Source organism: Pseudonaja textilis, chromosome 3, assembly GCF_049901715.1.
Source record: "Pseudonaja textilis isolate UNSWEBS1 chromosome 3, rPseTex1.2, whole genome shotgun sequence".
NCBI classification, from domain to species: Eukaryota; Metazoa; Chordata; class Lepidosauria; order Squamata; family Elapidae; genus Pseudonaja; species Pseudonaja textilis.
This window is the reverse complement of record NC_141992.1, coordinates 133,023,178-133,167,356: the sequence shown is the minus strand read 5'-3', so window position 1 is coordinate 133,167,356 and position 144,179 is coordinate 133,023,178. Positions and strand designations below refer to the sequence as shown.

General features: G+C 39.3%; 1 protein-coding gene across 1 annotated transcript; it reads left to right on the top strand.

Annotated features, from left to right (window-relative positions):
• Positions 1 to 42,742: 42,742 nt before the first annotated feature.
• F13A1 (coagulation factor XIII A chain) lies at positions 42,743 to 143,833 on the top strand. The gene is made up of 15 exons (XM_026715054.2): positions 42,743 to 42,837; positions 43,377 to 43,552; positions 55,218 to 55,406; positions 85,108 to 85,359; positions 87,187 to 87,305; positions 95,805 to 95,912; positions 102,807 to 102,981; positions 109,125 to 109,263; positions 114,273 to 114,376; positions 115,839 to 115,927; positions 117,070 to 117,223; positions 119,197 to 119,478; positions 126,692 to 126,852; positions 137,292 to 137,428; positions 140,693 to 143,833. Exons 2-15 carry the CDS (start codon positions 43,402 to 43,404, stop codon positions 140,838 to 140,840), a joined length of 2,208 nt encoding a protein of 735 aa, XP_026570839.1. The 5' UTR covers positions 42,743 to 42,837; positions 43,377 to 43,401; the 3' UTR covers positions 140,841 to 143,833.
• The last annotated feature ends 346 nt before the right edge of the window (positions 143,834 to 144,179 follow it).

Sequence of the window (144,179 nt, the reverse complement as noted above, 5' to 3'; positions counted from 1 at the left end):
TTTCAATTTAACGTCTTTTTTCTGTGGCATTTTCTGCAGTTCTTTTTCGAGTCTTTTATATTCATCCTCCAAGGCTTTGAAAGCTTGCCTTTTCCTAATATTCTTTTTTCTTGTATAGTCAATTATCAAGCCTCTGGCATAAACCTTCATTGTATCCCAAACATTCTGTATTGAAGTGTCTTCTTTTCTATTTTCTTTAAAGAAAAAGGCCAGTTCTTTCTCCATCCATTGTGTAAATTCTTTCTCCTTTAAAATAGTATTGTTTAACGTCCATCTCGATCTTTTTTTTTGTCCCTTCCATTTAATTGTCAATGGGTTATGATCCACCCAAGTACTTGTTTCAATATTTACTTCTTGAACGCTAGATATTAAGTCTGTTGATATCCAAATCATATCAAGTCTGGACCATGATAAATGTCTATTTGAATAGAAAGTATATTGCTTAAGTTTAACATTTCTTTCTCTCCATATGTCTTTTAGAGTTAATTCCTCTGTCATTTTAAAAAAAGATTTAGGAAGAGTTTTTCTATTATACTTTGCTGCTGTTGCAATATAATCAAGTTTATTATCCACAATTCCATTAAAGTCTCCCATCATAATTATATTAGCATAGTTCAGTCCAGCCATCTTAGTATGTAATTTTTTATAAAATTCTTCCTGTTTATCATTCGGGGCGTAAATTGCAGTCAAAAGTATCTTTCTATTATTGTCCATTATTTCCACCATTAATATTCTCCCATCATCATCTGTATAAATCATTTTTGCTGGAATAACCTCTTTAATATATAAGACCACCCCTCTTTTCTTACATTGAGTCAAAGAGGTAAACAATTTCCCTAATTTTGGTTGTAATAACAATTGTTCATGTTGCTTTTTAATATGTACTTCTTGTAGACAAATTATATCAAACTTTAGTTTCCTTAATTTATGGAAAATCTTCCTTCTCTTAGCAGCTGAATTCAGTCCATTTATATTCATTGTAATCAGTTTTTTCTCTTCCATGATTATATTTTATATTTAGATTTAACCACTCTCGTGGGTCTTGATTCATGCTGATCTTTAATATCCACTTGTCCACCTACTGCACCTTCTTCTTTTCCAATCTACATTTGTTCCTCTTGGGATTCAGTTAATGGAACCTCCTTTTCTGTCTCTCCTTCTCTCTCTCCAAAGACTTCTGCATAGAACAGTTCTGCTTTCTCAATTGAATCAATTCTATGTCTCTGTTCCTGCCACGTAAACATCAATCCTTCTGGGATCAGCCATCTGTAAGTCACCTCCTTTTTCAATAACATTTTGGTCAGGAATCGATATTCTCTTCTCATCTCTCTCACTCTTCTGGGTATTTGTTTTAAAACCAAGATTTCTTTACCTTTGTATTTCAATATCTTCTCTCTTGCCACTTGTAATATTTGTGTCTTCATGGATTTTTAGTAAATCTAATATGGACTTCTCTGGGCAGATTATTTCTCATCGCATATCTTGTAAAAACTCGATATATCTCATCTATTCCATCCATCATCTTCTCTTCTGTTATCTCCAACGCATCCGCCAAGATTCCTACCATTATCGCAGCCAAATCTTGTCCTTTTTCTTCTTCTATATTTTGAAATCTAAGATAGAATTCTGATCTATCCAACTCCCACTTCAACATCCCACTTTTTTCTTGTTCCATCACTGTTAGTCTATTATCAATATTTCCAATCTTCTCCTCTCTTCGTTTGCCCCCTTCTTCGACTTTTTGAAGTCTCTCCTCATATTTTGTCATCATCTGTTGAATACTTTCCACTTTTTCCTCCGTCCTCCCTGTTCTTTGTTCAATGGTATCTATTTTTACCTTAAGATCTTGAATTCCTTGCATAATCATCTGAAAAGATGCTCTTTCTTGTTCTTTTTCTTTATCTTGCTTTAACATTGTCTGAATTGAACGCTGTCCAGATGGTGGGGAGGCAGAGGTGGACATAGAGGCACCCGAAGATATAAGTTTCTTACTCATTTTAAATGGTTCCAGCTCTTCAAATTCTTTCAAATTTTAATCCAAAAAGAGTAGCCAATTATAATCCAAAATGAGAAGGCCAATAATAAAAAAGAATCAATAATGAGAGAAAAAGAAGAAAAACATGAAAAAGAAAAAGGAAAAGAGCAAAAAGAAAAAATTCTTCAAATTCTTCCTGACCTTAATCCAATTAAAAAAAATAGTCCACAAAAGAGAATAAAAATAAAAATAAAAACCCAGTAAAATAATAATAAACAAAGTCAAAGCCAAAAAGAAGGAAAAGAGAAAAAGAGAGAAAAAACAAAAAACAAGAAGAATAAATTTCTTCAAATTCCACACCTTAATCCAGCCAAAAAAAAAAAAAAAATCTCAATTGAAAAAAGAAAAAAGAAATAGTCCATTGATATACATTAAAAAAAAAAGCAGAATCCAAATAGAAAGGAGAAAAAATAAAGTAAAATAAGTAAAAATAAAGTAAAAATAAGAAAAATTCAGAGGCTTCCCTTTGAAAATAAATCAACCTTAAAAATAAAAATAAAGACCTTAATGCTGGTGGAGGGGGTGGCGGAACTAAAAAAAAGAATTAGAAAAGAAAGTAAACAGCAATACACTGCACTCTATTTAATTGTCCAAGGCTCTAATTATGACTCCCTTCTCTTTCCCACGAGCTTCAAAGCTAAGCCATAAATATCCAGAAAGACACCTGTAATAATATTCTACAAAGCGCTTTCCTCTATCTTATCAGAAGATGTCCTTGGGAAGAAGTATTTCGTCTTTTCACAGTTCAAGTAAAATGTTTCCAAGCCTCTAGTTGGCAGTGTTACAAAGTTTCTTAGTTCTCACTTTCCCCCCTCCTCTCTGAAGAGCATAAAAAAAAAGAAAAGCCGGCAAGGAATACACAAACATATAAAAGCAAAAAGAATAAAAAAATAAAAATAAACAAAGGGAGCCTCTAGCCTAAAAATGAAAAATCCAAAGGAAGAATACAACATATAAATATAAAAAGGAACAGTCCAGTTATCCCGTAAATCACAATAAAGTCCAGAAGCAAAGAAAAAAAAAAAAGCAAATAAATTCTCTCTTTGACGTCTCCCTTAAAAAAAACGCCGCTTAGTCAATTTTGTCAACAAAAAAAAAAAAATCACACAGATTCCTTCTAATAATCAGAGTGAACTTTCAAGACTCAAAAAATTAAATAAAAAAAAAGTTTCTCACCCAACCGACAGACTCTCTCTCAGACCCGTTCTTTCTGGAGCCGCCCCGACTTCAGCAGCATGGGGGCTGCCTCTCCGCCGCCAGCAAAGAGAGCTTCACCCGGGTCTTCCAGGGATTTTGCGATATCCCCGGAGTCCTCAGGGTACGCTCTTCACGATAGCTGTCCCTACGGGACAGCATAGGTCCGTTTGGACCGGCCGGTAACGGAGATATCGGCTGCAATCGAGGAGCTCGATTGCAGACCGTATCGTCACGGCGCAAGCTCCTCCCTTCTCCCCAACCTCTTTCCTTTATCTTGTGCTACACGGTGATCAAAAAGGCTCATTGGCGTAAACAGATTGCACATAAAAAGGTGCCATCTGCAACACCATACTTATTTCTGAAATGTGTCTGGAAAGCCAGAGGCTTTCAGCATGAGGCAATGCTGAAAGAACTGTTGGGTATCTTGATCCAGTCAGTGAACTTAACATTTCTTGTATCTCTTTGTTGCCATCTAGTGATTATTTGGATTTGTGCAGCTCATAGTCCTCAAATAATTGGATGGATTAAAAGACCGGCTAGACATCTATCACTTCTGGCAAACACAAGTTGTATTCTCTCTAGTTTATATCGGAGTATGATAAGCAATCACATTGTGGGTTTCCAAAAACTGGCTGGGTGACTTTGGGCCACTCACTGTTTCTCAGCCCAACTCACCTCACACAGTGTTGTTGTGGGGAAAATAGGAGACAGAAGAATTATTAGGCATAATTTCCATTTGGAGTTATTCAGAAAATAATGAAGGCAGTTATTTTACACACACGCACGCACACGCACACACACACGAGTGTGAACTCACAGAACTAACTTTGTGGTAAAATTAGGGTTTAATGTACTAGGTTGACAAAATCATGGGTTAGTTTGGATGTGCATTTTGTGTAAGCATTGCTGTAAAATCCTTTAGTCCAGTGGTTCTCAACCTGTGCTCCAAGTACCCTGGGGAGGCATTATGTCATCACGGGGTGGGGATGGGGGTGGAGGTGTCCACAAAGGCTTGAAGAAATGTTATGATTTAAATCTTGAGTGATGTCTTGGTGGCCATGGCCATGATCTGTGACGACAAAAGGGGTCCCTGGTAAAGAAAAGGTTGAGAACCACTGGCTCTAACCTGTTAATGGAAGAGGGAGTCTACTAATCCCCACTCAGATTCTGAGTTTATATCAAAACTAACATTAAATTCAGTTCTAATTCTGACTGAAATGATGACGGATGTAGCAGAAGAGAGATAAACAGTTTTCATTTTTCTTGAAGAATTGGGCCGTGTTTACTGAAATAAGAAGGAAGGTCTTACTGATCAGCTACAGATGGAAGAACAATCTCCAGAGAAATATTTTCTAAATCTAGTTTGTCTGCAAACTTTGTTCTACGCTTTAGAATGTACCCTATTCTTCTTCTTCTTCTTCTTCTTCTTCTTCTTCTTCTTCTTCTTCTTCTTCTTCTTCTTCTTCTTCTTCTTCTTCTTCTTCTTCTTCTTCTTCTTCTTCTTCTTCTTCTTCTTCTTCTTCTTCTTCTTCTTCTTCTTCTTCTTCTCCTTCTCCTCCTTCTCCTTCTCCTTCTTCCTCCTTCCTCCTTCCTCCTTCCTCCTTCCTCCTTCTTATGCCACAGTAATGTACACAATGTCTCTCTCCCCCGGCCATCAGGGAAGCCAGATTTGCTTAATAGGCCTCATGATTCATGTAATAACTACAGTTATTTGCTTAATAACTGGGCAAAAAAAGTCATAACATTGGGTGTGACTCATTTAACTGCTGACTTGCTTAGCAACAGAAATTCTGGTTCCAATAGTGGCTGTAAGTTGAGGAGTACCTGTTAAAAAGGCCTGACTACCCTTTCCTGCCAATATATTGCACAATTGTGGGTTTGGCTCCAAACTCCTCTGTTTTCGGAACCTGTATTTTTTTTGGTATTTCTTCTCTGTCAATTGGAAAGGAATTCTTGACCCATTCTATTTTCTGTTTTCCTAAGCTTGAGGCAGTCATTCTCTTACCACTACCCTTACCCCCAAATTTCAATATCTTATTCCTATAGATTGTCTCTTCTTATGTGCATTGTTTAAACTTTATCTCCCCTACTTCCCAAATGATCCAGAAGCTGTACTGCAATATACAACCCCATCAGAGTTACTGGAAGAAGCACTGTTTTCTTTCAGACCTGCTGATGTGCTAGCATTTTGCTTTTACAACTCAACAGTGGCTTTTAAATCAATGGTGGCAAGGCAGCTGAAACTTTGGAGGATTTTAGTGGTTTGTTTACAGTTAATCTTCCCTTGCATAGGCTTTTCCATCATAGGAATTGCTCAATTTCCCCCCACCCCCAAACTTCTAGGCAAATATATCCCCAAAATTCAAATATGGGGGTGGTGGAATCTCCTAGCAATATATTGTATTTCCCATTTATTTGAGATGAGGTGCGAGAAGACATTTTTATTCCATTATCAGAAACTCAAGTGGCCTATTGATTCAGAGCGGAACTGCAGAGAAAGGCTAGCCATAAATTAAAACAGCATTGGGTCAGTTTCAAACTGATTTGGAAGACATTGGGATAGAAGCCTGCTTCTGGTGTGGAAGTGTCCTAGGCCGCATACAAGAAGTTTTCAATTAGAAAAGGAAGGGATGTTTGCTTAATGGTCCTTGAAATACAAATTTTGGACCGTGCTTGTATGGTAAATTATAGTTGGTTTTGAACTATTGTTTAATTTCATTCCTCATTCGTTGCAGGAAAGCAATAGTGTAGCTCAATCGTGCAGAAAGACAGGAAGTTGCTTTGGGACTCTTGAATAAATTACAAAGCTCCTTCTTTGCTTTTGTTTCCTCTAAAACAAGCCATCTGGCTTTATGTGTCTTTTTATGAAACTAGATGCTCAGTAATACATTTGGGATCCCATCACAGAGGGAAGCCACAGGATAGTGATGGTGGAATATGTTACTTTGGGACAGAGAAGTACCAACCTGTTCCGGACTAGCAGGCTCGAAAGCCTGCAACTCTGATTGGCCCGCGAATAGCAGATTGTGATTGGTCACCGCAGACTGATGCGATTGGCTAGTAAACAGGCTGCCGCGATTGGCCCTGCCAAGAGCGGCAAACTCGAATCGCTTTCATTGGCTGCCTAGCCGCAGCCAGCCCTATATAAGGGGCTGCTAAGGCCGGGATAGCTCGCTCAGATCTGAAGTCACTAATAAATAGCTGTTGTTGTTATCTGAGTCTTGCCTCCGTTTCTGAACCATCCTCCCAGATCTAACACAACCAAAGAATTTGGCCCCTTTTTTTTCTATAGGTCAACTTCTCCTACCTTCTTTGGAAACCATTATGTGAATTGTATATTTGCCCTCGAGGGAATCCCCATGCTTATAGTATGATTTGCTTTTATTTAATAATATTCAGCTCTCTCCCAAATGAATTAATAGATGAAAGACATGAGTCACAGCTATTGTGTCCTGCTTTGAAGTCTGTTTGTGATGAGATGATTTATATGGTTGTTTAGATAACAAGGGACAATTTCTAGACTTGCACCTCTAGATATGTAAGCCTATCTTTTTACAAGTTTTTTTTAAAAATATGCATTGCACCTAAGAGAGGAAAGGGATAGATAAATTTTCTTTTTGGCAATTATGGCCTTTGAAATTATGATGGAAAATCACTTGCATCAATTTGTTTTAATGGGTTTGAAATTAATTCATTTTTGAAAAGATCTAGGCACCAAAAGATTATTACACTCCCATTTGCCTCCACAACAATCACAAAAGAAACTTTCTTTAATCGTGGATGAAGCTTTTGCTTTTTAGCCAGGTGTATGCACCAATTTTATAGAATTTGAGATTTCGCTAACATCGTTTGTAAATCTCTTCGTACTTTGGAAGATACTGAGAGGTCAAATTAGTTGTCAGAATGTGCCAACATGTAAAAAAACATGAGCGGTAAATCTCCGTATGAGATAAATGGACTTCCTGCATGCTGAAAATGTGTGCTATATAAAATAACACACCATGTGTCTTTTCTCTCTGTCTTCTATCCACAACCACAGAAGATATTCATATATGTCTATATTTGTTCTTTTTATTCATTACAAGGACCTATGAATAACAGCACACATTTTTATTTGCCTGTACAAATGTATATTTTATCTAAAATTGCACAGAAATACCACAGATGCTGCTCAAATCCTTTCTTTGATGATGACCTCATGGGAAATAGCATTCCACAACAGGGAGCTCTTATGTAACTGTTTAACATAGCAGTCTTCAGGTAGGAAATTCTAGAAATAATAGTAAAGATATTTTAGGGTTTACTCCATCCATACAAATGTCTCAATTGGCATCATATTTAATTACTCAAGTATAGGTAATCCTCAACTTACAACAGTTTATTTAGTGACTGTACAAAGTCACTGAAAAAAGTTATTTATGACTGTTGTTCACACTTACAACTGTTCAGCATCCCCATGGTCATGTGATCAAAATTCAGACACTTGGCAATTAACTCATATTTATCACATTGCAGCATCCCGGGGTCATGTGATTACCATTTGTCACCTTCTGACAAGCAAAGTTAATGAAGAAAACTAGATTCACTTAACAACAGTGTTATTAACTTAATGTTGTGGTTAACTGGCAGCAGATGCGGATGGCTGAGGAGAGCGAGGACTCAAATGAGGGGACAGGACCATTAGGGAGTAGAGATTGTGGGGGCTGGCAGCAGCAATGAGGAGATTCCCGAGGAGCCTGTGCCCAATGCATGTGCATGCAGGATTGCTCGCAGGAAAGAGCAGCTGCAACAGCACAGGAGACTTGGGAGTAAGGCTGCAAGGTAATGGCCCCTCCTTCAAAAAGAGAAAAGGCAGCTGTGCAGCGAACGTTCTTTGTAGGAAGCAAAGACATTTTGAAACTCAGCCTCGTGGACTTTACAGTTGGTATTTGAAGACTCTTGTATTGTAAGCTATTTCTTATCTGTTGTTTTTTGGCAGCCTTGCAAAAACTTGGCAAGGCTCATTCTTGTTGGACCTAATTAGTTGGAAACAGCCTTTTATCTGTGAAGAAACAGGATTCATAGATGAAATATTAAAGGGTTGTGCTGCTACCTTGTCTTGTGTTTGCTCTCTTGGAACCAGGTTTGGGTCAGAACACTTAGCAACCATAGCGATTAACTTAACAATTGTGGCAAGTAAAGTTGTACAATGGGGCAAAATTCACTTAACAAATGTCTCACTAAGCAAGCAAAGATTTGAGTTCAATTGTGGTCGTAAGTCGAGGACTACCTGTATTCCAGAACGTTTCTCTTTATATCCTCATGATGCCAAGCCTCAGATTCTCACATCTAAGATTATTAAATAGGGATCAGTGTTCTTCTTCATATTGATATCATCCTTTGCACACTCCTTACTGAATTCAGCAAGGTTACACCAGCTACTTTCATCCATAAAATTCAGAAATCTTAATAGGTTTGCTAAGAAGGCTTGCTGAAGAAGGTAGGTTTGTTTGTTCTGAAAATTAATTTTGCTAAGTTAATTACTGAAAGGCAGAGGTCATTCCATAGATAGGCAATTTTTGGAATCAATGGGAATTTTGGATATTTGAGACTGCTGCATACACAGTACAGAATTATAGTATCTTAATAGTGTTTTATCTGAGGTTCTAGGCTTACATAACATGTTAGGTTTTAGTACTCAAATTTTATCATGTAGTACCAGAAGGTTGGCAATTCAAACCCAAGTACCCAAATAAGAGCCGGAGTGGTGCAGTGGTTAAAACACAGTATTGTAGGCTAATTCTGCTAACTGCCGGCTGCCAACAGTTCAGCAGTTCAAATCTCACTAGGCTCAAGGTTGACTCAGCCTTCCATCCTTCTGAGGTCAGTACAATGAGGAACCAGATTGTTGGGGGCAATAGGCTGACTCTGTAAACTGCTTAGAGGGGGTTTGTAAAGCACTGTGAAGTGGTATATAAGTCTAAGTGCTATTGCTACTGCATGACGGGTGAGGTCCCATTCTTGTCCCAGCTGTTACCAACCTAGCAGTTTAAAAGCATGCAAACGCAGGTAGATACTGTAACTTTGGTGCACATCAATGTATAGTCATGCCAGCCACATGACCATGGAAATGTCTTCAGACAACCCTGGCTCTCTTGGCTAGGAAACAGAGACGAGCCTTAGAGTTGTACACAACAGGGGAAGCCTTTTACCTTTTTTTTTTTTTTTACCAATTATATAACTTTTTCTTAATTACCTGAATGGCTTTTATTTTCCAGTGGCTGTTGCAATTTTGAGGTGTACAACGATGTTTTGGTGGAGTCCGAAAAGAACTAATTCTAGTACAGAAACTAGAAAATGAACTGAACTTAGTTTAATTCTGCATACTTTCTGATTCACAGCATTTTACAAGAGCAGATGTCGCGACTTTATAACTGTCCTGCAGTTTCCCCCCCTTCCTCTTTTTTCATTAAAAAAAAAAGAAAATAATGGAATAAACTTTATTTTTGATATATAGTGATAGAAATATCTTGGGTATGTTTGTTTGCTTTTTTTCTCGGCGGGGGGGAATCTGTTTGGGGAATATTGTGATTGCCTATACTTTCTAAAATATGCAGGATCATTTACCCATTTTTCTATTAAAAATGCAATTGCAACGATAAAAACTAACACAAACTTAAAAGAAAAAGAAAAAAAAAGAAGGTGCAGAGAAGCAAAAATAGAAAGGAAAGAAAAAATAAGAATATAGCATTATAAAGAAAAATTAAAGAAATATATATAAAGAAATTAGTTTCCCCTTCATCAGAATAAATATAAACAACATTACTACCTTATTACCATCTCTTAAAATACAGCAAATGATATTTTCTTCCCATACCCCATCTCTTATCTATAACAAATCCATGAAGTCTAGTTATCTCAGTCCTGACCTAAGCAAAAGTCCATTAAGGGTTACCAGAGATAACATATTTTATCTATTTTAAACTTATTAGTGATTAGTTATCTAATATATATTCATTTAAAAAACTTTAATAAGAAATATATTAAAACATATGGTAGACATCTTGCAAATTACAGGGTTCTTCCTTAACTCTTGCTGGTATACATGACCTCCCAAAAATAATAAATAAAAAAATAGTGGGATAATTAGACCACCAGACTCATCTGATGAGTCATCTGACCATCTGATAATTAGTTCATCTGACTCACTGTTTCTAATTGATTCAGTTTCTCTACAGTTTAGGCTAAGGGTCTTCAAACTTGGCAAGTTTAAGACTTGTGGACTTCAACTCCCAGAATTCATGAGCTAACATGACTGGAGGAGGAATTCTGAGACTTGAAGTCCACAGATCTTAAAGCTGTCAAGTTTGAAGATTCCTGATTTAGGCTATAGTTGAATTTGGGAATTTTTGTAAAGAAAACAGGCTCTCCTTTACAGAGAATTTTTAATTCCTATGTTTATAGGAAGTGACACCATAGTCCAATCACACCTTTAATATTCAGAGGAAAATAAACCGGTTTCTTCTTCATTGTCTGCTTGAGTTTCCTCCTTGCGTCCTGGCTGGCACAAGTGAACTCTCTGAAGTAGACTGAATAAATCCTAAATGCAAATATTTGATATGAAAGCAGCAGCATTTAGTCAGCTCTTCAGTACTGCTAAAATTCAATTAGGAGGAAAACTACTTACATAAAGTCCAGCAGATGAGGTAGGATAGTTTAAAACCAAGCAATGCCATATTTCAAGGAAAAGATTTCAAGTCTTTTGAGAGTTATAATTGACTCCCAGAATTTTGCTATATTTACTTGTTTGCAGAAGATCATCTTCTGGCTGTCTTACATTCTCAGCTGGATGCAAAGCATCCAGACTCCAGAGGTGCATTTACAGATGAATAACAAGGGTTTTCAAGGAGGATAGGTGGGTTCTTGGAACAAGCACCCTGTCCTGTAAAAAGAAGCAAACTGTGAAATTGCCATTTTCCACACTGCATCTATCAACATCAAGTTAGATGCGATTTGAAGACATCTGGCCCATGGCTAGGCAACCTGCTACCTCCACATGGTTTAGATTGCAATTTCCAAAAGATGATTATGAGAATTATCATTCAAAATGTATATGGAGGGCATCTGCTTGCTTATCCCTGTTCAGGCCCATTAAGCTGAAGTAATTAAAATACATGTTTCTTCCTTCTTTCATAATTCCACTCAGAAAGAGAGTTTAGAGGTAAAACAAATGGCATTTGGATTTTGCAGTCAACAAGAATGAAAAAGCATAGAAAATGGAGACCTAAGACCCTCAGCCCATTTCAGACTAGGTTGGGTAGCTGCAACCTAGCTAAGGTTGTGATAAGGGTGAATATCTGTAGCTTGGGGGTAGGATGAGGGTTTGTTCTCTTGGTTTTCAAACATTACCAGGCTAGGTAACATCTTCAGTGGAATTTGGGGAATGCCAGTGTTGGTGTTCTTCTGCTTATAAGAGCTTTGTGGAGTCAGTAGGTCTTATGATGAGAGGGTCATGTCAGGTGAGGGTCTTGTGTTAGGTCAGGTGTGGATTACATCAGGTGAGGGTCTTGTAATGAATCTTATGATGGGTCAGGTATGGGCCTTGTGAAGGTCTTGTGAGGATCTTGTGATGGGGAGGTCACTTCAAGTGAGGGTCACTGGGAGGGGAAGTGTGGTTGGAGGGGTTGTGTGGATTGGTTTACGGTTGGTGCCATTGCTAATTTGTTGTGTGGTTGAATTTGAATTCTCGGGGGTTTGTAGGTTGTAGGTCAATGTGTCTGTGGATGGAATTGCTTGTGGAGTGCCAGGCTTTGATAAAGCTGACATTGTTTGAAGGTTTCCAAGGCGGCTAAGCAATGACATCAGTGTGTGGCATTCAAAGATTATGTCAGCATACAAAAACTTTCTTGTGAATCTTTTCCTTTTAATTTAGTAATCTATGCAAGATAAGCAGCATTTCTTTCAACAATGCTAAAGATAAGGAATTTAAGTAGCCATTTCTGCTGGTTTCTCTCCCCTGCCTTCCTGTAGCTTTTGTGATAAATGAACAACAATTTACGTGTGTTTGTTCAAGCATTTGAAGAGTTAACTATTTCTCTACTTATAATATGGTTCCAATTATAAAGCTGGAGCTACATGCCTATATAACAGAAAACTAAATTTCAATCCCCGTCTTTTTTTATTTGAAGTTAAGCAAAGATTTTAATTGTGTTTGGATGGTGATCTCTCAGGCTTGCAAGATGTTGTCTTCTTCAATTTTCCTCTAAAAGATGATCTCTTGACATAGATCTCTGTCTCCCTCTCCATCTCTTCATGGTCTTTGGTCCACCCTGGGACACTTCTTCCAGGCTATCCAGAAGCAAATAAGCCTTCAACAGCTTCAAAGCTGCCTAAGCTAACATGGCTTGTCAGCCATCTATTCCCTTCTCTCTCCCTTTCTCCAAGTTTCAACTAAATCTTCTCTTCCTGCCAGCTCTTCAGCTTCCTTTCCTTTGAGAAAGTTTCTGTCTCTGTGAGAGGTTTGCTGTTATTTTCCCAGCCTCTGCTTGTCAGAACAGGAATAAAAACTGTATGTCTGTATTGTCAGGTGACAGGATGGCAGACAGTGCTTAAGAGTTGTGTTCTGTCACAGAGGGCCTGTCACAGAGGGCCTGTAGCAAAACGTTACTTAGGGAAGACTCCTGTTCAGAATGTCATCCGGCAGCCATCTTAAAAAATGTTCCATTTCACCCCACTGCATTCTCTCCATGCAGCACCTTTTCCCCTTTGTCCATCTCCAGAATGTTCTTTCTCAATGTTCAATATTTGAATATGCCCAGTCTTTGCCGATGTTCCGGACTAGCAGGCTCGTAGCCTGCAAATCTGATTGGCCAGCTGAAAGCCGATCGTGATTGGTCGCCATAGACTGATGCGATTGGCCAGTAAACGGGCTGCCGCAATTGGCCCTGCCAAGAGCGGCAAACTCAAATCGCCTTCATTGGCTGCCTAGCCGCAGCCAGCCCTATATAAGGGGCTGCTGCAGCTGGGGTTAGTTGCTCAGATCTGAAGTCACAAATAAAGAGCTTTAGTTACTGTCTGAGTCTTGCCTCTGTTCTTGAACCGTCCTCCCAGATATAACACTGGCGACGAGGATGGGATATGGAGGCAACAGAAGCTATTGAATTGAGCTAGCCGAAGGAGCACGTGGCTGACAGAGCGCAACGACAGCGACATGGCCAGCAACGCTATACCACCCGCACCATTCGATCCAGCTAGCGAAGATTGGGACTCATACATGGACAGATTTCAAATGTTCCTGGAGTCCAACAACCTCAAAGATGCCACGCCCAGCAAGAAACGAGCCGTTTTTCTAACCCATTGTGGACCAGCCGTTTTTAAGATGGCTAAAGCCTTAGCCAAGCCAGCTGAAGTTAAAACCATGGATTGGGACACCCTTGCTCCCATCCTGCCCAACCATTACGCCCCAGCCGTGCCAACTCTCATTCGCAGGCATGAATTCTACCAGAGGGACCAACGTGAGGGTGAGAGCATTGGGGATTTTGTGGCAGACCTGAGGAACCTGGGTGGTTTGTGTGGCTTCGCCAACCTCGAAGAAGCCATGAGAGATCGCATCGTCCTTGGCCTCAGAGACCCAACTGTCCAGAGCAAGATCATGGCCAAGGGAGACATCTCGCTTGCAGATGCCATAGCAGACGCCACAGCAGCCGAAGCCACTCGTAAATTGGCAGCACGAATGCGTCGAACCAGCGGGACCAACCGCCAACCCACCAACGATGCTGGGAAACTTTCAGATGAGTAGACATCAACCGCCCATCACGAGGATGTCGAGTCATCCTCAGACAGCGAGGAAGAAGAAGTCCACAAGCTCTGGTCAGAACGTGAGCAACGGGACCAGCGGGGCCGCAAAGCCAACTACCAATGCGCCGGATGTGGGGGAAACCATCACCGATCCGAATGCAGATTCTTAGGTGCCATATGCTGTTTTTGCGAGAAACGGGGACACATCGCGAAGGTATGCAGAAACAAGAGAAATTCCAGCCCCAGACGGAGAGGGAGCAGCCCAAAGAGAAATGATGGCAACGCCACCACGCAGAGGGAACGTCCCAGCAACCAGTGGAACCGGTACAGCAGACCCCGAAGGTTTAACGACGCCCCCAGATGAGAGGAGGCTCATCAAACCATCACCATCGGCCATGCTTCATCACTTGACGCTAAAAAGATCCGAGTAGAGGTCACGATTGAAAACAAACCATGCAACATGGCAGTCGACTCTGGGTCATCACTATCCATGGTATCCTGGAGAACACTCAAGCAGCTAGTCCCCAACATCTGACGCCAAGACCTCAGCAGTCAGAGACTCATACTAAAAGACTATCAAGGCAACCGGATTCCAGTCGCAGGTACCCACCATGTGCAGGTCTCATTCAAGGGACATAAGGCAATTCTACCACTCACCGCCGTAGACCAAGATCGGCCAAGTCTATTGGGTCTTCAGTGGTTCGCGCCACTAGGAATCGGAGTGGCTGGCATCCATCACACTGAAGACAATGACTGGGAGGCGGCTCTCGTCCACGATTTCCAAGAAGTGTTCAATGAAAGCCTAGGCAAGTACAAGGGGTCCCCCATTTCATTTAATCTTCGCCCCGACATAGCACCCATTCGTCTAAAGCCACGCCGAGTTCCCTTTGCTCTTAAATCCAAAATTGACGAGCAACTGGACAAATTAATTGTGCAAGGAGTGGTAGAACCTATTGACCACGCCTGATGGGAGACACCAATCGTCACCCCCATAAAACCGGATGGGTCCATAAGAATCTGCAGTGACTACAAGGCCACCCTCAATCACGCGCTACAGCAGAGCGCCTACCCAGTGCCAGTTGTTCAACATCTCCTGCATTCACTTGGGGGTGGCAAAATATTCGCAAAATTAGATCTGGCCCAAGCGTATCAACAGCTACCAGTTGATCCCGAGACTGCAGAAGCCCAAACTATAGTCACACATCGTGGTGCATTCAAATGCAACAGGCTCCAGTTTGGTGTAAGCGTAGCCCCAGGCATCTTTCAAAGCCTGATGGAGAGACTATTACAAGGGATAAAAGGGGTCGTGCCCTATTTTGATGACGTATTAATAGCAGCACCCACAAAAAACCAATTAGAAAAACGTCTCAGAACAGTCCTACAGAGGTTCAAAAACGCTGGCCTCAAGGTTAAGAAGGAAAAGTGCCAGCTTTGCACAGAAAGGGTGGAGTTTCTTGGCTACCTCCTTGACAAGCAAGGAATCCACCCCACAGAAAAAAAATTGGTAGCTATCAAAAACGCCCAAGACCTAAAAACAAAACCGACCTCCAAGCCTTCCTGGGACTTATTAACTTTTATAACATTTTCCTGCCCCAGAAGGCGACTGTTGCTGAGCCCCTTCATAGACTACTCGATAAAAGGGCATCCTGGAATTGGGGACGTCGGGAGGAACACACCTTCCAGCAAATAAAAGACCTCCTTACCTCAAAGGCAGTACTAATTCAGTATAACGAGACACTACCTTTGACTGTCACGTGTGATGCCTCACCATTTGGGGTAGGGGCCATCCTGAGCCACGTCCTACCAAACGGCTCGGAAGCACCAATTGCATTTTTTTTCATGAACTCTATCAAAAACAGAAAGAAACTATAGTCAATTAGATAAGGAAGCCCTTGCAATTGTCTCTGCAATAAAACGATTTCATGAATATGTTTATGGGAGACCATTTTCTATTATAACGGATCATAAGCCACTACTTGGGATCCTGGTGGGTGACAAACCTACTCCACACATTCTCTCCCCCAGAATGACGCGATGGTCGGAATTTCTTGCTGCCTACAACTATCAATTAAAGTACCGCCCGGGGAAATCTATTCCCCGTGCAGATGCCTTGAGCCGCTCACCGCTACCCGAGCCACAGGAAGACCCAGCTCCCACACTCCCCATACTGCAAATAGAGACAATGACATCACCTCCACTAACGGCTCAAGACATCGCTTTTGAAACCAAAAGAGACTCTTGTTTGGCACGAGTTCTTGGCTGGGTGGAGAGGGGATGGCCAGATTACGACACTAAGGAAATGTTTACGCCGTTTAAAAACAGACAAACAGAACTTTTTTCACAAAAAGGGTGCATTTTGTGGGGAGACCGAGTTGTACCAACTAAGTTACAAAAAAGGGTCTTGCAAATGCTACATGATGGACACCTGGGCATCGTACGTATGAAAGCACTGGCTAGAAGTTATGCCTGGTGGCCAGGTATAAACAAATCGAAACCTGGGTCGCCTCTTGTAACAAATGCCAGGAAAACCACTCAGCTCCACCTAAAGACCCACCAACAGAATGGGAAACACCCAGGGGTCCTTGGTCTCACATTCATATTGACTTTGCGGGACCTACAAGAGGCCACACCTTCTTAATAACTGTTGATGCCTACTCAAACTGGCTTGAGGTCAATAAAATGAAAACAACCACTACTGAGGTGGTCATTAAAAAACTGAACAGACTCTTCGCTACACACGGGTTACCAGATGTCCTGGTCTCTGACAATGGGCCCCAATTTACTGCCTTAGCCTTTGAACAGTATTTAGCGGAACGGGGCATCCGACACGCACTCACATCGCCGGCTCATCCTGCGCGAATGGCCGGGCTGAATGAATGGTTCAGTTTACAAAAAAAACCCTACAGAAAATGGATCAAGGCAACATCCACGACAAAGTCACTAGAATGCTGCTCCTACAGCACATCACACCAAACAGCACGACCAACAAGTGCCCAGCTGAACTCCTGATGGCCAGGAAACTCAGATCGCCTCTAGATCGTTTGCACCCTGCCTACACCCCGGAAAAGCCCCTGGGTTCCAGCAGCAAGCACCGTGTTTTCAAGGTAGGAGACCTTGTTTTCGCAAAAAACTTTTCTGGGGATCCCCTTTGGATTCCTGCCCAGGTAACTCAAGTTATGGGCCCCCGCTCCTACCGTCTATTCACCACTGATGGCAGACCATGGAAACGCCATATTGACCAACTGCGCTCCAGACTAACCACATCTTCCAACCCTGACCCTAACTTTGACACTGGGGGGGAGGGGAAGCAGTGAACTCAGAATTAGAACCAACACCTGTCTATTCCGAGCTATCACCGAGATCACTGCACCATGGTTGGCAACACTCACCAGCTGCAACTGAGACTGGACAGTCGAACGCTTCGCCAGGAAGCAGCAACCAGGCAGGTTCAGCGAGCCCCGGGAGCCAGAACAGTAACAGCAAGGCTGAGGACTTCACCACCCTGGAGGCACCAGAGGAGAGACCTGACCATGACACCAGTTCACCGTTCCAGTTTGATCCAGAAAACAGTCCATCTGAACCCGGGTTTGAACAGGGTCAAGCGGAACTGCGTAAGTCAGGCAGACAGGTGCGAAGACCTGCTTACCTGCAAGACTATATTACTCCACCCCTTAAATGGAACCGAGAGGGGAAGGGTGTTCCAGACTAGCAGGCTCGTAGCCTGCAAATCTGATTGGCCCGCTGAAAGCCAATCGTGATTGGTCGCCATAGACTGATGCGATTGGCCAGTAAACGGGCTGCCGCGATTGGCCCTGCCAAGAGCGGCAAACTCAAATCGCCTTCATTGGCTGCCTAGCCGCAGCCAGCCCTATATAAGGGGCTGCTGCAGCTGGGGTTAGTTGCTCAGATCTGAAGTCACAAATAAAGAGCTTTAGTTACTGTCTGAGTCTTGCCTCCATTCTTGAACCGTCCTCCCAGATATAACAGCCGAGGTGTTTTTGTATTCTTTCGTCTTCTCCTGTATCTTCCATCGGAGGGGGGGAAAAGCTTCTACCTCAGTTACAAACATGCAAGTTGTTAAATGAGTGATAAATCAGTACAGTATGTGAAGTTCAGATTAATGAAGCATTCTGGCATGTCTGTATATCCCACCTGTGCTTAAAGAGGTAAAATGGCTGGGATCACTGAATTATTTTAAATATTTCTTAGCTGCCTTTCGAGGCTATGAGCTTCCCAACATGACATATACTTATGGCTAAACTTACAAAGCATCTATGCCAGATCTTATGTAACCATTTTTCATTCAGTAAACTACAAGCAGCTGTGTTCGATACATATTGTACTGTATTGCAAACTCTGATTAACTGCAGGTAATCCTTGACTTACAATTTTTTCTGTGGAAATGGTTTGAAGTTACTCTGGCACTGATAAGTCTGATTCACCACCAGTTCTCACTTACAACCATGACAGCATCCCCAGGATAATCAATGATATTCAGAATTTGGGCACCTGGCAACTGGCATGTATTTATGATGGTTGCAGTGTCCCTGGTTCACATGATTGCCATTTGTGGCCTTTCGAGTCAGCTTCCAGAAAGCAAAGTTAATGGGGGAAATTGGATTCACTTAATGAATACATAGTTCACTTAACGACAGCAGAGATTTTCTTAACAGCCATGACTAAAAAGATTGTAAAATTCATCATGACTCACTTAACTGCTTTACTCAGCAATGGAAATTCCATCCCAATTATAATTGTAAGTCAAACCCGAGCATATCACAACGCAAAGCACACAATGTATGACCCCAGCCTATTTCTTCACTTCCTCAAGTTCATTCTGTGACATATAGATTGCCCTGCCAGAGAAGTTTCCTGTTAACTCTTGCTTTGGATTTCTAATGTGGTCATATTACCCTGAATTGTGTTGATGTTACGGTAATATATTCTTGCAAATAGGTCAAATTATGCAACTTTTCCCAATGCTGCATGAAAATTTTCAGAGTTCCAGTTCTAGTTTTTTGGAAGACAATGGATTGGGATAAAGGATCACCTCCTTTTATTTGAGAACAATTATTGCAACTGCAGGAAAATAACAATAGAGAGGAGAGCAATCCTGAATCTTTCATTATATATTTTATTTATGCCCTTTCTGCATCTCAGTGAATAATATTTCCTTGAATATAATAGCATAAATCAAATTTATTTCTAGCATAACCATTGTTGGAAATAACCATAGCATTTGGTTCCTTTTTTTTCTTGGAGCTTCAAATAAATCAGAAACAGAAGACTCAAAGCAGCTTCTTAACTCTTAAAATTATTTGACCATTTTATTGCACTATTTTGTTTTATAGAAGATGAAGGCATAAGGGGGCATATGAGAAAAAAAAAAACACAGACTAAATCATACAATACCTTAGTTGTGACAGTTTAGATAAAATATTTGATTCTCCTGGAGTTTGCAAGTTTTGTATTTTTTTCCCAGCAGAAATCTGAATCAATCACAACTGTACTATTGTGAGAGTTGTTGTCTTATTGGAGACCCCCAGTAACTATGGACCAAAGAAGGCTGAACTGACAACCTGAAGATTCTTTGCTCTGGGCTTGTATAGATAGTCCTTGACTTACAACTGGTCATTTAATGTTCGACGTTACGATGGACTAAAAAAAAAAAGTTACAACTCAACCTTAAAGTTATGACTGCTTCAACATATCCACAGTCATATAACTACAATTTGGCACTCTTGCGAACTAGCGTATAACTTGCATGTCATTGTCTGTGTATGCATGTGTGTGTGTATATAAGCAAATGCCATGGTACCATAATAGCCACTTGTATGTAAGCTCGATGTAGACTTAAAGAATCTCTTTTTTTCCTGTTTGCGACATTTTGCCCCAATTCACATGTACACATAGTCTTCGACTTACAAGTTTCCTTTAGTGACCATTCAAAGTTACAATAACACTGAAAAAGTGATTTATGACCATCCTCATGGTAAAATGATCCAAAATTCAGATGCTTGGCAACTAACTCATATTTACGATGGTTGCAGTGTCCCTGGATCAGTTTTTGCAACTTTCCGACAAGCAAAATCAAACCTGGGAAGCCAGAATCACTTTATAACCCTGTTCCTAATGCAAACAGCTCCAGTGATTCAATTAACAACTGTGGCAAGAAAGATGAACCTAACAACTGTCTCGCTTAGCCACAGAAATTTTGGGCTCCGTTGTGGTCGTAAGTTGAGGACTACTTGTATTGTAAAATGCATAGAAAGTAATTTCCTTGTTGTTTAATTACAATTCTCCTCAGCTCCAAATAGCTGAAATAGTGGTCAGTAACATGAGGAAGGCTGCAATAAAATGAGAAAGGCTGTGTTCTGACCCAAGCCTTGTTCAAATTAAACAAACACAAACTGTGTATAAAAGCAAACCTTTTTTTTAATGTGGTGCTGGGAATTCTTTGCATTCCCAGCCAAGAGTCATTTAAACTAGGGGTGGGATTCAAATTTTTTAACAACTGGTTCTGTGGGCCTGGCTTAGTTGGTGGGCATGGCTTGGTGTGACTGGTTGGGCGTGTGACTGGCTGGGCGTGGCCAACTCAACATCACTCACATCGAGGCACGTGTCTCCTAGCCTGGCCTCTCGTGACTGTGGGGATGCTGCAACAGTCGTAAGCATGAAAAATGGTCATAAATCACTTTTTTCAGTGCCATTGTAACTTTAAATGGTCATTCCACACAAGCAAAGTACCAGCAAAGGAGGGGAAAAAAACTCCAGTGAAGTTCCTGAGACAGGAAGTCTATTCCTGCCAAGAATGTAATAAGGGTTAACGGAGAGGCAGTTTCTGTAAGCAACACCAGAATGTTTCCTTCCTCCTTCCTTACAGGATTAGGCCAGTAATTTCATCTAACAACCAGTTCTCCGAACTGCTTAGAATGTTAACAACCGGTTCTACCAAATAGGTACAAACCTGTAGAATCCCACTCCAGATTTAAACCTAATTGTCCAAAATAAAAGCAAGCCCATTCAAGGTTGTGAAAGGCTGCCAAGAACAGAAGTCTAATTACTAATAAATATCAACCAACTGAAGTTTCAAAAACAAACTGGAGTTCGCAGGGCTTCAATGAGGATTCAGAGTCTAAAGAACTTCTTTGCTTCCTGCAAAGAACACATCCTTGAGGACTGGCTTTTATTCCTTATAGGAGGGGCAATCACCTTCCAGCCTTACTCCTGAATCGCCCTTGCTGCTTCAGCTGCTCTCTCCTTTGAGCAGCCCTGCGCACACTGGGCACAGGCTCCCCAGGGTCCTCTGCTTCACTTCTGCCAGACTCCAAAAGCTCTGAAGGCAGCACTCCACTCTCCGATAGTCTTGGCCCCATTCCCGCATCAGATGCAGGACCCTCGTCCAAGTCCTCGCTAGACTCCCTGACTGGTTCCCTTTTGTCCTCGCTGTCAGTGACCTCTGCCATCTGCACCTGCTGCCGGCAAACCACAACAGGCTGCACATTCCCATCCTTAGGGTATAATGTTTACAGGTAGGCCTCAATTTGAAACCACAATGGAGTCCAGCCATAATGTCATCCACAAGTTGTTGTGGTTGTAAGTTGAGGCACCATGTGATCAGAATCGATTTTATGATCATTTTGATGACTGTCATAAAGTGAGTCACCGCAGTGATTCAGCAAATCAAGTAGTCATTAAGTCAGGGGTGTCAAACTCGATTTCATTGAGAGCCACATCCGGATTTGTGTTTGACCTTGGGGTGGGGGGCTGGGGAGGCGTAGCCAGGGTGGGCATGGCCAGATCAACATCAATTGTGCCAGGGGTGCCTGTGGTGGCCCGAGTGCTCTGCCAGTGAAAACAGGCTTCTGAGCTCTGGTTTTTGGCTGCAATGCCTCCTGCAACCCACCCAGCGAAAACAGAGCTAGTGAGGGCCACACGCGGCCTTCCCAAGCTCTGTTTTCACTAGCAGAGGCACCACGGGCTGATCCTTTGCTGTTCCCGGGGTGGCCCTGAGGGCCAGATCTAAACACCCCACAGGCCGCGTCTGGCCCACAGGCCATGAATTTGACACCCCTGCATTTAGTGAACTATGTGGTTGTTAAACAAATTCATCACATTCAATGGACATCTTTTGCCCATTTTTTGCTTGATAATGGCAAAAAAAAATGCTGCAAATCATGATCCTGTGACTATGGAGCAGTGCTCCTCAATGTGACCCAGCCAAGTGCCTGAAATGCAGTCACATGGACAGCAGTAATAAGTTTGAGGATTGGCCATAAGTACCCTTTTTTAAAAAGTCCACCATAACTTTGAACAGTCGTTAAACAACCAGCCAGTTGTAAGTCAAAGACTACATATCATTCAAAAACAAGGCCCCTAAAAATTGTCAGTACATTGGCTCATGCTATTTCTTTCTACACTGCCTTATATCTGACACATACGTTTACATAGACATAGAATAACAGAGTTGGAAGGACCATGGAGGTCATCTAGTTTAGGGGTCACCAACTTTTTGGACCTCAGGGACCACTAAATTCATAATTTTAAATCCTGCGGACCACTAATATGATCTGCCTAATGACTGGCTGAGTGAACATGGCTAGATGGTCATGTGTCTGGGTGGGTGTGGCCAACTCGATGTCACTCAAGTCAAGGGGTGCCTCTCTAGGCTCTACTCGACCTTCCCCTCCCCGTCATTCTTCACCTACCCACCTTGGCTCCTTAGGGCCCCAACAGGAAGCAGTTGTTAGAGCAGTCACCACGAGAAAGAGTTTGCAAGACAGCTGGCTCCGTTCAAATTGGATCTGACCAAGAAGGAGGCTCAGCAGAAGTACGTCCCTGCGGACAATGAGCATAGGCTTTCCAAGGAGAGGGAAGACTTGCGGGAGTGCAAGGCTAGGTACTGGTGCCTGGAGGCTCAGCGAGCTGAGATGATCAGTCAGCTCCAGGCCATGGTGCAGTCCCACTGGAATGAGGCCCCCTGGCTCTTCTCCACCAGTGGCACTTCCCTCCAGACTTCGGCCAAAGCCCCGCACCAGGAGGCTGAAGTAGAACCCAAGTCAGAATTTCTGCCCTCCTCCAATCCAGATAAAAAGACCCTGAAGGGGAGACTCTCTGCAGCAAAACCAATGTTCATTGTATGTATCCAGCCCAGGGGGCGTAGTTTGAGGGCCCCTGATTTAGTGCAATATAAAAAAGGAAAATATTTTTTCCATGGACCACCAAAATTTAGTCACAGACCACCAATTGGTGACCACTGATCCAGTCCAATCTCCTGCTCAAGCAGGAGAGTTTATACCATTTGAGTTTCCTAATGGTTATATGTTAGTTCGAGTGTTCCGAGTCTGACCCAAACTTAGCAGAACCAAGAAACAGACTCCTTGTCCCGAAAAAGCCCTCTTTATTTAATTACTATGAATTCATGGCATTCACACACAGAAAAGTCCCGGCAATAATCCTTCCAAGGGTTAATTGCAAGAAAAAGACCTTATCAGTCCTTGGATAATTGCCAGGCCAGAGAGCTTCCAGTAACGAATCTGTAAATTAATTCCTGGCAAGGGGTCTCTGTGAGGCATGAACCACGATAAGCAAATCTTCCTAAAGAAATATGAACTATTGTCTCCTGCAATGACCACTCCCCTTTCGCTTCTATTTTTTCCCCAAGGAAGAGCCATTCAATGTCTACATGTATCTTTCTTCCCAACCTCCTCATCGTCCAAGTCTGCCGCCAGTCACTCTGGCAGCTGGTGGGTAACAACAGAGTGAGTCTTTTGATACCAGTTTCTGGCTCCCTTGTAATTTTGTTCTGCTTTTAATTTTTTGTGGACTTGGTTGGCTAGAAGGGAATATATAGCTGGATTACATCTTAGGTCTATATGTCTCTTTCTTTACAATATTTCTCCTGGCACTAAGGGAAGCCAACCAGAAAATGGGAAGATACTATAAATCTGTAGCAAAACCTTGGTCTTTCCTGCATAAAGTCTTGACTTGTTAATGAGTGCAGAGTCTTATTAGAAAGCCCTGTTCACCCAGGTGTAGTTTACAACTCCTACTGTATTATATGAATTCATAAGAAAAACAGTATGATATACATCCATATATGTACCTGAGATATTTGAAAAGAGAAAAATGCTCGGATAAGGATAAATCTTGAAATGAAGATAATTGAAGACTCACATATTGCTGGGGGTTGCAATCCCATATATCTGGTTTGGGGAAAGATATTCAAGGCCATGATTGTTTCTTCCAGTAAATATTCTGTTTCAATATCACTTCAGAAAATCAGGAGGAAGTGAATCTGTTGCTCTGCAAAAGAAACCATATCACATAAATTTCAGTGAAGCAATGAATTAAAAACGGAAAGAAATTGCTGAATACAAATAAATAAAACCTCTTTATATTTAATACATAATTATTGTGGTAAAGCACATTGTTTTTTTTTTTCTTTTGAGAGGGTTCAAGATTAGTTGAGGTCAAAATTCATACCATGTTTCTCCAACTATACACTGCTTCCTATACATGTGGTGAAATTAAGCCCTGCCCCCAATATTTGGGCCTATTTAAGCGCATGCGTTCCCCACCATTTTGCACATCGCTTGAACAACACAAGGTGAAGAGACATGGGAGGAAAGGACGAAGGCGGGGAAAACTTGCCGAACTCATCCCATGCACAGCAACGCCTCACCAGCAGGCCACTTCTATCAGCTGTTAGAAGCAGCTTGGTGGCAAGGTGTGGCTGCATGCGGGGCACTCTAGGCGAGGGTGCCCATGGGGGGGGGGGAATTAAGTCACCCCTCGAAAAGACAACCTAGCCATTTTTTCAGGGGTCAAAAAAAAAATAAGGCCCAGCCTTATTTTCTGAGAAACATGGTAGTTAGTAGAACAGCTACTAAAATACAAGACCTGTACAAGCAAGGTAATGGATCTTGTGCAAATTAAGCCTATGTTGTAATTACATCATTTTGTGCAAGCACTGTGGATTCTTCCTAGTACATTTCTTAATTTTAAGTTCAACTGCTACATTGCATTCTTCAGCAAGTTTCTAGAACAAGTGTCACTGTTCTATTTTTAAAAAAGTTTAATAAACAGAGAACATGTTGATTTTCCTGAGCGGGGAAGATATTTGTCTGCCAAGGAAAATCTGTGAGTCCATTTAGGAGCTGATGCTTTTTGGAAAAGGTTCTGAATTACTGTATTTTTCAGACTACAAGACGCACGGACCATAGGACCCACCTAGGTTCAGAGGAGGAAAACAAGAAAAAAATAGTTTTTTGCCTCCGCACGTCGGAGGGACAAAAACGGGATCCTTGGAGGCCTCCAGAGGCTAAAAACGGGTCTGGTTTTTTTGCCTGTAGAGTGCTTCTGGACACTGGGGAGGCCCAAAACAGGCCCATATTCGCTTTATAAGGTGCACAGAGTTTTCCACCCACTTTTTTGCAGAGAAAAGTGTGTCTTATTGTTACATTTGGCTGAGCTGAGTGGGAACTGAAGTCCATTCTCATTGGCTGAGCAGTCTGACAGCGAGCCATATAAAAGCGAGCTGTTAGACCATGTCAGTTATTGCTCGTGCCTGTCAGGCGACTCGCAACAGTAACAGCTATTACGGTTACCACGATTACAGTTACTCTTACGGTTAACTGTTACAGTTAATAGTTACTAGTTAATAAAGGTTGACTTAGCATTATCGTGGATGTCGTTTGTGCCTCACAAAACTTATAGTCTGAAAAATGCAGTATGTTGATCGATGGAGCACAATCAATATACTGTAAGTATAGCAGAGTTGTCAAGGCCTTTGCGATTTCAAGGTTGTCCCATCTGATGCAGATTGTGCCACCTCTAAAGAGAAATTAAGACCTTTATTGTTATGTCCTTGGGGCTGACACCAGTTCCCCATCAGGTCCGTAATTCTTGCGGGGGCGTTCGTAGTCCCCATTGGCTGGCTCCCTTCGACAGTCGGCTATAAAAGCCGGCTGCTAGGTTGAGCCAGCTGCTGTTCGCTGGTAGGTCTGCTGTTAGCTGCAGACGTGACAGCCCCTTTATTCCCATGAATAAAGTGTGTGTTATGACTGAAGCTCTGGTGTGGCCTCCCTTCTTTCCGAACTTAACATTGGCGACGAGGATGGGATCTGGCCAGCCAGCAGCTATACAAGAGCTGAAAATCACGAATCTGAAGCGCTGAACCGTAGCCGCGACGTTGAGAGCTCGGTCAGCCATTTGAGAGGAAACCGAAGCGGAGCGTGTAGCCGCTCAAGATCACAAACTAGCTGCAAGAGAGTGGGCACTGAGAGCCTCAGCCGCCCAACAGCAAACTTGCCAGAATTGCGTGTAGCGAAGCTCTAGCGCGATGCTCACGACCGCTAAAATCAGGCGCTGTCAGCGCGCAGCTGCAGCATCGCCGCCTCGCCCTTGTAAGGGCGCGAAATTCAAACAGACGTCAGTTATAGCATCTGTTCCAGCCGCCAAGGGCTGCAGAGAGCGAGAAAACCCAGAGAGATTCCACGAGCTGAATCACCAGACCGAATTGCACTGTGAGCGCAGCTGCTACCTGTACAACCCAGAGAGAACTCAGAAGCTGAACACTCGTTAACAGCACTACAAGCTGTAGCTGCTACCCCTTCCAGGGCCTGTATTCCCAGTGAGACTTATTTTACCTGCCAAAAGCTGAACCAGTCATGAATGCGAATCCGGAGTTCCAGCCATTCAAACCAGACGAAGATAAATGGGACTCTTATAAAAACCGTTTTAACCATTATATTGATGCTGTGGGTCTGGCTGACGCTACAGACAACAAAAAGAAGTCTTTCTTCCTGAGCTACTGCGGGGCCACCGTATTCGACACGGCAACAGCACTGTTCGCCCCAAGAGAACTCAAGAATGTCCCATGGTCTGAGCTACTGGAGACCCTCTCCAATCATTATTCGCCAAAACCATCACAGATTGCGAGACGCTTCGCCTTTCGCATGAGGAAGCAAGCGGAGGGAGAAACCATAAACCAATATATGGCAGCCCTCAGGACCGCAGCCCTGCACTGTGAATTTAAAGGCTACCTTGATGACATGCTCCTGGACCAACTTGTCTGCGGGGTCAAGGATGCAAGACTACAGAGGCGGTTGTTGGCAAGGAAGGACCTCAACCTAGCACAAGCCATCGAGGAAGCCCTGGCTGCAGAATTGGCAATACAGTCAGCGGCTGAAATACAGGGAAGCACCCCCAAAGGTAATCCAGTCACTGTACATTCTGAGGAGGCAGTGAACGAGGAAGAGCCCATCGAGCAAGCTGAAGTGCACCGTCTCAAACCATTCAAGCAGCCACAGGTAGGAACTAGACCGAGAGAAGGCAACGTACCCAGGCACACCCCGCTGTGCCTCTCCTGTGGGGGTCCCCATGCCAGAGCAACATGCAGGTTCAAAAGTGCCACCTGCAACAACTGCAGCAGAAGAGGACACATCACTAGGGTGTGCCAGGCAACGCACGTGGCTCCACAAAAGCCACCATCTTACGCCCCCTCGGGGCCATCCAGGCAAGTAGAAAACTGTTTTACATGCTATCAAGCTAACCATACCTTCTTAACACCCAATAAAATTAAACTCTCCATTCATTTAGAAGGTAAACCCTGCCTAATGGAGGTCGATACCGGGTCAGCGCTCTCGATTATTTCATGGAGCACGCTCAAGAAGATACGTCCCAGCCTGTCCAGGAAACAGCTGCAGAAGAGTCGCCTATCCTTACGAGACTACCAGGGGAAGAACATTCCAGTAATCGGAACAGGCAAGTTCCTAGTCAAATTCAGAACCTTTAAAGGACACCTGCCATTAGTGGTAGTTGATGGTGCCCTTCCTAGTCTTTTGGGGTTGGATTGGTTCCCCTCTCTTGGCCTTAACTTAACGGGGGTTCATGCTGTCTCGTCCTCTGACACCGACTCACTATTCTCTGATTACGCTGACGTTTTCAGCGATGAATTGGGGTGCTACAAGGGCACACCTATTTCTTTCTCAGTGGACCCCCAGGCAGTTCCCATCCGTTTGAAACCGCGGAGAGTGCCATTCGCTCTGCGTTCTAAGCTGGATGCGGAACTAGACAAATTGTTAAAACAAGGGGTCATCGAACCCACGGATTTTGCTAAGTGGGAGACACCTATTGTCACACCCCTCAAAAAAAGATGGTAGTATAAGGATGTGTTCAGATTACAAGACCACAATAAATCGCTATTTACAGACTAGCGCATACCCAGTGCCAGTAATCCAGCATTTACTGCACACATTCGAACCCGGAAAGATATTCGCCAAATTGGATATGTCTCAGGCTTACCAACAGTTTCCTGTAGACAACCAAACGGCCGAATTGCAAACCATTGTTACCCACAGAGGGGTTTTCCGATGCAAGTGCCTCCAATTTGGTGTGAGTGTCGCCCCGGGCATATTCCAGTCGTTAATGGAACGGATCCTACAGGGCCTCCCTGGCGTGGTTCCGTACTTTGATGACATCTTGGTTTCCGCCCGGGACAGAACACAGCTTTTCCTCAGAGTTAGAGGGGTGTTGGACAGATTCAGACAGCATGGCCTCAAACTAAAAAAAGAAAAATGCACCATAGCCACTAAGCAGGTGGACTTTCTCGGGTACCGAATAGATGCCTCTGGCATCCACCCAGTAGAATCAAAGGTTAAAGCCATTCACGAAGCGCCCACACCGTCGTCCAAACCAGAACTACAAGCCTTCCTAGGCCTGCTGAACTTCTATGCATCATTTCTGCCGCACAAGGCATCAGTGGCAGAACCTCTGCATAGACTCTTAGATAAAAATGTTCCATGGCACTGGGGACCCAAAGAGGAATACGCTTTCAGGGCAGTCAAGTCACTCCTCACTTCAGACGCTGTACTGATCCAATTCAACCAGAACCTACCGCTAGTTTTGGCAGCAGATGCCTCGCCTTTCGGAATTGGGGCCGTATTAAGTCATCGACTACCCAACGGGTCCGAAGCCCCCATTGCGTTCTTCTCTAGAACATTTTCAACGACAGAACGCAACTATAGCCAAATCGACAGAGGCCCTAGCTGCCGTAGCAGCTGTTAAAAAATTTCATGAATTTCTATTTGGGCACAACTTCGAACTGGTTACAGACCACAAACCGTTGTTGGGGCTTCTCTCCGGAGAAAAGCAAACACCACAAGTCTTGTTGCCCCGAATGACAAGATGGACTTTATTCCTGGCAGCATATTCATACAAGTTAGTGCACCGTCCAGGAAAAAATCTCAGCCATGCAGATGCCCTCAGCCGGTGCCCGCTACCAACGCCTGTGGAGGATCCGGCCCCAGTCCACACCATCTTTGACACCAGTGAGTTCAGAATTCCAATCACTGCGAGAGACATTGCCTTCCAATCCAGGAAGGACAAACTGATCGCCCAGGTCCTGGACTGGATACGGAGGGGGTGGCCGGGCAGTAACCCTTCTAATGAATTTTCACCCTTTAAAGTCCGCCAACAGGAACTTTCCAGTTTACAGGGTTGTCTGCTGTGGGGGACCAGAGTTGTCATTCCAGAATCACTACGCAGACCCGTCCTGAAGGCATTACATGAAGGGCACCCCGGCATTGTACGAATGAAGGCGTTGGCACGGAGCTATGTATGGTGGCCGGGCATGGACGACGAAATTGCAAAATGGGTAAGCTCCTGCCGTCCCTGTCAAGAATCCCGGCCAGCGCTCCCAGTAACCCCTCCCACCAAATGGGAAAGCGCCAACGCACCATGGTCCCATCTACATGTTGACCTGGCCGGCCCATTCCATGGCAAAACATTCCTAATAGTAGTAGACTCATTTTCTAAATGGATCGATGTGGCACTCCTACTCTCAACCACCACACGAGCGATCGCCCAAGCACTGACTCGTTTGTTCGTGACACACGGTCTCCCAGACACCATTGTGTCGGATAACGGTCCTCAATTTACATCCACAGACTTCAGCCGGTATGTCACCAACCTAGGCATCCAGCACATCCTAACGGCTCCCTTTCACCCCTCGAGCAATGGGTTGGCCGAACGAGCAGTCAGAACAATCAAAGAGGCCCTCGCCAGGTTCTCCCAAGATGACTGGCATTCCAGACTCTCTAGATTCCTTATAAGCCAACACTCGACCCCGTGCACGGTCACAAACAAGTCACCGGCAGAGCTACTGATGGGCAGACGCTTAAGGACAATACTAGACAGGCTGCACCCTCACTATTGCCCAGATACACCCATTGGGTCTAACAGTAGGGTCAGGAGTTTTGTCTTACAGGATCAAGTCTTCACCAGAAATTATGCGGGAGACCCATTGTGGGTACCTGGCAGGATCGTGGCCATCATGGGGCCCAGGTCGTACCACGTCCAGTTAGAAGACGGGCGCATTTGGCGGAGGCACCTGGATCAGTTGAGGAGCCAGCAGAACGAGCACGCCACCACCGACCCAGAGACCACAGCAACATTCCAGGCACCGCATCCGGTACCTAGCTGGGACACTCAGAGTAACCTACCTCCACCAACCGAACCGAGGGAGCAGACGGCTGACCGCGACCATCCTACAGAATCAACATCCATCCCCAGCAGCTCCCCTACCGCACCGGGAGACCGCAGCGACTCGACAACCCGGCCGGCAACCGGCGAGCAAGGTCGGGTGGCTGGACAGCTACCAAGGGACCAAATCCCCGCTGTCCCGAACTCTGTGCCACCCGCTCCTACACCCGAACTAAGACGATCAGAGCGGCAACACAAACCGCCTTCATACCTTAAAGACTACTCATGTTCGTATCTGGGGGGAAGGGGTGTTATGTCCTTGGGGCTGACACCAGTTCCCCATCAGGTCCGTAATTCTTGCGGGGGCGTTCGTAGTCCCCATTGGCTGGCTCCCTTCGACAGTCGGCTATAAAAGCCGGCTGCTAGGTTGAGCCAGCTGCTGTTCGCTGGTAGGTCTGCTGTTAACTGCAGACGCGACAGCCCCCTTTATTCCCATGAATAAAGTGTGTGTTATGACTGAAGCTCTGGTGTGGCCTCCCTTCTTTCCGAACTTAACATTTATATTTAGTATACAGAGAATCTAACTAACAACACACCTTTTAAGATATTATGAATTGAAGAAAAATTATAAAATGCCAGTACATCAGAAGAAACAGAAAGCAGAGAGAAAGAGAGAGATTCCCAGTCACCATTAAATGCTTTTTGTACAAAGACTCTAAAACCTTGTGAAATTTAATTTCGAGGTCTTTCAGTGCTCCCTTGGTCCCAGATGGTTTATACCCTCTAAAACCTGGGAAAAATATTTCAAATATATTTTTATGGAACGGGGCAGTTTACTGTAAATATAGCAAACATCAGATCAAAGTTACTTATTCTTCCACAGTGGGAACCAGTGTCAGAGGAAGAGATTGCTGGCCTTATTTCAGAAGTAAAATCTGGTAGGGCTTACAGTCAGGGTGATATAACTATTGAACTCCTCAAATAAAATCTAGATTGATGGAGTCCTTTATTAGCAGCCTTATTTACTGCAATAGATCATTCTGATTTAATCTCTTCAGGCTGGAATAGGCTATAATAGTTCCCCTATATAAAAAGGGAGAAACAGAAAACCTTGACAATTATAAGCCAATTAATTTGTTACTATTCCTGGGAAAACATTATGCTAGACATTTAAATGAACCTTGAGGAACACTATTTTAGCAAATAGTCTTATCTGCCTTTTAGAAAAGGCACATAAACAATTGATCAGTGTTTTACATTAACTTACCTAGCTGGAAAATCTTCCTGAAAGGCAGATTATTTGCCACTTTAATCAATTTCAAGGCTGCATTTGATTTCATTAATAAAACCAAACTGGGCTAAATTAGAGAATTCAGTATTTGACAGGCATATCACATATTTAATGCAGGCACTATATCAAAATAGTTAGATGCAACAGCAAAGATTTACTTATAGGCAATATTACAATGAACAAAAGTGTGAAACAAGTTTATATTCTGTAAGTAATGTAAATTCTACACTTTTTGATATTTGTGCTAATGATCTGGAGACTACATTACTTTAGGCTGATGGCCATTGTCCGTAACTAGCAAAAAGAGAAATTTGTGTTTTGTTGTATCTGAATAATGCAGTTCTATTGTCAAATACTAGACTGGCTTGAAATGCCGACTTGGGGCACTAGTTAAATATTGCCAGAAAAACAATTACAAATCAAGTATAATAAACTTGAAAGCTTGAGTTTCGGGGGAAAAAAAATACCTGTCAAAAACTACTGCTGGAAAATGTAAGCTTATTTGATAACACAACTAGAAAATTTTAGTTATTTGAGCATTTTAATCAATCGTGCTCTATCCTAGCAGCAAAATTTCAAGGCAGTATTTCTGAAAGTAAAATCTGCTGTAGTACATTTGCTTCAGTGTTTTTATTCAAAAGGAGGGTGATTTGGTGCTGCTACAATATAGGGTTTTGCTGCAAAAATTAAAGGCAAGATGAGCACCAAACAAGTCTAATAAATAAGTAAAAATTGCACCTCAAATTTTATACAGGATAAGGATCACGTTTGCCAATAATCCTATAACCAAATTGCTATGATCTTATTTTTAAGACCTCTTTCCAATGGTCCACGTTGTGATCCAGTTATTCAGCCTGGAAACTGGTTAATGCCCTTTGAAAATAATAGGCTTCACTAAGAATAAAGTTTTTAAAAGCTAAGAAGGGTTGTTTCATTAAAATCCTAAATTAATCTTTTGAAGATATGTGATTTAAACAAGTAACACAAAATATTAGTTAATTATTGGCATTGATCCTGATTATTTATTTTCTAGTGGTATGATATCAGCATTTCATTGTATTAAACAAAGATTATGGAATAACTCAGTACAGGAATTAACGGCTAAAGTCAAAGTTATGTGTTCCCCTGTAACTTTTGGAATTGATTACAGATATACTTTTCAGCTCTCTAAACCTCTTAATAGTCTAGATTTAAGTAAGTACAGAACAGCCTTTTCAAAAACCAGATTAAAGGTGTTGCCATCAAACACGCTATATGGTAGAGTTCAAAAAATCCCCATGTCTCAAAGAGTATTGCTCTTGAAATGGTGGATCATATTTTATTGTATTGTGAATTTTATGAGTCTTCAGTAGGCCTATTATCTGGCCTATTTTAAAATCAAAACCAGGAAGATATACTTTAAAAGTAATGACCTTAAGAAAGTAGCCTGAGAACAGAAGACTGAGTAGAAACTACTTAGAAATTCTTCTTTTCTGGCAATGAGTAAGCTGCCACCCTTAGCGATGTTGGTCCAATATGAGACCTTGACTATGTGTCAGAATGGTTGCACAATTGGCAACTCCAAATTTCAACTAACAAATGCTCTGTCTACACATTGGCAAAAAAAAAAAAAATCAGAACACCAAATACAAGTTAGGCAGAATCAATCTTGTAGTGTAGGCAACCCTCACTCTGTCAAGGACCTAGGAGTACTTATCTCAAATGATCTAAGCCCCAGAGCTCACTGTAACAGCATTGCCAAAAAGGCTTTAAGAATTGTTAATCTTATTTTGTGAAGCTTCTTCTCTGGCAACATTGAATTGTTAACTAGGGCATACAAAACGTTTGCCAGACCAATTCTCAAACACAGCTCATCTGCCTGGAACCCACACTGTATATCGGACATTAACACAATTGAGTGGGTTCAGAGGTATTTTTCGAGAAAAGTACTCTACTCCTCCACTCACAATAGAATTCCCTGTGCCTCCAGGCTAGAAATTTTGGGCCTGGACAATCTGGAACTGCGCTGCCTGCAGTCTGATCTAAGCATAGTACACAAAATTGTCCGCTATAACATCTTCAGCTTCAATCACAATAATACACAGGCAAACAACCAATACAAACTTAAGGTAAACCGCTCCAAACTCAATTGCAGAAAATACAACTAGAGCAACAGAGTGGTCAACGACTCTGTTGTTACAGCCTCAGCCCCGCATAGCTTCAACCTCAAACTGTCTACCGTGGACCTCATCCTATTCTTAAGAGGTGCTTAAAGGGGGCGTGCATAAGTGCACCAGCATGCCTACCATCCCTGTCTTACTGTCCCCATTTATCTGTATTTACTTCCTTTGTTCTTGTTTATGTTCATACTTATGCTTGTTATCTTGTACATATTTGACAAACTAATATATAAATAAAATAAATGTTATAAGTTCTCCATGTCTTCTCCTAGATCAACCTTGACAGCTGCAGACTATAGCCATCTGTCTGTTGTTTCACAAGAAAGGAAAACCAAATTCTGTAGCCCATCTGTCCAGGAAGTCCAACACCTAGCACAGACTTTGTTGATCCAGGTGATGATTGATTCAGTGTGGGTTTCTTTTAATTCTCACTGTATTGTTTATGGTTGAGACATTCCTTTGATGAGACCTGCTCAGGTCTCTATAATAGCAAACAAGCTGCACAACTATGTTAAGGTAGACCCTCAGTGAGGCTTTCTTCTAAACCAGGGGTCTCAAACTCAAGGCCCAGGGGGTGGATCTGGGCTACAGGGTACTTAGATCTGGCCCGTGGGGCTACTCTGAGAACAGTGAAGGTTCATGGCTCATGGTGCTTCTGCCAGCAAAAATGTAGTTCAGGCACGCCGACATGAGTGATGTTGAGCTGGCCATGCCTACCTTGGGCACTCCCACCCCAGCCCCCTGAGATCAACACAACCCTGAAGTGGCTCTCAATCAAATTGAGTTTGACACCCCTGTTCTAAACTAAAGGTCATTGAGGTTTAGTCTTTGAATGGAAAATCAGTGCTCAGACTGTTAACTAGATCAAAGAAAGCAACAGAAAATTGTTTCTGCGTTGCTGCCAAAACAACCTATATGGTTTTGTCCATATAATAACCCATGTATGAATTTGATCTGAATGATTGGCTAACCTGATGGTGGTGTGATGGCAGCGCTGTGGTCAGGATGCAGTAGTACAGGCTAACTCACTGCTCATTCCAGGACTAAGATTCTGACCAGCTCAAGGTTGACTCAGCCTTCTATCCTTCTGAGGTCGATAAAATAAGGCCCCAGTTTATTGGAGGCAATATGCTGACTCTGTAAACCACTTAGAGAAGGCTGTAAAACACTATGAAGCAGTTATATAAGTCCAAGTGCTATTGCTATTATTTTATTGGGGTTACATAAGCAATCTGTTCCATTTTCACTAATGGAAATCAAGATTATTATATAAACAATCTTTATTTGTGGTAATGACTAATATAACAGAACAATTTTTCCCCCAGTGAAGTATATGCTCAGGCTAATGTAAGAGACAAACTGCAAAAAGGAATTTGGATTTGTCGAGTCTCAAACAGTCCTCCCCCCATATATGAACAAAGCTTTCAATATAGTGGGCTTTCAGCATTTCAAAATATTGAGCCAATGAGTTTCACTACTTTGACAAATCCTGCCTCTGGAAAACTTCACTGCTTTGTTTAGTTTCTGCTAGAATTTGTTTTGTAGATTTACTTTATGGGGAAAGAGATAGAAAAGAGTGATTTATTATGCAGCTCCCTTGTGATCTTGCTTGCTTTTTCTTGTATGAACCTGTAGTTTTCTCCAAATCCACAATCCACACCCTTTTATACTTATGTTTCCTTGGTTCTCTGCCTGTTTGTCTGACCTATAGCATAATCCTTGCTCGGTTTCAATATTCGGTATGTCAACAGTTATTTAAACTCCACTTTTGTTCTCTTTAAGTCTTCCCATCCCTTATTAAAATTATTTCGATTACCACTTATTTGCATCTTGTGTAGAGCGTATTTGATTGCCTTTTATTTCCATCTTGTGTAGAGTGTACATCTTGACTTCTTTGAGTGAGCGTTACAGAAACAGTAATAGTGATAGTACATACATTTCTTAAAGTTTCCCCCCCCCTTTACGTGCTGCAAAAGTATATACTCTGTAGTATCTAATTCCTAGAAAATGCTAACATTGCCAGTGAATTATGCCATTAAATCTCAAATTCCAGAAACGAAAGTTAAAGGATGAAGGACTGATAGGTCTTTAATACAAAACTTAATTTTTAATCAGTTCTAGAAAGTTTTTATTGTTTTGTAGGAGTGCAATAATTTCTGTATTACTTCACTACAACATCTCTTAAAGCTGCCTTTGGATGGTTTGGTTGCTAAGATGCTCTTTTTTCCACATTTTTTCTTTATCCTATCCTTCTTAATAGAAGTGTAAGGAAGCTCTTATAAAATATCCTGTAGTAAAACTCTTGAAGCTCTTTTGTTCAAATATTGCAGGGTGTTTCAATTCTGGTCATCCAAAGCATGAAACAGGCACTAAAGGTGCTAGATTATATCTTGTATTTGAAGCTTGGACCATATCAAATCATATCTCCAGTTAGTTTGCATCAAACCACGTGGCATTTGAACCTAACATTCAAATCAGATGTTGGGTTAATTTCTTACCCTTATTGCTTATTGCCTGAAAAATGCAAGGAATATTAACAGCCTATATTAGAGGTGGGAACTGTGCTTATCCAGCAATTTCTCAAATATAGTCTTCCTAAATATAGATGATAAAAGATACTAGGACTTATAGTTAAGTACATTGTTAGTTATGTACCCTCCATGCTCCATATAAACCTGTTTGTTTTAGGAACTAAATGTCTCTCTATAGTATTGTATCTTTATACAATAAAATATAATTTTATTTTTTGTTTTAAATATGGTTTTACATTGTGTAAACTGCCTCGAGTTGCCATGGGCGAATAGGTGGCAATATAAATTAAATAAATAAACAAACAAACAAATAAATAAATAATATGTCCATGGAGATTCTCAGTCATCCAGGTCATGGTTGTCCCAAATATGCTTTTCAAAAGGCAACAGGGCTTTCTTTATTTTTTTCCTTGAAGATGTTTTGCTTCTCATCCAAGATAAGAAGAAAATATGAAAATCCAAATTTTCAACCAACACAACATACAATACTTTAAACCCAAGAATACACAAAGGCAGGAATGTGTCTTCCTCAAGGGTAAAACACCCAGCCACAAAGTAATCCATGTGATATATGCAGTATAATGCAATGAAACATGTGCAGGACGGTACTTGGGAGAAACAAAACATCCACTTCACTAATGCATAGCACAATATAGGAGAACAAACCCATCAGGATAAGATTCAACATTTAAAAGACAAAGGCTACACTTTTGAAGACAGCAAAGTCCACATTCTGGACAGAGAGGACAATTGGTTTGAAATAGGGATAAAAGAGGCTTCCTCTGTTAAAACTGAGCAGCCCTCTCTCAACAGAGGGGGAGGGATATGGCACTACCTATCTCCTATCTACAACACAATCCTTTCAGCCGTTCTGGGAGAGTTTTGCACTCTGATTCAGGTGACCCTGAGGATACAGATCAGTGGTGGTATTCAGCAGGTTCTGACCAGTTCTGGAGAACTGGTAGCAGAAATTTTGAATAGTTCGGAGAACCAGCAAATCTTACTTCTGACTGGAGATTTTACAGTATCCTTCCCCCACCAAGCCACACCCACAGAACTGGTAGTAAAAAAATTTGAATCCCACCGCTGATACAGATAAATGCCCAAGTGGCCTCAATGACTCTCAGACTGCTAACAACCAACCTTCAGAGTGCTAACGACCAGATGCCTGCAAGGAATATAAATCCTTCCATTCTCCACCATTCAGTCAGAACTGCAGAAGTTTCTTGGATGAGAAGCAAAATGTCTACAAGGAAAAAAACCAAGAAAATCCAGCTGCCTTTTGAAAAGCACCTTTAGGACAATAAATACAATACTTTATCCGCAAACATGTGAAAAGAATGGCTATCACCGATTTCACATTGACCCATATCTTGTTTTCTCTCTCACATATGCATACTAATAACCCCATTTTACTTCCTTATAGAGATATGTTTTCATCAATAAGCTGGAAAATAGATTCTGATACATCTTAAATGTGGGTTTCCCACAATTATTTTCAGACAATCCTACTAAAGGAGATTGATAACAGCAAAGTCATAGTCAATTGGATTGAGATGGGCAGCTCTATAAATTGAATAAATAAAAAAATAAAAATCTGTGGTTGGAGCAGCTCTGCTACTTTTGCCAATTTAATTTAGTTTTCCCAATCTCTTGTTCTCTGAATGGATTGGTTTATGGTTTCCATCATCTGCAGAGAGGTGCAGAAATCTCACTAAATTGCCTTTTGAATTAATGAATGCAAATCTGTAAGACAGTTGTAGAGTGATACTTCTGTACTTAATGCAAAGCATGTGCACCATTGCTGAACCATTTCAGGAACCAACCAGAATTCTGTGTATCCTGTTAATTTGATAAGTTCAAAAAAAATTGAACAATAATGGCTACCAAACATTCTAAATGGCCAAATATCCCATTCTCACCTGGAGATTTATTAGCAGCAAGTTGCAGAATTAAATTCATCACATTTCTGAGGCTAACAATAAGGGGTATATGAGACCAATGAAGAAGTTCATATTTAATAATCTGAGATTGTCAATTAATAACTATTTTTAAAATACTGTGGAAATGCTATTCCCAAAGCAAATGTTGGTTCTATTTGTTATGATAGGTTTGCTAGCAAACACAGCAGATCTTAGTGATTGATTTCTAAAATACACTTTAAATGTAATTCTTAGATTTGATGACATAATTGTTTGGAAACCTCTCCTTTCCCCACAACATTTTTTTCTTCAAATATTTCCATAAGTTGAAATGGGGATTCATTTACAAACATGTGGGAAGGAGGATAAATATCTTACCATTACAGTCAAACCACATAATAGGATTTAGTATTCCTCTTGATAACACTCTTTCTTCTGTAAGGACAGAATTAATCTCATTAAGTGTTATTGCAAGTGTAGGAAAACAGTTTGTGGTGAGGTCAGTCAGCCAAAAAATGAGATATGTAATTGTAACATATCATCAGAGGAAGGCAGTTTGCTAATGACTTTTGTTGTGGTGCCACCCCATTTAATTATCTAATGTTGACTAATTCAGATTCCCCTATAGATGCAATGGTCCTGTGATTTTCAGATCCCTTTTATTAATGTCATAGAATCCATTTGAAGTGGTTGATGTTCACTGTGAGAATTCTGTGTTTTGATTCCTGTGTGTTTGCGTGAAGCCACCTACCAGTACATTGGACCTATAACTGAGAAGAATGTACATTTCTCTTTGTTCCTTCCTATTGAAAAGCATAGGAATTGATTTATTATGTTTTTTACCAAATATACGCTAGCATCCTCTCAAATTACAAATCATACATAATCAGCAATCTGCTGTCAGTTAACTGATCAAATGATTAAAATTCCAAGTTTAGATATTGGAATGAAAATACCTAACTAATGATGGAATCAATATCACTGCTTTCCAACTGTTTTCGTAAAGATTGCAAATACAATTCTGAAATATTACATTAGACAAAATCAGGAGGTCATATGTATTATTTCCCAGATCAGCCTTCCTCAAATCCTCGTACATCCAGAATATCCCAAATGGCAATGCTACAAGGAAAATGGAATCATAGTTCAAATTGATCATTCTAGAACAGGGCTGTCAAACTCCCGGTCTGCAGGCTGGATGTGTCACGTGCTGGCCACACCCACGCCTGGTTTAGCGAAGGGGAAAAAGACCTCGATATGTTATGTGATGCCGCCATGATGACGCAAGTTTGACACCCCTGTTCTAGAACATGTTAGGTTTGGAAAAGCTGCTGTAAGGGAGTCTGAGCACTTTTTAGGGCTTATACTGAACATTATGGAGACTTACCATCATCCACTGTAAAGGAAAATGTCAGCTATCATGCCTATTTATTTGCACATTTATTTTGTGGGTAGTAAACACTAAATTTGGAATTATACTAGTGTACAACAAAGAGTTAATATGTGGAAAAAGCTCAGATTTGAGCTTTTTTTTTCTATGACAGTGTAAGTGGCAAGGCAATAATACTTTCATGGACTGCTTTTCACTTATGGTGATCTGAACCCTTGCATCCTAAAAAATGTGGTAGCAGATTGGTTACAGACAACTTGGAGCATTCGCAGAATCTGGAAGATAAAATTCCCTCATACACATTTGGAGCTAGATGTTAGCTGGATTAGTCTAGTAAAAACAACTGAGGCTAAATCTAGGAGAAGTCCAAGCCTGTGAATACTGAGGAAAGGGACAAACATTCTCTGCAGCATCAACTTTCCACATGTGGTTTGGATTCCAGCCCTGCTTGGCTGATAACAGAAGGCTAAAGGAAGTGGCTAAAGGAAGAATAAAGGTAGTGATTAGGGCAACTTTTAGAGAGGGTGGCCTTCCTGCCTTGACAAGGATAATATCTGCCCATTGAGGCAGCTATCACACCAGTTTTCAGGTTTTTGAGAAGGTGATAGGCCTAAACAGAAGCAAATGATCTGGACACTTTTCGTTTGTCTTTTGTACAGACTAAGGAAGAAGTCAGGACCTAAAGATATTTAAAGAGGCATGGTGGCACAGTGGTTTGAGAATGCAGCATTGCAGGCTAACTCTGCATTTCATGGCCAGGAGATCGGCTCAAGGACTGAGTCAACAGTCTTCCATCCTTCTGAAGTTGTAAAAGAGGACCCAGATTGTTGGGGGCAATATTCTGACTTTGTAAACTGCTTAGAGAGTGCTGTAAAGCAAAGTGGTATCTAAATCTAAATCTATATAAATAAGTGCTATTGCTAAAGTTCAGAACATCCAAATAATGTTCAGAAATCACTCATAGAGACATCTTTCTAATTCACTGAACTATGAGAAGAGAAGGAGGTGGAACATAGGTAGACTTGCAAGAATATGATATTACAGCCAATCTCAATCAAGATACTAAACATACTATGGAGCTGATTTCATGAACTGGTTTATCTAGTGAAGCTTCTGAAACTGGCCTTTTCTGACTTGTTGTAGTCTCTGCCCCTAAAGAATGTCAACATCAAAACCTGGGGGAGACATCTTCATATTGGCTTCCCTCCTTTGGAATAGTGTACCCCTAGAGCAGGGGTGCCCAAACTTGTCAACTTTCAGACTTGTGGACTTCAACTCCCAGAATTCTCCAACCAGCTTTGCTGGCTGGAGAATTCTGGGAGTTGAAGTTCACAAGTCTGAAAGTTGACAAGTTTGGAGACCTCTGCCCTAGAGTGAAAATGGCTCCTTCCTTGCTATTGTTCCAGTGAGCCATTGTGATCTTGCTTATCAGAAAATCTTTGCAGGATAGTATAAACAGCTGAATGCCTCCATATGGTGTTTTGGAGTTTGGAGAATTAGTTGACTTGTTGTAGCCAATATGAGGGGAGAGAAAACAAAATAATAAAAAAAGGAAATAGAGTCAGTTGACCTTTGTTTTCTAATCTTGCTGTCTTTGAACTGGGAAGATTTAGAGACGGCTTTATTATAGCATTTTCTCTCAACTTCCTACCACGGTAGAAGAAATTGGTCATCAGATATTTAAAAGCCTAGATTTTAAAAATCTGTATGTGACACCAAAAGAATCAAAGGAAGCACTAGGCAAAACTTAGAGATTGCCCTATGCAATGATCCAGCCACCATCTTTATCATCTGCCAAAACAGTGGGAGGTCAAAAGAGTTTGCATGTAAAATGTATCTTTAAATGCAAATACTGCAATATATGACTTTTGCATCCAAATGATTAAAAGAGAGGCTTAATTGAATTTCAAAAAGCTGTTTGGAATATCTATTTCAGATTCCATCACTTGTATCATATCTGTAATTGCTAATGACTTTGAACTCTCTGAATCCAGTTCTGAGTCTGACTTGAGTTAAGAACACTTTCGAATTTTCATAATCTTGCTTTGAGATCATCTTATGATATATATGTTGCACATCCAGTACAGATATACAGGCTGTTCTAAAGGCTGAGAAAGCCTATTGTTCATTATAGTTTACAGCTATATTCCAGGATAGTTATATTTTCCATCCTTCAGTTTCTATGTAACCCTTCAAATGATCAGTATTAATTTGCTTCTCAAATGAGAATCAGATGGAGAAAAGCTAAGAAGAGAAGTGGAACAGATTAATATTCAATTGAATCCAGAACTTTTTCATTTAGGATTGATGAATAAACATATAGAAAAAAAGCCATGAACATTATTTCAATATATTGTTACTGTACTGTGGCAAGATTATTAAGTGCACAAAGATGGAAAGATTCAGCACCAGCTTCCATGGAGGAATGGTTGATAAAATTGACAGGACTTGCTGAGAAGACAAACTAATTTCTTTGATTAGAGAAATGACAATATTTATATTTATTGGTGGCTGGAAATTTTTGATTTTTTTGTGTATTTTTTTTTAAGTGAACTTGTGATTTATGGTTTTATGCTTAGACAGGATAGATTGCAGAAAGAAGAGACACATGATGTAATTTTAGAGAGAAAGGTTAAAATATAATTGTACTTACAACTGCTGTGAAAAATATCACAAGTCACTTTGTTATATATTTTTTCCTTTTTCCTACTTTCTTCTACACTTTTTCTTATTGCACATTTACCTTTTTCTTTCATTTCTCTTATTCCTCTGTTCTATTTTAGTTTGTATTAGTTCTTATTATTGCTGTTAAAACTTCTGTTAAAAAACTATTTTTTAAAAATAGAGAAGAGGATCAGTGCAAGCCTTCACAACTCTCCTCTTGTTTTATGATGACTGTCATGTTGCTGGCATGAAGGGTGGGGGGATGGAGGAAGGGAGTGGTAGGGGTGGAAGAGGCCATATATAGCATTTGCTCAAGCCTAAATTTGGACAGAGTTTGCTCTATTTGTGAAACGGAGGAGAAACAAGGCACACAACTTCTAAGACAAGGTATGTTCATTAGAATTCATTCTAATGATCGAATTTCATTGTGCTATTAATTACTGTAAAATATTTTGCATGATTGCTTGAACTGGTGCTTGAGAACAGTTGAGCTTAGAGAACATATTTATGAGCAAGCTGTAATAAATCATTGAAAGCATTTTCAGGAAGCCTCAATATACATACCATAATTGACCAAGGAATTGTGAAATCCAATGAGTTTCATGTACATTTTTTTTCTTTCTGGTAGTATGTATAGGACTAAAGAGATAGCATGTTTAGGGTTTTTTCTTTTTTTTGAAGTTGCATGCTTTTTTTAAAAAATGGAATCCTTGAGTGTTCTGATATTACTAGAAAACAGACCATGTTCTTTTCTCAGCTTTTTTGTCATATATCCATATATCCAAGAGAAATGTATTGGAATATTTTTGTGACATTAGCTTGCATCTATTTTTCTACTCTTTGTTCCCCCTACGATGGCATGACCACCCTAGTGTAGAGATGGTTTGTTCACATTAACTTTTTTCCTCTTCGCTTCCTTGATGTAGGGGAGGCATCAGTGAGATAGCTACAATGTCAGAACCAGCGGCCATTGAGAAGAAGAAAATTCCAGCTGGTATGAGTGGGCGAAGGGCTGTCCCACCCAATGTTTCCAATGAAGAAGAAGATGAAGTACCTGAAGTAGAGACAATTGGTGTGATACCAAGGGGATTTAAGAGAACAGGTATGACTAACCACTCAATTTGGAACTAATCAATACACCTGAGAATTTTTTCTTCACTTTCCTGTCAGCCATAAGGTTGTAAAATATAAAAATTCAGACAGAATTCAAGGGTGCGACACCTGCTTTTTCTCTTAGTGATTAGCAAATTGCAGAATATATTGTCATGGGCTAGGGAATACATGGGATATATTCCCTTGCAGTACTATAATACATCCTGCATGCTTGCTACCCAGATATACCCCTCTATTAGGCACTTCCATAAGGGGGGGCTTTATTGGCAGTTCAACCCATCTCCATGCCTGATCATGTATGCATTCTGGAACGGAGTTTATTTATGGTTGGCTTTGTTGCATTAGTTGAAAAAACATTGCAAAATTAATCTTTCTTGAAATACTGCAGTGCTTCAGCGAATTCCTTTTTTTCCTACTTTTGATTTGGTACCTAACAGCTTTCTTGCCCGTGTAGAGTTGTTCCCTGCATTTTGAGGTTAGTGGGAATAGGCGTGATCAGAGTTTGGATTTAAAGAGTTTCTATGGAAAGTGGAAACTCAGATGGTGTGGAAGGGCCCATTGTTCCCTTTAACATGCTCTTCATTTTTCTTCTCAGTAGTGAAGAGAAATGAAAGAGAAAACAGAGAAAAACTGTTTCCATTTGAAAGTCTCTGACCATTTTTTCCTTGAATTCTATAGTACACAAGAGACGTATAAGACTATTTCTTGTTCTTATTATTCAGACATACCCATTAAGATCATGACTTTATTATTAGGGCCAAAATGTGTCATGCAGTTTTTCTTTTCAGAAGGAAGAATAATTATCATGTCATATCATATCATATCATATCATATCATATCATATCATATCATATCATATCATAATTCCTCCTCCAGTCATTTTAGCTCAGGAATTCTGGGAGTTGAAGTCCACAAGTCATAACTTGCCAAATTTTCTGAAGACCTTTAATCTAGAGAAAGGGGAAAGAAGCACTAAATAACATACCGCACATCTCTGTATATTCTTATTTATATACTTAATTTCTATAGCTGCCATTTCAATAAATGGCTCTGGACATCACATCATAAATAACATAAAAAATAAAGCATCAAAAGGCAATACAGAACCAATATATATGGTCACTGAGTTAAACTATCACCACAGAAGTTAATATAGTGAAGAAACAAAGCCCATCACACTTTCAGACCTAGACCGGTAATGAGCTCTTCATGACCGTATGAAAGGCCAACAGGGTTGGAGTCATCCTCATCTCCGAAGAGAGAATATTTCAAAGGGCGGGGCTATGGCAAAGATGGCATGTCCCCTAGTCCCTGCCAGCTGACATGCCTTGGCTTGGCAGTAATACGCCCAACTTGCCGAATTGAATTGGACAGGTAGAAACAGCTAGGAGACAAAGATCCCTCCACTAACCCATGAAGGGCTTTAAGGTAATAACCAGCACCTTGAATTACACTGGAAACACACTGGCAGCCAATGTAGCTCACACAGTAGTAGTGTTGAACATACATGTGTTGCATATCTGACACCATTTACAGCTTGTGCCGCCATATTTTGTACTGGCTGAAGCTTTCAAATATTTTTTTAAGGGCAACCCTGTGTAGTGTGTTGTAGTAATCCAGATGAAGAAATCACAAGAACACGAGTGGCTCAGTGGTGGGATTCAATATTTTTTTACTACCGGTTCTGTGGGCGTGGCTTGGTGGGCGTGGCAGGGGAAGGATACTGTAAAATCTCCAGTAAGAGGTGGTATTTGCCAGTTCTCCAAACTACTCAATATTTCCACTAGCGGTTCTCCAGAACTGGTCAGAACCTGCTGAATACCACCTCTGGAGTGGCTGTGATCAAAGACTCTCGGTCCAGGGATGGGTGCAAAATGATGCATAACCAGAAGGTCCTCTAGTCATGGCTGCCACCTGGCCTTCCAACAGGACCTGTGAGTCCAGTGGATTCTCAAATTGTATACCGGCTCTCTCTGGGACAGTTTCCAGACTGTCCCATTCCACGAGAGATGGAAAAACCTTGTCACCAGAAGGCCCTCATGTCCAAAGTTATTCATTTTTGTTTGGGTTGAGTTGACACACATTGTACCTCATCCAGGCCCCTACAGGCTCTAGGCACTGGAACAGGACAACCATAGCATTGCTCAGGTGACCTTGGGTGGAGATGTAAGGCTGGGTACCATCAGCATATTGATGATATTTCACTCAGCAGTCTCATGTAGACATTAAATAGGGGAGAACTGGGCCCTGGGGCACTCCACAGAGCAGGGGCTGTGGGATGGATGTCTCACCTCTCCTGCCAGTCAACACCAACTGGAACCGATTCTGGAGGAAGAAGAAGAACCAGTGCAATACATTGCCATCCAACCCTCTAATCCAGAACTGATTCAGAAGAATCAAGAAGGTCAAGGGTAGATGCACTACCCCTATCATCATCACCCTCTAAAACATAGACAGCAGAAAAACACAGCACACTACAAACATTTAAAATACAAAATATAGCCATGGAAATGCCTAGCAAGAATTTGTTAGTAAGGATGTAAGGTAGATTAGTTTTGAAAAATAGTTCCTGAGCTGTCATTTTAAAAAGCAAAACAAAAAGACCTTTTTTTTAAAAAAAAAGTTCTGAATGGCTCTTGGGATTGTTGGGACAGGACAATATTGGTAGATGCACAGGTTCAGATAGAAGAAGACAGCCTTTTCAATAGTCTGTCCATAAACTATTCAAGCTCACCACCAGCACTTTTAAGATCAGAAACAAAATAGAAGCTAGTGCATCTGCTGTGTTATGGAATCATTTGCCTCTATCCGTAACTTCTACTAGCAAATGCGTGGTGGCATTCCAGGAGAAGTGTGGGTTTTTAATGCTTTTCGAAAGTAACCATATATGGAATCTATCGCACTAATTCTGATATGATAAGGTAAAGGAACGTAGTGAATTTAACTGTCATCAAATGAGAAAGCTGGAAATTTGAAAGTGAGTGAGTTAGATTGTGCTTTATGCGCAGGGGAATTCCCCAGCCAGCTGGGAGTGGAAGTCCACCTGGCTTAAAGTTGCCAAGGTTGGAGACCCCTGCTTTATGGCATCTTCCTGCTATTTACATATTTAAAAGTTCCTGTAACTGCACATACATAGGCTTGCTAAAATGCAGTTTGCAAAATGTATGGTATGGGGCCCACTGGCATGCACACGGGCACACACAACGGCACACACACAAACATTCATGGAAAAAACTTGCGAATGGAGCTAATCCTCGGCTTACAACCATTCACTTAATGGCCATTCGAAGTTACAACGGCACTGAAAAAAAAAAGACTTATGACCATTTGTCACTGTGATGACCATTGCGGCATCCCCGTGATCATGTGATTTACATTCAGATGCTTGACAACTAACTCACATTTATGATGGTTGCAGTGTCCCAGGGGTCACATGAGGATCCCCTTTTGTGACCTACTGACAAGCAAAATCCATGGAGAAACCAGATTCACTTAGCACCCAGGTCACTAATTGAACAACTGCAGTGATTCACTTAACAACAGTGGCAAGAAAAGCCGTAAAACGGGGCAAAACTCACTTAACAAATTTCTTACGTAGCGACATAAATTTTGGGCTCATTTCAGACGTGGTATTCAGCAGGTTGTGACTGGTTCTGGAGAACCGGTAGCGGAAATTTTGAGTAGTTCAGAGAACGGGCAAACGCCACCTCTGACTGGAGATTTTACAGTATCCTTCCCTGCCACGCCCACCAAGCCACGCCTACAGAACCGGTACTAAAAAAAATTGAATCCCACCACTGGCTCAATTGTGGTTGTAAATTGAGGACTTTGTAATCAGGATCTATAGGAGAGGAGAGGTAACGACAGAAAATGGAAGGATGAGGTTACCAGATTAACTGGTTATACTACATAAGGTAATACAGGTCTGAGATCAGTTGTCTCCCAATTGCCCCGAGAAGCAGATGAAATGGAAGATTAACACGGCAGCAGACCCAGCCGCAACAGGCTATTTGGTGACATGGAGCAATATGACCTTTGTCCACTGGCAACAGCAATAAAATTGAGTGATAGTTACCAGTTGGAAGGAATTGGACTTAGGAATTGGAATTAAGCGATCCAGGTCAGAAACAAAGCAAAGGAGCACTTGAAAATGCAGCAAAGCCAAGAGGTTGGAAAGATAAAAAGTTGCAGCCCAGTCCTGAAGACCCTTATAGTCCTTTTATCTAGGGGAGGTTAAAGAACCAGCCTCAATGACTGGAGCCAATCCAAAGGGTGATACCAGGAAAGCACTTCAGGCAATAATAGATACAGTTCGCACAAGCATGCGACAGATTTGAGTCAGGCTTTTTGGAGATACTTAAGAATCACATTAACAAAACGTTTTCATTTGGAGCACCTCAGAAACACTGCCCCTTTTTATTTATTTTTTGTAACTGGTTGTTGACTATTTCATTAGAACATCTCTCATATCATCTCGTGACTTATTTTGCATCCCCAGAAGGTTCCACCATAATTTTATAGGTCTCTATATCTTTACCTTAAAGGTCCTGATGTATTTGTAACTATGATAGCTAGTGAATACCATTCATGTTTATGCTCCTTTTAAAGTAAAGAACTTGAGATTGAAGATAGTCTACCTAAAATTGAGCAACGGTATATAATAATAGCCAAGGCTCAGAGGTGGTATTCAGCAGGTTCTGACCAGTTCTGGAGAACCGCTAGTGGAAATGTTGAGTACTTCAGAGAACCAGCAAACGGCTGACAAGGTTATATATCTGAACTTTGGCTGTTCCATACGATTTTCAAAGCTAAGGTTATAGATAAACTTGCTATTCAAAAATATTGTATTTCATTAACATTAATTTTTTTTAAAAATAGCATCAAAGGTGATTGCAATGTTTTTAGAGGAGTGGAGGAGGGGGTTTTTTTGGTGTGTGTGTGCTCTATTTGAGAGAAAAACTCATCCTTTGATAGCTCTATGTATTTGGATTGGGAGCATTTTTTTTTTCACTGATGCCAACCTACTACAAATAGCCTATTATTTTTTTAAACCTGTAAATTAATGCTAAAATTCCCTAAAATGATTTTTTCAGTTTTAATGTCTTGGAAGAAGAAGCCTTCAAAATGAGCTGTCCATTTGCTATTTCAATAGAGGGTTAAGAAAACAGCCCTTGACTCCAAACAGAATTGTCAACCCTTCAGATTGCCCAGTTCAATCTGTTTTCATTTTGCTTAATATGACTCTGATCAGTATTTTTCGTCATTCATTTGTTCTGTGTTTAATACCCTCAAACTTTTCTAAGTGTGCTTTGTGATTTTTCACTGTTGTGCATGTGCATATGCGTGGCAGACACACATATAACATTCAGACATCATTTCAAGCATGGCTATCATCATTCTGGTAGAAATCCTAGGAGGAGTTCCTCACATAAATTAACAACAATCTTGTCAGGGTTGTTGTAAATTGGCTGCTGGCACATGTACAAGAGAGTGAAGTGAACAGATGGTCCGGGTATGAAGAATCAGTGGGGGGGTGTACTATTAAAGAGAACCTGTTGCCATGGAGATGTGGCCTCTCACAGGGAGTTGGTCCATTGGGAAAGCTGTGCTGAATGCATTCTTGATATGCTCGATGAGCTCCAGGTTCTTTTGTCCAAGGAACTGGTTAACATGTCAAGGTCAGGTGGCTCATGGACAGCCAGGGACACAGCACATGAGTTTTTTCTTAGAGCTATTGACACAATGTTATGTACCAGTGAAAATAGATGACATGCTTTTCTAGAATTTTTGCTGGTGTTCCAGGCAAATTTAGATGTTTGGGAATTGCTGTGGATAAATGAGGCAGGAGGGGAAGGAAGTCTTTATGTGTAGGTCAATTCTTTAGATACAGTTCAGTCCTCCTGCTTCTGTTAGAACAGGGTTGTCAAACTTGCAGCCCGCAGGCCAGATGTGTCACACGCTGGCCACGCCCACACCAGGTTTGGCGAAGGGGACGACATGAGTTTGATACCCTTGTGCTAGAATGTATGAAGGGGATTTCCATCAATAATCTTGGTTTAAAAAATTCTCACCTCTTGACTATCATAACATGACATTTGCAAATTTAATAGAAAGGAGAAATATTTCATATTCTAAAATATAATCACTTTTTTTCTGTAATGGGATAATGCTCATAGATTAAAGTGAACGTTCTCTTTGGAAAGAATATAGGAGAAGGCAAAAAATATTGTTCCTGCAGAACTCTATGTGGGCAGGGTTTCTTGTGGCAACTAATGGATCCACACTCAGAGCAACCGGGGTCATTCGGCTAATTAGTTCCTAAAATATTGTTTGTTAAAAAAAAAAAGACCTTAGCACTCTGCCTGCATTATTGTGAAATTCATGTACAGTTGAAGGCAGATTAATCATTACATTTTGAGGTTATGTGATGAAAGTTCTCGGATGCCAGGGTATTCAGTGTGACATGAAAATCAGCAGAAATATTTGTGGCTTGTTTGTAACGTCAGCAGAAGTATTAAGAAATTTGTAACCCGTGAAGCCCTAATTCTGCTTCAAAAAAAAAAAAGACAAATGAATATGAAAATATAAGAACATAAAAATAATCAGGCCAATACCCATCTTTATCCAGCATTAATAAATATGATGCTAGCAGTAATATTACAAAACCAAGTAGATCGTATATCTAAATAAAGTAATTTTGCTTGTACAACAGCTCAGGACTTCAGATACTCCTGGAGCGCTCGTAATGGTACAAACATTTTCCTGTTCAATTGTTCTTGTGAAACTGAATTTGGGACCTGTGTTGCTCATAACCTTCAGATAATATTGAATCTCCAAGATTAGTAGTCCTGCATAAGAACTGTCCATAAATCTATCCAACTCCCCCATTTAAAAACATCCAAATTAGCAGCCAGCACTACGTCTTTTGATAATGCATCACAGACATTGTTACTGTGTTTCCTTATGTCTGCTCCAGGGGTGGGCTGTTGTGGGTTTGCCGGGGTTCAGGCGATCCTCTAGCTAAGATTCTGTGCAATTCAGTGAACTCACAAATCCCACACCTGGCTGGCCCTGCCCCCCCCTGCCCCTCCCCTCCCACGAGTCCCCACGTGGCCTGTTTTGGATGCCAGGTAAGTACAGGGGCCGCATGGAGGCTTGGAGAGGATGAAAAACGGGCGTCCTGGAAGTTCCAGAAGGCTGGAAACGGAGGGCCTCCGGAGCCTGGGGAGGGTGAAAATGGTCCTCTCGCTGTGGTACAGGAGGTCGACTAGGCCAGGCCCACCCATCAACCAGGCAGAGAACTGGTGGCTGATATTTTTGAAGTCCACTCCTGGTCTGCTCTAAATCTCTTTCTAATCAACTTTATTAGATGATTGCTGATCCTTTGAGGGCAAAGTGGTTCACTTTGTCCATGTCACACATAAATTTATACACCTCCTCAATTGTGGCTCTGCCATCATTTTTCCCACCTAAGACTCTCAAACTTTCTAGCATTTTCTCATGGTAAAGGAACTTGAGCCTTCTGACAACTTTGGTTGACCTCCTCTACACTATTTCCAGCTGCTTTATTTCCTTTTTCAAATAATAATGAGATGCAGTTGCTCAATAGCTTTATACAAGGGCATTACAGATGCAGAGATACAATGGAGAGGTTTAAATTCATTACAATGTTGGCGGCTTTATTTCCATTTTCCTTCTTACATGATTCCTAGGATGGAATTGGCTGCGCACTGTGTTGTCACTAAAATCTCCATTATGATTCCCTAAATCTTTGGGATATTAGTTATAAATAGCATATAAACTATTAGATCTTGGGGAGAAGGGTTCACAGTTTCACATTTACTTGTATTAAATTTCATTTGCAATTTGGTTGACCAATCACCCAGTTACAATATATTCTTCTGGAGTCCTTCTAGCCACATTGGGTTTTTATTGCATCAGCAGTGTACTATCATCCACAAATTTGGTTCACTGCTTATGACTAAGTCAAGAATATTTACAAGTAACTTTAAGCAAGATCCCAAAATAAATCCCTGAAGCACATCATTTCTTCCTTACATCTTTTGAGAAAATTGCCCATGTATTCCTCATCTTTGCTTTCTTTTTTTTCCAGCCAGATCTATGTCTTTAGAATGTCACTGTGTATTCATATCTAACAGAATTTTGCATTTTTACACATATAGAATAGAACAGAATAGAATAGAATAGAATAGAATAGAATAACAGAGTTGGAAGGGACCTTGGAGGTCTTCTAGTCCAACCCCCTGCTTAGGCAAGAAACTCTATACCATTTCAGACAAACGGCTGTCCAATCTCTTCTTAAAAACTTTCAGTTTGGAGTATTCACAATTTGTTCTGGCCCAAGCCTCGTTCAAATCAAAAAAATGCAAAACAGACATAAAAGCAAAACCCTTTTTAATGTGTCTCTGTGAATTCCGTTCATTCATAGTAAAATGCTATTAAAACTAACTGTCCCAGATAAAAGCAAGCCCTGTCAAGGTTGTGCAAGGCTGCCAAGAACACAAGATAAATTGCCAGGAAATATTCAAAGCCAAAAGTTTCCGAAAACAAACCAGGATAGACTGAACTTCCATGATAACTTGAAGTGCAAGAACTTCTTTGCTTCCTGCAAAGAATCCCACCTCTGAGGGCTGGCTTTTATCCCTTAAGGGAAGGGGCCATCACCTTGCAGCCTTACTCCCAAGTCGCCTGTGCTGCTGCAGCTGCTCTTTCCTTTGAGCAGCCCTGAGCAAGCACACACTGGGCACAGGCTCCTCGGGGTCCTCTGCATCACTGCTGCCAGACTCCACAAGCTCCGAAGGCAGCACCCCACTCTGTGATAGTCCTGGCCCCATCCCTGAAACACACGCAGGCCCCTCATCTGAGTCCTTGCTCTCAGAGACCTCAACTGTCCGCACCTGCTGCTAACGAACCACAACACAACTTCTCAAGGCAACTTTTGTTCCATTGATCAATTGTTCTAACTGTCAGGAAATCTCTCCTTAGTTCTAGGTTGCTTCTCTCCTTGATTAGTTTCCATTCATTGCTTCTTGTCCTGCCATCAGGTGCTTTGGAGAACAGCTTGACTCCCTCTTCTTTGTGGCAACCCCTGAGATGTTGGAAGAGTACTATCATGTCACCCTTAGTCCTTCTTTTCATTCACAGAGTCTCCCTTCACCCTCTCCTCACTATATTCCATACATGGACCGCAAAAATAGAGAGGACCAGATTTTCAGAAAACTTTGTCTCCTGCCAACTAGTGGCAGATTTATGTAGCTTGAGGAGCATCATGTGAGAGAGACTTGGGATGCTGTGCCAGGGTGAGGAGGGGTGGAGAAGTTGCTTTGTAGACATAAAATCCTAGGGCTATACCTGGTATTCCTTCTCCTACCGCACTCCTATGTATTTTCAAGTATAAATCAGAGTGTAGCCTTGGTATTAGCAACTGAGGTTTTAAATTGGAGATATTTTGACGTAATTGAGGATGACCATGCTCCAGGAAAATAAAGGGTTTCTCTTCTCTTGAGATTTGATTCATATACTACTTGGGGCAGCAGAACACAGTTTAAATTACATTTTGGCAGGGTGGAAATATCTACTGGGAATATGTGTTATAAAACCCAAATCAGCTTGCAACATGGATTTATTAGAATGATACTAGGTGATTAATCCTTTGGGAGCTACTGTCCTGAGGTTCTTTAGTCTGTCTAAAGACGAGCCTTATTAAAGTGTTTTTGCAATGGCCAATGACATAAAGAGCGGTATATTTTCCTAGACTAACCACAGGACTCTGCTTCAACATTACAATAAGGGTGCTCAGCTGTTGAATTAAAATTTAATTTGGAAGTGGTAGGATTGCCTCCAGGCTGCATTATCTGTCTTCAAAGGGTCTGCATCATTGATGAGGCTTCCTTTAAGGTCAGAAGTCTGGTGTCCTGTAGTTGGGAATGGGAAAAGCTGAGAAGAGCTGTTAATAAGGACTGCAGCAGTTATACCAGATAAATCAGCAGTTCCTGTAGCTTTTAAGAACCCCCACCCCACTTCCCCATTCCCAGATATATTTTGTTTGTGCTTGTTCTTGTGGAAAACAGGTCTGGCAAAATTTGTTTCCAATAGAAGAGAGGTTTGAACTGTGGAATCCCTGGTGCTGTCTGAGCTTGCTTGGTTGTTGACTCGCAGACTTGGTTGTTGACTTACCTGACTAGAAAACATAAAGTAATGTCATCTACAAGCCAACAATCAAGCTCAGGGAACACCAAGGACCTCATAAAAAGCATGTGTGTACAATTTCACATGTATTCACTGGCCAAAGTTGCAGAAACTGGTTGTGTAGTTTTGCTGGCTCCCACCCTGTGTCATGAGGTTTAGAAATTTGCTACATCATTCATTCTTCAAAATAAAACTTCAGATCTTATGATTTCTTCCAACATCACAGGGCAGTCACTTGGAAGAACATTTGTCAACTGTGTGTCTAAGTAAAAAGACAATGAAACTGAGAGGTTTTTGTTCAAAACAGAATTTTGGAAACCTGCTAATATTAAATGAAAGGCATGATATGAACACTCATTAAGCCAGAGAACATTTTAAAGAATGTGGGGTCTAGAGCCACGTCAATAAATAAAATATCCTTTTCAAGCCAGGGTCATATTTTCAGCCAAACAAAAAGAAATATCCAAATAGCCGCTAATGTATATCATGTGTGAATGCTGAACGTCTCTTTAAAAGGACACCAAGAAGAAAAGTAATGCTCACTGTTCCAAGCTACAGGGCCTGACACAACATCCAAATAACTTAAACAGTCGTGATAAATATGTTTATTGAATGCTGTTTTTAAATATTAAACAATGTGGAAAAGTAACTTCTTTTTCAAATATGTAAAAACATATATTATAGATCGTAAGAAACTGAGCACTGCTGGAATTCTTAATTTATACTGGTATTTCAATCATATATATTATCTGAGATGCTCCCTTTGTTGTATAGTAAATGAGAATAAATGCATGGCTCATTGCTAAACTCAGCTCAATTTAGTTTTGATTGTTTATGACATAGATCTTCACAATGTTGCAAGCATAATATATTAGTTGAATATGAAAAAATAAATAAGTTAAAATAGACGTAGCAAGTCCAAAACTGACAAATTCAAAGCTAAATATAATATCCCATAACACCAGTTTCCTGGCATTTAATTTGTATTACTTCAATCAATGATAGAGGTGGAAAATAATCATAATAGTTCACTGTCATGTCCCTTGGCTCAGACTTTTAATAATGTAGGAAGTTATCACAAAATTGGTAGCTTGATTGGCTTGTTTTATTCTTTAACAAGTCACGGGTGGGGAATTTCTGCCTTAAAACAAAGGATAATTTAGGAAATAAAGGGGAGGATCCTGTTTGTCTCCTCTAAAATGATAAAAGCATAGATTTTAAAGTATCTCCACTTTTTCTCACAAGGTAGTTACTCACATTTATCCTCAGATATTTGAGAAAAATCCTTTACCTCTCAATCCAATAGCCTGTTCAAATGCAAAGAAATTGCCAACTAACATAAGTATGAATTTTCTGTGAAATACATTAAGCAAATTGAATGAATTGTGGGGAAATGGCTGTGCTAGCTTTAAAATATGATGTTTTCTATTTCTGTTTACTTAAAGATATTCTGGAAGTCCAAGCAGTCCAGGTATTCAGCCGTGAATATGAAATTAATAAGAAGGAGCACCACACAGACAAATACTACAATTTCAAACTGATTGTGCGCCGAGGACAGACTTTCCACATTCAGATTACGTTCACTCGTGCATACAATCCAGAGAAGGACCAATTCTGGATTGAATACCTTATAGGTAAGTGACAACTAGTGCCTCTTCTTGTTCTTGTCTCTCTTTTTATCTTGGAAAAGCAGTGGCAAAACAGTGTAAGGGTCGTTTATCATGCAAATCCTGCAGATGTATATTTTGTCACAATATCTCAGACAGGTACTTAAACACCTCTCCCTTGCCTCTGGGAATATCCATAATACACAAGTGCACTGAGGGAAAAAATGGGCAAAGGGAATGTAGGAACATATAGTTATGCTTTAAAGCAGGCACAGGTATTTGGTAGTTGGAGACATATATAGAGATATATGTCTGGCATTCAGCTTTGTTCGGGTATTTTCCCACGTCATTATAGTTGTGCTTATAGATGAACCCTATATAGAAGCCTGATGATGGCAGATGAGATTCTGCCGAAACATTGCTACCACTTTAAAAGCACAACTACAATGACGTGGGAAAATACCCGAACAAAGCTGAATGCCATACGTGTAAGTACCCGCGAAAACTTAAGAAAACAGATGTATGTCTATATCTCTATATATTTACTACAACTTTTGTGTCTTTATATGTCTGCAATGGTTCCAGCATAGCAGAAGAATCACATTTGTAAATTATGGAGTTTTGATAAATTTTGGTAATGAAATTTTGGGGAAGAAGCCTCTAACGGTAATTTAAAAATGGTGGTACATGCACTTTACAGGCTGCAAGCTTGATTTGGGGGTATCTCCTAAATCAATGCTTTTTAAACACTCAATACCCACCCAGGGATTCAGGAAACCAAAATTATTTTCCAGAGATTGAAGTTGTATGCAAACATTCTCATTATAATTCATTTGTTAAAAATAGTCTTTTTAAATAAAAATATTTATGTTCATATCTAATAATAGCTGAGGAACCCAGAGCAGGATGGAACCCATTAAATGGCTGACATAACTGTGTGTTTTCGCCAGGGTAGAGGTGGGGGTGATTATTTCATGATTTTACTATTTTTATTTTTTATTATTTTCATTTCTTTTATATTGTGTTTTTATTTCCTGTAAGCCACCTTGAGTCGCCATGAGCGAGTAGGTGGCAATATAAAATTTCCAATTGAATGAATGAATAAATAAAATATGTTTAATATTGTTATTTTTACATTATTCAATAAATAGATATCATATGCGTAGATTATTTTAATTTTTAATATGGTGAATATTGATAACATATAAGCTCTACAAATGAAAGCTCTTTGCGGTCCGCCATAATTTTTAAAAGTGGTGAATGGAAAAGCAAAATTTTAAGAAATACTGCCTCAGATGTTCAATGCATGAGCAAAAGCAAAAAGCAAACCCCTCCCCCAAACATTTTTTCCAAGCTTGTGGGGAATGGGGGGAGGAGGACAGAGAGAAATGGACCTCAGACTGTGGATGTGTATTTGTAATGAATATCTGCAGGAGGGCCAGGTATGGTGCCAAGATGGATCAGAAAGCATTAAGTAAAGTCAGAGATGGCAACCTTTCCAGGCATTGCAGGCTATGGTTTGATTGCACCGGGTGCTCGCCTGCCTATTTATTTATGTATATGGTATGTGTAAGGTTGAAGATCTTTTGAAATTTTCAGCACACGGTTACTGAATTGGTGATATGCTGAGTCTTCTGGACTTTATTATTTATTTATTATTGGAATCTTACAGTGCTACAGAGCTCAGAAATAAAGAAAAGGCCAGACAGCAAATAAGATCTAAAACAAACAAGCAAAAATGTGTCCTTAAAAATCAAGATGTGAACATCTGTAGCATCACAATATATTTCTAATATTCAACTGAAGTCTGCCTTCCTGTAATTTAAATTCATTCTTCTGTCTCCTGCACTGTAGAATGATGTCTTGGCTCTCTTGTGGATGATATTGTTTGAAGTATCTTTCATGTTTCACAACGGTATTATCAAATCCCCATAAATAAATTACTCTAAGACAGAGCTGTTAAACTCACGGCCTGTGGACCAGATGCGTCACGTGCCGGCCACGCCCATGCCCGGTTTAACAAAGGGGAAAAAAGTTGTGATACATCATGTGACACTGCCATGATGATGCGAGTTTAACACCCCTGCTCTAAGATAAGGCTTCATCTGGGCTGCAAAATTCCAGGTGGGAGAAAAGAATTAGAAATTTCTTTATACAGCAATATCTCAAAAATATTGCAGTTTGGTTCCAGACCATCCCAATAAAGCAAATGTTGCAATAGCGTGAGTCACAGCAATTTTTTTTTTGTTCCCAGTGCACATAAAAGTTATATTTACACATAGTCTATTAAATGTGCAATAGCACTATGCTTTAAAAAAATCATTGTACATGCCTTAATTAAAAAGTACTTCGTTGCTAAAAATGCTAATCACCCTCTGAGCCTCACTGAATTACAATCTTTCTGTTGATAGAGGGTCTTGTAAAAAACCACAGTATCTGTGAAGCGGAATAAACTGAAGCGTTAGAAAATGAGGTACGCCTGTATTCCTTTGCTGCCATCTGGTGATTGTAAAATATTTGGGGGCCTAGCTATGGCACACCTAATTTCTCTCCCTTCCATGTTCAGAAAAGAGGAGGAAAGAACAGCCAACAGCAATTGCTGGGCAAGCTGTTTGAGTCTTCGAAGTCATTCAGAACATGCTAAGGAGGACTTGGTTGTCACAGAAACAGTAAATGATGGCTTCTCTCCTCACTGCATTGTTCTCAAGATGTTTTGAGAACATTCTCTTGATGATCTACCCTACAGGCCTTGCAGAGATCAATGAAAGACTGCAACTATCTAAGGCAGCCTTTGTCAACCTTTTTGCCCTGGAGGGACCCCAGCATAAAGATAACAAAAATACAAAAACTTCACAATCCTGTTCACTTCTAACTGCACAATCCATATTTTACAAAATGGCATGCTGGCAACTGAATCATGGCACTGTAAGAAAAAACATATCCATCTGGTTCAGTCCCAAGAAAGATATTGGGAGAAAGATACTGGAAACATGGAGGCTGATTGGAAAAAAGCTTTAATGATGAACAGAACCACCAAACACATGGTTCTGGTGAAGCAGACAAAATGGAGTTGAGAGTGAGCTTTGCACTTGAGCTTCTTGTTCCTGTACAAGAACATGTATTCTATTGGCTGTTGTCAGACTCCCATGGGGCCATGTAAGGAGTCATAGCTGGTTCTATAGTTAAAGTACAAATCTTAGGTGCTTGTGTAAGCTATGTTTGGTTGAAGTTTTGACTGCTCTGAGGGTGATGCAAAAATTCCTATTGTAGCTTAATGGCTTTGTCCTGTGTTGGATCGTGAGTGATGACTGTTTTTAATCCTACTATTCTGCCTTTGTTTCAAAATATCCTGTCTTGAATGGATTAACATATCTGCATTTCTAAAAGCTGGCCTCAGTGTCTGCTGGAGCTATTAAGAAAAGTGGGGGGGAGTGCTTTCTGCCTCTAAAAAAACACGTTTCTTCATTTCTCATTTAGGGAAAGATAATAATCTGCCTTTTTTAATACTTCTCAAAATATTTCATTCTTCAGGGAGGGGGTGGAGTTACCATCTCATAAAGTAAATATTATTTATGGACTAAAGGTCCTGTTAACAGTCAGTTTGATGATTGTTGGTTCAAAACTGTGGGGGCTATGACTTCTATTCCCGCCTAGGACACAAAGCCAGTTGGGTGACTGGGGCAGTCACTCATTCTCAGCTCTAGCAAGAAGGTCAAATGGCAAATCACTACCAAAATCTTGTCCTAAAACTGAATGGACTTGTCCAAGCACTTGCTAGGAATCAAGATTGAATTGAGGATTAATAAAGCCATTCTTCTGTTAGGATTAACCACTTTTATAATATTATATGTTAATTTTTGAGCAACCTAAATTGAGCAGTGCATATGCAAATTTCCTGCCCTTTAACCCAATTTCCTTGCTCACTTTCCTAACATTTGGGTGGCCTGGTTCCTAACAGGCCACGGACTGGTACCCATCCACAAACAGGGGGGCTGGATACCTCTGCTTTAGAGATGTGCTCAAGCAGGTCACAAAGAAATGACATTTCTTTAATTTGTCTGTAACCATCATTATGCTGACACTGATGAAGGAAATTCCATTTAACAGTCATGAATAAAAGCTATTTATATTTCTGCTTTCCATGAATTAGTCTGATATATTCATGACTACATTTTATGGGAGTCATTACCATGTATTCATAGCAATTTATGATGCTTTCTGTAAAGTTTTTCCTCAGACTGAATTGATCATTTGTTGATTATTTAACATGTGATTCGTATTGGATGAATGAGGTGGCTCTTTTTTAGAAGCAACTGTGTTATATTTAATTGGGTGCTATGAAGGCTCTGTGTGTATCTCCAATACTTCTTTCACTTCTGCAAATAATCAGGTTAATGTTATGCTGATGAAAATTCACAGGTAAACCTGCATTATGGTTCAAATAGATTGGTCATTTTGTTTCCAACCTAAGTTGTTTTCATATGTGTTTATTCATAATTCAATTTCATCTTGTTTGCACATTAATGTGCATGAAAAAAACAAATTCTCTCTCTATTTATATATGTGTGTGTGTAAGATTTTTGAAGCTCGAAGAGAAATCAGTATATAAAATGCATTTGTAAATATTTAATAATATTTTCAAATGCATTTTTCATGAAATACGTTTTTCTAAATATGTGTCACCTTTGCAGCTGTAAAGTTATTTTAACATAAATTATACATCTGTAAATACATTTTTTTATTCTTTTAAAGGTGTGAATTATATTATGACATTTAGAAAGCTGCAAAATCTTAAAGATTTTTCCAATGTACAGTTTAGGCCAATTTGTATCAGAGTTTACTCATTCTGGATCAGCAGGGAAAACCTAGTTATCTATTATGACTTCCCCCTGGATTGTCCCCTGGTTTGCCCTCCAGATGCATGGCCATCAGCATGTTGGCTAAAGACATGATTGGATTTGTAACTCAACATACCTGGAGGGCACATAGTAGGGAAGGATCATCTATATCAAACTATATCAACCTTAAGGCAAGCTCTCTGCGCACTCTAAATGAGTTACTGATGCTAATTTTTCTTTGCAGTTCTTTTCCTGACCATTATAAACTCATCAAGAATTGGTTTTGAATTGACATTTAATTTATCTTTCTGGGCACTAGGTCCATTCGTGCATTTGAATTATTGATCTTCCCCCTTTCTCTTGCTGCATATAATCATATGGCCATTTATTACGTCTGCTATTTATAAATAGGACATATTTCGGTTTTAGTAAAGACAGCTGTTTCCACAGTTTCTTCCCTCATGACTTTAGGTTCCAGGGAGTATTAAAGAGAAGGGTGGTACCCAGTCATGTCTTAAGGAAAACTGAAAGGATACTCTTAGTTCCAGGGACTATGAGCCTTTCCTCACTTATACTTAATCACAACCTAATCTTACTATGACAAGACCTCATTTCTGCCATGTCCCCTAAGCATGGAGTTACTTTCATCTTGTCCTCAGCCCATGAGTGACAGAGGCATATGTCACCTGTAGTACCTTAGTACTTTCCCCCTTATTCCACTACCATCCCAGGAGAGTCACCAGCTACATAAAAGGCTTTGTTATCTATTACCTTGAAGGAAAGTCAGGTGATGGGTAGTTTCTCAAGACAGAAACAGTAGCATCAGGATAGAGATTGGCAATGGGACAGCTTTTTTTTTTTCCTGATTTAGTTTTCTGATGACTCAAAGATGAGGGAGAATAAATCTAATAAAACTGAGAGATTGTCTTCAGTAGTTCTCTCTCTCTCTCTCCCTCCCTCCCTCCCTCCTTCCCTCCCTCCCTAGATTTTCATAAAAAATTTCTGGGGAGACTCCTTTATCTTTTATTATCTCTTCCAGTTCAGGGTTGCACTAGAACAGTGGTGGCTAACCTGTTTGGGCTCCGTGCAAAAATTGCACGCACGTCAGCAAGCACACACTCATGTGCCAGCACCCAGAATGCAATGTGCACCCCCCCTGGTCCCTGCACACACACACGTGCAATCCCCACCCCATCCCACCACCCCCTTATCTGCACTGCACCTCATAGCTGATTTTTCGGCTCGTTTGAGGCCTTTTTCGCTCTCTCAGAAGCTTGGAAAAAGTCTTTGCAAGGCTTTTCAGCATAATAATATGCCCATTTTATCACTTCCGGTATTACAGGAAGTGACAAAATGGGCGTATTTGTCCTGAAAAGCCTTGCAGAGGCTTTTTCCAAGCCTCTGGGAAGCCGAAAAAGGCCTCAAACCAGCTGAAAAATCAGCTGTGAGGTGCGCGCATGCACAGTAAGGTAAGTTTGCCTGTGGCTCGTGTGCTGGCACAAATGGCTCTGCGTGCCACTTGTGTCACGTGCGCCATAGGCTTGCCATCATGGCACTAGAATTTTGATTACCAAACCAAACAAAAGGCTTTGTCCTTTCTTGGCCTCAGCAGCTTCAAGATGTGTGGACTTCAACTCCAACATGCTGGCTGGGGTAATTCTGGGAAGTGATGTTCACACAACTTAAAAGTAGTTGAAGTTGAGAAACATTGCACTAGAGGTTGGGGGAAATAGAAAATACCATATGGTGCAGAAGACCAGAAACTTGAAGGTGTCAATTGCATTCACCACCCTGCAGCTTCCTTCCGAGGTCGGTAAAATGAAGACCCAGATTGTTGGGGGCAATAGAAAACTGCTGAGAGGGGGATGTAAAGCACTATGAAGTTGTATATAAGTCTAAATACCATTGCTATTTCCATAGAAGGTGTCTTGCTCAGCTTGTGCATCTAGTGTAACACCTCTGCTACTTCTTGCAGGAGAGGATAATGTTTTGCAATGGGAGGCTAGCATAGTAGTTTGCCTTGTATGCAACCCAAAGCTTTTTGCTTTCCTTCCTATTTTCCAGGATATGAAAAACAAAAGATATAGAATTATTTTCAATAGTCCCAATACAAAAAATAATGAGATATTAGTCCGATCTCTACTACTGCTGTTAGTAATGGAACTGATGGGAAAAAACATGGTTTCCTTCGTTATACCCAGTTTTGGTTAAGGGTATACTATTGTACTACAATACTACAGTACTGAAATGTTATAGCTTTATTTGTGATCATTAGTCATTTAGAAATCTTACTGTTTACTGACATGAACACTAGGGGCAGAATGCATTTGTTATCACCTTCTTTATCAGCTCTCTTAGATATTAAACTTGTAAAGAATTGGAAGAGTCTCATATTTTTAGAATCTCAGACAGCATAATTCTGACAAATGAAATCAATGACATTTTAACTAGATATCCATAAAAGTAGAGGCAGGAGAGATATCAAGAAATAATGAATATCTTGGCAAATAGGATTTTTTTTTTTTCATTTAATGATCTTGTAAACCCTTGCGTTGGGGTGGATTTGGGACGAGTGAAGGAAGCTGAGCGTTTACTGGCCGGATGCCCTTCCTGAAATCTAATGCGGAGTTTATAACAGATATTTTCTCTATGTGCCCAGTGAGAGAAATATCTGTCGCTATCTAGGATCAAACTCACAGCCTCCTGATTGTGAAGCTGTAGCTCCACCTCTAGGTCACCATGCTGATCAAGTAGGAGAATATAATTTTAAAAAGAAAAAAAGTGTGTGTGTGTGAGAGAGAGTGTGTGTAAAATCAGGTGTAGTCGGAGTAACATGATGAAGTACGATTATATCCACATGAATTCTTTGCTGACTGTCAGCCTTTGTTCTCAGGGTTGTATGCTTATTAAAGGCACAAATATTTGTCCATGTGCACATCCCATAAATAGCCAAAGTGTCCCAAATTGCACTCAAGAATTAAAGACATATGGATAGGGCTGTGAATTGCACAAAGCTTTGGCTGTCTCTCTGTCCCTGAAAAAGGCACTGAATTCCAGCCAATGAATAAAACAATTAAACGTGTTTGTAATGGCTTATTTTGCATGATTGATTATCCTCTTGGTAGTCATGTCAGGTCATTTTCACAAAGGGTTGGCACCAGGCCTGGATTGGTACCACACACCCTTACGAGTCCTTGACATCAGCTGAGCCAGTTTATTCCACCTAACCACAGCTCACAAGGAACTAGAAAAAAAAAACATTTTGGAACTGAGGACATGGGAGCACTGTTAATTTGTTTATAGTATCTCCAACATCATCACCTTTCTAGTTCTTTGACTCTCCCTGTTCCCTGTAGCTGCTAGTTGTATGGTACCCTAACTTTTGAGTTCCTAAATAGGATAAAAGAACGCTTTAGAACTTACATCCACATGCAAATTAGGTGAGGTGAGGCAAGGACAGGGTTGGGGAAGAGACATTGGTGGCATGCTGATTGTTTTTGTGCTTCCCTGTTGGTCAGCTGCAGAGCAGATCCAGGTTCCGCTTCCTTAAAAACTATTCAGTTGCTTTACTTTAAAAGAACAAAACGAGACCCATTAGTTGAGATAGAAGGCAAAGAACCCTACAATCTGCTCAGTGCATGTAAATGCATCCTTGGAACCTGCATAAATTGGGAATTTAGTTGCTTCCAATCTTTTTGTGACTCTTGGAAAGTGAGAAGATTTGGAGACGTCTAGTTTCCTTGGCTTAGAGTTTTATTTATTTATTTTTATTTGATTTGATTTGTCAATTGTTTACAAGATAAGTATAAGTGTATACATAGTTATGAATACATGAAATGGGTACATATAAGAAAAATAAAAGAAAAATAAAAGAAACAATAGGACAGGGACGGTAGGCACGTTGGTGCGCTTATGCACGCCTGCTAGAGACCTCTTAGGAAAGGGGTGAGGTCAATAGTAGACAGTCTAAGGTTAAAGTTTTTGGGGTTTGGGGAAGAAACTACAGAGTCGGGTAGAATATTCCAGATATTGATCACTCTGTTGCTGAAGTCGTATTTCCTGCAATCAAGCTTGGTGCGGTTAACCTTGAGTTTGTATCTGTTGTGTGCTCTTGTGTTGTTATGGTTGAAGCTGAAGTATTCATTGACAGGTAGGACATTGCAATGTATGATTTTATATACCATGCTTAAATCAGACCGAAGACGGCGTAATTCAAGGTTTTCTAGTTCTAGAATTTCGGGTTCCAGTTTGTTTAGATTGTATTATAAGCTAGACATGGTAGTATGAACCAGGCCAGGGATTATTTTAAACCTATTATATAGTGTTGCCTGTCCTTGGGGTCTGGTGTCAGGGTCTTTATGTGCTGTGGAGATTGGAGGCTTGCTCAGTTTCTTCCGTGATTGTAAAATTTACAGTGTAAATTGGATTAGGAATTGCTGAATAACCTTCCTCTCCCGTACCAGCTTCAAATATTTGAGCAAAAGCTGAAAAGACTTTGTAGCCCTTCCTTCATGCAGGAGGAAAAGAATGAGATGACCGTCTCTGACACTGTTCTCGTTCCATCCTCTGCCAATCACATCCTATGTCGCTCATGTGATCAAAGAAAGGGGAATCTTTAAAAGAAGTCATTTCAGACAACATTCTGTGAGGTCAGGAGGCTAGTCCACGGGGAGTCCATATCCCAAGTACAACTTGGAGCATCTATTGACACAGTTGAGAAAGTCCAGAAATATTTCACAAGAAGAATTCTCCACTCCTCTACTCATTGCAGAATACCTTATGCCACCAGACTTGAAACTCTAGACCTAGAAAACCTAGAACTACGCCGCCTCTGGTCCAATCTAAATATAGTATATAAAATCATACATCGCAATGTCCTACCTGTCAATGAATACTTCAGCTTCAACCATAACAATACAAGAGCACACAATAGATACAAACTCAAGGTTAACTACACCAAACTTGATTGCAGGAAATATGACTTCAGCAAGAGAGTGGTCAATGTCTGGAATACTCTGCCTGATTCTGATTCCCAAATGAGGGAAAACATAGGTTAACTATTACAGAAATACTAATTTTCATTTGCTCTGATTCTCTTTTCATTCATCTTTATTAGATGTAATATATTTCAGTTTTTTTAAAAAGGACAATTCACTTTTCCTCAGTTTCTTCCCCAAACCCCAAAAACTTTAACCTTAGACTGTCTACTATTGACCTCACCCCTTTCCTAAGAGGTCTGTAGGGGGCGTGCATCAGCGCACCAACGTGCCTACTGTTCCTGTCCTATTGTTTCTTTTTATTTTTCTTATTCGTATCCATTTCATGTATTCATAACTATGTTTATACTTATACCTATTATCTTGTAAGCGATTGACAAATCAAATAAATAAATAAATAAATAAATCTATGAGGGATGATTAGAAAAGAGGTTGAAAATAACATTGCCACTAATGCAAGGTGGCTATAGGTAGTAGGTCTCAATTTGTCTGGTTCATGAATCCCATGAAATGGTTGCATTATTTGAATGTGCACTATTCCAAGTGACATTTCTATAGAAAATAGGGTAATTGGTTCCAGCTTGACAGAAATAGGGAATTAAAATATTTCAACGTAAATCATTTATCAATGAAATATAACAGTAAAAGAAGATTAAACCTATATCTAAAGGACAGTTCTTATCTCCTCTATTGTGCTGCAGTTCTTCAAAAGGAGCTACTTTTGGGGGCCTCCTTTTCCCCTTTTTGCACAACTGATGATTAGCATCTAAAACCCCACTTCATATGCACTAGTTTCATCCGTGTGCACTCTAGCCTCACACTTATTAATTGAATTTTGGTTTTCACTGAATGTGACCTCTTACCAATTTATCAATTGCAAAAATTCAAATATAATAGAATTGGAAAAACCCCGAAGAGGACAACCAAATTGGATGATTGAACAACTTCCTAAAGAGTCCTAAAAGAGTCAAGAGTAGGTAAAGGTTCTTTAACTTAGAAAAATGGGGAGATATTGTTGAGATGTATAAAATCATAGGTATATATCACTGAACAAGGGAATTATTTTTCACCTTCTTCAAGAAAGCTAGGATATTGATAGGATAGGAAAAACAAAGACCATCTCTGTACCATCCATGATTTTAACCTTTTGTTTAATTGTTGTTAACCTTACTTTTAATGGTTTTAATGTTTTTAAATTTTATTTATGTTATTGTGACACCATCAAAGCTGGTACTTGCCAGAACCTTGAAAAACTCAAAGAAGTAGTGCAAGACTGGAAGATGTGGAGAAACCTGGCCCATAGAATTGCCAAGAGTAGGATACAACTGAATAGATACCATCCTCATTATCATCATGCTATTGTAAGCCACGCAGAGTCACTCAGGACAGAGAGGCAGGCAACATATAAATTTAATAAATAAAATATTGGGTCATTTTCTGGTAGGCTGAAAGGAGATGTAAGAACAGATAGAATAGCGTGCTACTCCACACAATGCACAATTAACAAATAGAATTAATTATTACAAGGGATGGGATGGGACCACTAACTTGGATCAATTTGCAAAGAATTGGACATATACAACTTATGACTACAACTGAGCCCAAAATTTTGGTTGTTAAGTAAGACATTTATTAAGTGAGTTTTGCCCCATTTTACGACCTTTCTTGCCAGTTGTTGAGTGAATCATTCCAATTGATAAGTTAGAAACCTGATTGTTATACCCCCAGATATAATTTGTGAATATACTGTTGTTGTTCTCTGGCCCCATCTAGTGGCAGGGGCCAAATACCAATTTGTATTGTTTGGAAGCTGACAAGGCCCTTGTCAGCTTCCATCTACCCATTAATCCTCACTCCCAAAACAAGTGCACCCTGGGAAGCAGACTCCATGTCCTTTAACATGCAGAAAGAAACAGAAGCACCAGGAAGAATCCAGCCTAATTCATGGTACCTATTTATCTGAGGGACAAAAATCCACATCCCATACGCACAGCATCGCTGGTGAGATTTAGATTTTATCTGTATTTGTTAATTATTATACTCGCCAGCTGTCAGGGCTCCGACAATCCACCCCCATTCCAGGCATTGACCACTCTGTTGCTGCAGTCATACTTTCTGCAATCAAGTTTGGAGTGGTTTACATTGAGTTTGTATCTGTTGTGGGCTCTTGTATTGTTGTAGTTGAAGCTGAAGTAGTCATTGATTGGTAGGACATTGTAAGCAGATAATTTTGTGTACTATGCTTAAGTCCAACCATAGGCAGTGTAGTTCAAGGTTGTCCAAGCCCAAAGTCTCAAGCCTGTGATATAGGGTATTCTGGTGCGAGCAGAGGAGTCTAGTACTCTTCTCGTGAAATACTTCTGGACTCGCTCAATTGTATTAATGTCCAATATACAGTGCGGATTCTTATGTCTAAATAAGCATTTTCTGCTGCTTGCTCAAGTTGATATCAAAAGAATTGGGCAAGTTCTATAAATAGTGTATCCTTCTCAAAGGTAACGTGTTTGCACCCTGAGTAGACCACCTTCCTAGATCAGTAAGAAAAAATATACTTTTTTTCCCCTCCAGAGGTATCCACAAGAGAAAAAAATGACAAAAACACTGTCATGGCCCAAGTTCCACCCCTCTTTTGTAACATGCCTTGTGATGTGATGCCAATGCACAAAAGGGGTAGAGCTTATGGCCCAGCAATGCATTAATATAGTTTTTTTTAATATTTATTTTATTATTTACTGTGCGCCTTTATGCCATCCATTTCCAGTTGCTCTGGTCAAGTAACAATGTCAACATGAAATGTCTCAAGGCTCCAAATCCTTAAAAAGAAAAGATAAAAGCCAAACATTTGTGTGTGTGTGTGTGTGTTACAAAAGCATCTGATTCTGGGGTTTCCTCTGCAATACCTTTTCTCCAGTATGCACTAAGGCTCTGAGTTATTATTAAAAACCCTGTGCAAACACCAAAGCTTCAGTGCTTTAAGGAAATCACTTCTTTAAAACTTGTCCGTGGAATAATAATAGTTTCTTCCTGCTGCTTACACAGAGAAGCCTCTTCCAGCTACTGAAGCCTTCCAGGCAAGGCTTCAAAGGGACACACAGTGCTTCATCGAGGTGAACAGTGTCACCATCACACTTTGCCAAAACAAAGCAACTTTCTTAGGAAGAGACGCAGAACCAAGCCAATTAAAGCAGTTCCCAACTTACGACCCTTCATTTAACAACTGTTCCAAGTTAGAACATGGGACTGAAACAGGGACTTACAACGGAGGGTGGGCTTCAAAATTTTTAGCAAAGGGTTCTCTGCCTAGTTGCTAGGTGGGCGTGGCCATGATGGGTGTGGCCTAGCCAGCCTCCTCTACCACGGGGGTGGTGGTGCCATTTTTGCCTTCCCTGGGCAATGGAGGCTCTCTGGAGGACAGAAATAGGCCCATTTCCAGCCATCCTGAACTTCCGGGAAGGCCGTTTTTCGCCCTCCCTGAGCCTCTGTGCGCGCCCTGCACTTACCTGCATCCAAAACAGGCCACGTGGGGACTCCTGGGAGGGGAGGGGCAAGGTGGGCGGGGCCAGCCAGGAGTGGGATTTAGAACTGCACAGAATCTTAGCTAGGGGCTCTCCCGAACCCCTGCGAACCCCTAGCAGCCCACCCTTGCTTACAACTGGCACTTACAACTGGTACAGAATCCCCACAGTCATGTGATCTGAATTTAGTTACTTGGCATAGCGCTTTTGTCACTTAATTGCCACTGGCAACCTTTCCAGGAGGCTTCCCACAAGCCAAGTTAATAGGGGTTACATGGAGTCATTTCATGACTGCATGGTTCACTTAGCAACCCCGGCAAAATGATTGTAAAATTGGGCGGGACCCACTTAATGACCACCTTGCTTAGTGATGGACAATTCAATCCCAAGTTATGGACTACCTGCCGAAGAATTGGGACCGCAGCACTTCTTCAAACACAGGTAGTATTAATTCACCAATCAGTTGCAATTAAAGGCAGGTTGAAAGCAGGCAGATGTTTAAAAAACAGGCCTTTAAGGATCCATCACTGAAAAGGCCTCTTGCCTCCCATGGTTTTTCCAATTGACGTGCCAATGGGGCCTCTATAGTTGAAGGTATACAAGTAGTCCTCGACTTACAACCACAATTGAGCCCAAAACTTCTGTTGCTAAGGGAGACATTGGTCAAGTGGGTTTTGCCCCATTTTATGACATTTCTTGTTAAGTCAATCACTGCAGGGGTTAAGTTAGTAACCTGGTTGTTAAGTGAATCTGGCTTCCTCCATTGACATTGTTTGTCAGAAGGTCACAAAAGGGGATCATGTGGCCCCAGGACATCATAAATATGAACCAATTGTCAAGCACCTGCATTTTGATCAGGTGTTCATGGGGATACTGCAAAGGTGATAAGTGTGAATAATGGTCATGTCACTTTTTTCAGTGCTGTTGTAACTTCAAATGGTCACAAAATCAACCATTATAAGTCGTGGACCAACTGTATATAATTTTATTTGCAGCCACAAGACTCAAAATAAAAATATAGAAATCTACAGCTTGGCATCTTGTCTAGCTTAACAAAATAATAAAACATGTAAACCTCAGACTTCATTCAAAGTGAGGTTGTTGCTACTGTAATTTTCAGGCTTTTAACTGCAAGAAAAATGCTAATATATTCCAAAATATCTCTTCTTGGTCTTGACTGTAAAATAGGTATGAAATATATAGTTGAACGTAAGACTATGTTCTGACCCAAACCCTTTTCCAATAAAACAAACATGAACCAAAGGGAACAGAAACCTTTTAAAGATTCTTACGAATCCCAGGTTAAAAGGCTGCTGCAAACTAATTAACTTTGATAGGCACAAGCTTCGCCAAAACTGTGCGAGTCTGCCAAGAATAACAGATAAGAAATATTTCACAACACAAGAGTCTTCAAATACTAACTTAAGATGCTGTAATGTCCACGAGGCTGAGTTTCAAAATGTCTTTGCTTTCTACAAAGAACGTTCGCTTCACAGCTGGCTTTTATCTTCTTGAAGGAGGGGCCATTACCTTGCAGCCTTACTCCTGAGTTGCTCGTGCTGCTGCAGTTGCTCTTAGTTGCTCTTTCCTGTGAGCAACTCTGTGCGCACTTTGCACAGGTTCCTCGGGAACCTCCTCATCGCTGCTGCCAGCCCCCACAATCTCTGAAGGCAGCAGTCCACTCCCTGATGGTCCTGGCCCCTCATCTGAGTCCTCGCTCTCCTCAGCCATCCACACCTGCTGCCAGCTAATCACAACAGACTAGGCCAGATTCATATAACCTGGACCCAGCCCATTTAGTGCCCTAAATGCACCTCAGGGTTGGGATTGTTTTTTTTTTTTAGGATTGGACTCAAAATAATGTACTAGTAGCTCTTACACCTGGTTCTGTTCAGAATTGATTTGATATATGCAGTCAGCTTTGCCTTTAATGCTTTACAACAGGGGTGTCCAACCTTGGCAACTTTAAGACTTGTGGACTTCAACTCCCAGAATTCCTCAGCCAGCTTTGCTTTGGGTGTTGAAGTCCACAAGTCTTAAAGTTGCCAAGGTTGGACACCCCTGCTTTACAACATGCTGGCTGGGACATTCTGGGAGTTGAAGCTCACACCTTTTAAAGTGGCTGAGGTTAAGAAACCTTACCAAATCCAGTCTGTAATGAAGGTCGAAGTAACTTTGCAGAATCTGCCCTCTTTAGTTATGGAGGTATAGTAGTTAAATCCGCTTTAGCAATGAAAGGGTTCTAACTCTACATATAGCTGTAGTAGGGAATTGTGCCAATTTTATTTCCTTGCTGAGATGTTGATTTATTCCAATAATGCCCTGGTTTTTTTTTTACACTAGATTATTACAATTGCTAATAAGAACCTTCTTGGGATCGCAATTGCCAGTATCATTTTAGGAAGAACAATGAATCTGATGATATACTGCTTCACTGCACTCACGCCCCATTTCTATGGTATAAATCTTAGTAGTGATTTGACCTTTGCCAAAATGGCTTTGTAAAACTCATTTATATAGGTCTGGCCCCTAAACACTTGTTCTAAAACCAATCAGGCAATACACATCAAAGCATCCTTAAAAGGACTTTTTTTTTTGATTCAGTACAATCTTTGCTTGGCTTCTATATTCTGCTTAATCTACAGATTCCTGAAATGATATTATACTGATGGTCATTGTTCTTGCCTAAATATTCACTCTTCTCTTAATAAAAACACAGAGCTGATTTTTTTTTAAAAAAAATCATCAATCTGTAAGCTTCTCTGGCGATTTCCTGTAACTATTGTAAGATAGACTTGCAAAAAAATCCCACTCAAAATCACAGCAAAGGAATATAATAGGTTAGTTTAAAAAAAAAACACCTAAAAATGATTCTAATTCTAATAAATATTGTTATGAGGCACAGATAGAAACAGCAGGTTTAGTCTTCAGAGGATTGGAATGCAAATTATATAAACAAATTATACATTATGATATAATAATAATAATCTATATACATAAAAGCTAAAGACCACTCACGTATTATCACAAAAGCTCCAGAACCATAAAGCCTACAAACTTGAAATTTGGCATGTATGTTCCTCTTGGCTTCTAGGTGCTCACTAAGAAAGGATTTTTCAAAATGAACATCAGAGCATTAGTATTTCGTATATTATTATTAACATGCTCTGATGCTAAGGAGTTCTACTCCCCCACCCCACCTGAAAAGAAATTTGTTCCAAATGCAAAACACAAGCAGAGGAGTTTCACTTTCACAGCACCAAGCAACTTTAGTACAGAACAGTTGAGCTAAGCCATGCCCAGGCTCCCTGCTGTCTCCTTCTTGCTCACACAGCAAATATTGTTTCAGTTTCCAAACAGTCCTCAACTCACACACTGACAGAACACTAGTCAGATGAATACCAATGGATGCTGGTAGGCAGAGGCAGAATTTTTCCCCCCTTATTTTCCTCTCCAAAAACTAAGCCCAACCACACAGTTTCATAGCGAAGCACGGGTATTGAGCTAGGAATTATATATAATTATAAAATATCTAATATCTAGAGCCAGTTTTGTATGTTGGTTAAGATGCTGGCCTATACATCAGGAGACTGTGAGTTCTAATCCTGCCTTAGGCATGAAAGCCAGCTGGGTGACCTTGGGCCGATCACTCTCTTTCAGCCCAACCTACTTCACAGGTTGTTATTGTGAGGAAAATAGGAGGAGGAAGGAGCATTCACATGATTTTGCCACCTTGAGTTATTTAGAAAAATACTAAAGGTAGGATAAAAATCATATACTATACTATATCACATTACACTAATAATCAGATGCTCTGAGATGACAATAGCAATAGCATTTAAGCTTAAGCCCCATAATGGTTTATAGCACTCTCAGGGTGGTTTACAATGTAAGCATTATTTGCATATTGTCCCCAACAATCTGGGTCTTCATTTTACTAACCTTGGAAGGATGCAAGGCTGAATTAATCTTGAACTCCAGGCTGTGAGCAGAGTTTGCCTGCAGTACTCCACTTTAACCACTGCACCACCAGAGCTCACCAAGATATCCAATTCTAAATTTCCCCTGCTCTTTTACTACCTCCATACCATACCAACTGCTCCCCTGGGAATAAGAGCAACCTGCATTTGAAAAAATATGTTTTTAATCATGAAAATAAATGTACAACTGATAAGTCCATTCAGCATCTTAGATCAGGACATCTGTTTTCTTTTCTTGTTGCTACAGCCACACTCCAGGAGTTAGTATAGGCATAAAACCCAGATTTCAAATGCTAACACTCGCCCTTATTATCAGACTCATATGAATGTATACCATATTCTTGTTTGGCTACATCTGTTGAAGCAGGTGAATTCTGTTTTGTTGCATTTAAATCAGAATAGAGCTGGAAGGGACGTTAGAGGTCTTCTAGACCAACCCCCTGCTCAAGCAAGAGACCCTATACCAGTGGTGGGATTCAATTTCTTTTACTAGCGGTTCTGTGGGCATGGCTTGGTGGGCGTGGCAGGGGAAGGATACTGTAAAATCTCCAGTCAGAGGTGGTATTTGCCGGTTCTCCGAACTACTCAAAATATCCACTACCAGTTCTCCAGAACTGGTCAGAGGCTGCTGAATAGCACCTCTGCCCTATACCATTTCAGACAAATGGCTGTCCAGACTTTTCTTAAAAACCTCCAGTGATGAAGTACTCACAACTTCTGAAGGAAAAACTATTCCACTGGTTAATTTTTCTGACCATTATGAAGTTTCCCCTTAATTCCAGGTTGCTTCTCTCATTGATTAGTTTCCATCCATTGTTTCTTGTCCTGCCTTTTGGTGCTTTGGAAAATAATTTGATTGCCCTCTTTTTTTGTGGCAGCCCCTCAAATACTGGAATACTGCTATCATGTCCCTAGTCCTTCTTTTCTCTAGACTAGCCATACCCAATTCCCGCAACTGTTCTTCATATGTTTTTGTCTCCGAGCCTTTAATCACCTTACTTGCTTCTTTGCACTTTTTTTCCCCAAAGTCTCAACATCTTTTTTTGTAATGCGGTGACCCAAACAGGACACAGCATTTTGGTATTTGAAAATTTTGGGGCTACTTAAATGACAGCAACATATTTACACCATTCTTGGGTGCAGGGGTGGGATTCAAATTGTTTAACAACCGGCTCTGTGGGCGTGGCTTAGGTGGTGGGTGTGGCTTGGTGGTCATGTGACTGGGTGGACATGGTTGGTGATCATGTTATTGGCTGGGTGTGGCCAACTCAATATCACTCACATCGAGGCACGCATCTCCTCGCCTGGCCTCTCATGACTGTGGGAATGCTGCAAGAGTCGTAAGCGTGAAAAATGGTCACAAGTCACTTTTTTCACTGCCATTGTAACTTTGAATGGTCACTACACACAAGCAAAGTACCATGAAAGGAGGGGAAAAATACTCCAGAGACGTTCCTGAGACAAGAAGTCTAGTCCTGCCAAAAATGTAATAAGGGTTAATGGAGAGGCAGTTTCTGTAAGCAACACCAGAATGTTTCCTTCCTGCCTTCCTTACAGGATTAGGCCAGTAATTTTTTCAAACAACTGGTTCTCTGAACTGCTTAGAATTTAATAACTGGTTCTAGCAAATAGGTACGAACTGGTAGAATCCCACCCTGCTTGGATGGGAATTATGAAGCGTATACATAATGCTGTTTTAATTTCTCTGTTTATGTGTATGTCATATATGCTGAAGGTAGGTAACAAATTGAGGTAACAATGATGATTCAATACCACACTGACAAGCACTGTGCTATATAAATGTACAGTTCAGTTGCACCAAGTCTGAAAGTGTGAACTTCCCTGCTCATTTCTGCCTAACCATATTAGAAAGCATGACACAATTATGCATTAAGTCGACATATTTGTTTTTCCTAGCTTAGCAGCTGGCATGTAAGACTTTTGTGAATATGTGTGCTCCATTCATTTTAGGAAACAGGGCTTAACAGTCATAAATAATTCTTCCTTCAAAGGATTTCTGTTAGGATTTCTCTGTTAGAGAAGGAGAACAATTTACCAAAACACCATATTCAGACTTCCTTTGAATGAATAGTTTTTTACGTCTTTGTGATGAGGAAAAATACAAATATTTACTTGACAGATTCAGACTTTCCTATTAGCTGCGAGTACACTTTATTACAAAGTACATTTTCTTTCATTTATTTTAACGTCTTAAAGGGTAAGATGTGCTGAAGACAAACCGAATCATCTTTTAGGAAGATGGGATAGCATATGGGATAAATCATCTTTTGCAATGATAAAAATCAGAACGGTGTTTTCAAACCAAAGTTTAATTAGATACATTTGGATCCTAAAAACATGCTCGCTGTTATGGGGACAAACTTTGAAACTATAAAGAGAGAGAGAAGGGATAAAAGGCATTTGAAGAACAGGGGTGTGTGTGTGTGTGTGTGTGTGTGTGTGTGTGTGTGTGTCTGAGAAAAATGAGAATTTCAATATGTTTGTTTTGACTGTAAAAAAAAAAACAAAAGGAAAAAAGAACAAGAGGTTATTTTTTTCTAAACAATATGTGCTGTTGGATTAGTGTGGAGGATTCAGACACTTTTTCCCACCAAACATAAAGATTTATTCCATATTTTTGAAGACCCTATAAGACCTATAACTATATTTAAAATTCTTTAAAATAATCATTTTATCTAAATATGTAGAAAGAAAGCCCATGACAAATGTATGCCTTTTTTCCCCTATGATTATCAACAATTTCTCATACAAAATCTCATTCCTCTTTAACACAGCTGCTGAATTATAGTGTTACACAAGAGACATAGGCCAGAATAAACTTACTTTAAAGTTCTATCCATTTTCCTATCTATAGATATGGATTCATGTAAACATTACTGGCCATATAAAATAAAACTCCCTTTTTATGACCCTATAATCCCTTAATGCTGGGTAGAGTCTGGGCGATTGGATGGAGCTGAGCATTTCCTGATCAGATGCCCTTCCTGACACCAATGTGAAGTTTGCAACAAGGGGTTTGGGGTTGTTGGTTTTTTGTTGTTATTGTTGTTGGTTTTTTGTGCCCTGGTAGAGAAATACCACTACTATCTAGGATTGAACTCTCAACCTTCTGAGTGGGAAGTAAATGTGTTCACCACTAGGCCACCACTCTGCTCACTTGCCATATAAAATAAATTACTTAAACATCTTGAGTATTTTAATTACTTGCTGTTTCACATTGGCTGAAAATGAAACCATGTTATCCAGGAAGTATTTATTCCTTTACATAAATTCATTTTCTGGATAATAAGCCAGTGCTTTCAGAGTACTACCCTTATGCAAACGTTTTCTAAATTAGAAGTTACACATAATTTTGAGTGTAAACTTTCCTTCTGCTTAGGGATTCATTGGTAAGGATATAGTATTGGATGTAATATGGTCCTAGGAGGACTATTCTACATTCAAATCAGCTTATGGTACAAATCAGCTTACTGAGTAATTCCTGAAAAAATGTATTAAGGCCTGGGGAAAAAGGAATGAAGTCTATCTGACTCCTGAGGTTGAAAGCTGTTCGCTAGAAATAACAGTATTTTATTTTTATTTATTTATTTTGGAATTGTGCTGATGTGGCTAATTTTTCTGAAAAATCATAGTGTGACGCATCATTTCTTTTGTCTCTTCTTTTCGTAAGTCCTTCAGTACATATCTCAGACAATTTAAGCTATAGTGTATCTTTATGCACTGATATATTTAAAAATGCACTTTAAAATTGCACCCTGAGGACATAAAATATGCACGTCATAAAACTTTGCAAAGACCTACAATTGAATGGCTATTCTAATCTTGCTGCTTGCATTGCCTGTATACTATATTTCTTGATGAATATGCAAGGGGTGGTAAGCTTAGGTTAATTGCTTTTTTATGTGTATGCTTATGAATAGGAAGGAAGATAGGATTCCTGTTCCTTTTAATTACTGTGTATAGATATTACAATTCAGTGAATAACAGTTATGGTCAGAGAGTGAAATAACATGATACTACCAAACAGCAGGAATAACAAATATATATATTTTTGTTTGAAATATTTTTTATCCATCTTTAGCCAAAACTACCTATCAAACAACATCAGTAGCAGGATGAAGGCCTTCAAATTTTAACTGGATCTTGAAACAATGCAGGGATAACCCTGATGTTTTAACTATTGATTTCAGCTGTTTCAAGGTCATACTAAATCCGGGATGGTCACATGACATATCGAGACTTTTTCCCCCTTCGCTAAACAGTGCGTGGGCTGAGAGTTTGACAGCCCTGTACTAGATACCATATTAATTGTATGGAAGCAATTATCATCCATTGAAAACATGAAATGGATGTGGAATTTTGTTTATCCTCTGGGAATCATATTTTCATGAGGTATTCAGGTATTGACCTTCCTGGCACTTTATATGTAAATATTTATTTGCCCAGTTTTATTTACTGCCAAAATGTGATTTTATACTGTGTGTTTTCTTACTAATTCATTCTTTACAGCTGTTCAAAAGATTTCTCCAGAGAAACTCAGATATTATCACATCACCTTGTAATACACCTTTCTCACAAGGTTACTCTAGTTATTCATCATTCTGTCGCATTTATTACATTTCTTGGACATGCCTGGAAGCCTGTTGTTTTAATGCTAGCTATGAAAAGCCCCTCACAGTAAAATAAATGAATCAAATACTGAAAGGGAGAGGAAAAAATAGGAATCTTATCATGTGTAAACATTTCCCCTAAAGCAGAAACATGCATCATTATAAGATTGTTTAGTTGCAGCTGCAACAAATAATTAAAAACAGAACCCAGTTATGTTTTAAATCTAATTTTTATGGTGGTAAACACCTGCTTTCAAAATATTACTTTAAGAATGAGAGCAAATATTTGCCAAAGGGGAAAATACAATAACTGCTAATGTGAGAATTCTCTTCTGCATCTTTGTGCTCCCTCTGCTGTTTGTGAGGAGCAATTTTCCATCCTTGTACAGTGGCGGTGGGCACATAACATAGAGAGGTTTATTACAGTGAAAACTGACATCAGTGTAACTGAGATGCGGTTGCTTAGGGTTCAGATGCCTGCTCCACTTTGCATCATTTAGATGATTACGCAGAAATGCACGAAATCTCTATGACTAGGGCAAACAAAAGGGGTGTGTATGGGGCAAAACACTCCTCAGAAATCAATGGCTTTGTCATACCAATTCCAATTGTCTTGAAAGCATCACACGGTCCAGGAAATGAAAAAGTAAATAAATTTAAATCATTTTGTTTGAAGTTTGGTTAGAACAATCGTGTGTGTGTGTGTGTAAATGACCAGAAACAAAGGAAGACACAGATGCACCTAGTTTTCATGAGAAGGATACACGCACAATGGAATGATGGTCATAAAAATGTTTCAGGATTTACAAAGACAGGGAAAGACAGGGATTGGGCACCTAGCTTCTGGTCTAATGTAAAGCCCTTCTTGAAGCTTGTATAGATAGCCCTTAACTTACAACCCCAGTTAGAATCAGAATTTTTGTTGCTGAGCAAAGCAGCTATTAAATGACCCATGCTAAATTTTATGACTTTTTTTTTTGCCGTGGTTGTTAAACAAATCAGTATGTTAAGTGAATCACTCTTCGCCCATTGATTGCTTGTTGGAAATTGACTGGGAAGGTCAGAAATGGCAATTACATGACCCCAGGATGCTGCCACCATCCCCAATACATGCGAAATACCTAAACATTGATCAGTGATTGTAGGGATGCTGGATGGTTGTAAGTACAAAGACTCATCATAAGTCACTTTTTTCAGAGCTGTTGCAACTTCGAACAGTTGCTAAACAAGTAGTTGTAAATTGAGGGCTACCTGTAATTCGGTAAAAGCAATCTGTTCCTGATTTAGATCGAGAGGTGACAGTGCCACGTACCAGAAAGGAAAAGAGATGAGATGAGATCAGGAAAAACAAAGAAGTGGTGTTATCATTCTTGGTCTTAGCCATGTCTATAGCTTCTTTAAGTTCCACAAATGACTGAAATGCAGGCTATTTCTAGTCCTTAAGAGAAAACAAAAAAATGTTATGTCAGAGTGTTTGCAGTGTGACTGTTATTGTGAGACAACCCAGGAGCACACAGAGGCTTTGTCTTTTAACAGTGGTTTATATACAAGACAGCTATATACATACATATACGTGGTAGGCAAATACCTGGCAATCAATCAATCTTCTATACTCTGCATGGAAAACCACAATGGAGACAGAACACAAGGAGAGAGAAGTACGCCTTCTCATGGCCTCATATATATAGACAGCTTCTTAAAGTGGTAAAACCATGTGGGACCCACCCTCAGTCTTAAAGCGACAATAACCATGTTGATTCATCCTCATTGCATCAGCCTTACAACAGCTGGTCAGCTATTAAATCTCAATACATTGACATGTTACTTATTTTTGACTGAAGAAAAAAGAATATTTCATTTAATCAAAGACATTTGGGATAAGCAAAAGTTTTTGGATGAATGTTAGATCAACTTATTCAGTATTATGGTAGTACAGAGGTAACTAAATAGAGCCAATTCCCTAGAGGAAGCATGGTCTCTGTGTCAGTGGAAACTGATGAGAAGCAAGACAACCTTCCATAGCAGATAGTGTATGCTGTTTTTCTTAGACTAAGCAGGGGATTGGGCAGGGGCATACACAGGGGTCAAAAAATCCTGATAGTATCCTGATAAATGTGACCATGCAACCCAAACCCCTCCCCTTTTGACCCATGAACATCAAGAGCTGTGATGGGGGCAATGGTTTGAATGTAGTATTGCTAGCTGACTCTGCCCACTGCCAGGAGTTCAATTCTGATTGGCTCAAGGTTGACTCAGCCTTCCATTCTTCTGAGGTTGGTCAATTTAAGTCCCAGATTTTGGGGAGGCAATATGTTGGCTCTGTAAACCACGTAGAGACGTCTGCAAAGCACTATGAAGCTGTATATAAGTGCTATTGCTAACACAGACAAGGGGGCAAGGCTTTGACAGCATGGTTTCAAACTCCATCTTGACTTTTTAACCCTCTTTTCAGAAGCCACTTGTTCTTTAAAATCAATTGCAAACATGGCAAGGTCCACCTTCCAGGGGTGGGCTTCAAAAATTTTAGCATGGCCATGGTGGGCGTGGGAGTCGGCCTCCTGCACCAGGGCGGGGGGGTGTGTTTTTGCCTTCCCCGGGCTCCGGAGGCTTTCCTCGAGCCTCCGGAGGGCAAAAACTGCTCCCTGGGCTCTGGAGGCTCTCTGAAAGCTAGAAACAGGCCCATTTCCTGCCTTTCTGAACTTCCTGTAGGCCCATTTTTCACCCTCCCTGAGCCTACTTGCATGCCCTGCACTTACCTGCATCAAAAATGGGCCACGTGGGGATTCCTGGGAGGGGTGGGGTGGGGTGGATGGGCCCAGCCAGGAGTGGGATTTGGGGGGGTGTTCTCCAAATTGCACAGAATGTTAGCTAGGGGCTCTCCTGAACCCCTGCAAACCCCCAGCAACCCACCCCTGCACCTATCCATATTCTCATATTAATTTTGTGTTGTTTTTGTTATCTTGAAGACATAAACACAAGAGCATAAACTTTCAAGGGGTGTCTTCTTAGCTGTAAACTCAGTTAATCTAGGGGATGGCTTGATTCTAAATTGGCAATAAACTGTGTGAAATGATGGTGATCTTTGCCTCATCTGGCTAGCTTTCCAAGAGAAGGTTTCATTTTAGTTGAGAGCAACAAGCCTTCCCTCATAGCTGATGGATTTATAAGTGTTAATCCTGCCTGGCTGAGTTCCTTATTTTGAAAGTATGGATTCCTTCAAAGGTGGCCTTTGGAGCAATGAATTCCACTTCTACCAACAGCAGAAGCAGCAGATAATGCCAGGAGAAGCAAATAAAACTGCTTGCATTTTCTGGTCATTCAACATGATGCACACATAAAGTATTTAATGCAATTGGGGCTTATTTAATTTTAATTAATTTTCTAAATATTATGGAAGAAGACAGAAAGATTTAACATGGAAACACCCTACACAATACTGCGAGGTATAGTTTTACATTTGGCTTACACAGTTCTTTCAAAGACTTCACAGCAGTAGCTAATGTTTTGGTTTTCATTTTTAGATTCTTTTAACAGGAGGAGGGGAGGAATACTGGAAATCTAAGGAATAGCATCAAAAATGTGTATTTCTGAAAGGGCACTGTAACTCATATGGAAATAAAATAAAAATGTGGAATAGCTAGAACCCATATGTACTTATTTACTTATGGATTGATTGTACAACATGGTTGATATATGTGTGAAAACTGTACCAGTACTTGACAATTGGAAGAATACCATTATTGTACTCCAAGACAAAGGGAAAGGTAGGAAGAATGAATGAATGGAAGACAAGAATACATGATCTCCCCTTTGTTGCTTGAATGGATCAGTGTTTCAGGAATGCTTGTGGCACTGTTAGAGGAATGTTAGTTTGAGATGTGAATAGATGCGAACATTTCTATGCTGACCGTGTTGTGTAGAGTCATGGTGGTGGAGTGGTTAGAATGCAATATTGCAGAATAACTCTGCCAACTGCCAGCAGTTCGATCCTGATTGGCTCAAGGTTGACTCAGCCTTACGTCCTTCCTTGGTTGGTAAAATAAGGACCCATATTGTTGGGGGCAAAATGCTGACTGTAAATCTCTTAGAAATGGCTGTAAAGTAGTATGAAGTGGTATATAAGTCTAAGTGCTATTGCTAGTTGACTGAGAAACTGAATGGAAATGTATGAATGCAATAGTTGCGTAGATAATTTGAAAGGATAGAAAGAAAGGAGAGGTATAATGAATACTATTAGAACAAACTAGAATTATGCATATTTCCCTTTTTGTTGCTTTATGCCTTAATTTCTTTAGCTTACTAATTCCATGCATAACATTCCTTATTCTGGAAAAAAAATGGGATGAGCATGTATGTATCTGCCTATAAAAAAAGATAAGGCAGATTGTTTTTAGTGTTGGGAGATGTCAGGGAGCATCTTTACCAGCAGTTTGCCTGCTGGTAAACCTCTTTTCTGTAACTGGTGTTTCCCTACATTGTAATTGTTTTTGGGAGAATGTCAATTCCCCAGCTGAAAATGATTGAGGCCCCTGCAAGTGTTTATTTGGCATTCAGTACAGCTGGCTTTGAAATGAGGAAACCTTGTGTTACAAAATCCGTTCACAAAACTTTTGTATAAATTCATTGCTAGCATTAGAATTTTATTCTCCATTCACACAATATGAATACTAGAAATGAGAGCTTCTTCGTGTACACATGTTTAGCTGATATAAGGATCAAAGATTAAGTTTTCTGCAATCGCCTCAGCTAAACTTTTCCAAATTTTGAAATTTGTAAATTGATTTGCCATTTTTCCTTATGGCATTTGTGTTCTCTGGAATTTTTTTTTTTTTTTTGGTCACTGGACAAATAGGAAGATATCAGGTTATTATTTTTCAGTCCAGTCTGATTGAAGTTCACTTATGGTGTCTATCTAGTATTCTTACACTACAATAATAAATTAAAAATCGGCTGTATCAACCAAAAAGCATATAACAAACCAATAAGTTCTTCATATGGGCTTGTAAGATCTATGGCCTTGAAGGCTCCTAGTTCAATGAAAAGGTAAATGTTCACAAGGAATTAAATAGTTGGGCATTTGGAAATTACTATTGAAAACAGTAGCTGGAAGATATTGAAGGATATAATCTTTAACTCAAGAGGCTCTAATTGTACAAACTCTCTCCCTCTCTCTCACTTTCAGCTTGATTCAGATCAAAAGATTGGGAGCGTATTCATGAAGCTGTTTCCCCAAACTATGCTCTTATTTTAATTCTTACCAGTCATATATGATTATAGTCTCTTTGGTTAAATTTGCAATTCCAAAGTGTTCTTTAGATCTTAAAAAGGTCAGACTGAGCTTCTATTTCATGTTAATCCATGATTTATTTTAAATGCTGAATAAGCTATCATCTGGCTACACGCAACTCATTCAACCATAAGTCATAGTTTTACATAACCATTTAAGGCCGAAACGTGTAGCTCAATGCAGTGTGTGAAGTGTATTATTCATCTTTCTTTCCACCTCCTTCTCTGAAAAAAGGTTACAACATGGATACCAGAAATATAAATAAAACTAGATTCTGTGCCTGTTATAAATAACAGAATTGGTTGCATGATTCTACAATAGGTGTTTATAATTAGGGCTAATAATATCTGTAACATCAGTAAAAACAGGCTACCAGAGTCCTATCCTTGACTCTTCATTATCAGCTCTTGAGTGTGAATCTGAGTTTCTAGAGAAAAATGTATTGCTCTGAGTGAGGCTCTGAAAAAAGGGAGTTTTGAGGAATGATTAGTAGAAGGAAATGAAAAAGGTGGCATCTCCAACATCACGGAAGCAGAGGTGGTATTCAGCAGGTTCTGACCAGTTCTGGAGAACCCCGTAGCTGAAATTTTGAGTAGTTCAGAGAACCAATAGCAGAAATTTTGAGTAGTTTGGAGAACTGGCAAATACCACCTCTGACTGGCCCCACCCCCATCTAATCTCTGCCTCTCAAGTCCCAGCTGATCGGCTGGGTCTTCTTTTGTTGCCCTGCACAGGAGAACGGAGCTGGAAAGCAGGTTAGTGGGGTGGGGAGAGGATGTAGTAACCTTCCCCCAGGAGTGGGGAGTGAATGGGATTTTGGAGTATCCTTCCCCTGGAGTGGGGTAGGAATGGAGATTTTACAGTATCCTTCCCCTGCCATGCCTACCAACGCCTACCAAGCAACGCCCACCAAGCAACGCCCACAGAACCGGTAGTAAAAAAATTTTTTGAATCCCACCACTGCACAGAAGGCCATTCCAAGGAGCAGTGGGAGAAAAGGCAGAAGACTCTCTTGTGAGAGCATATCAGGACTTACGATTACAGATGCTTCTGGACAGCACGCCTATTCTAGGAATTACCAAGTCAATGGTTATTGCTTACAAGGTGATGGTAATTACCTTACTTATTTTTGCTGTAATGCAATGGATGTAACACTGAGTAAATATGAGTCCACATTTTGCTACCACGTTTCTCACAAAATAAGCAAATCTTAAAAGAGAAGTTTAATAGACCCCACACCACAGTCTCCCCAAGTGTGAGAGACTGTAGGAGGCAGCAGAAGGGTTAACTGGTATAACAGGTGGGTCAGCCAAGATGTGGGAACCCTGAGAAGAAAAAGCTTCAAAAAGACTCCATCTTAATTAGTTTGATTTAAGCCTGTTTGGCAACTTACTTCCACGATTTTCAAGGTTGTGTTTGATTCCATTCTTAACTCTGTCTACCCTCTCTTTTGGGTTGTTGCTTTTGGTACATCTGATTACACCTTATTCCTAGTTAGGCCATTAAAATATAGACTGCATTTTTGTAATTATATTTCCTGGGTTCTTTTATTGGTGTTCTGTCAAAATAAAAATGTTATCCATATGACCAATCAAACTCAGTGTCTTTATTCAGTGTAGCCTAGACCAACTTGGGTCCTTCAAATATGTTGGGGGGAAGGTCATAAAAATTCTTAGCAGATACTGGTTTAGAATTCTGGGAATTGACATCCTTGAACATGTGGAATGCACCAACATGGAGAAATATATTGTGTGGAAATGATGTAAAATCTTGGCTTGGTAGATTTGATTTTGTAACATAAAAAGTGTTAAAGACAGAAACTTTAATGAAAGAGAGCTGAATTATACTTGTTGATACCTTACTTATTTTTGCTGTAATGCAATGGATGTAACACTGAGTAAATGTGAGTCCACATTTTGCTACCATGTTTCTCACAAAATAAGGCCGGGCCTTATTTTTTTTTGACCCCTGAAAAAGTGGCTAGGCTTTTCGGGGAATTTCCTCCCCCACCTAGAGTGGCCCATACACACGAACCTCGCCACAAGGACGCTTCTATCGGCCGATGCAAAGCTCCCCGAAGGCAGAGTCCCACGCCATGCCACGCCCTGAAGCAGCTGGGGACTCTGCCTTCAGGGAGCTTCTATCGGCTATTGGGGTATTGTAGCCTGGGCTACCTGCAGGGCACTCCTAAAGGGAAGTTTTCTCCCCATCCCCCCCCGCCCTTCCCCCGCCCATTTCTCTTCACCTTGTGTAGTTCTAATGAATGATGTGAGAAATGGTGGGGAAAAGCACGGTTTGAATAGGCCTAAATTTGGGGGGTGGGGCTTAATTTCACCTCATGCCTAGAAATCATGCTGGGCCTTCCTATTGGTGGAGGACATATTGTTGGAGAAACACGGTAGGCAGTCAAAATGAAAGGAAGCATTTCATTTGCTACTCTCATTCACAAAGTTAATGAACTCTCTTTCCTCTTCCTGCAGGGCGATACCCACAACAAAACAAAGGCACTTACATCCGCGTTCCTTTGGTTCAAGAGCTGGAAAGTGGGAAATGGGGTGCTAAGATCACCCACAAGGCCAACACTTCTGTGGCCCTGAATATTATGTCAGCTGCAGACTGCATTGTGGGAAAATTCCGCATGTATGTTGCAGTGCTGACTCCAATGGGCATTCTCAGAACAAGACGAAACCCAGACACCGATACTTACATATTGTTCAATCCCTGGTGTAAAGGTAAGGCACAAGCAGTGTGTATATGATCATGACAATAACAGCCACATCTTAAGTGCAACTGTATTATTATAATTTATTCAAAAAGAACCTTAATCTGACTTTCTAAAGGGATGCAATTGAGAAGTCCAGATAGTTTGTCTCATTCTACAGTTTCTTTATATAAGTTCACCATCCGACTTGTGTTACCAGAAGTTTACAGGTAGGCACACTAATGACTACAATTAGACAACTATTCTCCAGTCCCCTGCCACTTAACATTAGAGTTTCATGGAAGCTGAAGTCTAATTATTAGAGGATGCCAGGTTAAATAAGTTTGCATCTAAATAGATAGATATAGAAATATAAGTAGAATATTATCTAAAAGGCGGATAAAATCTGAATTTAAGACATTTTCCCCACCCTAGGGCTGCCTCCATTCATCATATTGAAATGGATGTTTATTGAGGAAACTCTAATCTTCCTGTCAGATAAATATAATACAATTAATGAGAGAGAAAGAGAATGGCAGAGACAGAATGGCCATGTTGAATTATTCCTTTGACAGGAGCAAACAGATTATGATTCCAAATGCATCACATCTAAAGCTTTCAATTAAAAAGAAAGAAAAGGATAGAGGGAGAAATGTGGAGGGAGGGGAGGTTTAATATTTTCCTCCACCACCGTGATGTACCTGTAACATGTGACAGTTTCCTCAGGACTGTGCTAGAATTTCCATTCACCGTGTAATGCAATCCCAGTATATTTTTATTTATACATGTATTCTGCCATTCCTTGAAAGACTGCCTTGCTTTACATATTTAAGCACCCATCATTTAAAAAAACAACAAGTGATATGTGGAGACAATCTGTGTATCATCATTTCTTCCAAAAAATGAAACTTAAGATGCCTGAGTTTGGGATGCATTCAGGCCAATTTTTTTTTAATGTTCTCAGAAAGACATATGCCGTTCTTTAGGAAAACCTGATGGAATTATGGCAAAATATCAGTCAGGCTCCACTTGTAGACATATAAAGAGGTGTTTAGCTCATGATATTCCGAAATGACAAAGCCGGGAACTTTGGATCTGCTGATCAGGCAGGTTCTAGCAATCATTTACTTAATGTAGAGTCCTTTAGGACTAGTGACTTTCCTTAATATTCATAGTTTACATAGAATACTTTTTGGGAGCTAAGATAATCCAAAATCCAAAAATATAATTTAGGTAATGTGAATTGGGTTAATTCATTAAATATGTAGGTCTGGTGCGGTCCTCCAGCATCTCTAGCCTAAACCAGAAAGAGCTGTCTATCATAAAATGTTCCTCCTTGTGTCTCGATCATCACGTGAACTAAGTGGTTAGTCTACCTTCTATATGAAAAGGGACCGTGTTCATGCGTGTTATGCTGTGCCACTCTTCCTAAAGAGGTTAATCCTTTCAATCTTTTTGTGTAGAACTGCTCACAATTACAATTACGAAGTTTCAAAGTAATTCTTTGATCTGCCGTGTGGGAGCTTAATGCTCTCACAACTCTCAGACATTTCAGCTTAATAACCCAGAATCATAAAGTGCCTGATAAGAGGTGACAATTTAATCATGCTTTACAGATCTTGCTCAAAATAGTTGAGAGTTGTGATCCTTCTTTTCTTTTTACTTTTTTTCTTTTTAATTTGGAGCATGCTTCATTTCCAACTGCAGAGAATTGTGTGAGGAGAAAATATATTATGTGTTATGATAGATGAACAAAAGGCTGCCTTTTCTTATGTCATTCAGCTGTACTAAATTCCAATATTTACTCTTAGCAAAGTACATGTATTAACCTGTTTTTATAATAAAAAATCTGATGCAGAGGATGCAGTGTTTATGGATGAAGAAGAAGAAAGGCAAGAGTATGTCCTGAATGACCTTGGGGTTATTTTCTATGGGGACCCTGAAAATATACGATCAAGGAGCTGGAACTATGGTCAGGTAAATCCATTTGAAATAAATGAAGAATAGCTTTTCTACCAAATGCTGCACCCCTAAATTCTGCACTAGCAAATAGATTGATCCTGTTGAAACCTGATTCACTCCCGCTTAGTAAAATACACCTAGGAAAATGAATAAGGGTATATGGCTGATTGCCTGTGATACATAACAGAATTAATCAAAGGAATAAAAGTTTGAAAGGACTGAGCCTGTATCTTAGTCTAGAACATTTCAGTCCAGATGGATGATGTGCATATGTGTGTTTATATTAGATTTATATCTCACCTTTTATTCCAACAACTAAAAATGGCATGCACAACATTTCCTCCTCCCTACAGCAACAACATTGTGAGGTAGGTTGAACTGATTGAGTGAGCTGAGAATGATCCAACTAAGAGTGGACTAAAACATGTTTTTTGCTTGGTTTTTAAGTCTTAACCATAACCATTACACCACATTATTTGTAAAAACAACCACCCGCTTCTTATATCGATTTTATTACAGATTTTTATTCTGATTTATCTGTGAGGCAAATATAAATTGACAAATATAAATGGAGAAAATTTATATATCAGGGGTGTCAAACTCACAGCCCATGGACAGGATACATCATGTGCTGGCCCCGGCCCCGCCCAGTTTAGTGAACGGGGGGAAGTCCTGATATGTCACATGACGCCACTGTGACACCATGAGTTTGAAAAGCAGGTTTTTTAAAAAAGTTTTTTTTTTAAAAAAAAAACTCAACAAAATATAAATAGCGGTGGAACATATCTTACCTGTTTCTCATTAAAAGCAACCATGGTCAACAACTCAAACTCAGACATCCAGTGTAGAGTAGTAGTGAAGATGCTGGACGGCAAGTAGGAATACTTAGGTTCTAGTTCATGTTCAACCAGAGAAACCATTTGAGTCTTTTATTCTCAGCCCAACCTATCTCACAGAGTTGTTCTTGTGGAGAAAGAAAGGAAGAGAAAGTGTTGTACACACTGTCTTGAATTATTTTATGTATCTAATACGTACATAAACACCTATGGTAATTTTAACAGGTATTCATCAGCTTCCAGGTCTTTTGAAGAAGCAATTTGGCATGATTTTCTAATTGAATTAAACATTCAATGGACCCCAAATTGTTCAGACTAGGTTTCCATAACCTAATTTAAGATTACTGGGCAACTATCATCAGTGAAAGAAGAAAAGCTCTTTGGAAGGTAACTAGGTTAGAGCACATCTATAGGAGCAGTTGGACTAGCAGATTCAGGCAGTAGTTGTGGAGCCCAATCCTTTTTTATATAGGATAAGCTGATAATAATTTGGTCTCTAGGCAGAACTTCATCATTGTGACTCCTATCTCCTTTATTATCTTAACTGCAAGAAGTTCAGTATCAGAGAAATAATCCATTTCTGGCACATAAGCTTCCTTTATTGAATACCCTAAGTGGAACAATATCCATGGAAACTGGATCCCATTCCAGAATTTCCAGGAAATGCAGGGCAGAACTGTTCAAATGTGTAAGCCATCAGCCTTCAGCCTTCCATATTAGCTGACACCTGCATCATCTTCAATTCAATTCCTGTGTAAAGCACAGTGTGATCCTTCTCAAGGTTCTGGATTACAGGGTCAAAACATGGAAAGATTTCTTGCCTCTGGGAAAGAAGAACGGCTTTCATATAGGCTGTGTAGTATAACTGTTTTCCTAAGCATGAAGTAGGTTCCAGTAGTATCTCTCAATTCTTGGAGTAGACATAAGGTTTATTGACTCATCTGTCACAGGCAGAACAACCTGCTCTGTATAGTGCTAGGTTTTCTTATCAGCTTTATTTCCACCTTGTTTAGATTATATTTCAGCTCATTCATTTAACCACAGCCTCAATACACTGGTTTAGAAATAAGACAATTGGTTTTTGACGCTTAGCTAATGAAGTATGTAACTTGAGGGGGTACAGCATTGGCTTATTTATGATGCCCCTCAGCAAAGCTCTCGATGATTTCTGTCAGCAGCTTCCTATAGATTATAGATGATAGCAGTCTCTGTGATAAAGGCCTTGTGGAATACTATCCATCAACTGCCAGAGGGCCAAGCTAGAATTACCAGTGATGATGACCCATTCACTTCATTCTGGTTAGAAAATGGAATCACTCAGAAGACAGATCTAACCCCTGCAAGCTGTTCAAACAGGCTAACAGGATTAAATTATTTGTTACACAAAAGCCATGGTAAGGTCAGAAAGTACTGAGAAGAAAGACTCTCTGCCAAGTTTCTGGATGCTAATTATCAGCAAAATGGCTAAAGCTGAAGTGAAAAGGTTCAGAAAAGGATTTCTCCTCTAGACACAGTACCCATTATTCTGCTATTTCATATTCAGTCAGCTTTTTGGAACTGGCCCAAATAACATCTGTCCTGATTACAGCCAACTGTAATTTGCTGATTGATCCCCACACACAAAAATGCATACGTTCATTCATTCATCTGTTGATTCATTCCAACAAGATGTCCCGCTTTGGCACAATACCCCCTTTGATCCATCCCGTCACCCAAGATAACAAATGTGGATTCCTATATTTTCATTAATGAAAGATAACATTTATTTCATCAGCATGACAATAGGCTGCTTGGTCACATTTAGCAGCATCTAGCATAAGGCGGATTCTAAATCATCTCCATATCAAGGACATTTCAAATAGGGAAAGAGAGATCAAATCTGTCAATTGCTGCAGTGAATCACTGCTTGCAAAGTTCATAAAATCCACAAAATAGAACTAGTATCTTATTTATTTCTTCTTCTCTCTTTCTAGAATCCAACAATCTAGAATCTAGATCTCTTGAGGTATATCTTTTCCACAAGTCTTATTAGATACTGATAATGCAAAATATCTAGCTTTTAGACCTCCATTGGACCAATTTAACATTATCTTAATGACAAAATAATGGAATTATTTATTAATTAGTTATCTAATTATTAATTAGTTATCCAACAATGCATATTTTTAAATATATTTTTTAAAAATAGTCCAAACAGAAATAAAGCATTTAATTAGAATTCAATGTAAAATAGTGTATAAATGTGCAGACAAATCCACAATTCTAAGGATGAGATCCCTGTTGAAGGTTCTGAGTAAGACTACAAGAAATAGGAAGAAATAAGAATGATATCGCAGGGGCTGACTAGAAAGCGTTATCCTGGAACAAATGATGAAACATTTATACAAGCAAGCTTACAGCAGTAAATTTCCCCCCTCAACTACTTTGACATCTGCTGGAGGTCGAACTCAACTAAAAACGGAACATCCAATAAATGTTTTGATTTGTCTTGCTATCAAGTCTATCTCTCAGAAGGTGGAAGAAGGGTCAAGAAGAACTATTGTCCTCCTGAAACCTGACCATCAGGGAAGAATTGGTTGACAGTGAATGTTGGCAGAAGCATTGGGGGAAAAGGGATACTGTCACTTTGGAATTTGATAGCAAGAGCTGTGAAAATGAAATGTAATTTGTATTTTGGAGTCTAGCAGACTGGCTTCAAAAACTTCAGGCAAAAGTTGGATAGGATCTGACGTCTAAAAGTCATAAAGGAAAGCAAAATAAAGTGGGACTGGAGTAACAGAAAACTTAAATATAAACTTAAACTTAAACCCATGGTTTTGGGGGATAAGGTTAGAAAGTGATCTCCAGTTCTATTTTGAATATCTTTTCAATATGCTTTTTAAAAGCTCATATCAATCTTGATTCTTCAGCATTGATCTTAGCTCTGATTACTGACTTTTTTCAGTCTTGATTAGTGGCTCTATCACAGTTTCTTGTATCTGGTTGTTAGCTCCCCTCTGCTCAATGTCGATGGAGCTTCTCAGTCATCCAGGTCATGACTGTCCCAAAGATCCTTTTTCAAGAGGCAATTGGACAGAAGAAGTTTCTTGGATGAGAAGCGAAACATCTTCACAGAAAAACCAGAAAGTCCAGTTGTCTCTTGAAAAAGTATCTCTGGGATCCGCACTGCTCACTTTCGTTCACTAACTGGTGACAGGGTGTGTACTATGCAGAACCTTTTCAATTCCATCAGATTCTTTCTTAACTTGATGTAAGTGGAATTGAAAACTAAAGAGTCATCTTGTCAATGAACCCAAAGGTCAGTGGTCCCAATGAAACAATAGAAGCAGACCCAGAACTGAAAAGCATCATGGACAAGATGGACAACAACTTGAGAAGTTACTTTCTATCGAGCAGGCAAATTGCTCCAGGAAGTCCAGAATAGTAATACGTTGTATTGGAATGCTACATGAAATGTTTAGGAGCTAAGTGTTGTGATCCAGCCCAACTGTAAAATTCTTAGCTACTACACCCCCTTAAAATCAAGATTCTTCCAGGACGTTGAAGGCTGATGAAAGAGGATTTATTTATTTATTTATTTTGTCAAGCAATTATAAGATAACAGGTATAAGTATAAACATAGTTATGGATACATGAAATGGATACATATAAGAAAAATAAAAAAGAAACAATAGGACAAGGATGGTAGACATGTTGGTGCCTCGAGAAACTAATTTAATTCCCAGATTCCTAAGGTAGTAACTCTTGGTCTCTTCTTCATGGTTCCCATGTGGACTAGTCAGGAAGACTTTACCTTGGCCGATACAGGAAAAATATTCAGATGGTTAGGATGTAAATCTCGCTCTAGTTCTGGGCATACCATTACACCAAGAAAATAAGAAATGATAAAGGTAAAACCTTTATCTAGTCAAACCTAACTCTATTGTCTACAAAGTGTTTGTTTTTAATTTATTTTTATATAACAATATAGTATTGTGAAATGTACGCATGTATTATTTTATACAGTGCCATTTGTACAGTATTGACTAAAAATTCTTAACACTCTAATGTTTAGATAATTTAGAATCCTGCAAATAAAAAAAAATAGAAATTTATTACTGATAGAAAGGTCAGTATTAATTATGATTTAACATGTCAGTGTTAACAAGCATATGATTATTTAGCTTTTTCATCCAAACTGAATATAATATTAAAAATTAGTCATGTCCCTGTAATTAACTTGAGGAAAATATGGATTTTTCCTATTTTCAAGAGCTTCTTTAAAATCAGGGGAAATAAGCAGTGAGTGAAAAGGGGAAATATAGGAGATGAAAAAAGAGAAACTAATGTCAAGGAAAAGATCAACTAAACCCAATCACATCAGACTGCGATGGATGGTTAAAAAAGAGAACCAACAGAGCTTCTTTGACTTGTTAGAAACAAGAAAGACAAGGAAATGTCGGTCTGCTACTAAAAGTATATGATAAGCACCACAAACAGCTGTTATTGAATGATATATATTTTTATGTTTTTAATGTCATAAAAATTCAGTAAAGTTTATTTTAAAAAATGAATAAAAGTAGATGATAAAAAATAACAAGGAGAAACTGGAATAATATATTTTCAAGCTTCTGGAAAGAAGAATGTTTTCTGAAATTAGCTGCTTTAATTACAAGCTAAGCATTTTATGATTGAGATACAGTTCAGACGTTATCTCGGACAATGATGCTACAATATCATCTTAGTTGTTATTCTTCAATAAACACTACAGATATACAGCAACAGGCAGACTTTAGGATTAGAATAGAGAGCTGTAAATTCTTCAAAGTGTTTAAAAGTACAGTGCAGCCCGGAAACAAGACATTGCCAGATAGAGGTGTCATCTTGATGGATCATTGGTTACTCTCACTTATATTCTCTTCTATTTATGTGACCCAACTAAGCTGATAATGTAGAAAGATTAATCCATTATAAAACACACTTGGCAATATCTGGGCATCACATCCATGTTTATTGATTAAACTTACATAATTGATGTGATCACTAGAACTTACACAATCAGACTTAAGAACAGCCACAGCTCGGAAAATAAAATTTTAAAAATGCATCTGACAGAGCTAAAGGAATTTATCATTAAAGTTATATGGGAATGTTTTATTTTTTTAGTTTTTTGCTTTACTAGGCAGGCAATTTGGACATTTAAAATGGATCAGTATGTTCAATACTGAAAACACCATTCATATGAGTATTACTGTCCACCCTCTTTAAAGTATGATTTCCAGTGAGTATTTTTTTTTCCAGAATTTACAAGAGTACACTATTGAGATATGTGAGTCAGCCTTAAGGATAAACATTCAGCTTTTTGAAGATATTTCTGGGAGAATCTCCTTTGGGACTAAGCTTCATATTATCAGGTTATAACTCATCATTTAGTAATGATATTCTGCTCTGTACCAAAAGAATAAGTAGAAGAATTAAAAAAATACCCTATAGATAACATAGGCAAAGAAATGACCAATTATAAATGCATCTTCTCCTACAGTACTTGGCTGCAAGTGTATTAAAGAGTACGCCATTGTGTTATACCCTAACAAATTACAGATTAGATTTATTGTATATTGTTGCTGTTTTCAGACAGTTAGCATTTTTAAAGAAAGAAGAGAATAAATTTGTATTCTTAAAGGAAAACTTCAAAAATGTTAGGATTCATGCAGCCTGTAAGGGAAATATCACTACCTCATTTGTTTATCACTACATAGAACAGCTTGTAATTGAAATCATGTGCCTTCACCGCCATCTCTGCGATTGTCTTCCAACAGACAGTGTCATTTTTTGGGTTGCTAAGCAATTTCTTCTGAGCAAATTGAACTGTACCATAGGGCAGGTTCTTCCATAATGAATTCTGTTCTATTTAGGCACTTCTGCCCCCTATTTATTCCTGACATTGTTGTCATTGGGTCCCAGTCCTTTTTTTTTTTCAGAGCTCATTTTCAAAGATGATAATTTCAGGACACTGGAAGACTTGTTGGGCTCCAACTATATCAGACATGATTGAAATATGTTCTTAGAATGAAAGTATTACTGCCCTCTACAGTATGCCACATATATTTTAGTACTAAAGTTCACCTGGAATATTTTCATTTCATTTTAATATTTTGGGTAACTACTGACACCTCTGGCAGTCACAGCAGCTGCTTTAAGCCATATTATCCACAGTCAAGAATAAGAACTATAAACATAGAATTCTTAAGAAAATGATTTATAATTATGGATATGTTAAAATATATCTGATTTGTGCAAGTCCCTGCGCAACCACCACATTCTCTGAGTGACTTTGAGCAGTTGTTTTTTCTTACCTCAACAGGTTGACTGTGAGAGAAGACAACCATATACACCATTTTGAGTTCCAAATTAATAATATTGGTATTTGAATGTTGCTCTGGGCTCTAGTTTCATGCTCTAGCATGTAAACCTAGAAAATAAAATAAGAATCTATTCTGGTTTCAGTTATATGTGCACATATGGTTTAAAGAAGTAGTTTTCAATCTTTTGAGATCCACGTACAATATGAAACCTATCTTTGTTTACCAATGCAAACTTCACCATTATGTGTAATATGCAAGTTTGGCCTCGTTCCAACATATGTCAGCTATGTCCAGAATTGTTTTCCTTAGTTACTGTTTGAAGATGATGCAAAATTTATTAGAAAGTATCAGTGTACTGTAAAAATTCATTGGTTTTCTATTTTTTAAGAATTAAGTTACTAATATTATTTGGTAAGTTCATGCCTTTATATTAATATCATGAATAAGCATCAATAGAAAAATAAATTGGAAATGGCAAAGAGTTTGGTACACAGTTGAGGCAGACAGTGGATGCTTTGGGATGCTATGTCAAACCATAATTCAATGTAATGTGAGCGAACCACAATTGTGTTCAAGATTGTCTACTTCTTTTGCAATCTAGCCATGAAGAATGCCAAAACATGGAGTTTTATCTGAACTCAACAAATCTTAATGGTGCATTATTGTTTTCCAAAACAAGTCAACTTCGAATCATGGTTTATAAAACTGATTTGCTTAAACTACAAATATTTAAAATGATTCGGGATTCAGATAATATCCTAAGCTGCTTAAGTTAAGAGAACCAGTTTGATCTATTGGTTAAGGCATTAGGCTAGAAAGTGGAAGACATGAATTCAAGCCCTGCCTTAGCCATGAAAGACAGCTGGGGGACTTTGGACCAACCATTCTCTCTCTCAGCCCAACTCATCTCATAGGGTTGTTGTTGCGAGGAAAATAAGAGGAGCAAGGTATGTTGGATGTGTTCACTGCCTTGAGTTATTTGTAAAAATAATAAAGGTGAGATACAAAAAAATAAATGAAATAATTGAGCTAACAAGCAGAAATTAATCCAAATTTTACAGCAATAATTTTACAACAGATTCATCAATAGCCATGGTGAAAATATTACCGTCACTTGCTTATTCATGATAGCATGTTAAAAATATCTATGCTATGTTCTTAAAAACTTTGTATAAGTTTCTGTATTTTTTTTCCTGTACTGATTCAGCTGAAGTTATAAGTATACAGAAATATTGCATTTCCAATATGGAGCTAAAACCATGCTGAAATAAACCCGTTTCTGTTTATTTTGCTATGTAAAATTAGTGATGGATCTATTTCTCTCTTTTATATAGTTTGAAGAGAATATTTTGGATGCTTGCCTATACTTGATGGACAGAGCACAACTGGACCTTTCTGGCCGAGGGAATCCTATAAAAATCAGTCGTGTTGGCTCTGCTATGGTATGTATTAAGCATATACTTTGTGCAATATTTTGGATCTATTTACATTTTTTTCTTACTTAAATATATAGCAGCAGGGATGGGATTCTAGAACCGGTTGTTAACATTCTAAGCAGTTTGGACAACTGGTTGTTAGAAGAAATTACTGGTCTAATCCTGTAATGGAAGGCAGGAAGGAAACGTTCTGGTGTTGCTTACAGAAACTCCCTCTCCCTTAACCCTTATTACATTCTTGGCAGGACTATACTTCCTGTCTCAGGAACGTCTCTGGAGTTTTTTTCCCTCCTTTGCTGGTACTTTGCTTGTGTGGGGTGACCATTCAAAGTTACAATGGCATTGAAAAAAGTGACTTATGACCATTTTTCACACTTACGACTGTTGCAGCATCCCCAAAGTCATGAGAGGCCAGGAGAGGAGATGCGTGCCTTGACGTGAGTGATATTGAGTTGGCCACACCCAGCCAATAACATGACCACCAAGCCACGTCCACCCAGTCACATGACCACCAAGCCATACCCACTACCTAAGCCACGCCCACAGAACTGGTTGTTAAAAAATTGAATCCCACCCCTGTATAGGAAGACTATATGGATTGGGGCAAATTTATTTTGTTCTGTGACTTAGCTTGCAAGGAAGATCTCTGCTTTGATCAATTTATCAAAATAAATAAATCTGATTGCCAATTCACTAGTCCAGTAGTACAATAAGTCTCTTGGCTTTTCCCTCTTTTTCACATCAAAAAGGCTATTCATGTTCATGTTATGTGCGCCCAAGCTGAGGTTGCTTCTTCTTTTTTGTGCGGCTTCCTAGAATGACCACATGACCATATAAGTTTGTTCCTGGTGTCTATAACCTTATAAGAAGATTCAAGGCAAAATTCTTTAAAATACCTATGTGGCATAAAAAAGTATTCCATATGCAGAAGTTATATATCTCCATTGTTTGTTCTATAAAGAAGAATAGTGGACTAATATCTCCACAGTGGAAGGAAGTAATTCTAGATATATAATATCTCCACAGTGGAAGGAAGGAATTCTAGATATACTTAGATTGTTTTGCCCTTGGGCAGCATATCTCTATATACAAAACATTTATTAAACCATTAATGGTTTGATTTTCCCACAGATTTCTAAAAAAATATATATCTTTCAGACAATTTTATAAGCTTCTTATTTTACACTTGGTGGATGGAAGACTATGAGATATTTGCAGCTGATCATGAGTTAACAATTTAGTTCCCCACAATAGAAGACCCATTCATTGGAGCATAATAACTGCATCTTCCAGTAAAACATGTGCATCAAGCCAATTAATGCTACAAAAAAATTTTTTTGCAGCAACCATGAGTTGGTTTTGAAAATACAGTGAAACACACTAAAATCTCTTCTTTATAGTTCAAATTAATCCCACACTAACCATGTCTTAGCAAACCATATCTACTGCACTCGGTATCATTGTCAGGTACAAACATGAAAGGAAGATCTGAAGCAAAGACTTCCTCTATTATTAGTCTGGGCTGGATGAACTAACAACACCTTGGGGAAGAGATTTTTTATTTTTATTTATTTGTCAAAAGCTTACAATATAACAGAAACAAGAATAAACATAAGTTTAAATACAAGAACCAAGAGCTAATAATTGGGGACAATAGGACAGGGACGGTAGGCATGATTTTGCGCTTATGCACGCCCCTTACAGACCTTTTAGGAATGGGGTTGGTGGTGGGGAATGTTAAATCTTCTGTTCCCATGATCTGCAACCTAAAGAATTGTTCCAGTTCATGGCACTGGTATTTAAACATGGACACAATGTAATTTATTTAATAGCTGTATATCCTGCTTTTATATGTGATTAAAAACTTTTACAGCACATCAAATTTGTCACCCCATAACTAATATTAATTTTAAAAAATCATTAGATGATTTAGTACAGTATTGCATTTTAATGTTGCATTTAGTTTGTTAGTCTCATAGAGGATGACCGAAGAAAATATGATGAATTTCTTATTCACCTATGGTAATTATAGCAGACAGACAGTATTTCCTAAAGAGAGAAGGATGAACTTCTTCATGGGTACCGTAACAAATTCCCTCTTCTACTGTTCAAGGCACAAAAAATCTGCCTTTCTTTGCATCTGATCATCCTTGTAATCTTTATTCTGGTGAATTACCGGGTTGCCTCAGTTCACCATCATTTCATTTAACTAATTAGCAATGTTCTTTTTAGGATATCCTCCAAGATTTTCAGATAAAATAGCCTGGAATTAAACAGAGGTGGGACCATCTTATTGTTTGTGGGCTTCATAAGCCTCTCCATTTTGTGGTTCTTGAATCACTTCTGTTGAGGTAATTCCCCATTAGGAGAATGAGCGCATACAGGGAGACGTATTTGAGAGAAGTGTTTGAATAATACACACACAGCGCACAGATACACTGTACAGTAAATGTAGGTTTTTTTACTTTCAATAAAGGTTTTAGGCAAAGTTCAAAAACAAGCAGTCCAAAGTCATTCACAGGTAAGTCAGTCAGTTTTCAGTCCAGGGATAATCCAATAACAAAGTCCAGTGTCAAAAAACAGTTCAGTATCAGACTTACATCAAATCCATGAATATCAGTCAATTAGAATGAACGGGAAAACTCTCCAACAGAAGGAAAAAGAGTCACTCACACTCTCTTCTGAGACTAAGACAAGACAATCCAGGTTTTTGGCTCCATCTTATGGCCGTTTGAGAAACCACACCCAATTACACTTTTAGGATTTTCTTAAAGATACAGTATTAAAATGTTTATCCTGGTTTATATATTTCCAACCCAAATAACTGTTAGGTGACTTACATTCCTAACAACTTCAAAATTGCACTGTCTCTTTTCTCAAAACTGCAATAACTATGATATATAACAATAGTAATTCTTGTTATGCAATAATGAAATGAAAATATCTGCAAGTATTTTAAGGGTGTGTCCATAAATAATGTCAGAAATGTACTTTAGTATGAAAAAAAAAGTATAGATCAGGGATGTTAAACTCAGGGTCTGGGGGGCCGGATCCTGCCCATGAGATACTTAGATCTGGCCCGTCGGATCCTCCTAGAAACAGGGAAGGACCGGGCCATGGTGCTTCTGCCAGCAAAAAGAAGAGCCCTCCCGAGCTCCGTTTTCACTGGCAGAGGGTTGCAGGAGGCCATCCCAGCCCAAAACGAAGATTGGGAGCCCGTTTTCACTGGCAGAGCACTCAGGACACCAGAGGCGCCCCTGACACGAGTGATGTTGAGCTGGACATGCCCATCCTGGCCACGCCCACCCTGGTTCCCAAAGGTCAAACACAACCTTGATGCAGCCCTCAATAAAATGGAGTTTGACACCCCTGGTATAGGTGATTAAAGGTTTAATCCAGCTTCCCTCTTATCTTCCAGGTTTGTGATTTGGTAGCAACATTGTAGGTTTTAGAGTATATGACAAACAACTGTAATATAAAAATGCCACCTTGTTCATGACCTAGGTTGGCCTATTTTTCAAGACAGCCAAGGGTCTTTACCTAAACCTATTAGACCTACCAAATACTTATCTTGTCCAACTTGCGGGGTTCACAGTCCACCGATTTTCTAATTAGAAACTACTAGTTAATCCAGCCCAAAGCTTTGCAGTGAGAGTCATGATTTATTTGACAAGAACGTAGCAGCTCATTATTAACATAACTACAAGCAAAGGAGAAAGCAATAGAAAGCAAAGAAGCTTTTTGTGCATTACCTCCACTGATTTGGTTCAAATTGCTGGGAGGAAATGCGTAACTCACTAATAGCTATCTATTTACATTAGTCAATAAAACTGTTACTTTATGAAGCCCCACCACCAGCAAACTTAGACAAGCAAAAGCTTGTTTTCATGATGAGCAACCCACAATGGACCTAGTTATTTCCAATTAATTCATCCCTTAGATTGGAAAACATGGGCTGAAATGAAGGAGATTGTGGGGGAATATATTGGAACAAATAAGTGTTAGATGACCTTTTCTTCTACTTTTTGTTCTAAAATATTCTTTTTGTAGAAATATTTATTTTCTGAAATATTATAGATTTGGACATGAATTGCAGAACCATTTTGACATGACATGGAGCTCCTCAGAAACTGAAGCTCAGTGTATAATGTAGGAATTATATGTAAGAATATCCCCCTCCACATCTGTTTAAATTTTATGTCCTATTGTGCATGCATATTGTGCATTCAAGCTTGTCAAGAGAAATGCAGGTGAATTTACACCAGCAGTTATGCCTTGACCCTGTGGGCAGCACAGCCTGGAAGGCAGAATTATGGCTTGTGGTCTTAAACATAACAGAGCCACTGAAGTTGTTGTGTGCTCTTTCTAATGCATTATATCAGACAGGGAAAAAAAAGTTTTACAATCCATGCATAGATTATCCTTTCACTCATTGCTTTTCAAATATAGGGGGATTCCAAACCTCAAAATCCCTAACGGCAGAATTTTTTTACCATGTTAGTTGGGGAATTGGGGGGATTATAAATCCAGCACATCAGGCTGGGGAAAGATGCTGTGGGATATCGTATTTCCTATTACACAATTACAACTTTCAGAATTAAATGAAGGCTTTGGCATGTTCACTATTTTGGGGGAATTTATAAGGCTGTCAAAGCCACGTTGACTCTGCGTATCGTTCAATCAAAATCCAGTTAAACTACAAATGAGTCTAAAAATGAGGAGTAACATACCATATCGAAGACAAACTATGCACATCAATTGGGCATGCTTGTGCCACCACTTGAGGGAACCTCCAAGATTTTAAAGATAATTTAAAGACCTGAGGAATCAGGAGGCCCAAAGCTTTATGCTCCTTTACTTGCCTGGTGTTTGTTTGCTCATCACTGAACAAACGCTGACAGCTGTCTTATATCCGGGGTGTCAAACTCAAGGCCCACTGCCCGAATCTGGCCCACAAGGCCGCTCTGGAAACAGGACTGACTCATGATGCCTTTGCCAGTGAAAATGGAGCTCAGGGTAGCCATGTACAGCCCACCTGGGCCCCATTTTCAGTCTTGATGACCTCCTGCAGCCCTCTGCCAGCATGTGGCCCCTCCCAAGCTTTATTTTTGCTGGCAGAGGACTGCAGGAGGCCATCGTGGCTCTAAATGGAGCTGGGGGGGCTGCACATGCCCCCCCCCAGCTCTGTTTTTCCTGACAGAGGGCTAGCAAAACAAATTAAAAACAAAACAAAACAGAAGGAGAAATGTTTCCCCTTTTACAGATGTCCTCGGCATGAGCGACATTGAGCTGGCCATACCCATCCTAGCCACGGTCCCCCACACCCAGGTCAAACACAACCCTGATGTGGCCCTCAACGAAATTGAGTTTGACACAGACGTGGCATTCAACAAGTTCTGACCAGTTCTGGAGAACCGGTAGCAGAAATTTTGAGTAGTTTGGAGAACCGATAAATACCACCTTTGACTGGAGATTTTACAGTATCCTTCCTCTGCCATGCCCATCAAGCCATGCCCACAGAACCAGTAGTAAAAAAAAAATGAATCCCACCACTAGTTTGACACCCCTGGTCTATGTGCTTGAAACATCAACCAGAACAATCATTAGTATGTACCCACAGTCACTCGTCAGAGTTGAATGTGACTTTGTTATCCCATTTCCAGACCAACAGCCTCCAAGCACTGAGACATTATTTCCCCACCATAATTGAAGATAAACAGTTGAGTACTTTCAATGTTCTAATTATACTGGATCCCACATTGACGAACAGCCTCCTCTAGGTATTTCATGTAAATGTTAACAGAAGAGGCAAGACTGTCAAACCCTGAGACAGCTTGCAACTTGGAGATTGTTTCAGATTTGTCCTCTAGACAGCCATCATTACTTACTGGAACTGGCTACGGGGAAAGGAAAAGAACTGCAACACTTCTGATCCCATATTCTGTAGCAAGTCTAGAAAAATATGATCACTGATTGTCTCAAAAGCCATTGTGTGGTCAAGAAGAACCAGGACTACTCCCATATTAGTTCCACCAGAATTCAGCAACATGTATGATAAACAATGTCTCTATACTATGGCCCAGCTTGCAACTTGACTGAAACAACTCCAAACTATCTGTTTCTCCAGGATTCTCGAACCTTAATCCAAACAGCTTCTCCTTGGCCTCATCCCCAAAGAAAAAGCCGGAAGTTGGTTAAAAATTATTCAGATCCATTATTGGATCGAGCAGTAGTTTTTTAAAAGAGGGGACACAGTACTGCTTCATCTCTGAATTTACTATTTTGTGGATCTGACTGCTTGTTATCTCCTAGGAAATCTTAACAAACCAGGGGAATAGATCTCATAAGCAGGTGACTGAACTAACAATTCTGAGGATCCTACCCATGTTCTCAGGAATCAAACACTTGCTAGGTTACAAACTAAGCTAACTCAGAAATACCTGCCAAATCAGAGTGTAATGCAGATTTGCCTTTAAGAGCTAATAAGAGAATCAGTTGAACAAAATGTTTTGTTGAGTAGCCATTCTTTATTTCTCCAGAAAAATATGGAATGTTTTGTAGTTGCATAATACTTAATGTTTTAAGACTAAGTTTTCTTTCAGATTCAGTTGTCAAGCATCTATTTTTAGTTGTTGGGTCAGTTCAATCTCTCTCACCATTATTAGACACCCTTCTCTACTTCCAACATCAAAATAAACATGTAATCTAACTTTCCTGTTTGCATCAAAATGTTAATCTTTGTATCTTCTTTGTTTTCTTAAGATAATTATTCTAACATTACTCTAACATTAATATTACTCTAATATTTTACAGTAACTTACAATTGGCAAAGGTTATATATGTTTGGTCTGTATGGAGATTAACATCAGCAATGACTCAATTTATTCATTTATTCTTCAGATCAATTCTCAAGATGATAATGGTGTGATTACTGGGTCCTGGGACAACATTTATGAATATGGAGTACCACCATCATCCTGGACAGGAAGTGTAGACATTCTATTGGAGTATTATAGTACTAAGGAGCCAGTGCGATATGGGCAGTGCTGGGTCTTTGCTGGCGTTTTCAACACATGTGAGTATGAGACAAAATGTGCAACAAAGAATGATATTATTAATACACTGATATCCTTTCCAAAGAAGAGATTCCCTCCCCCAGCACTTTTTGATATTTAATGTTATTAATATGCATGTAGCACCAAGAGTACAATTAATCTCTGTTTAAAATATAACAATTAAGATTTATATAGAACAGAGCCGAGGACCTGATATCTTCTAGATGTTGCTGAACTGTAACTTCTGGCAGCTTTAGAAATATACCAGCGATGAGGGATGATGAAAGTCATAATTCAGTAGGTTTTACAAGTTCCTTATACCTGTTAAAAATTAATTTACTTAATATACATTGTACTACTGGAATTGTAGTGCACACTAAGCTTGGATTAACCAAAACAAAAAACAAAAAAAAACCTGGCTTATTTCTACTTTTCTTCTCTCCCAATAGCTTGTTCTATTGTACATGTCTTCATTCCTACATATCAGGCAAAGAAGTGTATTTTCCCATGTTTCCTAAGTTACTTCAACAAAAGTACATTGTATGCTTTATTAATTGTTTGATCTCTGCTCAAATATGTATCAATAAATGCTTACCCTTTTAGACTTACAAAAAGCCCCTTAAACAATTAAAAGTCCAGCAGGAAAACATTTCTTTACAATTTTTCTAAATACAGAGTAAGCGTATTTTATAAGCTAGAAATTATGTAGGGAACTCTCACACAGGACAGAGAATGGAACTTTGACATGCAGCTAGCAGTAGCAATAGCACTTAGACTTATATACCACTTCACAGTGCTTTCCAGCCTTCTCTAAACAGTTTACAGAGTCAGCATATTGCCCCCAACAATCTGGGTCCTCATTTTACCGACTTTGGAAGGATGGAAGGCTGAGTCAACCTTGAGCCTGGTGAGATTCGAACTGCCAAATTGCAGGCAGCCAGCAGGCAGGCAGAAGTAGCCTGCAGTGCTGAATTCTAACCATGCGTCACCACAGCTCTTAATTTTTTTTGCAGGTGCATCTTTTGCAAGATTTGGTGGCCAGACATGTTCATAATCTTGGTATTCCCACAGATACTCAGCTCTTAAGTCAACTAGAATTTTTAAATTGCACTAATTGCCAAACGGTTACTGGTAAAAAAAAAAGATGTTGATATTAAATTTTGCCCACCAAACATTTGGCTATAAGTAACGTCTTTCAGTGCAGATGCCCTTGTAGCAGTTATCAGCTTAGTTGCCACTAAGTTGTACCAATTTAAAATCCAGGATATATTTCAAGGATGAAGGTGTAAAGCACAGTATGTGGAATAATCAAAATAGAATGTACGAAGACCTAATTCGCTGCCATGAAAACTGTTTTTTCTTGACACTAGCCATAATGGTACAAAGACATTCTTTGCTACCCAGACATCATCTGCATTTCCAGCAAGAGCTTAGAGTCAATCAATCAATCAGAATAGAGCTGGAAGGGACCTTGGAGGTCTTCTAGTCCAGCCCCCTACTCAAGCGGGAGACCATGTACCATTTCAGACAAGTGACTGTTCAGTCTCTTTTTAAAAACCTCCAGTGATGAAGCATGCATTACTTATGACGGCAAGCTGTTCCACTGGTAAATTGTTCAGTCTATTAGAAAATTTCTCCTTCATTCCAGGTTGCTTCCGTCTTTGAACTGTGGCCATGTTTTTTTAGGGGAAGGCCAACTTCATCCAACCCCCTTGAACTTTAAGCCCCAAGTCTAATTTAGATTTACTAATGTGGCTTTGTCTGGGTTTTAATTTCTGTTTGTTCTCCCTGGTTAAACATGTTATTGAATTATGCAATATCCAACAACTGCTTTCTGGGAGTGGGTGGCATCAGCTTAATCTTGGCACCTTATTCCAAAGCTTGCAATGTCAACAGATGAGGTGTTAAACAATGTCTCAGTTCTATCTATTAGACATAATCTGATGGGAAGAACTAATTGCCAATCCAACACTGACCAGGGAATGATCTGTTTATGATAATGAAACTGCACTGAGTTCCTGTACTTTAAAAGTGTTGGCTTCACCTGAAGCCTCACCTTGATTAAAAAAAAAAGTCAGATACTAGTTGGGACAGATAGCGGGTATTAAATTCTGAGATGCCTTTCAGTCTGCAAACTTGAGTCAGCATGAATATTGAAAATACCATGATAAGGAAACTTTCTCCTCCCCCACAAATACCCATAGATAATATGCATGCCAATAAATAACAGGATGAACAATACACCGGCAGTGCGTTTATACTGTCCTAGCCACGCAAATGCAGCTTACGGTCAAAACTGACAGTATATTAGAGGTGAAATTCTACAGATCGTGGATCACATCATCTTTCCACTCTCCAATCTGCAGACAGAATAGGTTCTTGGCAAAAAATGCCCAAATAGCATTTTCTTCAAATAGTAAATCCTGGATAATATTTTTTTTTTACCATCAACTAACTTGCCACTGAAGAAGAGGACCTTTGGGTTAGAGCAGGGGTGGGAAAATGTGGCCCTTTTATGACTTGTGGACTTTAACTCCCAGAATTCCTGAGCCTTCATGGGAGTTCTGGGAGTTGAAGTCCACAAGTCATAAAGAGGCCATCATTCCCCATCTCTGGGTTAGAGAACCTCTTTCACTTTAACATGTACTTCCTACGTTAGACTTCAACCTGTGAAGGATGGAAGTCAGCTAGTGGCTGCCCTCTTTCCATGTTAATGTCTGTGTGTGTAGCTGTCTTCCCCTTCTACTTATTACTTTAGTATATTCTCACGAGTGTCTTAAAATCTGGAAAACGACATATTTGGTAACATAAATGCATTCCAGTTAATAATTGTTCAGGAAATGAGAACTGCAAAAGTTCATGTCAAAATGTAGACAAAAGTCATTTTTATTTTATCACTGTTTTACTAGGAAACATGGTATTCATGTTCAGTGCCTCACTCAGTTGTAAACTTACCTCATTGAATATTATAAACAAAATCTAAGAGAGAATGACTTCATTAAGGCCAGCTAGCAAGCTAGCTAAAATATTAGCCGATTACCTTCCTCAAAATTAAATCTAGTACTCCAGTACTCACAAAAGATTATAAAGATGTAACTACCTACCTTGGCTATGGGTCATATACCTTGGCATTTCCCACCAAAAGGAAGTGTGGTGTTCTACCTACCATATTGTGCTAGGCAAAGAAGGATTTCCATAATTTTTTTTTTTGGTAGCAATTCCATATTCTGGAGTTTCTTTAAGCAGGATCAATTTGGAGTACCAGGGTGTTATAAGGAGAGGAGCAATTTGCATCCATAGTCTAGGACAAGAGGGTGACATGATAGCAGTGTTCCAGTATTTGAGGGATTGCCACAAAGAAGAGAAGGTCAACTTATTTTCCAAAGGACCAGAACGCAAGCCAAGAAACAATGGATGGAAACTAATCAAGGAGAGAAGCAACCTGGAATTAAGGAGAAACTTCCTAAGAGTGAGAACAATTAACCAGTGGAACAGCTTGGAACAGCTTCCCAGAAGTTCTGGGTCTTAATCTCTGGAGGTTTTTAAGAAGAGATTGAACAGCCAATTGTTTGAAATAGTATAGGGTCTCCTGCTTGAGTGGGGGGTTGGATTAGAAGATCTCAAAGGTACCTACCAGCTCTATTCTGAATTTGAATTTGAATCTATTGAAATCTTACCCGCTGAATAACATAGGAGTAAACTACTGATTCTAAAATTCAGAAAGTAAAATCTGGAAATCTTTGTCTTTGTTTTTGTAAAGTGATACAAGACCTAATGTGAAGATGTTGGGATGTACATTTTTGTATATGTATATATATTTTCTCATGTGGAAGATACATATAGTAAAAAAAACATTTTGTTTTTATCTCAGTTGGCAGAATTCCAGCCTGCATATATATATATATTGCATTATATTCTTGCCAATATTCATTGATGTTGCCAGATATCTATATATAGATATATATAACTAATGTGCCCTCCCCTGTAGTTGCATATGAAAACTAATCTATAATACTCTAATAATCCTCTGCATTGAAATTGTGCAATTGTCAAATGAAGAATTAGTTCATTTAATTCAGTGGGGAGACATCCACTCCCATTGACATCCTCAACAGATTTGCATAAATATTTTTAGATAACAATCCAACCATGTATTCAAATATGGATTTTAAACAGTTTTAAGTTTCTTAAAACAGTCCTACTCTGGTTCTATATGAAGCGTTTTAGAAAGTAAGAAAAGAAGATACAAATCACTTTGTTACGTCTGGAAGAAAAATTGCTTTGTCTTAAATAATCCTTTCCTACCTGTTGCCGCTTACATATATTGGATTCAGTGCGCGTTTGCAGCCAGCATTTTCATTGGCTGGGAAAGACTGCTATAGAATATATTCATCTTTCCATTTCCACAGAACAGGAACTTCAAGAAATGAAGCATGTAAACCTACCAAATAAAAAGGCCACGATTCTTACCTCTTTCCCATTGTTAGGCACTCAGCCTAAGAGAAAGCAAATACTTTGAACAGATAGACAGAAAGTTGAAAACATAGAAGCTGAAGGCATGTAACATGAAGGTAGAAAATAGAAAAGTATAAACTTTATATAAGCAGGTGACGCCCATTTGTTTTTGTGCTGTCCAGATGTGTTATGTCCACAAATTCCAAAGTTCTCAATCAACCATGATCGATACTAAATGGGAATTCTGAAAATTGTGGTCACAATGCATCTGAGGAAGATCAGGTTAGATAGCCAATCCTACATCAGTTAGTTCTGGTTTAAGTTTTCAGTTCTTTAAGGCTTCTAACATTTTCCCAGTTCAATTATTTAGCTTTCCAAGGTTACCATATTGAAAAATTGGGGACAGTCATCTATTAAATATGCTAAAGCATCCCAAAAAAGAAAGAGCAAAGCTATTAATCTTGAACTTGTCAGTTGAATTATTTCCAATGAGCCCTGAGGGCTTGTGTGCTTGAAGTGTTGGAAGGCATTTGTATTAAGCATAATCAATAAGTGCATGGGCTAGTAGATGTATCCAGGTAATTTGTCATCAAACCGTTAAAATAAATGTGCAGTGTTACTCTCACTGTAGCCATCATAGGCTACAAAAGATGAATTACTGCAGGGTTGTCAAAAGCAAATCTCAGTGGTCTTAGCAGGCTTTTTAAGGAGCCCCAGTGTGGTTTCGGGTTCTCTATCACACTCCTTAGTGTGGCAGCTATCCCGTTTCCCTTTAAATTAGTAATAGGTCATATCTGTTAGCCAGTTAAGGACGGCTAACGTGCTATCTTTTTCACCCCTCAAGACGTAGATGCAGTTGACAATTAAAACAAAAATATTACATGCAAACGAAATGGATGCTTTGGAAATATAATTGAGGGCTCCTAATTCCTGCTAGCAGAGCTCTGGAAAGAAGATTGCCTGAAACTTTATGTCTCCTGCCAATTACTTTATACAAGTACAAAGCTGGGTAACTGACTTACTCCACTGGCTTCCTTATAAACCAACAAAGAGAACACTAAAGAAGAGACTCTCAAATGCAGTACAGATTCCTCTGGGACCAGCCAAGCCTTAGATACCTAAATTAGTCCCAAGTCTAGCACTGCTAATAAGGACATAATACACATTGCTTTGAGCACCATTTTTGGGTGAAAAGCGCAGTTCAAACAACAGTCCTTGCATATCGACATGTATGGTATTATAGAGATAGTGAGGTGGACTACATCAGATAATAAATTAATGATTTCTGCTAGCTGTCCTAGTTCTTTTTTTTTCCCTTCCTTCATTCAATCATATCCAATTCTCAGAGTCTACCTGGAGAAATTCTTGCCATTTTCTTGGCAAGGTTTTTCAGAAGTGGTTTGCCACTGTCTGCTTCCTCGGGCTGAGAGAAAGTAATTGGCCCAAGGTCAGCCAGCTGGCTTGGACTGGAATTTACAATCTCCTGCTTTCTAGCCTGATGCCTTAACCACTGCACCAAACTGGCTTTAGTATTAATGTGAATATTGCACTATAGTTCCAGAAACTGGTTGAGAAGTATTGAGTTGTCCCAAAACTACTTGTAGGGTACCATGTTGGGAAATTGGAACAGATTTTATATATATATATCTTCAGCTTAACCTGTAATGTCATATTGTTTTAAAACACTTGTTCTTTTTTATTTATACAGTTTTGAGGTGCCTAGGAATTCCTGGACGGGTCATCACTAACTATTCTTCAGCTCATGATAATAATGCCAACTTACAGATGGATGTGTTTGTGGATGAACATGGAAAGGTGGATTCCAAACTCACAAGAGATTCAATCTGGTATATTTGCTGGAGAATTGCAGTTGATTTTTGTCATAGTTATGTGACCACATTAGTTTTCTGTCTTATACAGTGAGGGACATGTTGCTGCTATGACCATTGGAAGTGGATGTTCATTGATAACTAGAGGGGTGCTGGGAGAAGACAACAATACAGACAGCAGTAGGATGATTTAGAACTAACATGTAACAAATGACTACACCAGAGACTATTCATCAGCTCACTGTCACACAGTTCTAAGTCCAAAATTATACGGACAGCTGTAATGATTCCATCTTATGTGTTACATATCGGAGTATAGCGGAATGAACCTGTTGTACATTTGAGGCTCCCTATTGATGCAGCTTTTGAAGATGCTGCTGTATGAGATGGATTGTGTATAGCAGAGCTCAGTCTGATGTGAAACTCCGAGGATTCTGATTTAACTTCCACAAATATTCTGGCACTCCTTGATGGTGCCTGTTGAACCATCTTGTCCACAAGAGTGCCTTAATCAAGAGCAGAGGTCTTTTCTGGTGTGTTTGTCAAAGTCCCTGGTGTTTCTCTCTCACTCAGAATAGAAGTCAGAAACCATAGCTTCTAATTCTGAGCTTTGTAGGAGTTTCCCTGTCATTAATAAACAAACCATGTAAGGTCACACTTTGCTTAGCAGGCAAGAAGAAGCAGCTGAGTTGCAAATACTAGGAAACCTGCCCTTTCACAGAAATTCTGGCTTACTACAATACACAGATACAGCAACTCTCTCTCACAGTGTCAGTAACATTGTGAATATTTTAAATGGTTATTTCAAAGCTCAGTTACTGTGCTTATGATATTCTTTTTTATGTTGTTTGTTTAGTCTCTGTGTTTTAGTGTGGTCCTTTGGCCATTACTCTAATCAGAGAGGAGAAAGCCAGGGCGATTTTGTCTGCCCGAACCTACTGTACAGAGAGCATAAAATGGAAAACAAATGAATAGTAATATAAGTTACTATTTATCATTTGTATGGTTCTCATTTTAATAGTAGCTCCCAAAGGAAAGGAGATAGGAGTAAAATATGCATTCGGCACATGAATATGTTGTTGGGGGCGGGGCAGCCCTTACTCACTTCCCCTATTCTGTTATTGTTCTGCTTATTTATCATGTTAGAGGCTGCCCATAATCAAGTTTTCCTGGCAGCTCATAAAAGGAATGGAATTGAAAAAAATACACCCATTAAATTATATCTCACCATAAAGCACATGGGCGCTGCATAAAAACAAACAGCAACAATTTCAAACTGGAATAGATGGAAATGGTTGGTCTTAACTTGGTGTTGCAATAAGATTAATAAGATAGGTGCCAGATTAGCCTCTCTCAAAAGTTAATTAATAGCCAGGGTCCCACCATTGAGAAAACGGTCTCCTTCCTTCCTTTCTCCAATTATTTACTTTGTTGTTGCATTTACAGTCCCTTTTCTTTCCCACTGGTATAAAGCTTACTAATAGCTTATTCCCTGCTGCAACCAATATGTAGTTCCTTCCCAAATCTGCAGGGTTCAGAGCCATGTCATGTACTACTTCTGGTCATTTCCTATAAGTCACAGGAGACAAAAGCTTGCTGAAGCTCCACCTTGAGGTATCTTTCATATTTTCATGTATTTCTTCATTCAGGGAACTTATTCCATGACATGGGGGGGGTGGGTTTCCCCCCTAAGTCCATTCCACTCTAAAAGGAAATGAATGCTGCAAATCTACATCAGCTAAGCAAAAGCTCCATAGTGTTTTAAATCGCATTCTCCCTATGCTGCCTTCTGAGGGCTTGATTACTTTTTGAACTTTCCCTTTAATCTCATCTCTTCATGGTATATTTATTGCTACATGATGCACATAACCTCTGGGGGCAAGTATTAATTTAACTTATGGTGGGAGCTTTTTTCGATTTTCTCCTCTGGGTCCCTTTTCTTCATTTACTTTGCTTTCTATCTTCAATGGAAAGCTTGCTTTAAATTGTTTTGCAGCATGATGTTGATGGGTTGTTAATAGTTTTCTATATCTGGAACCAGTTCTTTAAAACAATCTTAAACATTTGTTAAAGAATGTGTATCAAACAATATATTTTAGATTTCACAGAAATATCTTTTTACTATTAAAATATTTATTGTATGTATATTAAAATGTCTTTGCATAGATGGAAGTAATCTATAATCATTCATATAAATATTTTAAAATCTCATTTGGGATTTTAAGTCAGATCAATCTTTGCCATAATGTTTTTTATGTCAGGATTAAGCTTCCTAAAATCTTCCATATGTTTTAGTCTAAAATTCTCACAATCTCTGTATTGTTCTGAACTTCATAATCTAAGACATCTGAAGGATAATAGATTGCCCAATTCTAAGCTACATTATTAAACATGGTGAATGATTTGGTCATTATTATTAGTTTTTTTTAGTTAATAAACAATAATTCAATTTTTGTTTAGAGTAGAGTAGAGTAGAGTAGAGTAGAATAGAATAGAATAGAATAGAATAGAATAGAATAGAATAGAATAGAATAGAATAGAATAGAATAGAATAGAATTCTTTATTGACCAAGTATGATCGGACACACAAGTCTCTTGCATAAACTCATAATGTACATATAAACAGCAAATAATAGGTTGAAGATTAGGCAATTTATCTGATTTTTCTCACATTTTTGATGAAATCTACAGTTATGAGCAGGAAAATGATATCAAAATGTTGAGGGTGGAAAATAAGAACAGGAAATCATTCCTAGATCTACAAAATAGGAACAACAGAATTGTGTTGATCATTAAAGTCAAAGGACTGTGCAATTCAACCCTGAGTTACATATATTCTTTTTTTACTGGAACATGTTTATAGGTTCACACCTCTAGGCAATTTTTTCCATTAGCCATCATCAGCAAGGCTCTATGAGAATAATTCAGCATCACACCATTCCCAGCTATGATTTTAAATAAAATAGTTTGCATCATTTTCTTTGGATAAATCCTTTTTTTCCTTGGCATCTTGCTTTGTTCAGTTCTCTGACTGACAACTTTCTGTCTTATCACTGCTTTCATTTCTATTTTGAAATGCCTCGTTAGTCAAGAGTCAGATTTCTTGCTGTTCTCCTTTCTTCCTCTGCCCATTATTAATTAAATAGTCTCAGTTTAACAAACTTTATATTTGCTGAAATATTGCTACTTACAATTACTTCAATAATCTAATTAGCTTTTTATATACTGGCAGGGAATATTTTTTTAAACAGGAAATAGCTGCATTTCCCCCTCCTGTGGTATTCTGTCATAGCTCAAACATTTCTTGAAGCTCATCTTGCAGCTTTTTCTCAACATGGTTATACTCTTTCTGTTACGCTAATAAACCGATGGAAAGCCATTTATAAGGCCGCCGTCTCTCTTTTCCTATGAAATATTCTGAGCAAATCAGAAACGCATTGAGCTAGAGTGGTGTTTCTCTTAAAAATTAACCAACGGACAAAGAGGGAAAGCCAAAATTGAAAGGCAGACAGAAGCATCTGCAAAAGAAAAGAAAAAAAATGTTGCAGCCCAGCTGCAGCTTCACAACTTTTTCAGCCCTCCCTGATCAGGGCTAGGCTGACCCCTCGATTTCAGCTTTTGAAGGGGGTTCCAAGTTGCATCTGAAAGTTCCAGATTCAAATCCCAGCAGTTCCTCTCAATGTCTGAACTTCAGCACTTCAAAGAACCTTTTGACACTCTGTTCAAGGGCCAATTCTCCTCGTTATTTTAATCCGCAGTAGTTGTGTGCAGGTCGGGAAGAAGCTTTAAAGTTTGGGAAGAGGCATGGCTCATGCAGCAGGCCTTCCTTAAACTAACACAAAGGGATATGATACCTAGGTTGTATCAGGCGGCTCACTGGGTAGTCTCTCAATTCATATCTTATTTATTGAGCAAGCTATTTTTAAAATATGATTTGCTGTTACAGAGTTGGAAGAAATAATGCTTTCCCCTACTAGTGTATTCCTTCTTTACTAATGCTTCCCTTCTTCTTAAAAACCGAATACACACAGTTTATTGAGGTGAAACTTCCTATGTCTTCCTGATAAGGGATCTCTCCCTTTTCTTTGTGTATGAGAATCAAAGCATTTGGGCAACGATAGTAAAATAATGCACTGAGTTCCCCTAACTTGGCAATATTATGGACTTCAATTCCCAGAATTCCTCAGCCAGCTATGCTGGCTGGTGAACTCTGGGAGCTGAAGTGTATAAGTCTTAAAGTTGCCAGGTTTGGAGACCCCTATACTAGAAGCTTAATTGTTAAGAAGTGGTGCACAACTGGAGACTACCAACACTCCCAGTGAATAACATTAATCCTCACTTAGGACATTGTTTGGAGAAATAGTATAAAAATTCTTCCTGCAACCCAAGTGAAGGCAGACAATTGATTCAATATGCTCTAGCATAGTCTTGCTTAACATGAGATATACCAGAACTGCTGGGACTATAATTTTAAGAATTCCTAACCAGCATGGGGAAGAGTGCCCTAGATGTTTTACGTGGCTATCATATACTGAAATAGTCACATGCCAAGATTTGTTAGTAAGTGGAAGATGAAATTTATCTTTAATGGAATCGCCGTATCAGCAAACCAGTACTAAGCAGCATTGTTTCAAGGAACCAAATCTCCACCTATGGAAGGGAGGGGAAAAAAACCCACAAACAAACCTGAAAGTCAGGTCACAAGAACTTTATGAAATTAATGAAAAATGAGTTCAGAAAGATTTTGTCATTCTTTTGGGAGTGTCATAGATAGATAGATGATATAGGGAGGGAGGGAGAAGGAGAGGGAGAGGGAGAGGGAGTAATCTTTATAAGAGAGGTCTTCAAACTTGGCAACTTTAAGACTTGTGGACTTCAACTCCCAGAATTCTCCAGCCAGCTAGCTGGCTGGAGAATTCTGGGAGTTGAAGTCCACAAGTCTTAAAGTTGTCAAATTTGGGGACCCCTGCTTTATAAGAACATCTGGAGTCCAGAATAATCCTTTGTTGTTATTTTCTTATGTACAGGAACTATCATTGCTGGAATGAAGCTTGGATGTCTCGACCTGACCTTCCTGTTGGTTTTGGTGGCTGGCAAGCTGTAGATAGCACCCCTCAAGAAAACAGTGATGGTAAGCCTCTCGTCTCCTTTCCTTTTTTCTAATTTGGATTTACCAACCCTGGTAAGATCACCATATCTCTGACTTCTTTATAAATAGTATATCAGTTATTGGTTTAATATTTACTCTTAAATGTGGTAGGTCCTTTTCATTTTTTTTCATTGTCATTTCAGATATATCCATACCTATATCTTGTTTAGCATCATTCAAAAAAAAAATATTCCATTTCCTTGTTGGCGTGGCTTTTGTTTGAGATTGTGGGTGGAGTAACTCTCTTGTAGATAAACCTGGGATAAATGCTGCAACTGACTACCTGCGTGCACATTCCTTATTTCTTGGTGCTTTAAGGGACATCACTGATGGATAAATTGAAAATGTGTAGTATCTTTTAAGTAAATGTTCAGATTATTCGAGTATGAAGCAAATCTTGAAAGCAAGTGTATAGTTGATGTAGAACAATATTAGATCTAAACAATAAATGGACCCTGTATTAGCTGAAATAAGTTCCCTATAAAATCAGGGAGCTAAATCTCCCAGATTCTAACAGAAATAAAATCTGCTAATTTAACAATTCAGCTACATGCCTGGATTTGCTTAACCTACCAGTCTGTGATGTATGAACGAGGCAGATATGTTTAACTTCTGAGATTATAGATGTCTAAGAAATAAATTTTGAAGCAAAGGGATAAATCGGTCTTCACACCTCTCATGAGACATATATTAGCAACAGTGTTTTTGGTTAGATTTGATTAGGTTATTTTCAATTGGATTTATGTAAGTTTTTTAAAAAAGTTGCTTGTTACGGACATCTAAATTAAGGATAGGCCAGGTCTCAACTATGAGAAAAACTATATGGGCTTATTTAGAACTGAAGTCAAGCAGGTTTACTTCCTTGGAGATATATTTAAGGATATGGCCTCAGCGATGCTAAATTATTTAGATGGCATTTAATCTAGCAGAGCAAACTACATCATCAATCCCAAATCTACTAAACTAGCTTATGCCCTAGCTGTCACTTGTGTTAGTTTTTGCCTGTTGAATGGGTAACTAGTACTAGCTTCCTGCAGAACTTTGAATAAGAAAGAAAGAAAAGAAAGAAAATCAGTTATCATGTAAATTAAATGCATCTATGACCTGAGCATTTTTTTTTCAGGATGTAAATATATCTTAGAGATCATGTATGTGTAATGAGAATTTAGTTTTGCTCTTTGGGAAAGACAAATATTAGCATATCAGTATATGGCTGTCAAAGTATTCTAACAAATGCCTGTAAATGTGATTCATATTGACTTTGTATTAATTGTGCAACTTTTCAAAGCTGTTGCTGTTTGCCATGGTCTCAGGCTGGCAGCTGATCTAGTAGAGGGTATTAAAAAATTGGACGTCAACAGTAACTAAGCCAGGAGGATGGTTGGGTTCGGGATTAAAGCACAACTTTTAGACCTTGGATCACAATTTGATTGTTCACATCCAGGCATGTATCGGTGCGGTCCAGCTTCTGTTCAAGCCATCAAGCATGGGCATGTCTGTTTCCAGTTTGATGCACCTTTTGTTTTTGCAGAGGTATGCATTTATTCAAGGGGCTTTTCTTCGAATGGGTTCAATAAAGATATGATTGAGGTTGCAATAATTCTGTACTATTAATTTATTTAAAATTCATGTTTATTTGTTGGTCATCTAACATTTGAAAAGCTTGTTGGTTTCTAATCTATTGCAACAAAAAAGTTGCTTATAATTCTGTAGCTAGTATACAGTAAATAGCATAATACTATTTCATAGTGCAAAGGTAGATCCTTGTCTAAGAACCACTTTGTTCAGTGACTATAGTGGTAACAACAAGTGGTACATACAACCAGTTCTTATATTTACGGCCATTGCAGCAACCCTGATCATATGATTGTAGCCAAGTACTTGGCGACCATCTTTGTAATTGCAATGTTGCAGCATCCCATAATCCCATAATCATCATTTGCAATCTACTTTGCCAGATTTTGACAAGCAAAGCAATGGGGAAGCTGGTAGGAAGTCTCAAATGGTAACCATGTGATGTTGCATGGCATGGGATTCGCTTAATGAGAGCAACTGAGAATGGCAAAATTTCTGTTAAAAGTGGGCTGGTCATCTGACGTGGCACTTTACGATCGTGTCACTTTTAGCAACAAAAATCCTGTTCCCAGAGAGAGAGCTACCTATATTCAGCACAGAATAAAACCTCCAGGATAATATATTTTCTATGTGGAAGTGAAGTTTTAAGTGGGCCCTCGTCTAAACTATGAATTGTTTCTCATAAATTATTTAGCAGTTGTAAGAATTTTTAAAATGCCATTTTCAGAGAAGTTTGCACGTTCATTTCGCCTGCTGACTACATCTTTGCATGAACTACTGCCCAAAGTAGTAACCCTTGCAGAGATATAAAAGGAAATCTCCTAAGAAAATTTGCATCAAGAGGCATTGGATAATCTAGTCACAAGGCTGGTAAAAATCTAGTTGAAACCATCCCCTAGGGAAAAAGAAAGCTTATTAGGACTGTAGCATTAAAAGAGCGATGAATTTTCAAATGATTACCCATGGAGAGATTTTTGCCAAATTTCTCAAAATGTGATCAGAATTCAATTGTGGCCCAAAATCTGAGAGGCAGTAACCTATTGAATTTTGAGCCAATCAGCAACACATTTGATTTTTTTTCCCTTATGTTTTTTTTAAAGGTGAACAGTGATGTTATATATTCAAAAGCAATGAAGGATGGGACTAAAGTGATTCAACATATTGACAAAACCCAGATTGGAACATTAATTTTGACTAAGGAAGTGGGTTCAAATAAAACAAAGGATGTCACTGAGCATTACAAATTTCAAGAAGGTAATTATGTGGCAAATCTAAGTAAAAAGCCATTCGTTTATATAACATTGGCACTATCTTTATATTTATTTCCTACATTCTCACAAAGTAGTTTGAAATCACCCACAGTTGTCTCCCACTCTGGCAGTCTCAAAAAAATTGAAAACTAAGCACCAATCAGTTGACCAACAATATAGAGCAAAGATACTATAAAATCAGTGTTCTGCTTCCTAAGTTGCTGTGGAGTAACCAAAATTCTCCATATTCTTGCTCTGTGCATATGGCTAGTACTGTCCCCAAAGATAATCCGTGTTTTTCAGTATGTGCATTTGTGTCATTTTCTGCTGGGACTTGCAAATAAATAAATAAATAAATAAATAAAAGGGTAGTTGCTATGACAGACAGTTACGTGATAGAAGGAGAGTTTTTAAAGAAAGATAAATAAAGACTACCGACGGATCTCTCTTTCTTTAAAAGTGCCTCTGAGTTATCTCAGTTTTTAGGGGAGAGTGGATTGGAGAATGGAGATAAAATTTATAGAAAGCATTCAGAAGGGAGAGAAACTAAGTTGCCCAGAGTCGCTGGATATGGGCAAAAAGAAGGAAGGAAGGAAGGAAGGAAGGCAGGCAGGAAGGAAGGAAGGAAGGAAGGAAGGAAGGAAGGAAGGAAGGAAGAAAGAAAGAAAGAAAGAAAGAAAGAAAGAAAGAAAGAAAGAAAGAAAGAAAGAAAGAAAGAAAGAAAGAAAGAAAGAAAGAGAGAGAAAAGAAAGTAGAAAAGGTGAGAAGGAAAGAAATTCAAACACAGTATTCTCAGTCTTTACTGGATGAGCAGTGGGAAAGTGTAAGAATTAACTTCAGCCCAGGAGACAGGAAGTTGGGTTGGCAAGAATTCCTATGAAGAGGAAAACAGGGAATGAAGAAGCACAGAAATGAAAAGGAAAGGTACAGACTATGCTAAGGTCTTTAAGGAACATAAACTCTCAGAAAAAGAACTCACTCAATCATGCCTGGTTTCTCGTAACCCAAAATGGCACAAAATGGTATCACAGAACTATCCACAGAATTGCATCCTTATCATCTACCCAGTCCCTTTTGAATTTCTAGAGTCTAGACTTTAGGGTAATATATAAAGAAACATAAACTTCCAGTTAACAACTTCCCATTTCATCCATGAGAAAATTATAGCTAAGAGCTTTATTTAAAAAACGTTATTCAAAGCCACAGTTTGAAGTTGTTTTTTAAGCTGTTAATCACAGTTTCTTAGTTCATGTAAAATTCTGACATATTCTTTAATATGTGTTCACAAGGCTTGTTCACATCTTTTTGACTCTGTGCCATATACAATAATAATTCAGGCTATTTGTTATTATGTTTTCCTGTGCCATCCCTTAATTTTAAAATCGGGTATAAAGCAGCAATACAAGTTCTATTGATCATATTCACATATCGTGCACTAACATTGTTTAGCACATTAGTAGACTGCCAGCGTATTCTTTGGAATTTAACTCCCAAGCCACATGTGAGAAATGATCAGGGAATATAAAGTTGAATTATGTTCCTGGTTTCTGCATGACACATACAAGCCGAAACAAGCCTTACCCTCACAGATTTTCACTTCACTTCTCTCCTGCTTTCAATATTGAGAATATTAACTTTTAGTTCATCATTTATTTGGACTCAGCATTGTGACTGACAGCTTTATTAATTGCAAGAAACTGCATTTTAAAATTGGTTTCTTTTAAATTAGTCATTGGTTGCCTTTTTTTCTTACACCAGAAGGCCCAATAAAATACTGAGGGAAGGTGAGAAGAAGATTCATATCTCAAATAGCCTTCAGCCTATTTCTGCTTATAGAGTTCAAATTAGATCACATTGTAGCAAAGAATATGCAACTCTCTAGGTATGAAGCCATGGATAAGCTAAATTTTAGCCTTGTTGTGAGTTAGTGGCTGGTAATTTACATATTGTGGCAGCCAATATCTATTTAATTTTCAGGCACAGAAGAAGAAAGACTAGCCCTGGACACTGCTTTAATGTATGGTGTTAAAAAATCTGTAGCCGAGGACATCTCATCCAATACGGAGGTTGACATGAATGTTGTGATCGAAGATTCAGTTCTTGGCAGTGATTTCAATGTCACAATTACTTTCCAAAACAAAACCTCAAGACCCTACACTGTAACAGCTTATATTTCTGGCAATGTTGTATTTTATACTGGAGTCCCAAAGACTGAATTCAAGAATGACAGTTTTGATGTGACCCTAGAACCCATGAAAGGTAAGACAATAATTGTCTCTTGACCTCTAACACAATTTATTCAAATGTGGACACCTTCCTTCTGTGACTTGGCATTTTCTAGGAATGTTGGACTTCAGTGTCTATAATCCCTCGTTATTTGACCATGCTGATTTAGCAATATGAGGATTGAAATCCGAAGATCAGGAGGGGAGCAGATTGGATAAGATTAATGTATCCCACCACTTATTGAAGGTTTACAATGGATAAAGATACAATAAGAGAACAAGGATGTATTTATTTAGAATGTATTTTGCAGAATTTTTGCAGAAATTTACATTGCATAAAAAGCTTCCATTATCAACCAGAAAATGTTTAATTAATTGATTAAAATGCTTTAAGATTCTGAAAATACTAGAAATAGAATTGCACAAAGGCTGGTAAGAAAAAAAATTGATTTCCTGATATTTTATTATACCAAGCCTTGAGAAAAATATTCAAGTGGTCTGAATTGGTAGATAAGGTTTACTTGTTGTAGTTCCTTATTTAATTTCAGAAAGCAGAAGGGAATTTACAAAATGATGGCCTGAACTGAATCAAAACTCATATGGGAGTTAGAGATATGTAGATCACTAACAATTCAATATCTTTTACTGTTTATGTCTGCAAGGCAGTATTCTCATCCATTTTGCTTTTAAAACTCTGGCAAGAAAAGTGCAACTATTTACTTTAAGAGGACTTTTTAATTTATACAGCTATTTTTTTACACAACTTCTGCTGATTTAAGTAGTTTTAAATATCCTCCCCCCTGAAGAAAACCTGGGTATGACTATTATTCTTTTACCATAGAACTTTCCTGCTGTAAGGGACTCAGAAACGTACACACAGTCTGTTGTAGAGACATTTCTCTCAAAGAAATGAACTTTGCTTTCTAGATTTTAGAAAAGGAATGATCAGCAGATTTCATCCAGTTCTGGCATCTAGGCCATGACCAGGGGTCAATTTTTTTAACAACCGGTTCTGTGGGCGTGGGTTAGTTGGTGGGTGTGGCTTGTGACTGGCTGGGCATGGCCAACTCAACATCACTCACATTGAGGCACCATCTCCTTGCCTGGCCTCTCATGATTGTGGGGATGCTGCAACAGTCTAGGTGTGAAAAATGGTCATAAGTCACTTTTTTCAGTGCCATTGTAACTTTGAATAATCATCGACACAAGCAAAGTACCAGCAAAGGAGGGAAAATAACCTCCAGAAAAGTTCCTGAGGCAGAAAGTCTAGTCTGCCAAGAATGTAATAAGGGTTAACAGAGAGGCAGTTTCTGTAAGCAACACCAGAATGTTTCCTTCCTGCCTTCCTTACAGGATTAGGCCAGTAATTTCTTCTAACAACCAGTTCTCCGAACTGCTTAGAATGTTAACAACCAGTTCCAGAGAATAGGTGCAAACCTGTAGAATCCCACCCCTGGCCATGACCCCACCCAGCATTTCAACCCCCCAAAAAAAATATTTCCAATAAATTTGTTTTATGTCTATAATAGGGCAGCAGTGATCTTTCAGACATTTGGAGCCTAGGATTTTCAACTTTGTAGGTCAGATGTAGCAGGACCAATTCCAAGCTCAAAGTGCTGTTTAGTGTACAAAGCACTAATCTCTCTTAAAATAATCAGAACTGCTGGCAATTGGTATGCAGTAGCAGAAAAGAACAGCATCTACACCAGAGATGGATGGTAGCAAGATGTTCCTGGTTTTAAATTTCGCACAGTGGCCTAAGATAGCACTGCTCTGGGGAATTTAATTAAATCTAAAAATGATATCGCTACCAACTGCATAATACATATATTTCAGAACAGGAAGGAGGCAGGCCTGGTTACCTCCAATCATGTACAGTGTTAACTTTCATGATGAGAAGGAGCTTGAAGATACCTGATTATTAAATCCAGATCTGTGTACCAGTGCTTGGAATTATACTAATTATAAATTTAAAACACACTAATTAGAAATTAAATAGGAATCTGACTGATGGCTGTATGAAAGTCCCATTTCACATTAAATATTTATTTGCACAGCAGGAGAACACTTAAAAGCCTGAGACTGGTTCCCACATCTGCTACATGTTTAACCTATCGTGAAGGCTACAGTGTGCAATATTCTCGGCTTGTTTGGTGTAAGATTTTTTTTGGCAATCTAAAAATAAACACAACCATACTATGTAGAATTTTTTTTTTTTTTGTATTGAAACTCATATCCACAGATGGACAAAAAGTCACTGTATTTTAATTACACACATAATAATTAGCATAAATACACTGAGAGGGTTTTTTAGAACTTTTAAAAATTCATTATATAGCAAAACCTATGCATGGCTTCAGCTGTATTCTACATATGGTAGATGATCCTAGTATAATTATGAATAGGAGCCGTGGTTTTGGAAAATCCAAAGCATACGAGAAGGGTTTGTATGTGTGACAAAGTTTGTAGATGTGAATGCATCAATATCTTCAACGGAAAAATATTCTGCGAATTTTTTTTTTTAAAGATTCTTTAACACACGCTAGTCATATTGTTATGTGTTCTATCCAAAAACATGCCAAAGAATATAACTGTGATTCTTGTTGTCCTATTATTTAATCTCTTTCCTCCTTGTACGCCAAGATTTGAAAACATCTCTTCTTCCAATGAAATATTTATTTATTTGTTTGTTTGTTTAATTTATTTATCACCTTTTTGAACTGCCGTCTCCCTGAGAGGAACTCCTAGTACCCTGGCTTAAAATTCACTTCTTGAGGCTATCATTTTCTCAGGAACAATATATCAAGAACTGCATGTCCTGGCTGAGAGCAAGGCCAGCGATGGATAAGGCCCTGATCAAAATTGGCTATCTTTACCTCCTTTTATTACTCATCTGTCATCTTCCACTCTCTCTTTTCTTCTCATTATCTCCTTTGTTCAGTAAAGGAACCGTTCATTCTAAGTATAATCTGAACTGATTTTGAAATTAGATCAACGTACACATGCCTGTGATCACTCCTTGTCTTAAAATAAAAAAGTCTTCCTGATTTTTACAATTATTTCATTCATGCCCTTCCATTGGTTGCCTTGCAGCCCATATCTAATCCAAATCAAATGGAGAACCATACATTACGAGCAATAAGAAAGAAGATCTGTGCTAACCAATCCTATCCTTTTAGAATACCTGTTCCAGCTCTAAATTTACATAACGTCATTTGCTCATTGGATGTTAATTTTAGAGCCAAAATCTAGAGGAAGAGAAATCATTAGACTGAGCTGTTGTGTTCAGTCTTCCTGTATTTCAATGATTGTACAAATATGATGTGAATCTAGTGGTAAATATATACACCATTAGTGGTCACGCTAATGGCCATCTTCTATTGTACCTGCCTGGCCTCTTTAGCCTGGCAGGAGTGATACACTCCAAATTCCTTTGATTAAATAAAGCCATCTATCAGCATTCTGGAAGGGTGTCTTCTCTGTAGCAGCACCTCCCCTCTAGACTAAGGGCCCCCCTTCCCAGATTCAGAAGATACCAATCCTGTTGGGGCCTTGAAGATTTAGCTCTTCATCTAGGCATTTGGTGATGGAGAGTGACATCCCCTTGAACTGTATTTTTATCTCTTTTCCATCCCATCTTGTTCTTGTTACCCTTGCCAACTTTTATTCTAGTGCTGGTATTTATCTATCCTTCTTTTTAATATTGTCACTTGTCCATTGGAAGTAGGTGGCTCATACATTTAATTAATAACAACAATAATCCCTTCTTCTACAGATTGATCTTGTATGGCTCATACTGAATTTACTACTGCTTCAGGGGGGCATACATCTACTGTAAATTACCATAGTACCAGGAAAATCATTTGTGTTTTTAATATTCAATCTGACAAAAGAAAACTTGTTTGCAGAAATTATGTTGTGATGTTCTTAGGTTTATCTAGTTGCACACTGGCTATGGCATGTGTATGAATGTCCCTGTTTTTACTTGTACAATCTGCTCTCCTGCAGTTGTGTCCTCTTTGGCTTCACTGTCTTCAGTTATAACCTAAAGAATGATATTAGGAGGAAATTCTTACCATACAACTTTCTCAGTGTGATATTTCTATTGCCACTGAAGGAAATTCTGCTCTTGAGAAATTTCTACTTGATCCTGGAATCATTTGGAGAAATTGCCCTATTTCTCTGTGCACAAATTTGATGGAGAATTTTAAAAGTCAATTTATGCCACTTTTAATAGAAGACCGAATACAAGTGCAAATGTAACCTGAGATATTTTCCTCGCATTCCTTTTTTGGAACTTTGAAATGGGATTCACGTGTCACCCAGCTCATTTATTTCTTTTCTTTTTTCCAAGAGAGTTGACTGCTCCAGAGTTTTATATTCAAGGTTAAGACTTACAGGCACTTTGTGTAATTCCTTTGCAGCAGAGAGGGCACATCAAACAGCTTTTGACTGTCTTAGAAATCTGGGTCAGATGGCTGCCTGCAAATAGCAATTAGAAGGAATTCAAGAGTTCTGTTTTGATGTGGATGGAACAACAGGAGAAAAAAGCAGCACAACTTTTTATCCCATAACCTCACAATACAGAGTTAGAGTTTCACATGTACTACTGTCAAGATAAGAGATTAAGATTTGTACCTTCTGATGCTCCCCAGCTCAGCCTGTCATCCCACTCCCCATAGGCCTGCCAAATCCAGCTTCTCTTCAATAGGTTTCCCTGATTTCCAGTATGTTTTCTAATAAGATTACCCAGCACAATTCTAAATACTGTAGTACTTTATGCTTTATGCTACAGATTTTATGTATTTCACCTCTCAAAAATTCTCAGTTATTTGGGTCAGGGTTGTCCCAAAGGTGCTTTTTTTTCAAGAGGCAACTGGACTTTCTGGTTTTTCTTTGACGATGTTTTGCTTCTCATCCAAGAAGCTTCTCCAGCTCAGACTGGATGGTGGGGAATGGAAGGATTTATACTTCTTGCAGACAGCTGGACATTTGCGTTCTTTTAGAGATTCATTGAGGCCACTTGGAGGTTTATCTGTGTCCTGAGCAGTGCAAATGGGTGTGGAGCCTTCTGCAGGATGTTTTCTGCCCTGTGTCCCTTCACTGTTGAACACAGTATCAGGCTGTTGAGGATGAGTCCTCTCAAAAAACAATCTACCAAGTTTTGGAATTTTTTGTTGTACAGTTGGAAGGAGTTCAGGAGACAGCAAAAAGGTTGCTTGGGGATGTGTTTGCAAGAATTGGGACCCAGCTCCTACAATACATGTTGACTCAGAAGCACAATAACGCCCATTCAGTTCGGGGGGTGGGGGGTGGGGTTAGCATCCCAGCTAAATAAACATTGGAAATCACTCTTATTTATTCAATTTGCAATATAGATTTTTAAAATCTTTGGCCAGATAGACTTTTGGTCCACACCTTGTTTCTTACATCTGAGAAGTGCCCACTTCCTGGCCTGAGCTGGAATAGCCCATAGCATTTTGATGCCTGTTAGCAAAACAATGACATTTCATGGAACAACATGTACTGTACTAGTTAGTCCTTTCTGACCTCAGTTATTTCACATTGTAAACCATTACTTATAATTCAGTATTATAGATTAGGGTCCTCAGGACTTGTTCAATAAACAATGGTTGAAACTAAGTATGGGATTAGAGAAATATGTGAAACAGAAAAAGGTTTTGGAATCCCTGGTTGTTTTATAGGAGGGAGTGAAAGATATATTCCATCCATTCAGCCATTACATACATTCAGATGTAGCTGAAATGTAACATGCAGTAAGCACAGCTACCATAGTTAAAAGCAAGGCTGATGGATATCATACCTGATTAACACCTGTTTGTCTCCAAGTTTCCGATTTCTACAAACCACAGCCTGACTGTAGGCTTGGGTAGGTAGAGACTAATGAACACAAACAAGGGCTATTAGATCTGGCCTGCAAAAATCTAGATTAGCCTCAGATGCCTTACCTTAAAGATGCCCTACCATAACTTTAACTTGTCAATTTATGATTCAATATATTATATAAACTTGGGGAAATGGGTTGAATACTGTAAATAAATCATTATAAATCATAGACAAGGTGTCATGCAAATATAGGACAGGAGTAGAATCAGGGTCTGCTTCCTATTACAAGAGAGGATCAAAATGCTCTGAGGAAATTGAAATATTTTGGACAATCCTGTAGACCTTTTTTTTTTTTTCTTTCCTGGAACAAGCATTGCTTTTTGAGAACATTGGTACTCTTAAATGCCCTTCTGAGATTGCTTTTAAATGTCAGATTTCTCCAGGTGATCCCAATAGCTTCAAGAAAGATTTATTAGCAAACTACTTTCCAAATTCCAAAAGAACAAATAAAGTTTCTCTGTGTGTGTGTGTGTGTGTGTGTGTCTCATTCTCTCTGTGTGTGTATGTTTCTCTCTCTCTCTCTCTCTCTCTCTGTGTGTGTGTGTGTGTCTCTTTCTCTCACGCACACACTATTAATGGCTCAATGCCTTGCAAGACAAATGGTTTTTATCCCCTTGCACCTGGCGGTCTCTCTTTTTCTGCTATCATGTCCCCATGATGCTGCCTTCATCTCATCCCCAATGGATGACTGAAACTCATAAGGAATGTTGAACTGTTTCAGCTTTACTTTTTATTCCAACCCTTTTGAAGGCTCGCTTCCAAATGTTGTGCGTTGCCTGAATCACTGTGTATGAGTTGGGTGGCTATATAAATTTGCTTAGCAAATAAATATAAAAACGAACAGAAGCAGTTAAGACTTTGTTATCACAAAGAAAACATGTGGTTTGCAATAACTGGGAAGGGAAACAGAGGCTGGATTGGACTGGCGGTTTCAGGCTGAAGGAATTTTTCTGCCAAGTGAAGGATGTGTGGAAAATTCTGTAATTCAGTAAAGGGAAAAGATCCAAAGTCGTTCCTTAATGCAATATTTCCTATTTAAAGTATTATATTTCCACTAGCAGCAGCAGCAGCTTAAGGTAAATACTGTTCGTTGTGTGGGTGGAAGTGAACCAAATACAGGTCTGGTTATTCTGTTCAATTATAGCAGGGAGAATGAACTACAGCTCTTAGATGTTCCTTTGCATATTGAAAAGCACTGGAGCCTTCTGCAAGCAACATCTTTATTCTATCTGATGTAATCTGGAGTAGTATGCCATAAATGGGCTCTGGGAATAATAACTGGCAGCTGCAGTATATTGCACAGGCTTCAGTGGCGTTTCTCTGTTTGTTCCTCCTGTCAGCTGAAACTCTTGAGGTGCTCATCGAGTCAAGCGAGTACATGAGCCAGTTGCTGGAACAAGCTTCCCTACATTTCTTCGTCACGGCCCGTGTCAATGAACTACAGAAGATCCTGGCCCGGCAGAAGACCGTTTCGCTGAAAATCCCTCAATTGCACCTCAAGGTCAGTTTGGAAGCAGCCATGAGCAAAGAGATGAGAAGACAGTAGGCTGGCAATATTCTGCATCTTGTTCTAGTCATACCCAGTTTAGGATGTGTTGTTTTGTGCCTTGTTCGTGTGGAAATGTGGGAGACTCAGAGGAGAGAAGCCCAAGCTGGATAGAGATATTGCAGAAATTTGTCAGAACTTAGTTTAAGGAACAGATGTTGAGATGGCTGAAAATAGCAGGTGAATCCTCCAGCTTCCAAATTTCTTCTCGCAGATCTCAGATCCAAATCCCAAGCACTGTAGGGGAAATCCTGGGTCTCCCATCTGTTTCCTTCTGTCCTCACCAAAGTATTTCTTCAGCTCTAGTCTTCAAGATATGTCCCTATGCCTTGGCAAGCATGAAGGAGCACGTCCAGTTTAATTGTTTTCCTGAAGCCTGTCTTAGTTGCCAGAAGACAAATATGCATGTGAATTGAAAATGTAATCTATACAGGTAGTCCTCGACTTACGATCACAATGAAGTCCAAAATTTCTGTTGGTAAGTAAGACATTTGTTAAGTAAGTTTCGCTCCATTTTACGATCTCTCTCGCCACATTTGGTAAGCGAGTCACTGCAGTTGTACATTCAGTAACATAGCAGTTATGTGAATCTGGCTTCCCTGTCGACTTTAGCAGAAAGTTGCAAAAGGGGATCAATTGACCCAGTGGTGGGATGCAAACTTTTTTTATTACTGGTTCTGTGGGCATGCGCTTTGCTTCGTGCGCTTGTGGGGGGGGGTTCTAAAATGGGCAATTTTAAGCTTGAAAACTTACCTTACCGTCAGCACTGGTGAGTAAAAAAACAGCTGAGGCACAACAATCCACTGTGTTGTGCCAATCGGCTGAGCTACAAAGGAAATATAGGACAGGAAAGAGTGGGGGCGGGGCCAATTGCTGACCGGCGGAACCAGATCGCTAGAATTGGTGCGAACTGGCGGCATACACCACCACTGCCTTGACCCCGGGACAGTGCAACCATTATGAACATGAGTCAGTTGCCAAGGGTCTGGTTTTTGATTCTGTGACGTTGGGGATGCTGCAGTGGTCATAAGTGTGTAAAACGATCATCGGTCGTTTTTTTCAGTGGCGTTATAACTTCGAACAATCACTAAACAAAGTGTTGTAAATCAAGGACTACCTGTAGCACGTTTAGTATCTCAGTATTTTTCTTGCTGCCCAGAATAAAAGTTGGTACTAATAGAGAAATGGTGTCAAGGGCAAGTGTTTAAGAAAAATCTTTTCACAGCATCATTTCCCCCAAAATGCCAGAGTGACTGCTAATTAGTTATAAAAGAGAAAGTCATAGGCTTCTCACATCAGGAGAAATCTGATTGATTTCAGATACACATTTGACAGCATTCCACAGAAATAGTAAGAATGGGCGCAAACCAGTGGTGGGATTCAATTTTTTTTTACTACCGGTTCTGTGGGTATGTATGTCTTGGTCACCATGGCAGGGGAAGGATATTGTAAAATCTCCAGTCAGAGGTGGTATAGGCCTGTTCTCTGAACTACTCAAAATTTCTGCTACCAGTTCTCCAGAACTGATCAGAACCTGCTGAATCCCATCTCTGGCACAAACATGTCTTTCCGAGCACTTGTAGCATACACAACATGGCTGATTCTGCCATTAGGCAAAATTAAATGGCCACCTAAGGCAGCAGGATTTTGGCATTACAAAAAGGTAGTGAATTGTTTATTAATGTCGTATTTTACAGCCAAGGAGAAGAGACGCATGTTTTCTTCCATTGCCAAAATAACTTGTTTGTCCTTCTGCCACACAGCAAAGGATCTTGGGAGGAGGTGGATGGGTAGGCTGGCAGACTTCATTTACTACTCTGCCTTAGGCACCAAAATCTCACAAGCTGGCGCTATGCAGAAATAAGCACCAAATCTCCCTATGGCTCTGTCAATAAAGCTGTTTTTTTCTTTCCTCTGAAAATACATGAATGTTTCAATTTCTTCACACCTTTTTCCTCTTATATAGATCTTCTCTAAGCCAAGAGTCCCCTTGTTTGTTTTTCAGGACTTTTGGCAAATCAAGGTCTGATAGCAGACTTTTGGAAAACCACCAGCTAAGAGGCTGCCAGGCTTTATCCTGCTTTGTTGGCTGACTGAACGTGTTTGGCTATTGTGGAAAAAACCCCTTTGGATATTGGCTGTGATAAATGCACAGGGTTGGGAGGGCATCTGATCTAATCATTATAAAGAATATAAGAAGTCTTCAGTTAGACAACACAAACTCTCTCTATATATTAGTAAAAAGCTGCATTTTCCTCTAATACCTTCATTTAACATTGTTCAGCTAAGGGAGAGGGGTTGGCCTAATCTCACCAACTGAATTTCATTTCTCTAATGGCTCAGATCTTAATCCAAGTGGACATCTCAATTGCTACCAATATTTTTAGTATCTTCTATTACCAGAACCAGAGATTGAAATTCTCACACAGGAGATAACTTGAATTAGAGAAGGTCTCCCTTAAACTGACCATTTGTCAAATGTGGAAATCAACTCTCCGATTCCTTAAACTTCATGAATAGGAGTAATTCTGATACTTACTGAAACTATGGCAGAGCACTGCACTGGGAGGCCTCCACAGGTAACACTAGTATTGAATTGCACGTCTTGCTCCAGCGAGAGGGTTACAGGCAGAGGGCTCAGTGGCCATGGAAGATGAGATTTTGGGATGCAAAGGAGGAAGGAATTATCTCCCCCTCCCTCCTGCTGCAGGCTGCCATAGAACTTGTGCAGAGACCAGCGCAACTGCTGGTGAAGGGGCCCTGGCAGGTGGTGGCTGGGGAGATGCTCCAGAGATCTGGCCGAGTTGTTTGGCCCTCGCTGGATCAGCTGATCCACGGGCTGCAATTAAAGGGCCGATCCTCCATGAGGTGACCAGAGAAGAGAAGAGCTGCCTCCTGTGCTGGCCACCCCCACTCCCTCACTAGGGCTTATTTGGGGGGGGGTAGGGCTTATATTAGGCCCACCCCCAAAAAATCAGGCTAGGACTTATTTTCGGGATAGGTCATATTTTCAGGAAAACTGTGCAGTTCTGGGCACACCTATAGGACAATCCATAAGAAATACAATAAGAATGGATAAAGGAGATGGATAAGAATAAAGAAGAAGCTGAAACAAGAAAATTCAAGATTTGGTAAACAGCAGATGAAGATGAACTACATGGGGTTTTTTGTTGTTGTTGTTGTTGAAACATTTGACTGGCCCACACCCACTTGTTGCCAAGCAGTTTAAAAATGTACTGTAAGGGGGTGAAATTGAAGACTGCTTAACATCTGGCAAAATCTACCTGATAGATCTAACACGAGACAACTACAGGTCAATTACTTACTTAGCATCTAGTTGAAAACATCCTCTTTCCATCTGAGCAGAAAAAAAGCTGGTCAAACTTCAGAGGAACAAAAGATCAAATCCTAAGTGACAAGATGATTGTGGAAAACTGCAAGAAAAGGAAGACCAACTTGGATGTCGGTGGATTGATTACAAGAAGGCATTTGACTCCCTGCCACATGACTGGATTATCAAGTGCCTAGAAATAACAGAAGTCAGTAGAAACATCAGAAGCTTTGTGCAAAGATCAATGGCACCATGGAAGCTGCTAGTCAATAGTGATAGACTGGGAGAGATTAACATCAAAAGAGGAATCTTTCAAGGAAATTCACTATCACACTGCTGTTTGTCATTGCATTGATTTCTCTGTGAACAACACTAAACAAGATAGGCCATGGCTATCAGACATCAAAAACGTCTATCCCACCTTTTTTACATGAATGATCTGAAAGTGTATGGAAAATACCATCTGAAATAGAATTGCTGTTCAAGATTAGCTGCATAAGCAGCCAAGATATTGCAATGGAGTTCAGACTGGACAAATATGCCACCCTCACCATCAACAAGGAAAAGTAGTGAAAACTGAAAGAATCAAGATGCCCTATGAAAATAATATGAAGCATCTGGATGAAGATGATCACTACAAACACCTGGGCATCAGGGGTGGGATTCAAAAATCCCAGCAACTGGTTCTCTGTTGGGTGGGCATGGCCTACCAGAACTTCCAGGAAAGCCATTTTTCTCCTTCCCCAGAGTCCGGAGGCTTCCCTCGGGCCTCTGGGAGGGTGAAAATGGCCCAGGGGGGCTCCAGAAGCTGGAAACAGGCCCATTTCCTGACTTCCAAAACTTCCAGTTCACCCTGTTTATCACCCTCACAGAGCCTCTGCGCGGACCCTGCACTTACCTGCATCCAAAACGGGCCTCATGGAGACTCCTGGGAGGAGTGGGGCAGGGTGGGCAGGGTGAGCAGATCGGTTCAACTACCGGTTTGGCAAATCAGATGTAAATTTAACCGAACCAACTGAATCCACCCCTGCTGGGCATCCTTTACGCTAACAACATCAAGCACCCTGAAGTCAAGAAGGAAGCTAGTAGTGAATACATCAGAAGAGTGAAGAAAATCTTAAACTCCAAACTCAATGGCAGAATTACCATCCGGGCGATTAAGACCTGAGCAATTCTAATCATTAGATATACATCTGGAATAGTGGATTGGATTCAAGCTGAAGTAGAAATCCCGGATTGGAAGACCAGAAAAATAATGGCAATGAATCGTGCCAACACAGCAATGCTGAAAGATTCTATTTACCAAGAAGCAAGCCTTCAAGGTATACTAGCTTCCTTTCACCTTCTTCACTGTCCTTCAGATTTTCTTCCAGTGCCCTTTTTCCTTCTTCAACTATCTGCAACATTCCATGCATTTTGTGTGAACATCCATGACAATAATAATAAATGTGACTTTATTAAGATGCAACGTAAGACTAAACTCCTTCACAATAATTACAAATAAATAAAATTAGTTCGGAATTTAATAGCAACCTAGTAAGCAAATATTAGTAACACTAAAGCAACCAACATATAACAATATATTTATAAATAATGCCCTAGGATAGAACCAAGTATATATATACTCATAATATATGGCATTTATCTTTGCTCGGGTATTTTCCCACGTCATAGTAGTTGTGCTTTTAAAGTTGTAGTGACGTTTCAGCAGAATCTCATCTGCCATCATCAGGCTTCTGTATAATCATAATATATCTATATACAACAGTTCACTTAGTGACCTTCAAAATTACAACGGCACTGAAAAAAGTGACATGGCCATTTTTCACACTTACAACTATTACAGCTTTCCCATGGTCACTTGATCAAAATTCAGAACCTTGGCAACCAAGTTATATTTATGATGGTTGCAGTCATGTCATCATCCTTCTTACAAGCAAAGTCAATGGGGAATCCAGATTTATTTAACAACCGTGTTACTAACTTAACGACTGCAGTGATTCACTTAACAACTGAAGAAAAAAAAGAAAAATTGTAAAACGGAGCAAAACCCACTTAACAAATGTTTCATTTAGCCACAAAAATGTTGGGCTCAATTGTAATCATAAGTTGAGGACTACCTGCATTTAAAGTGGATCTCTAGAAAGCTGAATTAGCATTTCCAGTTAAAGCTATAATGGGCATAATGGATAATCCGCCACAGATGGCAAATTACAGAAATTAAATGAATTGAAACATTTATCTAGATTTACCAAAACACTATAGAGCAATGGAACTGTGAATAGCAAAGGCATGGCAAAAACAGAAACTTGCCAAAGATTGATGCAGAAATGTCAATTTGAAAAGTCCTTTAATCAAATCAAATGCAAAATTTGTTTTGCAGGGGGTTTTTTCCCCAGCCCCAGCATTTCTGTATCTAATTAGCCTGGACAAATGTTTATCAGCAGTGTCCTCAAATAATATTACATCTTTTCCGAGCATTCCTGAGAGGAAGCCAATAAATCATATAATATTGCTGTGAGCTCTTGTCTTCAGTAACCACATTTTAAAAATGCATAATTCTTTCAATTCTTTGCCAAAAACTGAACAGCGTATTCCAACTTGTCTGGGTTAAATTGCCTAAATTGCTTAGGCCTATCTTCTTGTTTTGAAGCAAGAATATTAAAGAGTTGAGAGGACCCAGAGCTGCTGTTCCTGTGTCATGTTTTTAAAAGGGACAAAAGTGTTAGGACTGACATCCTGTCAGTGGTTCTTTTGCCATGTCACCAGAATTATCCATGGCTGCAAAATTTACTGGCCGCCCTCATGATGCCAACGTTGTCCAACTGATATCCGTGGCTCCTCTCCTGTCTTTCCTCATCATGCAGGTGTATCTGTTTCTCCACCCAAAAACTTACCACATTATCAGCACAATTCAAAATGGAAGGCAATTATACTGTGATACCATATCCATGGAGTTCCATTCCCTGTATCTGTCATTCAATCATTCTCCTCCCCAGCTCCTTCAGAACAAATCTGAATGTCCAATTATCCTCTAACAAAATCTTGTGCTGTATTTTCAGGAGATAAATAGATGTTGTTTCATGAGGTAAGGAGAAAGAAAATGATTAGCAAGTATTTTACTTCTGTAGGGAAAGGATTCTTCCATATTCAGATGCAGGAGGAAAAAGACCTGTAGAAGAACTGTAGAAGAACAATTATTATTTGCTCCAGTTGGAGAAGGTCAAAAACAATTATCAGCTGGCCATGTTTGTCAGGAAACATCCTAATGTTTTGTAACCATGACACAGATGGAATGTAGCATTATGACTATTAGAATAACAAGATCTATTGAAAAATAATCCAGTAATATTTAATTCATTATGAGAAGACTTGAATAACTGCTCTTTGGCAATATCTCTGCTGGATTTTTCTGCTAAATTCTGGCAAGATTAGACAATTTATTAAAACACAAAAACACAACTGTGTTGTGGAATGGTTGGGCAATTCTGTTTTATCAGAATCCAGCTTCCTATTTCAGAAGGAAGCAGTTGGTGGTCAATGCACTATATCTTGCCTGCATATGTCTAGCAGTTGGAGATGGCTCATCTGTGTTTTGGACAAACATGTCATTGCTGTCTAGAGCAAAATGTGCTTGAATACATATGCACTGCATCGATTGTTTATTTCTGCTCACTCTCTCCAGCTTTCAGAAAAGGGAAACTGTCATTCTGTGGCTTTTAATCTCATCCAGAAATACATTCATGAAGGGATGGTTAGATGGATGGCTTTATAAGAGGCTCCTACATTTTATGATACCTATGTCAGTTACTGATTGAGGAATCTGAAGATTGCCTATCTCTATTGTAGTATTTTCCATGGTTTTCTGTAGTTTGACAGTAAAGGTTAATACCGGCAGTGGTATTCCCATTTTTTTACTACCGGTTGTATGGGCATGGTGTGGTGGGCATGGCAAGGGAAGGATGCTGCAAAATCCTATTCCCTCCCCACCCCACTAACCTGCTCTCCAGCTTCGTTCTCCTGTACAGGGCAACAAAAGAAGACCCAGCTGATCAGCTGGGGCTCGGGAGGCAGAGAATAGATGGGGATAGAGCCAGTCGGAGATGGTATTTGCAGGTTCTCCAAACTACTCAAAATTTCTTCTACCGGTTCCCCAGAACTGATCAGAACCTGCTGAATACCACCTCTGGTTAATACTCAGTCCTGCATTTTAATAACCTAGAATACCACATTCTTAATTGTGTTACTTTTTCTGCCCCTCTTGATGCTCCTTCTCAAATTTAATTGGGGAAGGGATCCAATTTTAATCTCTGTGATAAGCATAATGTACTAGCTTTAGTTCTTCATGCCCATGAAGCCAACTTGACCATTTCTTACCCTTTAAATAAGTGGAAGGGATCAGGAAATTCATAACTAAATTATAGTAGTGGTGTAATATTTACATACAAGCCATGTCCAGCGAGTCACATGACCACCAAGCCACACCCACAAATTAGGCCATGCCCACAGAACCGATTAGTGGTCCCTGGGATCTAAAATTATGAGTTTGGTGGTACCTGAAGTCCAAAAGGTTGGCGACCCCTGCTATAGTTGATGGGGCTCAGTCTGCAATAGTGGCAATCCAACCAATTCTACAGATGGAACTGACAGCTGGAACACCAGCAATTTCTACCTATGTATGACAGCAAGGTATCCTGTCAGATGGTTGTTTCCTTCATTGATTCAATCCATATCATTTTGTCATCATTCCCTCCCAGGGATCAGAAGGCATCCTCAATTCCATCCTAATTAGGGTTGCTATTCCAGGACTGTGTTGATTCCTGCACATATGGTCACCTTCACTATGAATATATGAGTCCTGTTGTTATGTCACCATCAAAGTATCTCATCATTTCTTTATTGCTTATTCAAGGTCTAAATGTGGAGATTGTGCATTATTTTATCAATGACTTTAACCACCTGGTTGTGCTTTGAGCTGGTCAGGAGCTACAACTAGTAGCTTTGCTATGCTGGCTGAGGAATTCTGGGAGTTGAAGTCCACAAGTCTTAAAGTTGCTAAGTTTGGAGGCCTCTGTTCTACAAGATAAGTGGCTTCATTTTTTTTCAGAAGACTTACAACCAGTAACTATTGAAGTCCAAAAGCAGCCTTCTCTTCCTACAGTGATCATTTTTACCATGACCATAAGGATTTCCTATACCTCGAATTAAAGGGGCTTCTAGGACAGAAAGTTACTTTTAATCTAAAGTGATTCTATGAGTAAGAGTGACAAAATATTATCAGCATTCTTTCTGGTAAAAGAAATCCATGTGTGGATAATCTATGCCCCAGCTGGAAAGACTAACAGAACTATAATTCCCAGCATCCCTCACTACTGCCCATACTATCTGGATCTATTGTAATAGAAACATATGAAGCTTTGCTGTTTCCCATTCATTAATGCAGTAAATTCATTCATATGCTGATGCTCATTTGGTATGTCTGAATCACAACCCTGATTTGAATCTTAATGAACTATCTACATGCATCTTTATAGACCTGCATCCCTGTCCAGAGTCAAAGACATGGGTGAGACTAATGCATTAATTGGATCATGGGCAAGATATCTTCCTAACTGCAGAAATGTTTTAAAAACAGCAGCTGAAAGTACAGACTATTTATAGTCATAAGCATCTTAAAGTGGTACTCAACTATTTCTCCAAGTGATAGAGTTGATGTGACTTCTATTTCTTCGGAACAGTATAGTTTTGTAATATCTATTTGTTTGAAGTACACAAGCAGAGAATACTGTAGGAAAACAGATATCCTTTGTCTAATTTTTGGCAAGTGGGGTTTGTAGACCCCTTTTCCAAAGCCCTAAAAAAACTGTTTTTGTGTAGTTAAAATTCTCAGCATTTTGCATTGTAATTCCACGCTCCATTCTCTTTGTGGCAGAAAGCTCCCTCAAACTGTATTTAGTCCATGTAATTATAGAGATGATATTCATTTACGGTATTTCTATTCTTATACACTGCCTTTCAGGAACCAACCCTCCCGAGATGACTCGCAATATTTGAAAAACATAAGCAGTCATTATAACATATTGCGAAGTGTAAAGCCATAATTTATAAAGCATAAAAAAATGTAACAGCAGTGATTAAGTAATATAAAAGAGTACAAGCAGTAAAGCATAAAAATTTCAAACAGCAGCAGTTAAATTCAGAACAACTTAAATGCCAATTAAAAGAAAGTTGGAACAAAGAGACTTCAGGGACCTAGAAATATATTTCTACTGAAGAAGGCTATTTCATAAGCTTAAAAAGGCCCATTTCTAATTGCCCACCTTGTCTAATACCCTACAAGCAAGGCCTTAAAGCCAGTCTTAGTATCACAACAAAATTGTTTGATCCTAAATCTTTGAAAAATGTGGCTTATGTTGTACCTCATCCCATAACTATGCATTCTGTACCAGTTGAAGCTTTCAAATATCTTTGAAAGACAGACTGCCACAGAACACATTATAGCCTTGGTGGGTGACTAGAGTTTATATGGGGAGGTCATATAAAGCAGGGGTCTCCAACCTTGGCAACTTTCAGACTTGTGGACTTCAACTCCCAGAGTTCCTCAGCCAGCTTTGCTGCCTGAGGAACTCTGGGAATTGAAGTCCACGAGTCTTAAAATTGCCAAGGTTGGAGACCCCAAATATAAAGGCATGTTAGCAAGAGAAGAGCGGAAAACTAGTTTAATATAGCAGATAAAGGCACCAGGCTAGAAATTGGGGGACTTTGCATTCAACTCTTGCCTTAGAAATACAGCCAATTGGGTAACTTTGGGAAGTGTCTATCAGGAAGATAAAAAAAAGAGATGGTAAGCCACTTCCAAAAATATAGACCAGAAAACCACAGTGACTTGTTCAGGCAATCACCGGGTGACAAGATTGACCTGAAGGCATAAAATTAAGATATGAATTAGCTAGGGAAGAGGGCAGGTGTCATCCACGAAACTGAAAGAGACAAGATTAGAAAATGTTGCAATAATTCAATGTATTGTTATTTCATTTTAGCCTTCTTTTTTCTTCTTCTGCAGGTTCCTGGAGAGAAAGTTGTTGGTAAGGAGATGACAGTAATAGTGGAGTTCCCCAACCCTCTGAAGCAAAATCTCACTGATGTCTGGGTCCGACTTGATGGCCCCGGTGTGCTAAAACCAGTCTCAAAATTATTCAGGTAACGATAGGTCTAGCATGGCATAGTTTTCTGGGTATTCATTACAAAATGAACACTAAATGTGCCACCATATTTGAGCAATATCGACTTCTATCTTGAGGGCATGAAATCAATCTTCTCCAACCATTTGTCCTCCAGGTGTTTCAGGATTATAACTCCTAAGAATTGTAGCTAGCATGGCTCTGCTAATTGGGAATTTAGGGCAGAGGTCTCCAAACTTGGCAACTTTAAGACTTGTGGACTTCAATTCCCAGAGGAATTCTGGGAGTTGAAGTCCACAAGTCTTAAAGTTGCCAACTTTGAGGACCCCTGATTTAGGGAGTGATTACCTCCAAATATCTGTGATTTAGAGGAATTGGTCTAAATAATTATAAAATCATGTTCCTTCCCTAGGCCTCAATGACAGCAAGATACCATATCCAGATAATGAACAAGATAACTTAATGTTACAGTAATGTGTTACTGGAATAGTTTAGCAGCTAAATTATGAATATGTAATCCAGCAAAACTAATTTAAAATGTCACTTATTTTAAGAAAACATGAAATAAGGTAGCATTTCTCTGCCTCATCCTCATTATCCTTACTGGTCCATCTGATATTGACGATAGTAATAATACACGTTGCAAAGTTGGGGCATTCTTATAAATTTAACTCAAATTCCTTAAACATTGAAAAATTCCTATATAAATTCTCCTGACACTTCCATGCGAGTCAGTCTGAAAGCAGATCCAGGTCAACATGTATTTGGGGATCTGTTCTGTATTCTGTATCTAATTTAGACTGATTTTAGACTGATTTAATTCAGGTTCAGCTATAATGTAGCTAAAACCAGTCTCAAAACAGTCTCTTCTCTTTTTCTCTCTTCTCCTCTTCCCTTGTTGGAAGGAAAGCATCACTCGCCTTTCCTCCCAATTCCTTAACTTCAGATCCCACAAAGAGAATGCTAGCTTGTTGGCTATGAAGCTCTCCCTCAAAAGGCAAGAGGAAAAAAAGAGGAATGACCTTTGAAAAGCCAGTTAGTTAGTCTTTCGGTCTTTCAGAAACCACAAGAATTTGATTTTTTAAAGTAACAGTTAAAAAGGTGGGGGAGGGGAGATTCTTCAGCTTGCATTAATATACAAATTGAACCTGCTTGTTAAGATTGTAGTGAAAATTAGCTGCATTCTGAGTAGGGAGAGAATTTCAGCTAAGTTTCAAACTTCATTGCAAGGAAAATTCCCCTTTATTAATTATCTTGTAATCAAGTAAGCTTTTTTTCTTTCAGTAGTAATTATAACATAATATTTTAATCTGGTTCTGTTATTTTTAAATATTTTACTGGTTTTTTTTTTAGTTTTCTGCTGCCATTTTTATATTTATTTTTATAATGATATTGAAAGAGTGGTTTTAAGAGTAAAAGCAAGAACAAGGACTCTACAATCATCTAGATATTGCTGAACAGCAATTTCTAGTATCTTAGATCATTGTCAATGTTGTTTGGATCTGTGAGAAGTTTTAACTTAGCAGTCACTCATGAGCTATAGGTTTCCTGTTCTTGTGTTAAATTATGGAACTATTTCAATATAAGGTGTGTTGTAAATGTTAATAAAAGTACTGAATTACATTTTCATTTGGCATGATTGTGGTAAGTTAAATTCATAGAAAATAAAACCATCACCATTGTTTAAAAATTCACCCCATTTTCCTCATTACATTGAAGATGATAAATGACCAGTCCACCTTGATGGCTCAACACATTATCAAGAATCATCCATCACCACATTATTCCAAGTCAATCAAATTAGTTTGGTTTTATTCCATTAGCAAAAAATTAATACTTTTTCTGTCTGGGATGCATTCCAGTTTTGTTTTTACTTATTTTTGAACAAGTCCTTTTGGAATGCCACGTCCAGTCTTCTAGATTGCATTATTTCTTCCTTGACAATTATATGCAAGGTAGAGGTGGTATTCCGCAGGTTCTGACCAGTTCTGGAGAACCAGTAGCAGAAATTTTGAGTAGTTCAGAGAACCGTCAAATACCACCTCTGACTGGAGATTTTACAGTATCCTTCCCCTGCCATTCCCACCAAGCCACGCCCACAGAACCGGTAGTAAAAAAAAATGAATCCCACCACTGATGCAAGGGGTTATTTTAAGCCATCAAGATTTATACAAAAAATATATGTGCTACTATACTGCAGTCACCAGCTTCAACAAGCATTCGAGATTTTGTTCATGCTACTATAGAGTCAAGGCTCAAGTAGAAACAGTTCTGAAATTGCTTGTTATTAAATTAAAGTTTAAAGATCTAAAAGCCAAATCACATGCTAAGCAGATCCATGGATAACCCAGTCATACCCTCCATGAAGAGGTGGTATTCAGCAGGTTCTGACCAGTTCTGGAGAACAGGTAGCAGAAATTTTGAGTAGTTCAGAGAACCAGCAAATACCACCTCTGACTGGTCCAGCCCCCATCTATTCTCTGACTCCCAAATCCCAGTGATCAGCTGGGTCTTCTTTTGTTGCCCTGCATAGGAGAACAGAGCTGGAAAGCAGGTTAGTGGGGTGGAGGGAGTGGGATTTTGCAGTAACCTTCCCCAGGAGTGGGGAGGGAATGAGATTTTGCAGTATCCTTCCCCTGGAGTGGGGTAGGAATTGAGATTTTACAGTATCCTTCCCCTGCCATGCCCACCAAGCCACACCCATAGAACCGGTGGTAAAAAATGTTGAATCCCACCACAGCTTCCATGTGTATATTTTTCATTAAGAATATTGGATTCAGTTGGGGACATAGCACTTGAGTCACAACCATTATTTCTGCGATTATTATCTTGATTTAAATCACCTTTCTACAACTATAATTTGCCCAAGGTAGGTAAAAAAACAGATAAGTTAAGACAAATATATACAGTATGAAGTCAGGTCTATATCTAAAAAAAAAAAACAATCTGAGCAAATTTTAATTTTTAAAACAAAGCTCTATCTAATATTACAGTCCTAATGTAAACCCATTCATTCTTCTTACAACTACCTTGTAAGTTAAATAAACACATCTCAATCATAAGTTGTCTCAAAAAAGAATATGCCTCTGACTGATGATTGTGCATTTGCGTAGGTTGTCTAGATATATGTACATTTTTTTAGGCTTTAAAATAACCCCGATAATTGGAGATAGGTTATCTGTTCAAATCAGAGATTCTTTTTTCTTCTACCAAGAATGCTAGTTTATACATTAGAGTTATAAACCACGTCAAACTATGATTGCATTATTGTATTTCACTGCAGAGAGGTTCCAAGGAATTCAACCTTGATCTGGGAAGATAAATATGTTCCAAAGAAGTCTGGCTTCCGAAAGTTGATTTCAAGCTTGAATTGTGATGCCTTACGACATGTCTATGGCGAGGTGGACATCAATATTCAGAGTGCCGAGTAAAGATCTTCTCCCTTCTTTCTTTTTTTTAATTCAGTAATTCTACCTTTCATTACAGGAAAGTAAAAGAAAGAACTGTACTTTCAAATGCCATAATCCAGAATTTGCCAAACAAACATTCTGCGCATATGCTTACCATTTTTTTTAGTTTATTTTCAGGGCGGTTCCCCCCCTCAAAACGATGAAAGGTTAAGTTCATATAAACATACATACACATATACACATGTTCATTTGCCTTTCCTCAGTTAATTACATGAGGTACATAATTCCCACTTTCGTTACAAACAACACTTTAAAATCTGTTGAACTAAGGGATTGTGATTAAGCACTAAGCCTCACACTCATGAGAGTTTGATTGAGAGCAAGATAGATGGCCCAGAAGCAATTTAAGTCAAAATCTCCTACTTCCTGATACAACACTGTTTGTACCATCATACCAAATTACACACCAACATTGCAAGTTTACTTACACTGAATTTCTTTGCCCATTCATGTCTTTGCTGAGATTTAACACTAGACTGTTTCTTCTTTCGTCCCAAAGTGTCATAAGCATCACTAAAAGAGAATAACTGAGCAGAATAAAAACAGAATTATTTCAACAAACAGCAGAAAATTACTCAATATGAATTAGTTCCAGTGATAATGTCCCCAACTAATAAGAATGTATGATGTTACATATTAAAATCAGGACAATTTTAAAATATTTCAGCTTCTGGAGCATTCTGAATTCTAGTTTTAATTGAAATTTGATATCCCATAGATATTTTGGGAAAAAAAAGAAAAAATCAGGACAATAAAATGTTCCCTTTGTTGTCCTTTATTCCTTTGATGTGTGCAAAGTGAGAGTTTGATTCTGAAAACATAAGTTGAATTTTTACCTTCTCGCCCCCCCACTTTCATAATAACTAAATTCTTATCAGCATTTTGAGCACTGCCGAGGCCTAATGTGCAGAAGCCATCTTGTTTTTCATGGCGAAGAGTTAAAGAAGTCATGAGATATACTTTCGCACTTCTGTTAGCAAGTCATAGATCCAGAGGGCATCTTTGAGATTTCGCTGAGAAACACAGCTGCAGCTATGTCTGAAGTGGGTGAGAGCAAAATCAGAACAATGGTGGATGAGATGCTGTGACGCTAGCTCTGCCCCTTTTGAATGGGCATGCAGTCTCAGGGTGGATTTTGAACCTCCTCACAGCAGTCAGTGCAGCTGCTTAGATACATTCCTTTATGTGGCTTGCCAGCAATTTCAGTTACAAATATTAATCTGATCTATCAGGGTAACCAAAGTATTCTGACTTAGGTGATATCAAATTGTGGCTCACTACTGCCATTAAATATATACAAATTAATGAATTGAACTTGCTAGAATATCAATTGGCTGTGATTACTGATTGCTAGCAGAGGCATCTAGGGTGATATATAAGAAGAATAAAAAGACATCCCACCCTTAAAGACTACCCCTTGCATGGCTCTGTGCCTACTTCACATCTGTGTTTTGGTAGAGAGATTGCAAAGGGTTAAATCCAACACTGGGACATCGATCCACAAGCTGCAATCCTTTATCGGCAAGATAAAGGCAAGATAGCCGTGCTGTATTATTAAACAAATGTTGGGAAACCTGCTCCAGATTTTTAAAATCATAGGAATTTACTTTCTTGAAACTTACAAGGTGGCACTAACCTAGCCAACTCTGTTCTCAAAGAGCTAAACAGAACCATGGTTAGTATTTGGATGGGAAGCTACTAGAACAACTCAGAAGATGACAACAAATAAATAAATTCTGTACTGTTTCCAACTCTGTAAGAGGGCAGCAGTGTAAGTCCATGCAGGCAGTCCTCGATTCGTGATCATAATTGAGTCCAAATTTTTCATTGCTAAGTGAGACATGTGTTAAGTGAATTATGCCCCATTTTTACGACCTTTCTTGCCCGGTTGTTAAGTGAATCACTGCAGTTGTTAAGTTAGTAACCGGGTTGTTAAGTGAATCTGGCTTCCCCATTGTCTTTGCTTGCCAGAAGGTTGCAAAAGGGGATCAAATGACCTTGGAACACTGCAATTATCATAAATATGAGTCAGTTGCCAAGGGCCTGACCATGGGGATTCTGCAATGGTCATAAGTGTGAACAACAGTCATAAGTCACTGTTTTCAGTGCTGTTGTAACTTCGAGTGGTCACTAACCAAACTTGTAAGTTGAAGACTACTTGTAGAGCCCAAAAAATCAGGAGGTGTCTATTGGCAGAATAACACGTTTTGCTGCAAAGCAACTGAGCTGTAACTTATAAAAGCTTTTCTTTTTTTGTCTGAAACGATGCTACCAGACACCTACTGTTGCCAAAAAAACTATATCGCCAGACTCATGAAATTGTTAGCAGTTGAACTTGGCAAGGAAGACTTTACTTTTTCACCATTATCATCAAAATCTTTTATTTTAACCTGGAGTCAAGCCATTGTTTCAGAAGAAAAGTTGCTTGTGGAATAGTCTCCTTCAAGTCTCAATTGAGTTGGCTGTAGATAATAGCATGCTGTACCTTGGGTGGAATTTGTGGGAACAACTTGTAATTTAAGGCTCCAGCAAGGCAATTTTAAGTGGACATTGATAATAAGCCTCTTATGCAACTCTTGGTGTGCCTTGAGTTTATTCCTTTGAGAAATTATCTAATTAAAGTGTGCATTGTTAATGAAGTCAGTTTTTATGTAAAATCTGATTATGCTGCTTTACACCCAAATCGACTAACTGTTAATCTTCTTTTCACTTTTGTGTCTTAAAAGCTCATATCTAAGTATATTTACCCATGTAGTATGGCTGAATTACTATTATCCTTCTCATCTTTTTCTACCAGATTCTCTTATTGGTATGTTAGGATTATATTACTTTGTTGTTTATATGTATACTAAGAGCCTTTGGACCAGAGACAAATTCCATGTATGTGCAATCACACTAGGCCAATAAAATATTCTATTCTATTACCACAAACTAATGCAATGAAAAAAATCACCTTGTCTGCATGAGTCTCTTCTAATTCTGGTTGGTTGAATGTAGAGTGTGTTTTGACTTCATGCAGACACCTACATTTTATTCCCTTTGGACAGTCTGATCCTAATCTACCATTTCCTAGATGTGCTGGATTGCATTTTACATGATAGGTTCCCCTATTGTTATAAATCAAGGATTTATTGCTGTACACCACAGCACCCCAAAGAGCCATAGATCACATCTGCAAAACCTCTAGATCAAAATTGCCAGTTTAACTCTGGTTTTTCATTTCATCAAGAAGGTAATTACTTATACAGTTGATAATATTTATGCTACAGCAAGCAGCAGCAGCATCTAGGCTTATCTTAG

Coding starts and splice junctions, on each gene's coding strand:
- F13A1 (XM_026715054.2), top strand. CDS start 43,402: ATGTCAGAACCAGCGGCCATTGAGAAGAAGAAAATTCCAGCTGGTATG. Junction 114,377..115,838: donor CCCTCAAGAAAACAGTGATG/GTAAGCCTCTCG, acceptor GTTCACATCCAG/GCATGTATCGGTGCGGTCCA. Junction 119,479..126,691: donor GACCCTAGAACCCATGAAAG/GTAAGACAATAA, acceptor TCCTCCTGTCAG/CTGAAACTCTTGAGGTGCTC.